General features: G+C 32.6%; 11 protein-coding genes and 1 long non-coding RNA gene across 22 annotated transcripts in view; 5 read left to right on the top strand and 7 right to left on the bottom strand.

The window, feature by feature from the left end:
* The window catches only part of LOC102609441 (probable inactive shikimate kinase like 1, chloroplastic), a 2,342-nt gene extending 510 nt beyond the window's left edge, over window positions 1-1,832 (top strand). The window contains exons 2-10 of one of the 3 annotated variants that reach the window (XM_025094556.2): window positions 27-73; window positions 206-260; window positions 362-434; window positions 532-619; window positions 790-872; window positions 988-1,078; window positions 1,264-1,330; window positions 1,414-1,478; window positions 1,575-1,832. In XM_025094556.2, the coding sequence (XP_024950324.1) occupies window positions 27-73; window positions 206-260; window positions 362-434; window positions 532-619; window positions 790-872; window positions 988-1,078; window positions 1,264-1,330; window positions 1,414-1,478; window positions 1,575-1,643 (638 nt within the window). In that variant the 3' untranslated portion in view covers window positions 1,644-1,832. Of the gene's footprint in view, window positions 1-26; window positions 74-205; window positions 261-361; window positions 435-531; window positions 620-789; window positions 873-987; window positions 1,079-1,251; window positions 1,331-1,413; window positions 1,479-1,574 lie in introns of all 3 variants that reach the window. The other 2 variants (XM_006468783.4, XM_006468782.4) reach the window with 2 other exon arrangements.
* A 3,125-nt stretch (window positions 1,833-4,957) lies between these two features.
* Window positions 4,958-11,175, top strand: LOC102610344 (uncharacterized). Of its 2 annotated transcripts, none has more exons than XM_006468785.4 (6): window positions 4,958-5,239; window positions 5,832-7,576; window positions 7,680-7,928; window positions 8,843-8,923; window positions 9,556-10,203; window positions 10,890-11,175. In XM_006468785.4, exons 2-6 carry the CDS (start codon window positions 6,287-6,289, stop codon window positions 10,923-10,925), a joined length of 2,304 nt encoding a protein of 767 aa, XP_006468848.1. In that variant the 5' UTR covers window positions 4,958-5,239; window positions 5,832-6,286; the 3' UTR covers window positions 10,926-11,175. The 2 variants fall into 2 exon arrangements, with proteins under 2 accessions (XP_006468848.1, XP_006468847.1); XM_006468784.4 differs by lacking the exon at window positions 10,890-11,175 and adding an exon at window positions 10,627-10,863 and having other exon boundaries at window positions 4,961-5,239.
* Window positions 11,176-12,112: 937 nt separating this feature from the next.
* Window positions 12,113-15,218, bottom strand: LOC102608087 (coumarin 8-geranyltransferase 1b, chloroplastic-like). Its single transcript, XM_052434887.1, has 11 exons — window positions 14,883-15,218; window positions 14,485-14,568; window positions 14,318-14,392; window positions 14,052-14,135; window positions 13,782-13,871; window positions 13,418-13,539; window positions 13,224-13,350; window positions 13,060-13,131; window positions 12,869-12,964; window positions 12,515-12,619; window positions 12,113-12,391 (listed from the first exon to the last, which is right to left on the bottom strand). The coding sequence occupies exons 1-11, from the start codon at window positions 15,216-15,218 to the stop codon at window positions 12,347-12,349; spliced, it is 1,236 nt and encodes a 411-aa protein (XP_052290847.1). The 3' UTR covers window positions 12,113-12,346.
* Window positions 15,219-26,742: 11,524 nt separating this feature from the next.
* On the bottom strand, window positions 26,743-28,389 carry LOC127900276 (uncharacterized). Its single transcript, XM_052434886.1, has 3 exons — window positions 27,960-28,389; window positions 27,612-27,878; window positions 26,743-27,539 (listed from the first exon to the last, which is right to left on the bottom strand). Exons 1-3 carry the CDS (start codon window positions 28,387-28,389, stop codon window positions 26,743-26,745), a joined length of 1,494 nt encoding a protein of 497 aa, XP_052290846.1.
* Window positions 28,390-29,324: 935 nt separating this feature from the next.
* LOC102608680 (uncharacterized) lies at window positions 29,325-32,499 on the top strand. The gene is made up of 5 exons (XM_052434884.1): window positions 29,325-29,372; window positions 29,575-29,710; window positions 30,180-30,454; window positions 30,724-31,618; window positions 31,964-32,499. Exons 1-5 carry the CDS (start codon window positions 29,325-29,327, stop codon window positions 32,497-32,499), a joined length of 1,890 nt encoding a protein of 629 aa, XP_052290844.1.
* A 25,431-nt stretch (window positions 32,500-57,930) lies between these two features.
* Window positions 57,931-58,749, top strand: LOC127900228 (uncharacterized). Its single transcript, XR_008052235.1, has 2 exons — window positions 57,931-58,377; window positions 58,464-58,749. It is a non-coding gene; the product is annotated as an uncharacterized LOC127900228 (long non-coding RNA).
* Window positions 58,750-59,964: 1,215 nt separating this feature from the next.
* LOC112497119 (coumarin 8-geranyltransferase 1b, chloroplastic-like) lies at window positions 59,965-81,150 on the bottom strand. Its single transcript, XM_052434883.1, has 12 exons — window positions 81,088-81,150; window positions 80,570-80,709; window positions 62,531-62,729; window positions 62,134-62,217; window positions 61,967-62,041; window positions 61,701-61,784; window positions 61,461-61,519; window positions 60,873-60,999; window positions 60,709-60,780; window positions 60,518-60,613; window positions 60,149-60,253; window positions 59,965-60,025 (listed from the first exon to the last, which is right to left on the bottom strand). The coding sequence occupies exons 1-12, from the start codon at window positions 81,148-81,150 to the stop codon at window positions 59,981-59,983; spliced, it is 1,149 nt and encodes a 382-aa protein (XP_052290843.1). The 3' UTR covers window positions 59,965-59,980.
* Window positions 81,151-90,470: 9,320 nt separating this feature from the next.
* LOC107175620 (uncharacterized) lies at window positions 90,471-91,013 on the bottom strand. Its single transcript, XM_015527222.1, has one exon. It carries the CDS (start codon window positions 91,011-91,013, stop codon window positions 90,471-90,473), a length of 543 nt encoding a protein of 180 aa, XP_015382708.1.
* A 4,816-nt stretch (window positions 91,014-95,829) lies between these two features.
* Window positions 95,830-114,527, bottom strand: LOC102608968 (coumarin 8-geranyltransferase 1b, chloroplastic-like). Of its 5 annotated transcripts, none has more exons than XM_052435275.1 (12): window positions 114,333-114,527; window positions 112,001-112,275; window positions 111,278-111,361; window positions 111,119-111,193; window positions 110,367-110,450; window positions 110,138-110,227; window positions 108,659-108,760; window positions 96,894-96,989; window positions 96,730-96,801; window positions 96,516-96,614; window positions 96,141-96,245; window positions 95,830-96,046 (listed from the first exon to the last, which is right to left on the bottom strand). In XM_052435275.1, exons 1-12 carry the CDS (start codon window positions 114,397-114,399, stop codon window positions 96,002-96,004), a joined length of 1,194 nt encoding a protein of 397 aa, XP_052291235.1. In that variant the 5' UTR covers window positions 114,400-114,527; the 3' UTR covers window positions 95,830-96,001. The 5 variants fall into 5 exon arrangements, with proteins under 5 accessions (XP_052291235.1, XP_052291234.1, XP_052291233.1 ...); XM_052435274.1 differs by lacking the exons at window positions 96,730-96,801; window positions 96,894-96,989 and adding exons at window positions 108,224-108,295; window positions 108,388-108,483 and having other exon boundaries at window positions 95,836-96,046; XM_052435273.1 differs by lacking the exon at window positions 96,894-96,989 and adding an exon at window positions 108,388-108,483 and having other exon boundaries at window positions 95,836-96,046.
* A 3,012-nt stretch (window positions 114,528-117,539) lies between these two features.
* LOC102609254 (zinc finger protein KNUCKLES) lies at window positions 117,540-118,172 on the top strand. The gene has a single exon (XM_006469044.3). It carries the CDS (start codon window positions 117,540-117,542, stop codon window positions 118,170-118,172), a length of 633 nt encoding a protein of 210 aa, XP_006469107.3.
* A 5,191-nt stretch (window positions 118,173-123,363) lies between these two features.
* Window positions 123,364-129,074, bottom strand: LOC102612827 (phytyl ester synthase 2, chloroplastic-like). Its single transcript, XM_006468793.4, has 14 exons — window positions 128,516-129,074; window positions 128,010-128,061; window positions 127,821-127,876; window positions 127,546-127,704; window positions 127,215-127,319; window positions 126,884-126,969; window positions 126,524-126,645; window positions 126,125-126,233; window positions 125,627-125,757; window positions 125,061-125,427; window positions 124,354-124,467; window positions 124,100-124,185; window positions 123,878-123,987; window positions 123,364-123,753 (listed from the first exon to the last, which is right to left on the bottom strand). Exons 1-14 carry the CDS (start codon window positions 128,937-128,939, stop codon window positions 123,563-123,565), a joined length of 2,112 nt encoding a protein of 703 aa, XP_006468856.1. The 5' UTR covers window positions 128,940-129,074; the 3' UTR covers window positions 123,364-123,562.
* Window positions 129,075-129,471: 397 nt separating this feature from the next.
* On the bottom strand, window positions 129,472-134,748 carry LOC102612318 (phytyl ester synthase 2, chloroplastic-like). 4 transcript variants are annotated; one of them, XM_025095620.2, is made up of 14 exons: window positions 134,203-134,748; window positions 133,878-133,929; window positions 133,686-133,741; window positions 133,414-133,578; window positions 133,202-133,309; window positions 132,409-132,515; window positions 132,056-132,177; window positions 131,735-131,843; window positions 131,460-131,590; window positions 130,961-131,330; window positions 130,610-130,723; window positions 130,289-130,374; window positions 130,050-130,159; window positions 129,472-129,895 (listed from the first exon to the last, which is right to left on the bottom strand). In XM_025095620.2, the coding sequence occupies exons 1-14, from the start codon at window positions 134,618-134,620 to the stop codon at window positions 129,705-129,707; spliced, it is 2,139 nt and encodes a 712-aa protein (XP_024951388.1). In that variant the 5' UTR covers window positions 134,621-134,748; the 3' UTR covers window positions 129,472-129,704. The 4 variants fall into 4 exon arrangements, with proteins under 4 accessions (XP_024951388.1, XP_006468855.1, XP_052290130.1 ...); XM_006468792.4 differs by having other exon boundaries at window positions 133,414-133,572; XM_052434170.1 differs by lacking the exon at window positions 133,878-133,929 and having other exon boundaries at window positions 133,686-133,709.
* Between the last annotated feature and the right edge of the window lie 9,431 nt (window positions 134,749-144,179).

Raw genomic sequence — 144,179 nt, 5'->3', positions numbered from 1 at the left:
TTTCTTTTTAACTTTTTTCTTGTAAGATACTGTGACAAAGGTTGCAGCAGAGGATCCATCTTTCGCGGTAAAGGTGAGATGCCAACGTTTGATTTTCTATAACAAACTGACAGTGTGAGAGAGGCTCAACTTTCTTTTATTTTATTTTTATTTTTTCTTATTGGGGGTTTGAATTATTTATTTTAACTGCTCAGTTTTGATTCAGAAGAAAGCAGCTGATATATCAACCGAATTGAAAGGAACTTCCGTATTTCTTGTGGGTAAGCAATTGTTTGTGCTAGGCATTGCACTTGGCGCTCAAACCTCATGTTGATCTTGATGTTTATACTTATACCATTGCTGTGGTTGATTTGATGAATAGGGATGAACAATGCAATAAAAACCCACTTGGGGAATTTTCTTGCAGATGCATTACGATATTATTACTTTGACAGGTATCTATGAGTTTTAATCCTAATGTGTTGAGAATATTTCATAGCCATGTGAATTATGATAGCTTAACTTGACCATTTTTGTACATTCTGTATTTAGTGATAGTTTGGTATTTGAAGCCGCTGGCGGTGAATCTGCTGCTAAAGCTTTCAGGGAGAGTGATGAGAAGGGCTATCAGCAGGCTGAGGTGATTGTTTTAGACTTGCTTGGTATTGCTGTGCTGCTTTTTGCGTGCAAGCTCGGTTATTTGTAGGTTGAGATTGGTAGAGTAGTTGAATGTGAAACCTTTACTTTTCAACTTTGATTAGTAATTTAGACAATAAGGTGGCTTATATTTTTGGTGATCTGTTGCTGCAGACTGAAGTATTGAAGCAGTTATCATCCATGGGTCGACTAGTAGTTTGTGCGGGAAATGGTGCAGTTCAGAGTTCAGCTAATCTGTATGAGATTTCAGTAATTGCCGAATTAGCTGCCAGAAATTTCCTTTGCTTATATCAACTATTACAAACAAGGTGTATGCACTATTTTATCTGACTTGCTTTTAAACATAAACAGGGCACTTTTAAGACATGGAATATCATTATGGATCGACGTTCCTCCAGGCATGGTAGCAAGAATGGACCACAGCGGATTTCCTGAATCAGAGGTATCAAAGTGTTGATCTTACATGAAGGTCTCATTTTTCCCCAAAACCTGTAATTCTTTACTATTTGTCTTTCACTTAAAACACTTGCCAAGGTCTTCGAAACATTTCTCTTGATTTTAGGCATGTTGAGCCTTGCAGTTATTGAGTGCTATTTCTAACCTTACTGCAATCAGGTGTTGCCTCAGCTATTTGCTTTATATAAAGAAATGAGAGATGGATATGCCACAGCTGATGCAACCGTTTCTCTCCAAAGTATATCTTCGTAAAATTTTCTTCTTTATTAGGTAACAAAATTTATTATCTTATTGGTAATGGCAGCTTCTTCTTCTTAACAGAGGTAGCTAGTCAATTGGGTTATGATGACTTGGATGCTGTAACCACAGAAGACATGACTTTGGAGGTGAAATGGCTTTACAATGCAAGCATTCCTGACCCAACGTCTAGATTATTGGGTTACTAACATAAGATTATTCCATTCTTTTGCTAATACTTTTAGGTTCTAAAGGAGATAGAGAAACTTACAAGAAAAAAGAAGATGATGGAAGAAGCAGCCAGACCTTTTTAGCTTACAAGTATGCTTTGATCCCTTGTAACAACCTCATTACATAAAGAAAAATTTTGTGCAAATCCCATATTCGTGAGCCTTGTGCCTGTCATGGGTTTAGATATCATTATGATTGATATGTACAAAAGCTAACCCTCTACCCATCTCCACTTGTTGAAAATGAAAAATTCTGGCATAGCTTTTGTTTCACTTGGAATTGGGCTTGCTAAATAATCATTTTAACACATTTTTTTATCAGTGTAAACCTTGATCTCTACTGCATTAAGCAATAGGCATCTTAAATATAAGATGGCGATGGGGATGGTTCCGTTCGAGATAAGCCAATTCCGATCCAATTGGCACATTTTAGTGTAGCGAATCCTGTCTCGAATTCAGACCGACAAAATACCGATCCCAATCCTTGTCCAGATTTTATTTATTTATTTATTGATGTCATTTGTTTAATTTAATTATAATTGAAAAAAGAAAAAAGAAATGAGCCGTGAACTGAATATGCAAAGAGGAATCAAATGAATCCTGTTGACTGAAGAAAAATGCATCAAATAGTGTCCCGAATGATTGCTGGTGAACTTGAAGACTCTGGCGGTGGTCTCACTGGTCTGAATTCCAAGCCTGCCTCTTTTGTACTTGTGGGCGTTCATGGTCATAGATGCTTTATTAAATTTAAATTAATTAGAATTGTAAACACATGGACAGGATTCTACGATCTCTATATGACCCACGTGGGACTTTAATATTTCACAAATCATTTAGGAAATTTGTAAAAGAAAAATGTATACGGCAACTTGATGAGAGATTGTATTTGCATGATTAAGAAGTCTATAATTTTTAACAAAGCGAGGCCAATTAATCTATTACAGATCATTGTGATGTGAAGACAATTTTGCTTCCACGGTAATACGCTTGTCTCCAGAATTCTCTTATCCCTTTCTCTGGAACCGCACACGGCGAGTTTGCATGTGCCTGGATTTGCTTGCTTACTTTACTTGCCTGTTCCGGTCATGTGACCTCCCTACCTATCACGTGTCTTATCTTATCTACTTGTAATTATTTTTTTTTTTTGAGTAATTACTTGTAATTAATATAAAATTGAAGATCAACGAAATTTGCCCTCAAATTTAGCCAGTATTTGTATGCTTGCAGTAACTAACTTTAACTGCTTCTAGAGGAGTTATCACAAACATGGCATGTGGTATTGAATTAGGTGTGCATTGGAAGTGGTGGAGTTGAAATTTTACAAGCACTGTTGTAACAACAAGATCGGCTCTTTATTTAATTTATTCATTTTAAAATTTTATGAAAGTTGTAATTGAACGTGAGGAGAAGAAAGTACCAACCTGTAAATGTAACGCGTAATCGATTGGTGAACACAGGAAGTGGATAATGAGTCCCCATTGACCATGATGTCTCTGCAGGCGCCCTATCTGCCGTGCTTTGGCCTCGTATCCTGGACATCCAATGACGCGCATTATCTTGTTGACACGTCTCCTGATGAGTCGCTCCGTCCTTGCCACTTGTTGCCTTCTAGAACTACTGCTCTCGTACGGCGTGATTGTGACTTTTACCGAAAGCATTTCCGTTGCTTAATAATACATTGAACGGTACCGACAAGTTGTCAAATAAAAACTTTATATTTACATTTTTTACATTCGTTTGAAATTTACTACAAATTAATAGTATTTAATAAGATGACAAACCCTTTTAAAAAAAAACAAATATGATGACAAACCGAAAGCAATCACATTATGTTTGATTTGGTTTGGTTTGGTTTGTTGGATGGGTCAAAACGTTTTATTAGACGCCCTTCAATTGTGTTTTCGGGCACGGTTTGTTTGCTGGGTATTTTGGTCATGAATCATTGTAGGTTTGTGTTTATTGACTATTGAGTAACTTAAATTGCTAAAAGGTATTTAATTTCACATAGTATTATTACCCAATAAATTAGAAAACCTAAATCGAATCTCGGTTTTATTTATTGTCATATGGTAATTGGAACCAAATTTCTATTGAATAACATAAAAATTATTATGATTTCTTTAAGAAAATTGTTTATGAAGGGTTAGTAACATATCGATTCTTGATTTTTTTCAAGTAAGGACATAATCTGTCTATTTGTGTCAAATAAGTCATTTTAACAAATTATTTCAAAAATTTTTATTACAATATTATAGAATTTTCCAAAAAAAATCATAAAAATACTTATATAGGATCGGTTTACCTTCTCAACTTGTTTAAGTGGTAGGATCTGCCATTAATATTCTATCAAATAATAGATTTGTGGATTCCAAAATAAGACTTATTATTTTTTTAATATTAGGTTTGGGAGATCGTAGGGTGGAATATATTTGTTATCTTATAATAAGATCTATTACTCTACTAAATGGTAAAGTATTAGTGGTCGGTACCACCACAGCAGACTAAGGTCCTGTTTAGAATTGAAGTGTTATACCTTTTAAGCTACAGTTGCAATAGAGAAAAAACTGCAACTGTAAAACAAAAGTTAATAGTATATAGTTATACAATTTTTAAATCAAAAATTTAAAAAAATTATTAAATATATAATAGATTTTTCATCATATAAGTCTAAAATCGCATCAACATAACGTCCAAAGAATGATAATTAATGTCTACCAAATACTTCAACACTGTAGTTTTTAAACTATAACTATTCAATCTTAATTTCAACCGACTATTAAGTGGTAGGACAATCCTAATAAAACTTTTCTTTTTGGTGAGTCACGTAAGTTACATGAAAGAAATAACTTAAAAGCTAGGGACATATTTAATGTATATGCAAAACTATGTACTTGTTATAAATTGTACAAAAATGTAGGGGAATTTGATGTTAGTATCCATTATCTACTTATACCAAAATGCATAATATTTGTTTAAGTTCTTAATTTCTTACAATACTTTCTATATTTGTGTTCTTTTTAAAGCACCTCAATGCAAGAATGGTAATCAAACTCCATAGTCCATTCTATTCGGATTCAGACCCCTTGCATCCTGAAAAATTTTGCCAGTTGTGTAGCTTGTATTAATATAAACACTCATTATATATTAATGCCACCCGGAAAGAAAAGTATGAAATGATTATATCCATGAAAAGAATTTTGATAATCTTGTCATGACATTTGCGACATGAAAAATCCTACTTATGTAATTTACTTACTTTTTTCCTAACAAAAAAGAAAATAATTTACTGTTAAATAAGCAACAATCATGGATTTTACCAGAAACTTAATTTAGTATCTAATGTCTCACCCAAAAAAAAAAAGTTACAACATGCAAATAAAGAAAGTAATGCAGTAGTAACCAAATATTAGGTATAAAAAAGAGCATAGCATTACAGGCCTAACAAAACCTGCACACCTTCACCCACCTCTTCCTCTTTACCATTATCATCCCATTTTTATTTTTTTTTTCCTCTATTGAAAATTCCGAAAAATAATTTATTTTCTGCTTATTTAGAGAGATTTTGATTTTTGTGTGATCTGGGGAATTTTGAATTTCCATGGGTAGATCATTAGAATGACTTATCTACTACTACCACGACCACCATCACTTGATTATTGCATCCCAGCAAGCTTTCATTTGTGAGTGTTTTCTTTTCTTTTCCTTTTTTTTGAATTTTCCAATCAAAACTGTATTCTTTTTAATAATTTGTTTAGTTTATGCTTTGTGTTAAAAGCAGAAGAAAGAACGAAATAAAAAATTTAAAACCATATGCTGTTTGCTTGTATGAGATGATCATTAAAAAGTTGTGCTGTATGTGTGATGTACAAGCGAACACTTCCTCATGTTCTCCGTCTTCTTTATAATTGGTGCGCTGATGATCTTTTAAATGTATCTGTTAAAAAAATCCTGGGTTTTCTTTGATTTATTTATTTTTTTAAAAAAATTATGGGTTATATATTTTTTTGAGATAATCTGCTTTAATATATGTAAGTTGAATGATAGATTTTGAGCGGTTCCCTTAGTTTCCATCGCTAGTTGATTTTTTCTTTTTTAATTTTTTATCTTATATAGTAACTGGCTGCTTTTCATAGTAATTGTATTGATTAATGTTGTTTAATATTCTTTAAATCAGTTTTATAAATGTGTTAAATTTTTAGTGCAATCAATTTCCTGAATTGTACAACTAATTATGTGCTATTGTTTTCCTTCATTTCTTTTTTTTAAAATCAGGTGCATGCTTTGATACTGTGGGCAACAATGAATTCTATGAATCTCATTGCTTGCTGGTATGGAGGTCAAAAGATTTGTGCCACTCGTCATCCCTGGATGGTTAATAGGAGATTGGGTTTAAGCATACAATCTTGTGAAGAAGTTGTATTTGAAATGTGGATGCCTTTTGTGGATACATAGTACTGGGTTTGATTGTTAAGTAGGGTCTCACATTTCACAGAATTGCTTATATTAACAATTGTTCTAGCATTTACAGGACAGGTTGGATTTTTCATTTCTTTACTAGTGCTGTTAAGATTGGGAAGCTCATGGTAGATGTGTTCTTTAGGCCGGAAAAATAGATAGACAGGAGAAGATAAGCTGAAAATATTAAGTTAGATGAAAGTAGAAAATTAAAATATACATCAAAGAAGGGGAAAAAAAAGAGAAGGTAAATAACTTAAAAGAGTTTAGGGATGGGTTTGCCGCAAGTTTCCTCTGGCAATAGTGCTGAGGAAGTTGCAGCAACATCATCGGCCTCATTTTTGCAAAGCCCCCAACGACTTTCTGGTGTGAGCACCTGTGATTTGGATGGAATGCATGGAGGAAGTGTGAGCCAAACAGCTGTAGAAACGCAATGCTCTCCTATTGGAGAATTCCAGAGGAAAGCCTCTCTGGAAAGTTCCAAGTTTTCTGATGGATCATTTAAATCTGGAGGGTCAAATGATGCTACTTCCAGTGTACATGGTTTTAAGATTACATCTGCGGATAAAGTTGGTCTGTTTATTCCTAAAAGTGGATGGAATACTCCAAATCCTGTTTCTAGGATAGTTGGTTTTGAATCTCGTGGAACAAGTTCTCTAAGTAAGGAACTTCAGGGTGTTTCTGCTGATGATGCTCATTCATCTTCTGTTGATGGTGTCGCAGTTAATGGAACTGAGGGCGGTGGGTCATTGGTCAGAAAGCGGTTGTTATCACCTCTAAAGACTATGCTTTTTCCAGACCAGTTTAATGGTGATCCTCTGGACATTGGCTTCAGTAATTCTCAAATGAATCTCCCTGTCAGGATTAATAGTTCTAGTGTCTCAACGTCACAAGATTATAAGAAAGTAAATGTTGGAAGCAAAATCCAATTCACAACATTATCCTGGTCCGAATCCAGTTGTTTCGAACAGAAGATTGTCCCATATGATAACAGTAGAACTTCATCCATTATTTTGACCGATGGCCCTTTGCTGGAAAACAATGACACAGGCGAGCACAATAATTTTTTGTTTATGCCTGGACTTGATCAGTTCAATGAATCAAGTAAGGTAATATCACGTTGTGGACTGACACCCATATCTCCTCAAAAGGCTATCTTACCTTGTCTTTCCTTGTCACCTCTTGGTCCAAAATTTTCTGAGAGAATAGAAACTGTGCCAGGATGCAGGAAGGTTAAGAGAGAGATAGGAGATCATTGTTCCACCTTAAAGAATTTGGAAGAATCTATCAATGATTCTGACTCTGGCATTATCTTTTCAACTGAAGAAGCGGAGTTTATGGTTGGAAGAAGATCATTTGAAGATGTTCACAAAGAGTTTCGTCCATCTTCTCTAGAAAGCACAGCTGGCTTAAGTTGGCGTTTGCATCAAGAATCACCACCCACATCCCAATGCTTTAGGTTTGTAAGAAGTTTAAGTGGACTTTCGGTTAGAAGGTCCTTGGTTGGTTCATTTGAGGAGTCCCTATTGTCTGGACGCTTGATTTCTGGAAAGTCCAGTCAGGTTAGTACTTTTGTTTTGTTATAGGACATGAGAGAGTTGGTAATTATTCTTCACTAATATCTGCTGCAATTCTACTGCTTGCTTTTGGCATCTATGTGTGCAGAGAATTGATGGTTTCCTTGCTGTACTTAGCATTACTGGGGGGAACTTCTCACCACAATCACAGAAGCTGCCATTTTCTGTTACTAGTGTGGATGGGGATTGCTATTTACTCTATTATGCATCCATAGATCTTGCAAGAAATTCATCAAACAAGTGCAGAGCCCAAAAATTGCAAAGAGGTCTTGGGAATGATGATTCACAAACTGTTAAAAGCTGCTTCCGTATTCCTATGAAAGGACGAATACAACTGGTATGCAAATCTCTTTACCAAGTAATTTCTGGTTCTTAGTGCCTAAGACAAAATGTGTAGAGTGTAATTTACTTACAAAACTGGATAGTGTTTCTTTTATTTCCAATATCAAATAAGATAGATTCCATTAGCGGCAATTATAATCTCTAGCTTATAGATTTTGCTTAATTTATACCATTTAGGCTTCGGAATGATAATGATCGTTGTTTGTTGGTTGTTCACATCCACTATATGGGACCTTGATGAGCCCAAGTTCAAGTTGACAAGATTTTCCCTGCATTAAAATAATTTGCTTTGGGAGTTCTGGTTATGTTATTTGTCCATATGTTTTTTTTATATTGATTGTGTGGACTGATTTAGGGTGTGTTTGGGATTGAGGTTAGGCAGCTGTAGCTTAAAAGTTATAGCACTAAAGTGTTTGGTAAGCACTAAAGTGTTTGGTAAACACTAGCTGCTGTAGCTTGGAAGCTATGTTGATATAATTTTTCACTTGTTTGATGAAAAATCTATTATATCTTTAATAATTTTGTTAAAATTACTATTTAAATTTTATATTTACGGCATATTATTAACTTTTGTTTTATAGTTACAGTTTTTTTTCCACAGCATCCCAAACAGGACCTTAATTTATATATCAAACTAGCATACCGTGTATGTACCTGAGAAGGATCTCTAGTTGTTGCTATGTTATATCATCTACTGAGAAGTCATTCATATGGGAACAATTCTAATCCTATAGTTTTCTCTCATACATTCATGCTTGGAAAGTAACATGCCTGATCTCTTGGAAGGGATTTCTATTTATAGATGTTGGTTTTAAGGTTTCTGGAATCTACATGCTTATAGGTATTTAATAGTTTCTTTTAAAGAATATAACATATTTATTTACTTTTAAAATGATTTGCTTTGTGTAGGTTCTCAGCAACCCAGAAAAAACACCTGTTCACACATACCTGTGCAACTACGATTTGAGTGACATGCCAGCTGGTACTAAAGTAAGATTCAATAGAACCTGCTTTTTGTCTTCATTAAATTATAGTTTGGTCTCTGATTGAACAAGTGCTCTGGCTCTATTGAAAAGGAAATTTTCCTTTTAGCAAACTGTTGATGTGAAATAAGCAATTAGTAGAGGGCACTAACCTTGTCTTAGATTGCAATGTCGATGACACTTCTTCTGCTTCTGGATGTCATTTGAAAGTTGATGAATTAAATTGTTTATCATAGTTGAATTGGAATATTACATAAAGTTGATTTCTCCTGGAAGCAAACACTTTTTTAATGTCAGAGGTTTGGTCATTTCAGGAAGCTTAAATTTATTGAATTTGTTCCTATTATGTCTGTTGTGATAGTATTCATTTTGATTGTGAACATTCAAGAATGTTATCATGGTAATCACTCAGAAAATAGTCACATCTTAAAGCATATCTCCCTCACTGATTTTTGTTTTTGTTTCATGCTTATTATTTCTTTTTTGGTGCTACAATTTCTCTCTTTAGTGTCTTTTCATTGTATGCAAGTTATATATGTTCATGTCGTGTGGACAGTGGACTTTTAATCTCATTGTATCTAATTGTATGTGCGGTTTTCTTTCTTTCGTTTTTTTTCACTGCCGTTCAAATCAAATTAGACATTCTTGCGACAGAAGGTTACTCTAGCCTCTTCTGGCCTGACATCTACAGAGTTGAAACAAGGACAGATAAGTTTGGGAACTAAAGTCAGAGAAAAGGTAACTGCAGTCCAACAGCAAAGCCACCCTGTTAAGTTTAGCAGATTCTTAAATTCAGATGGAGTTGACATGGCGCATGCTAGGCATTCTATTGACCAGAATACTGAAGTTAAAGAAATTGAATGTTCTGATCTAGTGGATTCAGTAGATAGAAGGAAGTCATCCACTCAATCCCAGGATGTGGCAAGTATTCGTTCCTGTATGCTTGAGAATGGGTACAATAATGGTGATTGGCTGTGGCCAAAGACTGATCATAAGGATACCAACTGCATGGATACATGTCATGAAACTTGCAAGAGGCTAGCTAATAGTTGTTCTAAAGTTAACGAGAATAATTCTGGAGCTGGTGCTCTGCGTTATGCTCTTCATCTTCGGTTTTTATGCCCCTCTCCCAAGAAAAAGTCGCATTTGGTTCAGAGATGTAAATCTGATCCTTTCTCTGTGCCACAAAATGCAAGTCTAGACAAGGAAGGTGAGCGAAGGTTCTATCTATACAATGACTTGAGGGTTGTGTTTCCTCAACGCCATTCAGATGCTGATGAGGGCACGGTATGTGATCTTGATTTCATCTGTTTTTTGGCTCTAGTATGCACTCTTCTTAAGTTCTCTTGTGTTCATTTTGCACATTTGTATGGTGTTTAAGCTGATGGGTTGTTTGGTCATATGAATTCTTAGATAGAGTATCCTTAATTTTGTCTCTGGATTCTGATAGAAAATGAGAGTACTGAAGTAATTATTTGTTGGCTGAATGATCTGGTAATGCCTCGTATTTGCACTCCTTAACCCTCAAGAAAAAATTTTCTTTATAGATTCTAGATTTCTAGTGAGCCTTACCCAGTTGATGCTGCCTGCATATGCATAAGTTGATCAGTCTTTATAAGACTCTTTATCATGATAATGTAGACCAAAGAATTTTTTTATTTGGTGTCCTAGTACTTTAGGGCTAATAGAGGTTTTCTCGTCTGATGGCAGTTGAATGTAGAATACCATTTCCCAGAAGATCCAAGATACTTCGACATTGGCAACTGAAATGCCTAGATTTACTTTCGCCAAATTATCGTTTTCTTGTATTGATTCTGTACATAAGAAACACTACATGCTGTTTTTCCAGCCATCTCATTTCGTAATGGCGCTAACCCCGATCAACCTGTACAGATTTCTATTTTCTAATAATTTGATGGGTTAATATATACATTTCACTTTGGTCTAGTAATGTTCATTTCTTTGATCTCCAGAAAGCGTCATCATTGACACCTGCATTTGCTTGTTGACTGCTATCACGTAGGCTTAAACCATTCCTGCTGCCGGTTAGTTAAATTCGACACGTAACAGAACACTGAATGCGAAAGCTGATGTAGTCCGATTCTGTTTGATAGGCTGGCTTATGGTATTAAAAAATAAGCAAGGGAATTTCTTGTGTGAACAGTGAACGTTTCATTTTCTACTTTTTGTGATTCAGTTTCATCTACTACGCAAAATTACCATAAGAAATAAAATGAAATCCTAGCTAGTCTCTGATGAGCCTTCGATGTTCGATCCAGTACATTAGTGCTCGGAATAAATTCCTAAAGAAAAAGTAAGTGGAAAATTAAAATGGATTTCAGACAGTATCTTGGAATTGGGGTGCTATAACCAAGAATGTGGAGAAGATTTGATGCTTTTGCAGCGCTATTAAACATTCCAGATGTTTCATCCAAAAAAATTATTTCAAATAATGTGATATTTATTAATTGGTTAATGTGGTATTTATTAATTGGTTAACTATTTCAAATAATGTGGTATTTATTAATTGGTTAATGTGGTATTTAGTAATTAATTGGTAAGATGATGTAATTAATTTATTTAAATTTTATAAAAAAATTATCAATTATTTAATGAATAACACATAAATTGAGATAAATTTGAGATTAAAAAAATGGGATGTTTATTATTACTCTTTGAAGATAGTGCTACTCATCTTAAATTTTTTGTCTTAAAAAACTATTTTAAATAATGTGACATTAATTGATTAGTGAGTGGCAGTAGTTGATTTCTTTTAGACTCTGTAAGTATTGTTTTTGAAATCATCCATTACATCCGTGATGTAATATTAATATTTTTTACTCTTTAGAACTCTAATATTTTTAATCGCCTATTATATATTCCTAATCTAATATTAATGTTCAAAATTTACTGCCGAAGGACGTGTGACATTTTTAACATACAGAAAACTTTCTATCTTTTGACAAACACACCATATTATAGACCGTCAATAAAATTTATAATAATAAAGAAAAAGCTCAAAAACACTAACAGTGAACTCGTCATCCCCACGTATGTAATAATAAGTGCAGTTGCAAGGGCTATGGCTTGTTTCCAAAGGATGAAAAGTAGAAACCAGACATCGACGTCAAAAAGAGTGAACTGCAAAAATCTCGTTGATACAAGGGTTTAAACTTTTAGCCATCAGAAAATAAAGAAAAAGCTACCAGTTGTACTCGAGTGCATGAACTTTCACAAGTACGTAAATTTTGCCATATATAAATGACATTAATCTTGTCTATGGTAGTAGATCTCTGGAACATTGGTGCATGAATATATAGATTTTTAAGTCTTATCTAACAACTTATTGACATCAATCGTAACAACCTTATTATCGTTTTAACACAACAACACAACACAATAGTTGCTGTAAGCTGGCAACAAAGTTATCTCATAGTCGTACGCATGGAAGGAGGATGTGTTCAGCAAAGAGTAACTGCAAATGCGTGCAAAAACACATAACTATATAAGTCAGTCTACAATTAAATAAAATTCTAAAACTTTCTTGGATTTGAATGAAAATAATATTGAAATTACACATCAAAGTAGAACCACCTACCTTCCAAATGAACCTGTAAAAAGAAAGTATTGCTGCTTGACTGGAGACATCAACATTTCGAGCTCGTTGCAACAAAAGAAATGCAAGTGTGCTGTGGCCAATAATCTGCGAGAAAAAAACAATTTAATTCTTAATTAGTAAGTAATTGTGATCACATACATAAAAGGCTAAATTTCTTATGAAATAATACAATGCATAGTTGTGGGCTTTGTTAAAGTCTGAAAAAACTATTAAGCCATATGATTTAGTAGTGTAATGGCATTATTAGACCATATAATCTAATAGTTTTCTCAAATTTTAATAAAATCTAGAATTCCGTAACAAAACCACCCCCCCCCCCCCCCCCATTCTTACAGTGATAAGCTTGCTTTCCAGGAAGGGTGACGAAGCTCCTGCTATTACAAGAGCTCCGTAGACAACTAATAACATATAAACACCTAGCCAAAGTACCTGTTAAGAAGAATAACAGTTAGAAAGGAAAATCTAGGACAAAAATTGAAGTTAAAAATGATGGTTATAGAATTTATTCGAATTAATTTACACACTTTCTCTTTTCCTAGAGCGATACTGAGCGTTTGAATGCCATGTTCTTTATCACCATCCACATCAGGCATATCCTATTTAAAGTCCAAAGAAAATACATTAGTATCCATCCATAATCCATTATATATATGCTCTGCTCATTTTTAAGGTTTCTCAGTTTATTTACCTTAAGAAGTACAAGCAAAACGCAAAACCAGCACTTGACAGCCACTACAAACATCAATGTTCTTGAAAACTCTATAGGTCTTCCAAGCACGTACTTCTGTATGCATGCAGGGTATATTTCAAACCCACTTCAGTGGAAAATACAAAAGAAAATAAAAAGTTAATTAAATGAGTGACCAAATGATGACACGGAGCTAGGCACAATTTGTACGTGCCTGGATGTGCATGAAGTAACCAAGAGGCATTGCAAGTCCCCTCTCAAGCACCCCATACATTGTTGCTAGAAATGGATTTCTCTTCCATCTAAGAAAGGGAAGCTACAAGATTGATAAATAACCAATTAGATCATGAATATATTGTGATCAAATGACCAATGTTGTGAATTAATTAAGTTTAACATATTGATTACTTTAAAAAAAAAAAAAGAACATGTGAGTTGAAAACTTAAACTTGAAACTTATTCCAACATAAAATAATTTTGAAAAACTTGTGCAACGTACAAATTAAAATTTTAAAGTTGATAAAAATAGTAGTGAATCTCACTCAGGGCCACACTTACATCGACAGAATACGCACTTGAAAGTACAAACCACATAATGATGGTAGAAATAAGGGGTGGAGATCGAAGCATAATTCCTATAGCCAGACTCTGAAAATTGAAATCAATGAATTAAAAATTACATAAATTTAGATGGAATATAGCTTCACTTACTAAATATAAATTCGATAGTAGCGACATTAGAGAGTTATTTTTCCTAATAATTAACAAATTAATCAATACTAAAAATTAAAAGAAATTCTTAAGCAGCAGTTGTTAGCATTTGCTTACCATCAATAAACATGTGCAAGTAATTGTGATTCCAGCTCCAATGGACAAATCACCGGAAGCAAGGGGGAGATCAGGCTTGTTAATCTTTATTAACAATGAATTAAACAATGTTAAACTAATTTACCAGAAAAATTAAGTAAGCAATATAACTAAGAATGAAATTATATTAATGAAATTATTACCTAATTTAGTAATGCACAGATTGTATATATTTATGATTGGAACTAATTATTCATAAAATTAGTTGTCTCTGATGAAATTTATACCTTGTCTATTTCAACATCATACAACTGGTTTACTCCCACCTCATAAATGTTCACCAGTAATCCGGGCACTATGGCCTGAAATATAATGAAGAATTATTTAAATAATTACCAAACAGTACATTACAAGCAATTTTTATTATTACATCATTAATTAATTTATAATTTACCTTCAATAATCCAATAAAAAATGTCGGAGTCAAATCAGCAAACTGTTGCGGTGCAAGAAGAGATACCGAGGTCATATCAATCGTCTGCATAAAACATAATCAATAAAAAACATAAAAATCATATTTACGTTAACTATAAATAGAAATTTATTTCATTTTATATATGTGTGCATGTGTATTCTTTCTTCAGTGTGAATATTAATGTATTTAAAATAAAAATTCATTATATACATCATATGATGTATTAATGTTTTTATTATTTTTTGTTTCATTGACTAATTTATCATATGGTGTGTACAATGAATTCATATATAAAAAAAAATAGATATCGACACCTGAGAATATTTATATACCTGTTTTTTAATTATATATAAATTAATTAACAAGTAGCAACTCACAACGCCAAGAAGAAAGAAGGGACGAGTGAATTGAAAAATTGCGTTGATATTCTTGAGGAAAGCATCGCGAAAGCCGATGGAATTATTATTATCTTCGTCGAATCTTGATGCAGCTTCATCTTGTAACGTGACGGGAGCACGGTGCCTGTTGAATGGTTTACACTGTTTGTCGTTTGTAATACCCTCGCCGTTTCTATTCCTGCAATTGCTCAAGTGAAATAATGAACTTCGGCATCTGATGGAGTACTTCGTGCTCTCGCTACCTCTGTTCACAGCGCCCTCATGTATCCGTGTTATTGGCGTTACATGCTTTTTCACGCAACCTAAAATGACCATAAGAGTATATACATATAAAATTTATCAGATAAAAAATATATATAAAACATGTAGTCTTGCAACGATGGTTCTCGAACTTTAATCAAGTAAGAAATCCCTTAAAATATAAGAAAAACACACGTTGTATTGTACTACATAATAAAATATATTGTATTGAAGGATATGTTTTTCATTTTTTTTAGTTTATCCCTTACTTAATAATTTAAATAAATCCCTTATTAGATAATGATAATATATATATATATATATATACACACACACACTTACAGATTAAAATTAAAGAGATTGTTAGTTTCCCTCTAGTGAAATCAATATATATTACTTTCTTCCTTATTGTTCTAATAATACCCAATAACCCCTTCTGTCACAAAAAATTTAAAGGAATTTGCTTGATGTTTGATCTTCGGCTATAAAATATAAATTTATTATAAGAAAAAATGTTTAAAAGCAACAAAAAGTAAAAAACAAAATGTTATCATTCATTTTTTATTTACACCAAAACCCATGTTTCTTCCTTTTAGAATTTTTTTTAATTTTCAATTTATATGATTTATTTAATTGATAATAAACATAATAAAAATGTATTTTAAAAACAAGGTTAATGCTAGAAAATTATGGTGTCGGGGCTTATTGGGTATTAAGAAAATAATAAGGGAGTAAATGATGTATATTGATTACATTAGGGAGAAAATTAACAATCTCTCTTGATATTAATAGCTCAAGATTTATGCCAAAGTTCTTCACTTAAATAAAACTTAATATATAAAACATATTAATGATTTATAATAAAAGCAATTGTACAAATTGAGTTGATAGCTTACGTGGCATGAGTTCAAAATTATTAAATTTTATTATTTATCATCCAAATGATGAAATTTTATTGATGACACATCAATTGGGATACAAACTAAGTATCCCAACAAAATAAGTATAACACTGAGCTAGAGATATTTAGTTTCTTAAAATAGAAAAAATGTACAACTAATTGTGGTAGTATTATTATTTATGTGATAAAGTAATTAATTATAAGTTTACAATATATAAAAACTTACAATACTCATATTTATCCTCAAGAATTTTTCAGAATGGCAACAAAATCAACTTTAAAATTATATGGGGTTATCATTAATTAAAAGAATAATAATTGAGTGTGTCAATATTTACTATTACTTCTATCACTGTTTTGAAAGTTTAGGGCTCCATTGGATATAAATTTTCAAATAAACCTTATTTGAATAGAGTTTTTATTAGTAAAGTTTTTACATGTTGAGTTTTTACTAAAACAATTTAGTTATTTGATTGTCGATGAAAGTTTTTATTAAAAATTATAAAATTATTTTAATAAATGAGTTTTTTAAAGTTATGTTATGAAAAAAAAAAAGAGCATAGTTTAGGATAGTGTAGATATTTTAAAATTTAAAAAAAATTAACCTTTACTTTAAAAAATTCAAAAATTAGAGCATTTGCTAGTAGAGGCGAAGAGACACCGGCTATAAATACCATTTTTCATAAACTTATTAGAAGGAAGATTCGTGGGGAAACGAGAGACATACCAGAGAGTTGTAAAGGATGATACTTAGCAGAGAAGCATAAACATGAATGCAGCATAATCATTATTTTTTTCTCTCTCTCTAATTGATCTGCAAGTGAGTGGTTGGTTGGCTATTTGTCTTGGTGCTAAATTTATAAACGAACTTGAAGACTTGGCAAACTCTATTTGATATAGGGAGCTGCTACCTTATGTTTAACGTAAGGTAGGCAAACCCTTTAATATATACTTGACTTTTGAAAACTATTCAATCGCTTTCTTGTTTTAATATAATTTTTCCAGCGGATTGTCGTCACTTGTCTCAACCATTCTGTTTCACTATTTCCTTGCGCGGTCACTGCTCTTTGTGTAATGGCACCACATTTAGTAGATTTTTTTTTTTTACGTTACAATTGTATCCTTAAATTTGATGATTGAATAATTATTCGGAAAAAAAGCCATTCTCATCCTTAAAGTTTCATGCAATAACTCATTTTATCTCTTCTTTTTAAACAATAGCCTAAAACATCATTCCCGTTAACTCATTGTTAGTAAATGTCATTTGTTAATAATTCGTTGAGGGCAAAAAAAGATTTTTTATTAAAGAAAAAATAAAAAAAAGTTGACATATAACTGAAACTAATTTTTATCTAATCCCGCTAAACAAGAAATACAATTTCAAGTAATTGTTTTGCACTTCTCTCTATTTTGGCGACATGAAAGCCCTATAAACCCTATATCTAAGTACAACAAATAATTATAATTTTCATGTTTATATAAGTATACTCTCTAATTGCATTGTGAGCCGATTTGGGGAGACAATGGTAAGGACTATGAGAGATAATAATGGTCAAGGAAAAGTGGTGGTAAAGTTTAAAATAAAAATTGATTGAAGATTAATAAGACGTTCAGCACATGCAAGTAAATAAAAGTTGGCTGTATTTTTTAGTTTTTCTTCCAATGATTTAAATATATTGTGTTAATTATAATTTGTTGCTTAAGATGATTATTCCAATGGCAGACCTACACGTGGGCTAGACCTAGCTGTAGCCCGGTCTAGTCCAAAAAAAATCAGTTATACCCCTTCCTTTTTTATCAATTTAGTAAAATAATAGAATTTTTATTTTATTTTCATATATGTCCCTAATTCAGTTACCCTTATGTTTCCATCAATTTAGTATAAAAATAGAGTTTTTATTTTACATTCAAATATGTCCCTAATTCAATTACCCTTATGTTTTCATCAATTTTATATAACAATAGAGTTTTTATTTTATTTACAAATATGTCCCTAATTCCATTATATTATTTTCAATTGAAATTAGTGACTTATTTTATAAAATGATTAAATTGTATATTTTATTGATTAGATTGAAAACACTAGGGAGCTAAAATTTTATTACTGCTTTAATTTTTTTAAATTCTAATTAAAAAATATGTCAATGTAATATAACATCGTCACTAGTATTAAAAGTACTGACAGAAACAAGATATAGTAACAATTATCAATATTTTCATAAACTTTTAATGTCAATTTTCAAATTTTATTTGTTAGTTATATTAACTAAGAGGACGATTTAGAAAGTAAAATTTGAGTATTTTAAAGAGCTTTTGATAGAAAAATCATCAACATCTAGTTCTTTAAAGAGAGCCAAAGCGCCTGATAAAAAAGAAATTACACCCAAATACCTTTTTACTGAATTGAGTTTAGTTCATTATTGAAACTTTTGACTAATAATACTTTTACAATTTGAAAGGATGAATAAATTTTAATTGTTTAATTTATTAAGTCTCGTAATTTAATACTTCACTTCAAATATAAAAGTTTTACTTGCAATTTTTAATTGAGTGTAATTACAAGTATTGATAATTACATGTATTGATCTAGTTTAATTTGAAATTCTTAATTGATTTTTTAATCCTTATATAATTACATGTTATTATAGGTTGCAATGTCAGATTCTATAATTGAAAAATAGTGTTTCACATTTGAGTTGTCTTTTATTTTCTACTTTTTTTTATAATTATTTTTATTTATAGCACATATTTAGAGAGATAAAGTTTTTGGTATTCCTCCTTATTTAATGTACATCTTTCTCCTTATAAATTTTCATATTCACTTCAAAATATAAATTTTAATGTTTTGTAGTGTGATTTAATTGTGTAAAAAATTTATTTTAACATAGTTTATATCACTTTAATAAAAAAATCATATTTTGCCCTCAATGAATTACTAATTAACAACATTAAACTGATGGTGAGTTGGCATAAGGATGTTTTGAGCTATTATTTAAAAAGTATGGATGAAATAAGCTATTATATGAAATCCTAAGGATGAAAAGAGTTTTTTTCCCTAACTATTCATAAGCTAGATAAAGTTATCCGATTCTTGATACATAAAATATCATTATCTTTTAATATAAAATATTATAAATTTCCAAAAAAAAAAGATTAATCTTTTTACAAAATTATAAAAAAATTGTGGGAAATTACTATAATGTTTAAAATACTATCCTTTATTCTACATTATTTAAAAAGATTTATTCTACATCATTTAAAAAGAAATTCTGTTATATAAGATTATTATTATTATGAACAATAAGATAATAATAATTTTATTTTAAAAATATTTTGTACTTACAGTTTGATAGATAAATAATCAAAATCAGAAGAGGCTTTTTTATTCATATTCTAAATAGATAAGTATTAATAGAATAAAAATAGAATACTGCATATGTTAACAACATAGAGGTATATTTGGCGTTAAATAGGATTTATTTATCAAATAATAGAAATCAAGATTTTAATGGGTTGTATTTACAAATGGGTATATCATTATTTGCTTGTGAAGAAATAAGTAGATGGCATTTTCATTAATTTCATGGGCAATTTACGATTAGCTCCCTATTGTTTAGTTAGAAAAATAAATAATTATAAATTTATTAAACTAATCATTTAAACCCCCCCTTTTTTAGTAATTGTCCAAACCTGAAATGAACGAAAGAATATAAACTTATCGAAAAATTAAATATGAATAATTTCGGCATTAAAATTATGTAATGGCAAGAAATAGAATTATGTCGTATATAAATATGCAGATATAGTGAAGTTTTTCCTATTGGCTTTATAACAAAAATTGTGACTCCCTCACATTTCGACTAGAAACTATTGTTATAGGAGCATATTAAATGGCTCGTGTTTGCACCACTCACTGTTGGACAGATAAACACTGATGATTTGCAAGTAGGGCCACAAACAAAGAAATGAATTTGGTAGCCGACTCAATATAATTATGCATAAAGGGCGTAGTGAGAATGTACAGTGAGCTCTTTGGAATTGTGAAGTGGCTCGGTGAAATTTCACCAGTATATATGATCTCAATAGAGAAAATTAAACTTGATATTTCCACTGAAAAAAAAAAAAAATATTTGCTTTCAGACTTAAGTACCGTTTGTATTTCTATCTGATATCTAATTAAGTCTTAATTGGTTGAAGCCTTTTTCTTTTTTAATATCATATTATATGTGGCATCTTGTTTTCTTCTTAAAAAAAAAATTAAACTTAGTTATTTGATATTTATGTCTTTAAGGTCAAAATGAATGAAGGGATGATGTTTTTATATTTGAGGACATAAACATATTTAATAGAGACATTTTTGAGATATAGTATTTATTTTTATTCAAATAAAAAAATTAACTTTTTCAATTCAAATATAAATGCTTGAAAATTATAAATAAGTTAAAAAGTAAACGAATAAATTTAAAAAAAATTAAAATTAATAAAACTTCAAAATTTGATCGTTTAACAAATAAGGCCTGTAGAGAGAAATTTGTTGGGTTAATAAAATTAGGAATTTAGGATAGTGTAGAATGTGGCCATACGTTTAGTCCAATCGAGCTTGAGTGATGTAGTTTGAAATAATTGGGAGATTATTTGTAGTGATGAATTCACTCTTGGAGTCTGAAAGATCAGTCGGTAGTGACAGATTAATTCACTACCCAAAATCATGGCATGATTTCGGAATTACAATAATATTATGTAAGAACTGTTATATAAATGACTCTTTCTCACTGCAATTTTTTTTTTAAAGAATCAACAATTCAACCTAATATGTAAGAAAATTTGCATATATAATATTTATCATAGGGATTCGTGGGGATAATATGGCTATTTATTTTATTGAACAAATAATACTCTAATAAAGAACAAAATATAGATGACAATCAAAAATAAAATAATTAGTTCAACCACTTCTTATTTTGTCTTCAATTTTTTTTTCATTTTTTTTAAGAAATCTCGGTGGAGGAGGAAACTTTGTTTAAATAAAAAAGAACGAAACTTGTGTGCTTCCAGTATTGCACTGACAAAACTTCAGTCAACATACAACGACGTTTTTATTTAAGTGAAAGCGAAGATTAATGATATTTATTCATTTGTTTAATAATTATGTCTTTTACGAACAATTAATATAAGTCAATTTGCCGTCCAAAGTCCAATTTATTTATATTTTTAAAATACCCTCGTCCTTATCTTTAGGAAATAAAATTAAGTGCACGAAACAGAAATGATTGATTAATGTATCAGTAGTTTATGAAAAATTGCTATTTTATTGTTAACTAGTGTTATTTACTCGTAGTTTATTTTGACATCGACAAGGTTGGGCTCTAGTCAAGCCTATGAAAAGAAAGAGACAAACAGTAATTCCAGTATTGATCCTCCCGCAAATTCAATATGTCAACCCACAAAATATATTATGTTGTCATTTTCGCCAATAATTGTTAATATTTTAACATTTCAGTCTAAATTATTATATATAGACTTTGACTTCCAAAAAGCTACCTCTATAATCTCCTAAAAATTTCCAATTCTAGCTCCAAAATTTACCGCTATTATTTTGTGTTCGGTTGGAACTTGGTGAATGGTGATAGATGAGGGGGGAGGAAAGGATTTTGATTCTCTGTCCCCTTGCATTGTTCAGCTGGCAATAGAATGGTGGAATTCAATTTCAATTGAGATTTGAATTTTATCAAATTTAGGAATATGGATCCTTCACCAAAGAATTAAAGAGGTCAAATTCTATTAATTAGTTTATTTTAATTGAATAACTGTTATTTATGACTTGTTTTGTCAAATAATATTATTGATATTTTTTATGTTAATAATTTTAAAAATAAAAAATTAGAAATATGAGAGGGTGCCAACATAAATTGAATAAATAATAACAGTTATTGAAATTTTATTTTGTGTTAAACAGTGATTTATTTAAAAACAAAACAAAATAAATTTATTTAGTTAAATCTTGAAAAGTTTAAAATTAAACATTAAAAGCATCGAAAACAAAAATATTTAATTTCTTTTCTCTCTTGGAATTTTTTTTAAAAAATCAGACAACATAAATTGAATTCTCCTGTCATTTTCTCTTCTTTCTTCTCTTTTCTTCCCATATTTTCTCCACTCATTTTTGTGAACTGAATACCACCTTAACTTCCGTTTGTTTGATTCTTACCATATTTATATTTTGTGTGTGCATGTGTATTCTCTCTTTTCATACAATTGACGAAGAGATACATATCGTAATAATTCAACAAAGAATTTATAACCGACGAGTAATTTCTAAACAGTAACAAGCATTCTATTGCTGACAAGGTATTCCAAATTTGTCTCAAATTGTATATCTTTTTGTAATGCTCCATCTTTAATTGACATTTACATGTTTGTGCCAATCAATCCATTTGGAAGCTAGAGTGGCTATTTGTGTATGTACTTGTCCCGAGACGAAAGGATGACTGAAACTGATTTCTTATTACCTTCATTTATTAATGTATCAATCAAAATCACTCAGTCAATTTCGTTTAGATAGTTAGCGTATCATTTTGCGTCATAATTTTTTGGTTCAATCAATACTTACCTATAGTCGCCCAAGTATAATGCCCGTGTCCCTTTTCTAATTAATTTGTTTACTGTTTCGATACGAAACATTATATATATATATATGGCTAACTTTTGGGGAAATTTACAGTAATAACCAAAAAAGTTTTGTTTTTTTTCATTTTAACCCCCCACAAATATTTCTATCAACATTAGCCATTAAACAACCTTTGAGACAAAAATACCCCTCCCTCATCTCTCCCCCAACACTCCCTTTCACTCATCTCTCCCAAACCGATCCAACTCCCATCATCGGCGGCGACATCAACCCTCGTCGACGGCGGCTCCATCTCTCACCGGCATCCGATCTACGATCTACGATCTACAACCTTCAACAAAACCTAGGTTAGTCATTTTTCTAATTTTCATTAATTTAAAATGAGATTTTAGAATAATAATAGTTATAGCTTGAGAATAATAGTGGTGGTGATGATGTTTGTGGTGGTTGGTGGTGTTTGGGAGTATTGTTTTCGATTTTGGAGTGATTGTGCTTAATTTTGGGGGTGGGGAGAGAGAGGGGCAGGGCAGGGCGCGCGCGCGCGCCCATCGTTGGGCAGCAGCGTGCGGCCATGCGCGGCCCATTGGTGCGAGAGGCTTGCTGTAGCACCAATGTTTTGGTGCGACAGGCCCTGTCGCAACATTTTTTTGGAGCAACAGGCCCTGTCGCAATATTTTTTTGGAGCAACAGGCTTGCCTGTCGCACCAAAAATTAGTATTTTTTTTTTACGAGTCAATTTTTTTTTCCGTAAATGTAATGTAATAATTTTATAAATATTACAGATACATGGCAAAATCAGAATCACCGGATATCGAAGTAGGCAAGATGTATTTTCGTTATGCCGATCACTTTCCTGGTCGAATTTCGAGCATGTGTATGTTATCTTCGGTCGTAAAAGCCATCGAGGAAAAATTAACGAAGCAGTAGTTATTCATGTTCAAAAAGGATATATTTGGGCATTTCTTGGAGTGTCGAAGTTTTCCATTTAGTGGGGTGATTTTGCACAATCTTTTACTGCGGCAAGTGGCCCATGAAGAAGATAGTCGTGAAGATCAGTTATGGTTTCAAATTGGTAAGCATTTGATTCGCTTGTCAATTGTCGAATGGTGCTTGGTTACTGGATTTTCATTTGGTGTTGATACCAATCAAAAAAATGATGAAATGGAGCAGAGGCTACAGAATACGTATTTTGGTGGTGTGCATCGTAAGATTAATGTGAAGCAATTTGATGCAGTATTTAAGGAGTTGAAATTCGAGGAAATGGACGATATGGACGCATTAAAGATTGCGCTGTTTTATTTTGCGGACAGAGTACTAAATGCAAGAAAAAATCATTGTCAAGTCAATTTCGATTGGCTTGACCAAGTTGATGATATACAGTACTTCCGAAAGCGTCCATAGGGTCTATTGTCGTGGGAAATGATTTACGAGAGTCTTGACAATGCACTGTTCGAGAAAGACAAGAAATTTAAAAAGACTCGGTTGAAAAATCCAGATCATAATATTGAAAAATACAATCTTTACGGCTTTACGTCTGGGGTTCAGGTGCATTTTTTTTCCTGCGATATTAATAAGTTTTATAGTATTAAATATTTGATAGTTGTTTTATTTGATTTTTCACTTTTGTTGTTGTAGGGCTTGGATTTACGAAGCAATCGGAGGGTTGTCATCAACATGGGTCGTCAAAACGAAGAATAAGATTCCCCGCATTCTGCAATGGAAGCCCATGGCGTCTTCGAGAATCAACTTTGCGGAGGTTTATTCGTTCTTCAACGACAAATCTCGTCTTGTAAGTAATATGTATTACTTATTTTTTTTAACTTTACTAAATTTAAGTTATGTATACTTACTCAATTGAATTTATGGCAGGGGGACGTTTTACAAACTCTTGAGCCAAATTCAAAGGAGAGTAGCAGAAAATATTGGCTCTCTGTGAAGGATTACGTGCCAAGCATTCCAGACTGGGTTCATAAGGTTGGTATACTCTAAGTACTAAAAATTTTTTAATCGAAATATTTGACTTTTCATTTACTAATTTTAAATGATACTTTATACAGCACCAATCCTCAATCAACGCGATGTCGTCGGTTACAAGGCAATCAGACGAGCATGACGATCATGACGACATACCAAACCCAATACCAGAGCAGCGTCATGACACTTCTGAGGATGAGGTGGCTGTTGATGACCACCAGCATCAAACAGAAAACTCTGATGACGCACGGGATTCTGAGGTTATAAATAATATACGATATTTTTCCTTTATAAATTATTAATTTTTTATTATTATTCTAAAGTTTTATTTTTTTCTTTTGTAATAGTCGAGGACAAAGCAGTTTAATGATTACATACAACGACGGCTGGATAAGATTGATCGTAACGTGTATGAAATAAAGTCAGAATTAAAAGATTTTAAAGAAACCATTGTTCGCTTCATCGAAACATTTTCTAAACGTCCAAATAAGGATTCTCCCCCTGCACGCTCGTATGCAGTGAGCAAATTTAAATTTAATAATTATGTTCGTTTAACTTTTAATTTAATAGTTGTTTAATATGTTCTTCTTGGCGAATGGACAGGCCCTGGATGACTATGGAGTGTATACTGACGTGGGCAATGAAAATTTGTCTACGCCCACGTCATTGTATAGTTTCTACGGGGATGTTAGTGGGGAGAGCGTGTAGGTGTTCACTGAGGTGCCTCCGAGCGTTAGTAAGTTCGGCCGCGCGTACATACCGTCGTATGTTTATAACAGTCCTTACATGATTCCTCCGGTCAGGCGAGGACAGCACGTCCGGCCTTTACCTCGACCCCAAATCATGGAGCATGCGATTGACATGAGTACGAGTGTGGATGTAAATCCACTTAGAGGATTAGAGGACTCTAGTCTATTTGCTGAGTTTGATCGATGGTTCACTGGTGATAGCAGAGTCCGCCGGAGAGTCCAGCACCCGCGGTCATTCTTTGAAATAATTTTGGGTACAGCTTCGATGGGATGGCTAGGCGATGAGGTATTTTTATTTTCGAAGTTATGTATACTGTTGTGGCTTTGTTTCACCAAAATTTTTCTTTTTAATCGTTATATTTCTGTTTCTCAACAGCATATTCACGAGTATCTCCGCTTGATTAACGAGAAACAACTGCAGTATCCAAATGCCTTACTCCAACGTGTCACACATACTGACACATTTTTTTGGGTAACGTGCCGACAAAACTTATAAATACTATTTAATTTTTTTAATTATTGCCTTTAAGTTTTGTTAATTTATGCATTTCTTGGTTATCTATGTACTAGGTGTTCTTGAATCAGTTATGGAACAACGGGGATTGTGCGGTCGATTCATTAGTATTCGACAACCGCGTGAATAGTTATCTTTGTGGGCGACAGCACACAATGTCCAAATCAATGATGGATGTCGATATGGTATGTATTTTATTGCATTTTATATACAAGTTGTCGATTTTTCTTAGTTGTTTTTCAATTTCATATATAACGAACATGTTTTTGAATTTTTATATACAGTTACTCATCCCTGTTAACTTGGACGGCGAGCATTGGGTACTGGCACGAGTAGACTTTCGGAAAAACAAAGTCTGGATTTATGACTCATTACTCACATGCCGCGACGACAAAAGATACAGGTTGAAATTCAAGCCACTTGAAGTTATCTTCCCTCGATGGTTGGAATATGTTGGGTTCTACAACATCTGACCTGAGTTGCGGAGTGCCGACCCCTAAAAAGTTATCGCAGTTAGGAGCACGCCACAACAGGAGCCCGGAACTGGTGATTGCTGTGTTTTTGTATTGATGGTTACGATGTATTTAATGTTCGGGCTTGGATTGGAGTTTAACGTTAGTCATGTCGAGTACTTTAGAAAGAAGATTGCGGTTGACATATTTAATGACGATATTGTATTGTAAACAGTTGTAGTAATTTGAATTTTTAAACTTGAATTTTTTTTTAATTTGCGCACTTAAGTTTATATAATTTTAATGCTCACATTTTAATATTTTAAAATAAAAGAAAGTTTTATGACATATAAGTGTACAATACACAAAACACAATAACAACTAACTTCGAGTCGACGTAATGAGATTCTTACATCGCTTACGATTATGGCACAGTTCATGACACTGCCCGCATCTTACAGTCCGCCTGTTAACGTCCTCGCCAGCCGAGGGTATTCTGAGCTCTTTACGACGGCCAGGTGGTGGTGCCTCAACTAGTGGGTATACTTGCATCTCCTGAATTTCATCTAGAATTTCCCAATCAACCACATCACCAACTGGCTCTACTGGTTGTGCATACGCCATCACCAACGATTCTGTAGTGTAAAAGTCCGAGCATAGGTTAATAAAATCCACCCGGTGTGTTAGACACGCCGCAATTGCATGAGCACATACAAGATGATCAAGCTGAAACACTCTGCATGTGCAAGTTCTCTGTTGCAAGTCAACCAAACCTTCCTTAAGCCCACCGCCTATCACTTGAAATCGATGCAGAGACACCGGCTGAACTATCATTCTTTCAGCTATAGTTCTCCTCTCGGTAACTATTTCATCCGCCCATGTTGTTAGCCGAGTAGTCATTGATTCAGCCACAATTTTTCTATCATAGAACCATTGCTGCATTGTTTTCCTAAAGTGATCAACAAGATGAGTAACAGGAAATTTTTGAGGTTCCCGCATGAAAGAATTAACACTCTCCGCGATGTTGGTGGTAAATATGCTGTACCTCCTACCTTCAAACTGAGACCTTGCCCAATTGCACGTACCGACATTATTTTCTAGGTAATCAGCCGCACCCGAGTGGATCATCCACAACCCTTCAAGTTGTCTCTTAAATTCCTCGTGGCCATATGCTTTTGCTGCATTAATAAAGGCAGGCTCAAATTGATCCTAAAGAGCTTTGGACATTCTAAATTGAGACTTAATGTTACCTTTGACGTGGTAAAAACAAACGCCATCAGTTGCATTGTGAAATACTTTAAGAACGGCTCTCCTTATGGCAGTGCATCGATCAGAGATAATTACCAACTCAGGTCTATCGCCAATCACTCCGTGTAACTTCATCATAAACCATTCCAAAGCATCATTGTTTTCTGAATCCATGATCCCAATGGCTAACGGATAAAATTGATTGTTACCATCAAGACATGTTGCCACGAACATGCTTCCACGATATAGTCCCTTCAGATGAGTACCATCTACAGCAATGACATGCCGAATGTACTGCATAAAACCCTTGATGGAAGATCCGAGTGCTACAAAATAGTACTAGAAATTACCATCTCCATCCTGCTCGAGGTGAGTGACTGTACCCTCATTAGCTGTAGTTAGTACGTGAGAGTATTTAGGGAGCAAGTTATATGACTCTGCAGGGTTGCCTCGAACTATTTCAAGACCAACTTCTCTCGCCCGATATGTCTGCTGGTATGTTAACTGAACACCGTATTCCTGTTGCATATCTGCTCTTATGTGATTCGGAGTATAAATCATCTTCTCTTGAATATATTTTTCTGCGATAATATGACCGACAACCTGGCTCCTTAATTGATGACGTCCATCAACCAATACCTCATTATGACAAGTGTGTACATTGTCAATTCTCTTCACCACCCAAGGAACTTCTCTCGCCCGATATGCCTGTTGGTATGTTAACTGAACACCGTATTCCTGTTGCATATCTGCTTTTATGTGATTCGGAGTATAAATCATCTTCTCTTGAATATATTTTTCTGTGATAATATGACCGACAACCTGGCTCCTTAATTGATGACGTCCATCAACCAATACCTCATTATGACAAGTGTGTACATTGTCAATTCTCTTCACCACCCAAGGAACATTTTGCTCGTTCGAACATCTAGTTGCTCGAATACGCCATTTACATCATTCTGAACAACAGTGAGCCTTGAAACGTGTCGTAGTAGACCGTGCAATATTGAAATCAAACTTATCTCTAAAGGCAACCTTGCGTAATTGTAATATAAACTCATTCTTCTCAGCAAATAGCTTACCCACACTGATATCATATGAATCACAACTGCTAACAAAGCTTGGAGTAACCATGTTCGAAGGCAAAGTTGGAGCAAGACTTGTAAGGGGGTCAATTCGCCTTCTCGATCGCACCATAGAAGGACTGGGTCTATTGCCTCTGTTATTCACAAGAGTATTGTCTTCACACTCATCGTTATGCTGAAACGACGAAACATTCGAAGGACTGGCTCCTCCATCATCACCATCATTATTGAAATGAGTGCCCCTCGTATTATTAGAAGCTTTTGCACAAACATTATCCCCCTCTGTCTCATGATGAAAATCATCATTGTCCCGAAAATCATTGTTGTGATACGGAGAATACCATTGCTCCAACATCCTCTAACGTAACGCCGTTATCATCAATGTTGTCATAATTGTCGTGGATTGGAGAGTAATATTGCTGCAGCGATATTATCCTTGGCAACACCTCTTCATCATTATCGGGGCCAGACATATTTGCTCTAAATGAAGTTTCTGTATCGACATGTGGCTCAATACCTTCGCTCGGAACTCGAGGTGACGTGGTCACGAATATAGGAATGCATCCAAAATTGGCTACGTCGGATGCCATATGCAACACAACCCTCACCATTTCATCATCAAATATATCCATGGACAGAGGCGAAGCTCAGGGAAGGCTAACCCGGGCTGCAGCCCGGGTAAGCTTTTTGAAAAAAAAAATTTATAATTTATAAATTTATTTTTATTAATATTTATAAAAAAAAAACAAACCTAATAATTATAGGAATCCTTATTTTCCTCAAATCACAATTCATAAAACTCACTAGTATCTAACCAAATACAAATTTGAAATTCACCAAAATTCAATTGCTCAAGTCTCTTACTGCTGCTGAATACCAGTCTCCTGCGCTCGAATTGACGCTCGGCCACTGCCTCATGAGTGACATCGAGCCACTGTCGCAAGACTCACACCTGCAGGCTGAATCTCTCACCGCCGAGCCAACGCCAAATGCCCAGTCTCTTGATGCGGCCACTGGTACAAAGCACTTTGTCTTTTAAACTTTAGTTTACATAATAGAATATGATTTTATGATAATGATGGTTGGCACACAAAGTGGAATTGTGGAAGAGAAGTTGTCGATTTTGTGAACTGAGAACTGTGACTCATCTTTCTAAAATTATAAAATAATAGAATATGACAAATAATGATGATAGCATATAAAGTGGAACTTGTAAAAGGTGATGATTCATCTTCTTGGGATTATAAAATAATGATGGCATGAAAGAATGAGTGATCAAAATAGTAAAATAATTAATTTGAATGCTGACTTTTTTTAATTAGCTTTTAACTTACGTTTTGGTCAATTTTTTATAAAATAAATACTAAAATTTTAATGATTTTATTACAGATTCAATGATAAATAAACCAAGAAAAACTCTACTTTCTTTTTTTAAGAGAGTAAGTGAAAATCAATCATCCACTAAGTCTTTATCTCCATGTCAAGTTAATGCTCAAGATTCCAGTGAGCAACATGCTTCTAAGTTTCAAAGGGTTGAAGTTGAAGAAACTAGAAATACTTATCTGGAGCGTGATCCTGGATTACGTCATCAAATAGGGACATATTCAGTAAATCAACGTGATGATATTCGAAGGGAGTACATCAAAATGGGACCTTATCAACCTAAACTACGAGACTATCCACTAACTAATGATGGCATGCAAGAACGTAGGTTTCAGTATCACTGGTTTAAAAAATTTCCATGGCTTGAGTACTCTGAGGTAAAAGATAGTGCATTTTGTTTTCCATGCTTTCTTTTTTATGAAATTCCATCAAATAACCCAAAATTTGTTATCGAAGGGTTTTCTAGTTGGAAGAGAGTCAACAATGGAAAAAATGTCCTTTTTTACAGCATTAAAGGGGTCCATCTTCTCATCATAATAAGAATATGCAGAGTTGGGGTTGTTTGAGGAATCTAATTCAACACATTGATAGATTAATTAATGCCCAAACTTCACAATAACTTTTGGAGAATAGGTTACGATTGAAGACTTCAAAGCAAGCATGTGCTTTTAGAGGTCATGATGAATCAGTTAATTCAAGAAATCGGGGAAATTTCATAGAGTTGATAAAGCATTCAGCGGAGTGTAGTAAAGAAATTGCTCAAGTTGTCTTGGAAAATGCTCCATCATATGCTAAGTATACATCGTCTGACATTCAAAAAGAGCTTTTAAATATTCTTGCAAACAAAGTGCGAAACAAGATACGCAGGGAACTTGGAGATGGTAAGTTTTGTATTTTAGTAGACGAAGCACTTGATGAATCTGATAAAGAGCAAATGGCTATTATTTTAAGGTATGTTGATTGTGATGGGTATATTCGAGAACGTTTTTTTGAAGTTGTCAATGTCATGGAAACTATAGCAGTAACATTGAAAAAAGAAATATGTAATGTTCTTGCACGATATGATCTTTTAGTTGAAAATATCCGAGGGCAAGGGTATGATGGTGCTAGTAACATGCGAGGTGCATGGAATGGATTGCAAGCATTATTTTTGAAAGATTGCCCATATGCATATTATATACACTGTTTTGCACATCAACTACAACTTGCTTTAGTTGCAGCATCTAATGATGTGCCAGATGTATGGCTTTTCTTTTCAGCATTGGGTTCAATTGTAAATGTTCTGACTTCATCTGCTAAACGGCTTTCTGAGTTAAAATCTGTTTGGGAAGCAGAAATAATAGATTTGATAGCTTCAGGAGAAGTTCAAACTGGTACAGGGGCCAATCAAATTCATACTTTGCAACGGCCTGGAGCTACTCGATGGAGCTCTCATTTCCGTTCTGTCAGTAGGTTGCTTGATTTGTTTAGTGTTGTTCGTAAAGTTTTTGGGAAGTTGGTAGAGTGTGGGCGTAACAATAACATACGTGGAGAGGCTAAAGGTGCGTGTGAATCAATGATATCTTTTAAATTTGTGTTCATTTTGCATTTATTAAATAAAGTTTTGGGGATGAGTGATTTACTTTGTCAAGCATTACAAGTTAAATCTCAAGATATTCTAAATGCTGTGCACTTAGTCTCAACTACGAAAAAACTTCTTCAAAGGATGCGAGACAATGGTTGGGAAACTTTTATTTAGAATGTAGTTCTATTTTGTGAAAAGAATGAGATAGATATGCCTGATATGAAAGCTCGCCATATGAAAGGGAGAGGACGTTCTTGTCAGCAGAATGATTATATTACAGTTGAGCATTATTATCATTATGATATATTTAATACTGTGATAGATTTTCAATTGATGGAGTTGAATAATAGATTCACTGAACAGACTTTGGAACTCCTCACTCTTAGTTCAGCTTTAAATCCTATTGATGCATTTAAATCATTTAAAATTGAAGATATTTGCAGCCTTGCTGAAAGATTTTATCCTGAAGATTTCACTAAGATTGAGTTACAGGCTTTGAGAAGACAATTAGAGTGCTTTGAGATAGATATACACTCTCTTCAAGAGTTTCAGAATATTACTTCCCTTTCTGAATTGTGTCGAAGATTGGTTGAGACTAGAAAGTCACAGATTTATTTCTTGTTGGATAGATTAATTCGTTTAGTGTTAACCCTTCCTGTTTCAACAGCAACAACAGAGAGAGCATTTTCTGCCATGAAACTGATTAAGACAACACATCGAAACAAGATGGAGAATGAGTTTCTTTCAGATTGTATGGTTATTTACATTGAAAGAGAAATTGAAGACAATATTGACTCAGATGCGATAGCAGATGAATTTTCTTTTTTGAAGAACCGCAGGACACAGCTTCGTCAATAGTGTTTTTCTTATTTACATTGTATTTTTATAGTTTTATGGTTACATTTTTACTTATGTAGTGTGCTTAATTTCATTTATATAAAACAAATTTTTTGAGAAGTAAATTTCATTTTTTTGTTTAAATCTAGCCCACCCAAACAAATGATGCTAGCTTCGCCACTGTCCATGGGCAGTGCACATATACGATATAATGTGTTACTAGACCTCAAAGTTGTCTTCATTGTAATACTATATTCATTAGGGTTTATTTGTAACACCTCGTATACTCTTGCCAATAACTGATCAAACAGATAATTTTTCCCAACCAAAAAAGCTCGATTTTTACCATTCATATACTCCATACGGCCATCCTCTAATGTCTCCCACCAACCATCGTAACACAATTCAAGTACAACTGAATCCATTAAGCCTGAAATTATTAAAAAAAAATTAATTGGATCCGGATCAAATTAATACAATTTTAATGAATCTCCAAGGCTTGGTGCGACAGGGTGCCTGTCGCCCGAAGAGTTGGTGCGACAGGCACCCTGTCGCCAGATTCACCCACGACTCAGTTCAGTAAGTTCAGAAAATAACTCATACCACTAAGTGATGCCGATTAGTGTTGGATTCAGATAGATTATGATTGGATTTCACCTTTACTGTTGTCTTTTGCCGTCGATGTTGGTTGATGATTAAGCTGTGTTTGGTTTGACGATATGGGAGAAAGATTGTTGCTTTTGGTCTGTAAAGAAGGGTAATTTGGGGAGAAAGGCTTGTGTTTGGCTAATGTTGAAAGAAAAAAATTGAGAGGGTTAGTTGTGAAAATAACCAAATATTTATAACTATTTTCGTAAATTTTCCTAACTTTTGAAGACCAATCCCTTCAAGACAAAATTATATAAATTTCTCTCTCTTTCTCTCGCCCCCCCCCCCCCCCACCTTTTTCTTTTTTCCCTCTTTTGTCAAAACAGTCGGACAAAGCTGTAGGATACTCAATTATAATCGGGTCCCTCAATAATTTACTCAACCGCGAGCATAATACAAAAGCAAAATTAGTAAAGTTGAAAGGGCTATATCACAAAATAATAAATATATGTATCAGGCTAAACAATAAAATATAGGGCCATGATTGTATGATTATTTTTAGAATTGTAAAATATCAACATAAAAAGTATCGTGTTTATTATTTTATTAATGACGGTGCTAACAAATAGTTAAAAATACAGGAGAATGAAAGATTTTGTAAGGATATAGTAACAAAGGATAGATATCAACAGTTACAGACACAGGAATTTAATCTAAAGGAAGCATAATACAAATTCAATTACAAATTTTTTGAAGACGACGACAAAAGCAAAGAATAACTGTGGCATGTCAGTAGCAGTGACGTCGAAGTCTATTAGGGATTAGGGTGTAGGCCGGTTTTGCGTGGAAACTCAGTAAGTTTTTTCATCCTAATCAAACTATAATTATAGAGGAAATCTTCCTTCTTAGTGAGAAAAGGTTGCGATTAGGAAATGGGAGACATCAAATCTATATGAATACAAATAATGACAAACATAGAGGAATTAGAGATAAGAACGATTCATTTAAATAATATAAATGAAAATTTATTGATTATATGATGAAAATTATTAAAACAATAAGAATATTTTTTAAAAATATTATGCATTTAAGACCTAATGATATATAAAATTAAGGCTTAATAGACCCACCAGTCCAATAAATCATGAATATTAGGCTAAATTTTAAAAAAATCCAAAAGAATTCAACGTGGTTTAAATATGTCATACAACTTTTTAAAAAAATTGAAAACTTAGAGCCCGTTTGAGATTTTTTTTGGGAGATTTAAAAGTAATTTTGAAAATCTAAAGTTAATTTTGGTGTTTGGTAAAAAAAATCAAAATCATTTTTGTCAAAATCAACTCTCTTGCAACTGATTTTGAAAAGAAGAAAATGAGTAACTTTTAAATTCTGATTTTGATAATCAATTTTATACTTTAATAAAATTTCATAAGTATTCTTAAAATTATTACCTAAACTCAAAATTATCCTTATTTAAATTAGAAAAGACATCAATATTTCAATAATTTTTATTAGGGAAAAGGACATTCAACCCCCCAACGTTTAGGAAAATGGACAAAAAAACCCTGAACGTTTTAAAAAGGACTTATAACCCCCTTTCCGTTAACAAACACCGTTTGTTTTAACAGTAAATTTATTTTTAATTTTTAATTAACATTATACCCTTATAATAAAAAAATTAATATATTAATTTGAGATATATCATAATTAATAATTTTTTAAAAGCTTAAAATTGAGATACAATTATTTTTTTCCCAAAATTATTTACTATAAATTATACCTTTCTAACAATAATAATATGGTTTTGATTCCTCAAAGAAAAAAGGTTTAACCAAATTTTGTTTTATTAGTAATAATCACATATGAAAGGTTTGATCATTAGAAAGGTATACTTTATAGCAAATAATTTGGACAAAAATGTAATTGTATCTCAATTTTTAGTTTTAAAAAATATTAATTGTGACATGTCTCAAATCAATATATTAATTTATATTTATTATAAGGGTATAATAGTAATTAAAAATAAAAAATAAATTTAATGTTAAAACAAACAGTGTTTATTAACGGAAAGGGGGTTATAAGTCCTTTTTGAAACGTTGAGGGGTTTTTTGTCCCTTTTCCTAAACGTTGGGGGGTTGAATGTCCTTTTCCCTTTTTATTATAATTCATTCATTCTTTTATTTTCTCTATTTCTTCTTTATATTTTACATTACATCAAAAGATCTCTACGGCAATATGATATAAATTTTATTTTTAGTTAAAGTTATTATAATACACAATTAAAAATATTTTATGTACATGTTTTATATATGGAAGTAAATTTTATTCTACATTATGTATATTTTATTAGTTATTCGTTTTCTCACAGCAGTTTAACAGTAAATTTTACCAAACACCAATAATTACTTTCAAAACTCATAGTACTTTTTAAAACAAGATTTACCAAACACTTAGTTGATTATCTTTATAACTGATTATTTCTATAGCAAAGTTAACAACAATTATTTTAAAAAATACAACATTCCCAAACTGACCCTTAGAAGAGTTACAAATTAAATTAGTTTAGTCTTAAGATAATATGAAAGCAGTCTTTCGGGGGCCTTCATTGAGTTCGCCCTATGAATATCAATATTTCTTCTAATCATTTTATAATTTACAATTATTATACAAATCAAACCAAAATAACCCTAAAATCTATGTGATCCCTAATTTTTTTTTTCAGCTTGAGGCGTCAAAATTGTTCCCCTCTCTATTGTTGTAACAAGAAGTGACTGCGGGTTACAAACGAATCCAAAGAGAATGTGAAGTTATTGTAGCAAAATTGAAATGCAAATATCAAAATTAACTTAGCACTAGTTTATTTATTGTTATTATTATTTTGGAAAGAGTAATGCTGGAGATATATGTACAAACTCTCTTTGGAACAGTTAATATATCATTCAACAAATTGGTTAGACACCTACATGAAAATGTCAAAGTTATTACAGCGAATGAAAATATACCAAGTGGAACCCATGTAATGGTGGTAGAAGTAGCAAATCATTATTTGAATGATATCAATTTGTACACAATAATTTTTACATAAAATTTATATTCCCATTACTTTCACTGAGACAATAAAACTTAGAATGCATAAACAATACAAAGTCATGACTTCGCTGATAAGTAACTTGGGGGATTTTCTTGTGCCAATTAGATGTGAAGGTACCACGTTAAAAGATACAGTATGGATGTACTTACCACAGTTAGTACTACAATTAGTACACACTATCATTATAGGACAAAAAACTTCATTATAAGACAAGAAAATTTACTATAAGATGGATTTTTTTTGTCTTTTATAGATTTTCTAATAATTGGTATTTATTTTATATCTAAATTGAAATTTTTTTTTCTATTTAATTGGTAGCTAGTTCAATGTAATTAATAATAGTAATTTATTACTCCTAAGAGTTTAATCGATTGGTTTTTAACCAGTTTTAATTGGCTCGTCAGTACTACAAATATACTTTTTAAGCTACTTTACTTTTTAAGATGAAAAAAGAAAAAAAATAGTAATTTATTATTGTTTAATTTCCTACTTCTTTAGTTGTTATCCTTCCCTATGTAAACAATCATAATCCCACCAATAGTTTAATAATAGAGATTTATTTTTTGGAGAAATTTTATAATACATCTAATGTATTACTATTATATTCCCACCAATAGAATAACACTAGAGATTTCCTCCTTTGTAAAAATTCTATAATACTTTTGATGTAACATTTATAAAAATTTTATAATGCATTTGATGTAACGTTAGTTTTTATACTAAATTTTCTCCCTTATTTAGAGCTATTCTTAGTGATAAGTATTGCTTAAAAAAATAATATTTTTTGACGGAACTTGAAGGCTCTGTTATCATATCTCAATTATCAAGATTACATATCTTTCATAACATAAAAAAAAAAAAAAATTGCATGTGGAGCTTTGAGATTTGGGTGAATAAAGGACAAGTGGCTTACTAAAACAATTTGGCTAATAGCCTCAAATATGCTTGAACTTGCTAGCCCCGTCAACACTCCAATAAAGTTATGGCATGCATATGTTGACAGTTTGAGGAAAGACAAAGATATTTTTGTTATTTTATTATTTGAAATAGAGAATCCAAACATTGGTTACGTCACGATCAAAGCAGTTGATTCAAAGGGTTGATTTTTAAATCCTCTTCATCAGCCTCTAGTAGTCTAGTGGCTGTAGGATATCTACTTTTGGCCCCAGTTTCACACAGTTTGAGAGAAAAACTAATAAGCCGAAAATGATTAATCCATTATTTATTAACAAGAAGTCAAAAAATGTAGACGAATACCACACCAACCGCGACTTGCTTGCAAGTAAGTTTCTGTACCTGTCTGTGCCGTGCAGGTCGGAATCATATAGCTAGCTATTAAGCTATATATGTGTTCAAAATTAATCTTTTTTTAACTCCACGCATATCTTATCCTACTCAACAGTATTAATTAATTATTTGTCTGGTTAGCTACGTGGTGGTCCTAACTAGGGACGGACTAACTCAATCCAACCTAGGGATTCGATCCAATTCAATTTAATTTAATTTATTTTTTTGAGTGAATTATAATAGATTAATTGAGTTAAATTTTTTAAACTCAATTAATAATTAAATTAGATTGGGCTCGATGAATTCATCGTAATTAACTCTTTTTATAAAATTCTAAACCCTAAACAGTTAACCTAATTTTTAATTTTTTTTAGTTTTTTAATAGAAAAAATTCATTCTCGTATGTATTGCTCTACACTCTAATTTTAAAATTAAAATCACTCTCTCATTTCGGTAATCTTATTATCTTCTAAGTTTAATTTTAAAATTAAGTTGGTTTTAATTTTTCCTTTTTTTTTTAAATACTGAACAATACATAATTATATATCACATTTATTTTGTAATTGGACATGATGCTAGCTAATTATGTAGAAGGTCTTAATTTAGAATTCAAAAAAGAGATGTGGGAAGTCGAAAATAAAGTTTAGAAGTTCATTGTTGAAATTTTCTTAATTTTAAGATGATTTTGTAGCTTTTTTTAGTCAAACACTAGACAGTGAATGAAATTTTCATATTATAATAAATTTATATCTCATTTTAATAAGTTTCATTTTAAATTTTCATATATTTTTTCTTTTTTAATTTTTAATTTTGATTTAGCCTTCAACTCAATCAATCCAATGCAACTCAATTTAACCAAATGATTTAAGGGTTGGATTAAGTTATGTTAAAATATTTATTTTATTGGATTAAGTTTATCTTATCTCAACCAATTCAATAATGGGTTGGATTAAATTTTTACGAACCCTATTCAACCCATCCCATAACCCCCCAATCTCAACCAAGTGCTCATCGTTCAAGTTTGCATGCAGCTGTGAGTTTTCCTGGTGATGGGAGCTAGGCGTCACTTTGACTAACGGATCAAATTAAGTCATAAAAGAGTAGAATTGTAAATAAAAATATGTAATCTTTAATCAAAACATCGATTCTATTATTCTAACTTCTTAGTTTGTATTAGTTAGATGTATAATAGGGGCTTTTCTGAGTTACATATTTTTTTATAACTTATAATTAAATTTTTCGGTGCAAAAATAAGTAATAAAATAATGTATGGTCAGCCAGGAGATAAATTTTAGCTATTGTAAGTTACACTAAATGTAACTTGGAGAGCCCCAATAGTATATAATGATAAGCACAAGCTGTTGTGTACGTATTTTATTTTGACATCGTTAATCTTATTCTTAATTAAATCATCTATTAGTCTTGCGTGCATGCTCATCTTCATGCGATGTTGAGGACAGTTGATTTTCCACCAATATTTGAATATCTGGCATTTCATCAAACACCTAATTGGTCAATTTATCAAACATATTACGGCATCCGTGCGTTAAGGACTCCACGCAATTTGATTGAATATTGCTCTTTAAAGTCTTTCCGCAAAATTAATTTCCTATCATACGACATAAAAAGCGCCATCTATTTCATGTCCAAACATGCTTTAAGGGAATTCTTAAATTCAATTTCCTTTTATAGAATATATCCATCTTAATTATCAAACGTTTGTTTGTTCATGTAAAATCATTGCAATCGTCCTTTTCACCCGCAAACTCTCACCACGCAAATTTAAAAGAATATTCATTTTGTCTAATTATATATAATGATATATATAATCATTCTAAAATGCGAGTATTCTTATTTTTTAAAGGGAAATTATCACTTCACTACCTTTTTTTTGCCTTATGTTCATTTAACCATCAAAAAATTCTAATATGTTCTCAGCACCACTTTTTTTTTTTTAAATTTGTATCAACTAACTACTTTTTAACTAACACCGTTAAATAGTTTAAATAAAATGATAATTTTACCCCTAAATAAATTAAAAGACCATTTTATTTTACAAAAATTTTGAAAAATAAGAAAATTATAATTATAAAAATACCCCTAAGTTTAATAAAAAATAAATCCCAAAATTAGAATTTTTATTTTTAATCAAAATCTAAATAAAAATTATAATTATAAAAATAATTACAAAATTTTGGGATTTAATAAAAATCCCCTAAATTATTAAAATTTTGGGATTTATTTTTTAATAAATAAATTCAGTTATTTTAATAAAATTTTGCAAAATTATAATTTTTAATAAATAAATTCAGTCATTTTTATTAAAATTTTGCAACATTATAATTTTTTAATAAAAATAATTATTAAAATTTTACAAAATCTAAATTAAATAAAAATCAGTGGAGCACATTTGTTTGAGATTTATTTTTTTATTAAATTTAGGGGTATTTTTATAATTATAATTTTTTATTTTTCAAAGTTTTTGTAAAATAAAATGGTCTTTTAATTTATTTAGGGGTAAAATTATCATTTCATTTAAATTATTTAACGGTATTAGTTAAAAAGTGGTTAGTTGATACAAATTAAAAAAAAAAAAAGAGTTGTGCAGAGAACATGTTAGAATTTTTTGGTGGTTGGATGAACATAAGGAAAAAAAGAGGTGGTGCAGTGATAATTTCCCTTTTTTAAATACGGATATGTGTCAAGCCATGCAGTTTAATAGTGTTATTTTTTAATGCACTATAAAGCCGTGTGGTTTAATAGTATCAAAATCTGAATCTATTAAATTCTATGTTTTAAAAACGTATTCACATGGAAAAAAAAATGAGGGCGCCTGCACTAGAAAGCTATCCTTAATAACGAATTACTTCAATGATATTTTAGGAACAAAAATATTTCTTAAATTTTGAATGTTCAAAATAATTATTTAAATGCAAATGGTCTCACTTATATTCAAAAACTTTTTTCTTTCTAAAACAAAAATATGTTAGGGAGAGAATGAAAATAATCATATCAATTAGATAGTTTACTTAAGAAGTTTAAGAAAATAAGTGAAAGAGAGAGAGAGAGCAGGATAGAGTAATTATAACTAATAATTACTAATGAAGATGATATTTTCCCCCTGCTGTCATTTTTGTGGCCCATGTCTTTTTTTTTAATGAAAATAATTATTCATTAAGGTTTTAGTTATAATTATGTAAGATAACAATCTCCTTAAGGTTTTAATCAGACAAACGATTATCACAAGATAACAAAGCCATGAGTTCAGCACGAGCTTCTTCATACCAAAGACAACAGTTTGGCTTCAACAATGCCAATTTAGACAACTTGTGAGCCACTGAGTTACAAGCTTTAGGTACATACTTAAACACTAAATTAGCAACATCCTTAGCCAGGTCATGAAACTTGTCAACTAACCATCCTATCTCACTTCTACTTGCAAACTTGCTAGTAATCAGCCTAATCACATTTTTTAAATCCAATTCAATAATCAAAGGATAAAACCCCATTAATTTGGCCATCTTTAAACTTTATAAATAGCGAGTGCTTCAACATCATTTAGAAAATGATATCTCCAACTTGCTGCAGCCATGAATCCACCTTGGGAGTTCCATATAATTGCTTCTAAACCAAGCAATCCTCCATCATAATTTACAGCCACACCTATATTCATTTTATTCCAATAAACATCAGGGAGAGACCAATATTAAATGGAAGAGTCTCCTCTCAAGACCAACTTATTTGGGGAATGCTTTTAGAGAGATCTATAAGAATGCAACAGATCCACTGCTCTGTTATAGGTTAGTAGCGGACAACAATTCCCTTTTCTAAATATCCAATTATTCCTTAACTCCAAATACTCTAGGTTGTCACCATAAACAAGCCAAAATCATTTATATTACCCTTTTCCATTAGAGTCCAGGCCGGCTCCTTGAAGCTTAAGTGAGGAATTTCCCATAAAGCACCAAAAGAGCAGAACTTCACCAGAGCATGCATAGTAGTATCATAATCAAGTTTACCTCTAGGGCACCAAGAGTCAGTTAAGATTTTTCTCTTATAGAGATTTCCGTTAATTGGCAACAATATTGTGCGCGGAATACGGAATCAAGCGCACCAAATTATTATAGAAAAATAAAGGACACAAGAATTACGTGGTTCGGTAATTAAATCTACATCCACGGAGGCAATAAAGAATAATTGTTTATTTAACAATTAATAGAGTACAATATTTGAGTAACGAATCTCACTTCCCAGAAACTCAAATATACCCAGTACTCTCACACTCTGCAGGAAAGATAAATTCCCCAGACACACTTCTCTCACTTCTCTCAAAAGCTTAGAAACTTATAAGCTTAACAATTTTGGGATGATTATAGAATGAAGAAATGATTTCAATTTATAGGCTTCAAGCATGCACTATTCCACCTAATCCTTTTGCAATTTGTCAATCTCCATCTCTGACAATTTGACAAATTTTGCTAACTTTTCCATTTTTCTTCATTTGGTGCAGGATTGTCAAATGCCAAATACAGCTTGCAATTTGGTGCCGAGTTTGAAAAATAAAAGCAATGCATGTGGCTCACTTTTCTTTTCCAACCAAACTCTTTTGACTTTTCAACAATTCTCCACATCGGCGAAGATTTGTCTAAATCTGAGCCGACTACCAACCAATCATCATCCCCAAAGTGGTTGTATCTCTGTGACTGCCTACGTACCCAAAATTTGGGATCAAGCCAACTGTAGTTCAAAATTCCCGAAGGACATATCTTAACACAATCGAAGGATTTGAATTAGTTTCAAGCAATGTTGAAACTTAACTCCAGAAACTACCTTCGTCAACATATCTGATGGATTATCTTTGGTATCAATATTTCTCAACAACACAACACCGCTCTCGATAATCTCTCTCACATAATGATATTTCACATCTATGTGTTTCGTCCGAGCATGATATGTTTGATTCTTCGCAAGGAATATCGCACTTTGATTATCACAGAATACCGTAATGTTCTCCTGGATTACTCCCAAATCACCTAACAAGCCTTTCAACCAGATAGCTTCTTTTACAGCTTCAGTTGTTGCCATATACTTTGCTTCCGTAGTGGACAAAGCAATTGTTGATTGTAGAATTGACCTCCAGCTAACCGGACCTCCACCCAATGTGAATACGTAGCCCGTTGTTGATCTTCACTTGTCAAGGTCTCCAGCGAAATCAGAATCACAATACCCAACACATTGTTGACCACAATCATTCTTGAACAATAACCCAACATCCATTGTCCCATACAAATATCGGAGAATCCACTTTACCGTAAGCCATTGATTTTTACTTGGATTGTGCATGTATCTACTAACCATGCTCACTGCTTGAGATATATCGGGCCTTGTGCATACCATAACATACATAAGACTACCCACAGCACTAGCATATGGAACACGAGCCATGTAATCGTGCTCCTCTTGAGATCTAGGACATGAAAAAGAGCTTAATTTGAAATGAGGAGCTAGAGGTGTACATACCGGTTTAGTTTTGTCATCCATGCCGAATCTTTCTAGTACTTTCTTCAAATAAGACTCTTGAGTCAACCATACGCTCCCATTCTTCTTGTCTCTACGAATCTCTATCCCAAGTATTCTTTGTGCATCACCCAAGTCTTTCATCTCAAACTCAGAAGCCAGTTGCTTCTTTAATCTTTCGATCTCATCTCTATTCTTCGAAGCTATAAGCATATCGTCGACATAGAGTAACAAATAGATGAAAGCGCCATCTAGTAGTCTTTTAAAGTAAACACAATGATCGTGTTCACTTCTGGTGAATTTCTGCCCTTGTATAAATTGATCAAATCTTTTGTACCACTGCCTTAGCGATTGCTTCAGTCCGTACAAAGATTTAATCAACCAACACACGTGATTCTCCTTTCCAGCAACTCTGAAACCACAAGGCTGAATCATATAGATTTCCTCCTCAAAATCTCCATGTAAGAACGTCATCTTAACATCCAACTGAGCCAACTCTAACTCATATTCTGCAACTAAGGCAAGTAGGATACGAATGGAAGTATGTTTTACAACTGGAGGGAAAACTTCATTGTAGTCAATACCTTCCTTTTGAGTAAAACCTTTTGCCATGAGCCTTGCCTAGTATCGAGGAGTTGTTTGATTTGGAGATCCTTGCTTTTTGGTGTAGACCCATTTATTGCCAATAGCCATTTTCCCCTTTAGTAACTTTACAAGTTTCCAAGTCTGGTTTTGATGGAGAGATTTCATCTCTTCCTCCATGGCTGACTTCCACTGATCACTTTCATTGCTGCGTAATGCTTCACCGAAAGTGTTGGGGATGTCATCATCAATAACTGGAAGTGCATAGGCTACCACCATATCTTTAGTAAGCCATCCGGGTTTCTTTATCTCTCTTCTTGGCCTCCTTGTTGCTATAAAATCATCATTATCTTCATCATCAATTGTTTCTTCATTTTGTGGGACATCAGAAAAAACAACCTCTTCTTCAACTCTAGGTGTCACCTCCATAGTTGAACTCTTTTTGGATGTAGAACTAACTGGTACATATGGAGTTGCATTAAACTCCACCCACTGTAATACCTCTTTGGTCTTGTTCTCCACCTGCTGAGAACTTGAAGCTTTCATCATTGAAACTTCATCAAATGTGACATCTCTGCTACACACAAACTTTTTATCTTCGAGATCTCAAAGCTTGAAGCCTTTTACTCCACCTTTGAATCCCACAAAGATAGATTTTCTAGCACGATGATCCAGTTTACCATCTTTGACATGATAATAAGCTGAACACCCGAATACACGAAGGGAATCATAGTCTTGTGCATACTTTCCAGACCACATTTCCATAGGAGTTTTACCTTCAATTGCAACAGAAGGTAACCGGTTTACCAAGTGACTTGCGTAGCTCACAGCTTCAGCCCAAAACTTTTTTATCTAAACCAGCATTAGATAACATACACCGTACCTTCTCCAGTAAAGTAAGATTCATACGCTCAGCCATACCGTTCTGTTGCGGAGTATGTCTCACCGTGAAATGTCTTTTAATACCCTCGTTCTGGCATACTTGCAAGAATGGATCAGAAGTATATTCACCCTCATTATCATATCGTAATACTTTGATCTTTCTACCAATTTAAGTCTCTGTTAATTTCTTCCATTTCACGAAAATCTCTAGAACCTCATCCTTTGCTCGCATGGTGTACACCCACACACGTCTAGAGAAATCATCAACAAATGTAACAAAATAATGGCTTCCACCAATTGATGCAGTCTTGGTTAGTCCCCATACATCACTATGAACATATTCAAGGATCTCACGAGTATCGTGATTAGCTGTACCAAACTTGACCCTTGTTTTCTTGCCTACTACACAATGCTCACAGAAATTTAATTTACAGGTTTTGGTACCTTTTAAGAGTCCATGCCTCATCAGAGTTTGCAAAGACTTCTCTGCAGCATGTCCCAGTCGTACATGCCATAGCTTGGTGGTGTCACTGTGCGCCTCAACAACATTTGCTTCATCAGTTGTACCTCCCTTCAAATAGTACAGATTGTGACGCCGAACCCCTTGCAGAATCACCATAGCCCCATGTGTAAACTTCATTATACCATCTTCAATGGTAACCTTGTAGTCTTTAGCTTCCAAAGCACCCACATAAATTAGATTTTTCTTTAAAGCTGGAAAAAATCTAACCTCTTTGAGTTCTCTGACCATTCCGTCAAACATTTTGAGCCGAATTGTTCCTATCCCCATTGTGCGACAAGGTTGATCATTCCCCATCACAACTACACCGAATTTCAGATTACGAAAATTCGTAAACCATTCCTTAATAGGACACAAATGATAGGTTGCTCCAGTATCAAGTATCCACTCGCTCGAACTAGCCATGTATGCTGCATGAGTAATACTTAGTGAATAATCAGAGCCCTCATCTTTTTGTGCCATGTTTGCTGCTGCTGGTTTCTTCCCATCTCTCTTTTAAGCCTTTGGACAATCTTTCCTCCAATGGCCCTTTTCATGACAAAAGGCACACTCATCTCGAGCTATATTTCTACTTCTCGATTTGGATCGAGAATTCTTTCCACCACGTTTCTTTTGTTTCTCCATCACCCAATCTCTGCTCACCAAAGCTTCAGACGATGCTCGTTCAGAATTTTTATCATTATTCCGAATCTCTAAGCTAGTCAATGCTGTGCAAACATCTTTAAAGACAATAACACTCTTCCCATATATCAAAGTAGTCATAAAATGGCTATATTCCTCTGGTAGTGAGTGTAACAGAATCATAGCCTTGACTTTATCCTTAATATTTTCATCAAGATTCTTCAAATCAGCAAGTAGGTTTTCAAATCTTGAAACATGATCGTGCATTGACACCCCAGGCTTCATTCGAAAACCATATATTTGGTACTGTTCACGTATACGGTTTTGTTCACATATACAGTACTGTTCACGTATACGGTACTATTCACGTGAAACGGTGGAAGCGATCCAAGAAGTTTACGGTGCAAAACAGGGAATAATGGTGTGAGTAAAGCAACTGTGTGGTTTTGTACATGTCTAGGGAAGTTCTGTCACAAAGGCGATAAGAGCTTAAGGAGTCTGGGTTTTAAGTTGGACTATTGTGACCCCTCCAATCTTTCCTGAGAACTTTCCTGGTGTGCATTCTCACATATACTCACAACTATTCAAGGTGGTACACTAACTTGTGTGCGGTATTTATCAACAAAATGGCAGCAAAGTATGAAATTGAGAAGTTTAACAGAAATAATTTTTCGTTGTGGAAAATGAAGATGAAAGCTATATTGAGGAAAAATAATTGCTTGGCAGCAATTGGAGAAAGGCCCATGGAGATAACTGATGACAAGTGGAACGAGATAGATGGTAACACCATTTCTTATCTACACTTAGCACTTGCAGATGGAGTATTATCCAGTGTGGCAGAGAAAAATATAGCGAAGGAAACATGGGATACTCTCACAAAATTGTACGAGGCCAAGTCACTACACAACAAAATCTTCTTGAAGAGAAAACTTTATACTCTTCAAATGGTAGAATCTACAATGGTGACCGACCACATCAACACCTTAAAGACTCTATTTTCACAACTCACAACGTTGGGTCATAATATAGAGGAGAATGAACGTGCAAAGCTTCTACTTCAAAGTCTACCAGATTCGTATGATCAACTCATCATCAACCTGACGAACAATAATCCAGTAGAGAGTCTAGTTTTCGACGATGTTACAGCCTCCGTATTAAATGAGGAGAGCAGGCGGAAAATAAGGAAAACAAACAAGCAAGTTCGCAGCAAGCGGAGGCGCTATCGGTGACGAGAGGGAGATCAGCAGAACGTGGCTCCAGTGGAAGTCAAAATCATGGTAGATCAAAATCCAAAAGTAAGAAGAATGTTAAATGCTACAACTGTGGCAAGAAAGGGCACGTAAAAAAGGAGTGTTGGAGTAACCAGAAGAGAAAAGAGTGTAAAGAACCTGAGTCATCAAATGCTCAGGGTTGTATAGCAAGTACCTCGGATGATGGTAAAATACTCTACAGCGAGGCAAGAACTATTTCAGAAGGCAGAAAATGATTGTCTGATGTTTGGCTTATAGACTCAGAAGCTACCTGGCACATGACCTCTCGGAGAAAGTGGTTCCACACATATGAACCTATCTCAGGAGGATCTGTATATATGGGAGATGATCATGCCTTGGAGATCGCTAGTATTGGTACTATCAAAATAAAAATGTTTGATGGTACAATTCGCACAATTGGGGAGGTACGACATGTCAACGGCCTAAAGAAAAATTTATTGTCTTTGGGACAAATAGACAATCATGGGTGCAAAACTCATGTAGAGAATGAAATTATGAAGATCGTTAAAGGAGCGTTTGTATTGATGAAGGCAGAAAAGATCGGTGCTAATTTATTCATGCTTAAAGGAGAAACACTATAGGAGGCTAATGTGTGTGTCGCGTCAAATGGAGAAGTATCAACGATGATGTGGCATTTCAAACTTGGCCACATGTCAGAACATGGTTTGAAGATTCTCTCTGAGCGAAAATTACTTCCGGGGCTCAAATCGGTAAGTTTACCATTTTGCGAGCATTGTGTTACAAGTAAGCAGCATAGATTAAAATTCAGTAAATCTATTGCTAGAAGTAAATGCATTCTAGACTTGATTCATTCTGATATTTGGGAATCATCGGATATATCCATGGGAGGTGCAAAGTACATGGTGACTTTCATTGATGATTATTCCAGAAGATGTTGGTGCATCCAATTAAGAAAAAGTCAGATGTATTTCCTGTGTTTAAGAATACAAAGCGCGGGTAGAAATTGAATTTGGTAAAAAGATCAAGTGCTTGAAAACGGATAATAGTGGAGAGTATATAGACTGTGAGTTTCTTACTTTCTGTAAGCAAGAAGGTATTCAGAGGCAGTTCACATTGGCATATACTCCTCAACAAAATGGAGTGGCAGAGCGGATGAACAGAACTCTTACAGAAAGAATAAGAGCTATGTTGAAGACTGCTAGTCTACCCAATTCATTCTGGGCAGAAGCAGCTAAAACTACCTGTTATATAGTAAATCGGTCGCCATCTACAACTATTGGGTTGAAGACAGCGATAGAGATGTAGACTAGAAAGCCAGCTGATTATTCATACCTACATGCATTTGGATGTCCTGTGTACGTGATGTACAATGCCCAAGAAAGAACAAAGCTGGATCCAAAATCTAGAAGATGTATCTTCTTGGGGTATGCTGATGGAGTAAAGGGGTATCATCTGTGGGACCCCACTGCCTATAAGATCGTCATCAGCAGAGATGTTATCTTTGTAAAAGATCAACTGCAAATGAAAATTGGAGATGATGACACTGTAAAAGAAAAGTCAGAGACTGTGCTGGTATATGTCGAAAATAATCTAGAATATTCAGATTCTTCTGAAGCAACACTAGAGCACGAGGAATAAGAACCAGTCGAGTCTGAGGCTCCAGAAGTTCGTCGGTCAACTCGTGAGAGATGACTGCCGGCGTGGCACTCGAAGTATGTCACAGAGATCAACGTTGCATACTGTCTTCTAACAGATGATGGAGAGCCTTCAACTTTCCATGAAGCTTTAAACAGCTCAGATGTTGCTTTGTGGATGACAGCAATGTAGGAAAAAATTGAAGCTCTACACAAGAACAAGACATGGGAACTTGTACCACTACCATACAGAAGAAAAGCCATTGGAAACAAATGGGTCTACAAGATCAAACGTGATGGCAATGACCAAGTAGAGCAGTATCATGCGAGATTGGTGGTGAAAGGATATGCTAAAAAAGAAGGTATTGACTTCAACGAGATATTTTTGCCGATGGTTCGACTCACAACAGTCAGAATAGTCTTGGCAATGTGTGCCACATTTGACCTACATCTTGAGCAGTTAGATGTGAAAACTATAATTCTTTATGGAGAACTTGAAGAAGAAATATATATGCTCCAACCAGAAGGTTTTGCAGAAATAGGAAAAGAGAATTTGGTTTACAGGCTGAATAAATCTCTATACGGTCTCAAACAGGCCCCGAGGTGTTGGTATAAGAGATTTGATTCCTTCATTATGAGTCTTGGATACAACAGACTCAGTTCAGACCATTGTTCATATTACAAGAGGTTTGAAGATAATGATTTCATCATTTTGCTGTTGTATGTGGATGACATGTTGGTAGCAGGTCCCAACAAAGATCGAGCCCAAGAATTGAAGGCACAGTTGGCTAGGGAGTTTGAAATAAAGGACTTGGGACTGGCAAATAAGATTCTAGGGATGCAAATTCACCGAGACAGAAATAACAGGAAGATTTGGCTTTTGCAGAAGAACTACTTGAAGAAAATTTTGCGACGCTTCAACATGCAAGATTGTAAGTGAATTTCTACCCCAGTTATTGTTAATTTCAAATTATCCTCAAGTATATGTCCTAGCAATGAAGCGGAGAGGAGGGAGATGTCTCGAGTACCGTATGCATCAGCAGTGGGAAGTTTGATGTTTGCTATGATATGTACTAGACCAGACATTGCACAACTAGTGGGAGCAATCAGTCGATACATGGCGAATCCTGGTGGAGAGCATTGGATAAATGTGAAGAGGATTTTAGAATACATCAAAAGAACCTCAGATGTTGCATTATGTTATGGAGGATCAGAGTTTACTGTCAGGGGCTATGTGAATTCAGATTTTGCAGAAGACCTTGATAAAAGGAAATCCACTACTGGTTATGTGTTTGCACTTGCAGGAGCAGTTGTAAGCTGGGTTTCGAAACTGTAGACCGTTGTGGCTTTATCTACAACAGAAGCAGAGTACATGGCAGCTACACAAGCTTGCAAGGAAGCTATTTGGATACAAAGGTTATTAGAGGAGCTCAGGCATAAACAAGAGAAAATTTATGTGTTTTGTGACAGTCAGAGTGCTTTGCACATTGCAAGAAATCCAGCCTTTCATTCCAGGACAAAGCACATAGGAGTTCAGTATCACTTTGTTCGAGAAGTAGTGGAAGACGGAAATGTGGATTTACAGAAAATCCACATTTCCGTCTTCCACTACTTCTCGAACAAATTTACAGAAAATCCATACGAAGGAGAACCTAGCAGATGTTTTGACCAAGCTGATAAATACTGATAAGTTTATCTGGAGTAGATCCTCTTGTGGCCTAGCAGAAACGTAGGCAACATGATTATGGCGAAGCAGAAATGATGGTGTGGAGATTGATTGATTTTCAATTTAATCTCCAAGTGAGAGAATGTCAAAATTGGCTGCATCTAGAAGCTTTGAATAAACAAGATTGGTGGCACAGGGCTTTGAAGATTGAAAAGGCCGAAATGCTTGAAGAGGAAAATGGAAAAAGAAATGTTTGAAGAAGAAAATGAGGAACATGGGTTTGAAAAGGAGGAACAAGGTTTTGACTTTCTTGGCCATCATTTTGCTATAAATAGAAGTGCAAATGAAGAGCTTATACATTCCATTCAGAGAGCAATTTAGCAGTTGAGAGAGAATTTAGAGAGCTTGAATTTATAAGCTCTTGTTATAGTGATTTAGAGAGTTTAGGTGTATTGGGGTTTTGGGAAGTGAGCTAAAATACTACAATACTTGTAACTCCTTTTCGCTAGTAAAATATTTCCTTCTGTCTTCGCCCGTGGATGTAGGCTAAAAGTCGAACCACGTAATTTCTGGTGTCCTCTATTGTGCTCGTTCTTTATTTTTCTTCCAATTTTATTTTAGCTGCTTGTCTGCTCCACCCACCAATTTCCTAACAGTAGTATCAGAGCTATTGGTTGTATTTTTGGAGTCGGGAACTGTTCACATATACGGCACTGTACATGTATACGACACTATTTATTACATGAAGGCGATTTTCAAGACTTTTCACCAGGTACTTCTTCTCCAATGTACGCCACAAAGTCACCGCACACTCCTCATCTTTCACCAAGTATTTCACCTCCTTGGTCAAACAAGATCTGATATGACCACAAACTTTTTCATTCATACGATCCTAAATTTCTTCATCATACAAGTGTCTTTTATTTTTCAGAACAACATCGAGATCGATTTGAATAAAGGCATCCATAACTTCGCGCTTCCACATGCCGAAGTTGATTTTCCCATCAAACTTTTCAACATCGATCTTCTGGCCTCCTATAATAGGTGCTGAATAGTGATTTGACAAATCTCGCCTCCCACCTGAAGTGTCTCCTGAAATAGTCTCGGTAGATCTCTCCCCAATTCTGAAAGTTTCACCTTCTACCATTTTTTCAACGAACTATTTCCACTTGAAAAACAGTCTCTATGATGTTAATTTTGTGTGAATAAATGCATTAGGAAAGTTCCCAAGAAACTGGACGAGAACTCGGTCCCAATTAAAAACCAGAATCCTTAGACTCTTATCGCCTTTGTTGACAGAACTTTCCTAGACATGCAAAAATACACACTACTTACAATAGACTGTCTCCCAAGTACAAATGGCCGTCTCCACTGTATTCGTGAACAGTACAGTATGTGAACAGTATCATATACGGGAATAGTACTGTATACGTGAACAGTACCGTATCCCCCCAAGTACGAACCTTCGGCTCTGATACCACTTGTTGTGCTCGGAATGCGGAATCAAGCGCACCAAATAATTATAGAAAAATAAAGGACACAAGAATTACGTGGTTTGGTAATTAAATCTACATTCACGGAGGCAAGAAAGAATAATTGTTTATTTAACAATTAATAGAGTACAATATTTGAGTAACGAATCTCACTTCCCAGAAACCTAAATATACCCAGTACTCTCACACTCTGCAGGAAAGATAAATTCCCCAGACACACTTCTCTCACTTCTCTCAAAAGTTTAGAAACTTATAAGCTTAACAATTTTGGGATGATTATAGAATGAAGAAATGGCTTCAATTTATAGGCTTCAAGCATGCACTATTCCACCTAATCCATCTGCAATTTGTCAATATCCATCTCTGTCAATTTGACAAATTTTGCTAACTTTTCCATTTTTCTTCATTTGGTGCAGGATTGTCAAATGCCAAATACAGCTTGCAATTTGGTGCCGACTTTGAAAAATAAAAGCAATGTATGTGGCTCACTTTTCTTTTCCAACCAAACTCTTTTGACTTTTCAACAAACAAGTTGTTGATGGCCCTCTAAAAAATATTTTAATTTTGTTTGGTACGCAGTAAAACTATAAGAACTTAAATCCACATTGAGCACCATTAGAACAAGAAGGACTCTCAGGAAGTTTTATCATTAAAGATACTTGATAACCACTCTTCACTGAATAAATTCCTCTTTTATCATCATGCCAGACTAATTTGTCTTGTCTCGAAGCATGAGGAAGAGGAATTTCTAGAATTAACTTGACATCAACTAAGAGAAACTTTTTTCAGATTAGTTGTTCGTTCCAACAGCCCCTTCTATCAATAAGTTTAGCAACCATATTGTAATCAAGCAAAACCTTTGGTGATATTAGCTTGAATATATGAGGCTTGGCATCCATCTATCTGAGTAGACAACGATTGATTTACCATCACCTACTCTCAATCTAGACAATTCTCTATACCTTCTTTCCTCAAAGTAAACTTCTCCATACATACGAAGGGTTCAATCGCAACTTACTTCTCATGAACTCCCCTTTCGGTAAATATCTATTAATTATTCTGGGCAATGAAGCAACCTCCGACATTGCTTTCCACGAAGTGCTTGATTAAAAGCTCCGAGATCATGAAAGCTTAGACCCACCATCTTCTTTCGGCACACACATCTTTTTCCAATCCATCCAGTGAATACTCCTTGCCGTCACATTGGATCCCCACTAAAATTTTGCAATGATTTTTTAAATATTGTCATAAAGGATTAAATGAAGCTAAAAAAGACTCATGGCATATGTTAGAATCGCCTAGGCAACAACTTTAATCAAAACCTTTTTATCGTCACTAGAAAACAACATTGATTTCCAGCGATTAACCTTGTTGCAAAACTTTTCCTTCAGCTCACTGAAATTTTGATATTTAGATCTGCCAAGCATTGAAGGCAAACTGAAATATTTCTCATGATGAGATACAACCTCCAGCTGGAAGGCCGCCTTTAATTTTGCAAAAACATCAGCCTGTACATTTGGACTGAGAAGTATTGAAGATTTTCTTTTAATTAAACACCTGGCCAGAAGCGAGAACTTCTCAAATATTCTCTTAAGGTGTCGGCACTCATCCACTGAGGCTTTCTAAAAAACGAGGCCGTTATCTACAAACAAAAGTAAAAAATGGAAGGACAATGTCGCCCAAAATCAACACCATGAATTACGTTCGCACTAATAATATTTTGTAATAAACATGAAAAAGCTTTGGCACATAAAATAAATAGAGAGTGGGCAGCCCTGTCTTAATCCTCTTTTAGGAATTATATTATCTGATGGAACTCCATTAACGAACACGGAGAAGGAAGAAGCTATAATACAACGCAAAATAAAATCAAATTTTAGCATCACCTTACCTAGAAAATCCCATTCCAGGCGATCATAAAGCTTATTAATATCTAACTTCAGAGCCATCATACCATTTTTCTCCTTTTTCTTAATCTAATTTTATATAAACCTTCATAACTACAATTATATTGTCTATAATAGGTCTACCTGATGCAAAAACGCTTTGATTTCCAGCTTTATCTTTTTAACCACTGTTTTTGTAATAATTTTATAGATAATATTACAGAGACCAATAGGCCTGCATTCGGATACCCTTTTTTGGCTTTTTAATTTTAAGGAACAGAGTAATTTAAGTTTTATTCAAATAAGAGATGTCTCCCCATCATTCACAATATGAAAACAAACATTTGTTACTAATTCGCCGATAATATGCCAATATTTTTGAAAAAAATCCAGCATTTAGTCCATCAGGCCCAAGAGCTTTGTAGGGATGCATCTGAAAAAGGGTTAGACGAATTTCCTCCTCCATAAAGGCTTTGTCTATCATTTGATTCATATCCTCTGTTACTTTAGGCTCCAAATCAATAATAACATCATCAATTGAATCATGAGAAGGATTTGAGGAGGTAAATATATTAGTAAAGTAGTTGCACACCTCTGCTGTAATTTTTACAAGCCCTTCTCTCCATCTGTTGTTTGAATCCAGCAGCCCATCAATCCTATTCCTCTTCGTCTAACTGAAGCCCTGTTACGACAGTTTCCTTTTAAGATTGATTTGCCTTGATTCTAGCTAGCTGTTTCCTTATTTAGTTGTTTTCTTTATTAGCTTATTTTCTTGTTTTCTCTGTATAAGAAGAACTCGATTGGGGGGTTAATTTTTTTTATTAGAAAAAAAAACTTAATAAAACTTCAAGAGTTTTTTTTTTTTTTTTGCTCTACCTCTTTGATCATAAGATTTGGTATCAGAGCTCGATTTTGGCACCAATTTGGCTGATGGAATGAGAGCACAAGAGCAAAAGCGTGTGGATGAGTCTTTGAAGCAGTTGCAGGAGACCTCAGAAAAACACGGCCTTCTTTTATCGGATTTATCTAAGATGATGGCTGCTATAAGCCTGAAATTTGATCAATCCACAACAACAAAGACATGGGATTCCAACAACGGGGGAAAGTACTTCAACCAATAGGGGTTCGAATAACAATCATACTGGTAAGAATTCCGTTCAAACTTGATTTTCCAAATTGAATTTTCCCAAATTCGAGGGTGAAAATCCTAGTGGGTGGATTTACAAGTGTGATAGTTTTTTTAACATCAATGGAATTGTTGAAGAAGAGAAAGTAGAGATGGCATCGATCAATTTAGAGGGACATGCCCTCGAATAGTTTTAGGGGTATGAAGCTGGCCATGCAATTTTATCAACTGGGAGAGTTTTTCTACAGAATGCGTTGCTCGTTTTGGTCCTAGTGCTTATGATAGTCCAGTTGGGCAATTAACCAAGCTGAAGCAAACTAATGTAGTAAAAGCCTATCAAGAACAATTTGGGCATTGATGGCTAGAACAAAGGGGCTGCCAGAGGATTTCTTTGTTCAATGTTTCATTAGTGGCTTGAAGGATGCCATTAAGAACCAAGTCACCATGTTTCAACCGAACACTCTGACCCAAGCCATTGATTTAGCCTTGCTACAAGAACGAGCTATGGAAGCAATTCTTAAGGAGGCCAAAGGGGTTAACAAAGGTGGGGTGAGTACAATGAATTCTTTTGTGCCAAAAAAGTCAGACAGTAGCCGATTACCACCTGTGAAACGGATTTCTGCAGTAGAGATGCAAGAGAGGAGAGAAAAAAAAGCTTTGTTATTATTGTGATGAGAAGTATAAGCCTAGTCATGTTTGCAAACGGAAACATATTTATCTATTACAAGGCGAAGATAGCAAGGGTGAAGAGCCAAATGAAGTTGACAAAGTGGAAGGAAAAGAAGAATCTCAAGTTTCCCTTCTTGCCGTATGTGGGTCTAACACTCACCAAACTATAAGAATTTGCGGCAGCAAAAAGAAAGCTATCACCATACTCAATGATTTTGGAAGTACTCACAACTTGCTTGACCCTACGGTTGCAAAAAGAACAGGCTGTGAACTTCAACGTGTTAGTCCAATGACTGTATTAGTGGCAGATGGAACCAAAATAATTAGTGATGCTATTTGCCGGCAATTGAAGTTGAATATTCAAGGAGAGGAATTCCGAGCTGATTTTGAAATGCTAGTTATGCAACCGAAGAGGGGGTTGAATTGGGTTCTTAAAACATAAGCTAAACAAATCGAACAACAATTTAATCTAATGCTTTAATGAAATAAAAAACAATAAATTTAACAATGCTAAAATAAAAAACAATAAATTTAACAATACTAAAAAATAAAAGAGTAAGGGAAGAGAGAGTAAACACAAAGAGTTTTATGTGGTTCGGCAATCCCTACTTACATCCACGCCTCCAAGCAAACCAAGCGTGAGGATTTCACTATCCAAGCCTCCCAAGGCTTCAAATGTTTACAATTGACTTCCAAGGTATCAATGAACCTTTACAACAAGAGATTATCCCCCAATCTTTTAACCCAAGTGTTTATATCTTTAATAATTTTGTTAAAATTACTATTTAAATTTTATATTTACGACATATTATTAACTTTTGTTTTATAGTTACAGTTTTTTTTCCACAGCATCCCAAACAGGACCTTAATTTATATATCAAACTAGCATACCGTGTATGTACCTGAGAAGGATCTCTCGTTGTTGCTATGTTATATCATCTACTGAGAAGTCATTCATATGGGAACAATTCTAATCCTATAGTTTTCTCTCATACATTCATGCTTGGAAAGTAACATGCCTGATCCCTTGGAAGGGATTTCTATTTATAGATGTTGGTTTTAAGGTTTCTGGAATCTACATGCTTATAGGTATTTAATAGTTTCTTTTAAAGAATATAACATATTTATTTACTTTTAAAATGATTTGATTTGTGTAGGTTCTCAGCAACCCAGAAAAAACACCTGTTCACACATACCTGTGCAACTACGATTTGAGTGACATGCCAGCTGGTACTAGAGTAAGATTCAATAGAACCTGCTTTTTGTCTTCATTAAATTATAGTTTGGTCTCTGATTGAACAAGTGCTCTGGCTCTATTGAAAAGGAAAATTTTCTTTTACCAAACTGTTGATGTGAAATAAGCAATTAGTAGAGGGCACTAACCTTGTCTTAGATTGCAATGTCGATGACACTTCTTCTGCTTCTGGATGTCATTCGAAAGTTGATGAATTAAATTGTTTATCATAGTTGAATTGGAATATTACATAAAGTTGATTTCTCCTGGAAGCAAACACTTTTTTAATGTCAGAGGTTTGGTCATTTCAGGAAGCTTAAATTTATTGAATTTGTTCCTATTATGTCTGTTGTGATAGTATTCATTTTGATTGTGAACATTCAAGAATGTTATCATTGTAATCACTCAGAAAATAGTCACATCTTAAAGCATATCTCCCTCACTGATTTTTGTTTTTGTTTCATGCTTATTATTTCTTTTTTGGTGCTACTATTTCTCTCTTTAGTGTCTTTTCATTGTATGCAAGTTATATGTGTTCATATCGTGTGGACAGTGGACTTTTAATCTCATTGTATCTAATTGTATGTGCGTTTTTCTTTCTTTCGTTTTTTTTTCGCTGCCGTTCAAATCAAATTAGACATTCTTGCGACAGAAGGTTACTCTAGCCTCTTCTGGCCCGACATCTACAGAGTTGAAACAAGGACAGATAAGTTTGGGAACTAAAGTCAGAGAAAAGGTAACTGCAGTCCAACAGCAAAGCCACCCTGTTAAGTTTAGCAGATTCTTAAATTCAGATGGAGTTGACATGGCGCATGCTAGGCATTCTATTGACCAGAATACTGAAGTTAAAGAAATTGAATGTTCTGATCTAGTGGATTCAGTAGATAGAAGGAAGTCATCCACTCAATCCTAGGATGTGGCAAGTATTCGTTCCTGTATGCTTGAGAATGGGTACAATAATGGTGATTGGCTGTGGCCAAAGACTGATCGTAAGGATACCAACTGCATGGATACATGTCATGAAACTTGCAAGAGGCTAGCTAAGAGTTGTTCTAAAGTTAACGAGAATAATTCTGGAGCTGGTGCTCTGCGTTAAGCTCTTCATCTTCGTTTTTTATGCCCCTCTCCCAAGAAAAAGTCGCATTTGGTTCAGAGATGTAAATCTGATCCTTTCTCTGTGCCACAAAATGCAAGTCTAGACAAGGAAGGTGAGCGAAGGTTCTATCTATACAATGACTTGAGGTTGTGTTTCCTCAACGCCATTCAGATGCTGATGAGGGCACGGTATGTGATCTTGATTTCATCTGTTTTTTGGCTCTAGTATGCACTCTTCTTAAGTTCTCTTATGTCGATTTTGCACATTTGTATGGTGTTTAAGCTGATGGGTTGTTTGGTCATATGAAATCTTAGATAGAGTACTCTGGATTCTGATAGAAAATGAGAATACCGAAGTAATTATTTGTTGGCTGAATGATCTGGTAATGCCTCGTATTTGCACTCCTTAACCCTCAAGAAAAAATATTCTTTATAGATTCTAGATTTCTAGTGAGCCTTACCCAGTTGATGCTGCCTGCATATGCATAAGTTGATCAGTCTTTATAAGACTCTTTATCATGATAATGTAGACCAAAGAATTTTTTTATTTGGTGTCCTAGTACTTTAGGGCTAATAGAGGTTTTCTCGTCTGATGGCAGTTGAATGTAGAATACCATTTCCCAGAAGATCCAAGATACTTCGACATTGGCAACTGAAATGCCTAGATTTACTTTCGCCAAATTATCGTTTTCTTGTATTGATTCTGTACATAAGAAACACTACATGCTGTTTTTCCAGCCATCTCATTTCGTAATGGCGCTAACCCCGATCAACCTGTACAGATTTCTATTTTCTAATCATTTGATGGGTTAATATATACATTTCACTTTGGTCTAGTAATGTTCATTTCTTTGATCTCCAGAAAGCGTCATCATTGACACCTGCATTTGCTTGTTGACTGCTATCACGTAGGCTTAAACCATTCCTGCTGCCGGTTAGTTAAATTCGACACGTAACAGAACACTGAATGCGAAAGCTGATGTAGTCCGATTCTGTTTGATAGGCTGGCTTATGGTATTAAAAAATAAGCAAGGGAATTTCTTGTGTGAACAGTGAACGTTTCATTTTCTACTTTTTGTGATTCAGTTTCATCTACTACGCAAAATTACCATAAGAAATAAAATGAAATCCTAGCTAGTCTCTGATGAGCCTTCGATGTTCGATCCAGTACATTAGTGCTCAGAATAAATTCCTAAAGAAAAAGTAAGTGGAAAATTAAAATGGATTTCAGACAGTATCTTGGAATTGGGGTGCTATAACCAAGAACGTGGAGAAGATTTGATGCTTTTGCAGCGCTATTAAACATTCCAGATGTTTCATCCAAAAAAACTATTTCAAATAATGTGATATTTATTAATTGGTTAATGTGGTATTTATTAATTGGTTAACTATTTCAAATAATGTGGTATTTATTAATTGGTTAATGTGGTATTTAGTAATTGGTTAACTATTTCAAATAATGTGGTATTTATTAATTGATTAATGTGGTATTTAGTAATTGATTGGTAAGATGATGTAATTAATTTATTTAAATTTTATAAAAACAATTATCAATCATTTAATGAATAACACATAAATTGAGATAAATTTGAGATTAAAAAAATGGGATTTTTATCATTTCTCTTTGAAGATAGTGCTACTCATCTTAAATTTTTTGTCTTAAAAAATTATTCTAAACAATGTGACATTAATTGATTAGTGAGTGCCAGTAGTTGATTTTTTTTAGACTCTGTTAGTATTTTTTTTGAAATGATTCATTACATCCGTGATGTAATATTAATATTTTTTACTATTTAGAACTCTAATATTTTTAATCGCCTATTATATATCCCTAATCTAATATTAATGTTCAAAATTTACTGCCGAAGGACGTGTGACATTTTTAACATACAGAAAACTTTCTATCTTTTGACAAACACACCATATTATAGACCGTCAATAAAATTTATAAGAATAAAGAAAAGGCTCAAAAACACTAACAGTGAACTCGTCATCCCCACGTATGTAATAATAAGTGCAGTTGCAAGGGCTATGGCTTGTTTCCAAAGGATGAAAAGTAGAAACCAGACATCGACGTCAAAAAGAGTGAACTGCAAAAATCTCGTTGATACAAGGATTTAAACTTTTAGCCATCAGAAAATAAAGAAAAAGCTACCAGTTGTACTCGAGTGCATGAACTTTCACAAGTACGTAAATTTTGCCATATATAAATGACATTAATCTTGTCTATGGTAGTAGATCTCTGGAACATTGGTGCATGAATATATAGATTTTTAAGTCTTATCTAACAACTTATTGACATCAATCGCAACAACCTTATTATCGTTTTAACACAACAACACAACACAATAGTTGCTGTAAGCTGGCAACAAAGTTATCTCATAGTCGTACGCATGGAAGGAGGATGTGTTCAGCAAAGAGTAACTGCAAATGCGTGCAAAAACATATAACTATATAAGTCAGTCTACAATTAAATAAAATTCTAAAACTTTCTTGGATTTGAATGAAAATAATATTGAAATTACACATCAAAGTAGAACCACCTACCTTCCAAATGAACCTGTAAAAAGAAAGTATTGCTGCTTGACTGGAGACATCAACATTTCGAGCTCGTTGCAACAAAAGAAATGCAAGTGTGCTGTGGCCAATAATCTGCGAGAAAAAAACAATTTAATTCTTAATTAGTAAGTAATTGTGATCACATACATACATAAAAGGCTAAATTTCTTATGAAATAATACAATGCATAGTTGTGGGCTTTGTTAAAGTCTGAAAAAACTATTAAGTCATATGATTTAGTAGTGTAATGGCATTATACTATTAGACCATATAATTTAATAGTTTTCTCAAATTTTAATAAAATCTAGAATTCCGTAACAAATCAACACCCCCCCCCCCCCCCCCCCACATTCTTACAGTGATAAGCTTGCTTTCCAGGAAGGGTGACGAAGCTCCTGCTATTACAAGAGCTCCGTAGACAACTAATAACATATAAACACCTAGCCAAAGTACCTGTTAAGAAGAATAACAGTTAGAAAGGAAAATCTAGGACAAAAATTGAAGTTAAAAATGATGGTTATAGAATTTATTCGAATTAATTTACACACTTTCTCTTTTCCTAGAGCGATACTGAGCGTTTGAATGCCATGTTCTTTATCACCATCCACATCAGGCATATCCTATTTAAAGTCCAAAGAAAATACATTAGTATCCATCCATAATCCATTATATATATGCTCTGCTCATTTTTAAGGTTTCTCAGTTTATTTACCTTAAGAAGTACAAGCAAAACGCAAAACCAGCACTTGACAGCCACTACAAACATCAATGTTCTTGAAAACTCTATAGGTCTTCCAAGCACGTACTTCTGTATGCATGCAGGGTATATTTCAAACCCACTTCAGTGGAAAATACAAAAGAAAATAAAAAGTTAATTAATGAGTGACCAAATGATGACACGGAGCTAGGCACAATTTGTACGTGCCTGGATGTGCATGAAGTAACCAAGAGGCATTGCAAGTCCCCTCTCAAGCACCCCATACATTGTTGCTAGAAATGGATTTCTCTTCCATCTAAGAAAGGGAAGCTACAAGATTGATAAATAACCAATTAGATCATGAATATATTGTGATCAAATGACCAATGTTGTGAATTAATTAAGTTTAACATATTGATTACTTTAAAAAAAAAAAAAGAACATGTGAGTTGAAAACTTAAACTTGAAACTTATTCCAACATAAAATAATTTTGAAAAACTTGTGCAACGTACAAATTAAAATTTTAAAGTTGATAAAAATAGTAGTGAATCTCACTCAGGGCCACACTTACATCGACGGAATACGCACTTGAAAGTACAAACCACATAATGATGGTAGAAATAAGGGGTGGAGATTGAAGCATAATTCCTATAGCCAGACTCTGAAAATTGAAATCAATGAATTAAAAATTACATAAATTTAGATGGAATATAGCTTCACTTACTAAATGTAAATTCGATAGTAGCGAGATTAGAGAGTTATTTTTCCTAATAATTAACAAATTAATCAATACTAAAAATTAAACAGAAATTCTTAAGCAGTAGTTGTTAGCATTTGCTTACCATCAATAAACATGTGCAAGTAATTGTGATTCCAGCTCCAATGGACAAATCACCGGAAGCAAGGGGGAGATCAGGCTTGTTAATCTTTATTAACAATGAATTAAACAATGTTAAACTAATTTACCAGAAAAATTAAGTAAGCAATATAACTAAGAATGAAATTATATTAATGAAATTATTACCTAATTTAGTAATGCACAGATTGTATATATTTATGATTGGAACTAATTATTCATAAAATTAGTTGTCTCTGATGAAATTTATACCTTGTCTATTTCAACATCATACAACTGGTTTACTCCCACCTCATAAATGTTCACCAGTAATCCGGGCACTATGGCCTGAAATATAATGAAGAATTATTTAAATAATTACTAAACAGTACATTACAAGCAATTTTTATTATTATATCATTAATTAATTTATAATTTACCTTCAATAATCCAATAAAAAATGTCGGAGTCAAATCGGCAAACTGTTGCGGTGCAAGAAGAGATACCGAGGTCATATCAATCGTCTGCATAAAACATAATCGATAAAAAACATAAAAATCATATTACGTTAACTGTAAATAGAAATTTATTTCATTTTATATATGTGTGTGTATTATTTCTTCAGTGTGAATATTTATATATTTAAAATATAAATTCATTATATACATCATATGATGTATTAATGTTTTTATTATTTTTTGTTTCATTGACTAATTTATCATATGGTGTGTACAATGAATTCATATATATAAAAAAAAAAAAAGATATTGGCACCTGAGAATATTTATATACCTGTTTTTTAATTATATATAAATTAATTAACAATTAGCAACTCACAGTGCCAAGAAGAAAGAAGGGACGAGTGAATTGAAAAATTGCGTTGATATTCTTGAGGAAAGCATCGCGAAAGCTGATGGAATTATTATTATCTTCGTCGAATCTTGATGCAGCTTCATCTTGTAACGTGACGGGAGCACGGTGCCTGTTGAATGGTTTACACTGTTTGTCGCTTGTAATACCCTCGCCGTTTCTATTCCTGCAATTGGTCAAGTGAAATAATGAACTTCGGCATCTGATGGAGTACTTCGTGCTTTCGCTACCTCTGTTCACAGCGCCCTCATGTATCCGTGTTATTGGCGATACATGCTTTTTCACGCAACCTAAAATGACCATAAGAATACATATAAAGTTTAGGAAAATGCTTGGTGTAGAGAAGGACAATAGAAAGACGAGAGAAATAATGAAGAAAGGGGTAGAGAGAGAGAGAGAGCAAAATTCTCTCGTCTTTCTCTCATACTTATCTCTCTCTAGCAATACTCCAAAATTTATCAGATAAAAAATATATATATATAACATGTAGTCTTGCAACTTTAATAAAGTAAGAAATCCCTTGAAATATAGGAAAAACACACACTGTATTATACTACATAATAAAATATATTATACTGAAGGATGTGTTTTTTTTTTTTTAGTTTATCCCTTATTTAATAATTTAAATAAATCCCTTATTAGATAATGATAATATATATATATATATATATATATATATATATATATATATATACACTTACAGATCAAAATTAAAGAGATTGCTAGTTTCCCTCTGGTGAAATCAATATATATTACTTTCTTCCTTATTGTTTTAATAATACCCAATAACCCCTTCTGGCACAAAAAAATTTAAAGGAATTTGCTTGATGTTTGATCTTCGGCTATAAAATATAAATTTATAAGAAAAAAATGTTTAAAAGCAACAAAAAGTATAAAAAAAAAAATGTTATCATTCATTTTTTATTTACACAAAACCCATGTTTCTTCCTTTTAAAATTTAATTTTTTTATTTTCAATTTATATGATTTATTTAATTGATAATAAATATAAAAAATGCATTTTAAAAACAAGGTTAATGCTAGAAAATTATGGTGTTGGGGCTTATTGGGTATTAATTATGAAAATAATAAGGGAGTAAATGATGTATATTGATTTCATTAGGGAGAAAATTAACAATCTCTCTTGATATTAATAGCTCAAGGTTTATGCCAAAATTCTTCACTTAAATAAAACTTAATATATAAAACATATTAATGATTTATATTGAAAGCAATTGTACAAATTGAGTTGATAGCTTACATGGCATGAGCTCAAAATTATTAAATTTTATTATTTATCATCCAAATGATGAAATTTTATTGATGACACATTAATTGGGATACAAACTAAGTATCCCAACAAAATAAGTATAACATTACTGACCTAGAGATATTTAGTTTCTTAAAATAGAAAATATGTACAACTATTTGTGCTAGTATTATTATTTATGTGATAAAGTAATTAATTATAAGTTTACAATATATAAAAACTTACAATACTCATATTTATCCTCAAGAATTTTTCAGAATGGCAACAAAATCAACTTTAAAATTATATGGGGTTATCATTAATTAAAAGAATAATAATTGAGTGTGTTAATATTTACTATTACTTCTATCACTGTTTTGAAAGTTTAGGGCTCCGTTTGATATAAATTTTTAAATAAACCTTATTTGAATAGAGTTTTTATTAGTAAAGCTTTTACATGTAGAGTTTTTACTAAAAAAATTTTAGTTGTTTGATTGTCAATGAAAGTTTTTATTAAAAATTATAAAATTACTTTAATAGATAAATTTTTTAAAGTTATGTTATGAAAAAAATAAAATAAGATTGTCAAATAAGTTAAGGATAGTTTAGATATTTTAACATTTAAAAAAAACGTTCAACCTCCACTTTAAAAAACTCAAAAATTAGAGCATTTATTAGTAGAGGTGAAGAGACACCGACTATAAATACCATTTTTCATAAACTTATTAGAAGGAAGATTCGTGGGGAAACGAGAGACATACCAGACAGTTGTAAAGGATGATACTTAGGAGAGAAGCATAAACATGAATGCAGCATAATCATAATTTTTTTTTCTCTCTCTAATTGATCTGCAAAAGTGAGTGGTTGGTTGGCTATTTGGCTTGGTGCTAAATTTATAAACGAACTTAAAGACTTGGCAAACTCTACTTGATATATACTTGACTTTTGAAAACTATTCAGTCGCTTTCTTGTTTTATTATAATTTTTTCAGCGGATTGTCGTCACTTGTCTCAGCCATTCTGTTTCACTATTTCCTTGCATGGTCGCTGCTCTTTGTGTAATGGCACCACATTTAGTTGATTTTTTTTGAAGTTACAATTTTATCCTTAAATTTGATGATTGAATAATTATTGAGAAAAAAAGTCCTTCTCATCCTTAGGGTTTCATGCAATAGCTCATTTCTTCCATTCTTTTTAAACAATGGCCTAAAACATCATTCTCGTTAACTCATCGTTAGTAAATGTCGTTTGTTAATAATTCGTTGAGGGCAAAAAAAGATTTTCTATTAAAGAGAAATTAAAATAAAAAATAAAAACGGTTGACATATAACCGAAACTAATTTTTATCTAATCCCGCTAAACAAGAAATACTATTTCAAGCAATTGTTTTACACTTCTCTCTATTTTGGCAACATGAAAACCCTTTAAACCCTATATCTAAGTACAACAAATAATTATAATTTTCATATTCATACAAGTATACTCTCTAATTGCATTGTGAGCTGACTTGGGGAGACAATGGTAAGGATTACGAGAGATAATAATGGTCAAGGAAAAGTGGTGGTAAAGTTTAAAATAAAAATTAATTGAAGATTAAGAAGATGTTCAGCACATGCAAGCAAATAAAAGTTGGCTGTATTTTTGATTTTTTTTCCAATGATTTAAATATATTGTGTTAATTACAGTTTGTTGCTTAAGATGATTATTCCAATGGCAAACCTACACGTTGGCTAGACCGAGCTGTAGCCCAGTCTAGTCTAGAAAAATCAGTTATACCCCTTACTTTTTTTTATCAATTTAGTAAAAATAATAGAATTTTTATTTTATTTTCATATATGTCCCTAATTCAGCTACCCTTATGTTTCCATCAATTTAGTATAAAAGTAGAGTTTTTATTTTATATTCAAATATGTCCCTAACTCAATTACCCTTATGTTTTCATCAATTTTATATAACAATAGAGTTTTTATTTTATTTACAAATATGACCCTAATTCCATTATATTATTTTCAATTGAATTATATATTTTATTGAATAGATTGAAAACACTAGAGAGCTAAAATTTTATTACTGCTTTAATTTCTTTTTAAATTCTAGTTAAAAAATATGTCAATGTAATATAACATCGTCACTAGTATTGAAATTGAATAGAAACATCATATAGTAACAACTATCAATATTTTCATAAACTTTTAATGTCAATTTTTAAATTTTATTTATTAGTTATATTAACTAATAGGACGATTTAGAAAGTAAATTTGAGTATTTTAAAGAGCTTTTGATAGAAGAATTATCAACATCTAGTTCTTTACAGAGAGCTAGAGCGCCTAACAAAAAAAAAAAAAAACAATTACACCCAAATACTTTTTTGCTTAATTGAGTTTAGTTTATTATTGAAACTTTTGACTAATAATACTTTTACAATTTGAAAGGGTGAATAAATTTTAATTGTTTAATTTATTAAGTCTCGTAATTTAATACTTCACTTCAAATATAAAAGTTTTACTTGCAATTTTTAATTGGTTGTAATTACATGTATTGATCTATTTTAATTTGAAATTCTTATTGATTTTTTAATCCTTATATAATTAGATGTTATTATAGGTTGCAACGTCAGATTCTATAATTGAAAAATAGTGTTTCACATTTGAGTTGTCTTTTGTTTTCTACTCTTTTTTATAATTATTTTATTTATAGCACTTATTTAGAGAGATAAAGTTTTTGGTATTCCTCCTTATTTAATGTACATCTTTCTACTTATAAATTTTCATATTCGCTTCAAAATATAAATTTTAATGTTTTGTAGTGTTATTTAATTGTGTAAAAAATTTATTTTAACATAGTTTGTATCACTTTAATAAAAAAATCATATTTTGCCCTCAATGAATTATTAGTTAACAACATTAAACTAACGGTGAGTTGGAGTAAGGATGTTTTGAGCTATTATTTAAAAAGTATGGATGAAATATGCTATTAATGAAATCCTAAGGATGAAAAGAGTTTTTTCCCTAACTATTCTTAAGCTAGATAAAGTTATCTAATTCTTGATACATAAAATATCATAATCTTTTAATATAAAATATTATAAATTTCCAAAAAAAAATAGATTAATCTTTTTACAAAATTATAAAAAAAATTGTGGGAAATTACTATAATGTTTAAAATACTATCCTTTATTCTACATTATTTAAAAAGATTTATTCTACATTATTTAAAAAGAAATTCTGTTATATAAGATTATTATTATTATGAACAATAAGATAATAATAGTTTTATTTTTAAAATATTTTGTACTTACAGTTTGAAAGATAAATAATCAAAATCAGAAGAGGCTTTTTTATTCATATTCTAAATAGATAAGTATTAATAGAATAAAAATAGAATACTGCATATGTTAACAACATAGAGGTATATTTGGCGTTAAATAGGATTTATTTATCAAATAATAGAAATCAAGATTTTAGTGGGTTGTATTTACAGATGGGTATATCATTATTTGCTTGTGAAGAAATAAGTAGATGACATTTTCATTTCATGGGCAATTTACGATTAGCTCCCTATTGTTTAGTTAGAAAAACAAATAATTATAAATTTATTAAACTAATCATTTAAACCCCCTTTTTTAGTAATTGTCCAAACCTGAAATGACCGAAAGAATATAAACTTATCGAAAATTTAAATTTGAATAATTTCGGCATTAAAATTATCTAATGGCAAGAAATAGAATTATGTCATATATAAATATGCAGATATAGTGAAGTTTTTCCTATTGGCTTTATAACAAAAATTGTGAATCCCTCACATTTCGACTAGAAACTGTTGTTATAGGAGCATATTAAATGGCTCATGTGTGTGTACCACTCACTGTTGGACAGATAAACACTGATAATTTGCAAGTAGGGCCACCAACAAAGAAATGAATTTGGTAGCCGACTCAATATAATTATGCATAAAGGGCTTAGTGAAAATGTACAGCGAGCTCTTTGGAATTGTGAAGTGGCTTGGTGAAATTTCACCAGTATATATGATCTCAATAGAGAAAATTAAACTTGATATTTCCACTGAAAAAACAAAACAAATATTGGCTTTCACACTTAAGTACCGTTTGTATTTCTATCTGATATCTAATTAAGTCTTAATTGGTTGAAGTCTTTTCTTTTTAATATCATATTATATGTGGCATCTTGTTTTCTTCTTAAAAAAAAAAATTAAACTTAGTTATTTGATATTTATTTCTTTAAGATCAAAATGAATGAAGGGATTATGTTTATATTTGAGGACATAAACATATTTAATAGAGACATTTTTTAGATATAGTATTTATTTTCCATTCAAATAAAAATAACAAAAGTTCACTTTTTCAATTCAAATATCAATGTCTAAAAATTATAAATAAGTTAAAAAGTAAACAAATAAATTTAAAAAAATTAAAATTAATAAAACTTCAAACTTTGATCGTTTAACAAACAAGGCCTTTAGAGAGAAATTTGTTGGGTTAATAAAATTAGGAATTTAGGATAGTGTAGAATGTGGCCATACGTTTAGTCCAATCGAGCTTGAGTGATGTAGCTTGAAATAATTGGGAGATTATTTTGTGGTGATGAATTCACTCTTGGAGTCTGAAAGATCAGTCGGTGGTGACAGATTAATTCACTCCCCAAAATCATGGCATGATTTCCGAATTACAATAATATTATATGAGAACTGTTATATATATGACTTTTTCTCACTGCAAATTTTTTTTAAAGAATCAACAATTCAACCTAATATGTAAGAAAATTTGCATATATAATATTTATCATAGGGATTCGTGGGGATAATATGGCTATTTATTTTATTGAACAAATAACACTCTAATAAAGAACAAAATATAGATGACAATCAAGAATAAAATAATTAGTTCAACCACTTCTTATTTTGTCTTCAATTTGTTTTTTTCATTTTTTTTAAGAAATCTCGGTGGAGGGAGGAAACTTTGTTTAAATGAAATAGAATGGCCACTTCGGCCTTGGTCGAAGTGGTGGGCTGCTGCCCTCACAAGGTTCAAGCCCCCACAAAGCTAAAACATTTATAATTTCTTCTTTCTTACGAAATGCAAGTAAAGTAGGGGCATCCCTCGTTTGTAAGGGCAATTTATCTGAGCATGTATTTCATAAAATTTAATGTAATCATATATATAAGTCCCAGTTAGGTATATCTGATTTTAAATATCAGTGTACTATTGTGATAACAGTTGTAAATATTTGTAAATATCTGTGCAATACAGTAATCTGGTGTGTAACCAGTATATATATAAAAAAAAAAAAAACTTGTGAGCTTCCAGTATTGCACTGACAAAACTTCAGTCAACATACAATGACGTTTTTATTTAAGTGAAAGCGAACATTAATGATATTTATTCAGTTGTGTAATAATTATGTCTTTTACGAACAATTAATATAAGTCAATTTGTCGTCCAATGTCCAATATATATATATATATATATATATATATATATATATAAAGTTGGGACTTGAGAAGATGATGTGGCATCACCATTTCTCATCTTTTTATATTCTCTATTATATAATAAATAGAGAAATTTTCTTTTAGATGTGGCTTTTCATCTTCTCATAATTAATTTGATTGTTATTACACAATAACAATTATGTAAAGATTTTAATGAGGCACATTCTTTGTAATTAATATCCAAGGGGGAGTGTTATGAATTTATTAAAATAAATGTAGATATTCATAATATATATCTCTTAGTTTCCTCACTATCTCCCATTAGCAACCTTTAGCTTCCTTATAACTCCCACTATCTCACAAGTAATTATGATCCATAATTTTTCATTAATTTCATGAAGTGATTATGCAACTATAAAAGAAGAGCTCATCTTTTTGTTTTGTACACACATAATTGGAATGAATAAAATCACTCTATAATATATTCTCTCATTTTATTCTTTATCTTGCGTTGCTTCTTTATTTGTATTACTGACTAATAATTTTTTTTTGTTTTTTATAAGGCTGCCTCATCTTAAAAAAAAAATCAATTCATATTTTTTATCAGTTTCATCAAGTGTAAAGTAAGAAAAAAAGATAATACTAAATTTTTTTTTCAAAGCCGCGTGAAGCGCGGTTTTATTTTCTAATTTATTTATATTTTAAAATACCGTCGTCCTTATCTTTAGGAAATAAAATTAAGTGCACGAAACAGAAATGATTGATTAATGTATCAATAGTTTATGAAAAATCGCTATTTTATTGTTAACTAGTGTTATTTACTCGTAGTTTATTTTGACATCGACACGGTTGGGCTCTAGTCAAGCCTATGAAAAGAAAGAGACAAACAGTAATTCCAGTATTGATCTCTCGCAAATTCAAAATGTCAACCCACAAAATATATTATATTGTCATTTTCGCCAATAATTGTTAATATTTTGACATTTCAGTCTAAATTATTATATATAGGCTTTGACTTCCAAAAAGCTACCTCTATAATCTCCTAAAAATTTCCAATTCTAGCTCCAAAATTTACCGCTATTATTTTGTGTTCGGTTGGAACTTGGTGAATGGTGATAGATGAGGGGAGAGGAAAGGATTTGGTTTCTCTGTCCCCTTCCATTGTTCAGCTGGCAATAGAATGGTGGAATTCAATTTCAATTGAGATTTAAATTTCATCAAATTTAGGAATATGGATCCTTCACCAAAGAGTTAAGAGGTCAAATTCTATTAATTAGTTTATTTTAATTAAATAACTGTTATTTATAACTTGTTTTGTCAAATAATATTATTGATATTTTTTATGTTAATAATTTTAAAAATAAAAAATTAGAAATATGAGAGGGTGCCAACATAAATTGATTAAATAATAACAGTTATTGATATTTTATTTTGTGTTAAACAGTGATTTATTTAAAAACAAAACAAAACAAATTTATTTAGTTAAATCTTGAAAAGTTTAAAATTAGACATTAAAAGCCTCGAAAACAAAAATATTTAAATTCTTTTCTCTCTTGGAATTTTAAAAAAAAATCAGACAACATAAATTGAATTCTCCTGACATTTTCTCTTCTTTCTTCTCTTTTCTTCCCATATTTTCTCCACTCATTTCTGCGAACTGAATACCACCTTAACTTCCGTTTGTTTGATTCGTACCATATTTATATTTTGTATGTGCGTGTGTATTCTCTCTTTTCATACAATTGACGAAGAGATACATATCGTAATAATTCAACAAAGAATTTATAACCGACGAGTAATTTCTAAGCAGTAACCAGCATTCTATTGCTGACAAGGTATTCCAAATTTGTCTCAAATTGTATATCTTTTTGTAATGTTCCATCTTTAATTGACATTTACATGTTTGTGCCAATCAATTCATTGGAAGCTAGAGTGGCTATTTGTGTATGTACTTGTCCCGAGACGAAAGGATGACTGAAACTGATTTCTTATTACCTTCATTTATTAATGTATCAATCAAAATCACTCAGTCAATTTCGTTTAGATAGTTAGCGTATCATTTTGCGTCATAATTTTTTGGTTCAATCAATACTTACCTATAGTCGCCCAAGTATAATACTCGTGTCCCTTTTCTAATTAATTTGTTTAATGTTTCGATACGAAACATTATATATATATATATAGCTAACTTTTGAAGACCAATCCCTTTAAGACAAAATTATATAAATTTCTCTCTCTCCCCCCCCCCCCCCCCCCCTTTTTCTTTTTTCCTCTTTTGTCAAAAGAGTCGGACAAAGCTGTAGGATATACTCAATCATAATCGGGTCCCTCAATAATTTACTCAACCGCGAGCATAATACAAAAGCAAAATTAGTAAAGTTGAAAGGGCTATATCACAAAATAATAAAGGAAAATTATCATTTGTATACCCTTAGTTTACTCTATTATTAAAAATATTACAATATTTTGAGGGTGTATCAATCGTCCACCTTAAGTTGACAAAATATATGAACTGACCACCAAACCGTTAGTTGCCGTTTAAGTATGATGATGTCATAAGGGTAATTTGGTCTTTTCATATGATACAAGTGATAATTTAAGGGTATACAAGTAATAAAAAGAGAATTTAAGGGTATACAAGTGATAATTTTTAAGGGTAAAATCGTCAATGCACTGTAATTCCGTTAACTTTCAAACGATAATTAACAGTTTGATGATTAGCTGATACATTTTGTCAACTAAGGGTGGATGATTGATACACCCTCAAAGTATTGTAGTATTTTTTATAACAGAGCAAATATAGAGTATACGAATGATAATTTTTTAATAATAAATATATGTATCAGGCTAAACAATAAAATATAGGGCTATTATTGTATGATTATTTTTAGAATTGTAAAATATCAACATAAAAATTATTGTTGTTTATTATTTTATTAGTGACGGTGCTAACAAATAGTTAAAAATACAGGAAAATGAAAGATTTTGTAAGGATATAGTAACAAAGGATAGATATCAACAGTTACAGACACAGGAATTTAATCTAAAGGAAGCATAGTACAAATTCAATTACAAATTTTTTGAAGACGACGACAAAAGCAAAGAATAACTGTGGCATGTCAGTAGCAGCGACGTCGAAGTCTATTAGGGATTAGGGTCTAGGCTGGTTTTGCGTGGAAACTCGGTAAGTTTTTTCATCCTAATCAAAATATAATTATAGAGGAAATCTTCCTTCTTAGTGCTAAAAGGTAGCGATTAGGAATGGGAGACATTAAATCTATATGAATACAAATAATGACAAACATAGAGGAATTAGAGATAAGAACGATTCATTTAAATAATATAAATGAAAATTTATTGATTATATGATGAAAATTATTAAAATAATAAGAATATTTTTTAAAAATATTATGCATTTAAGACCTAATGATATATAAAATTAAGGCTTAATAGACCCACCAGTCCAATAAATCATGAATATTAGGCTAAATTTTAAAAAAATCCAAAAGAATTCAACGTGGTTTAAATATGTCATACAACTTTTTAAAAAAATTGAAAACTTAGAGCCCGTTTGAGATTGTTTTTGGGAGATTTAAAAATGATTTTGAAAGTCTAAAGTTAATTTTGGTGTTTGGTAAAAAAAATCAAAATCATTTTTGTCAAAATCAACTCTCTTGCAACTGATTTTGAAAAGAAGGAAATGAGTAACTTTTAAATTCTGATTTTGATAATCAATTTTATACTTTAATAAAATTTCATAAATATTCTTAAAATTATTACCTAAACTCAAAATTATCCTTATTTAAATTGGAAACGACATCAATATTTCAATAATTTTTATTATAATTCATTCATTCTTTTGTTTTCTCTATTTCTTCTTTATATTTTACATTACATCAAAAGATCTCTACAGCAATATGATATAAATTTTATTTTTAGTTAAAGTTATTATAATACACAATTAAAAATATTTTATGTACATGTTTTTATATATGTAAGTAAATTTTATCCTACATTATGTACATTTTATTAGTTATTCGTTTTCTCACAGCAGTTTAACAGTAAATTTTACCAAACACCAATAATTACTTTCAAAACTCATAGTACTTTTTAAAATAAGATTTACCAAACACTTAGTTGATTCTCTTTATAACTAATTATTTCTATAGCACAGTTAACAACAATTATTTTAAAAAATACAGCATTCCCAAACTGACCCTTAGAAGAGTTACAAATTAAAATTAGTTTAGTCTTAAGATAATATCAAAGCAGTCTTTCGGGGGCCTTCATTGAGTTCGCCCTATGAATATCAATATTTCTTCTAATCATTTATAATTTACAATTATTATACAAAACAAACCAAAATAACCCTAAAATCTATGTGATCCCTATTTTTTTTTTTCAGCTTGAGGTGTCAAAATTGTTCCCCTCTCTATTGTTGTAACAAGAAGTGACTGCGGGTTACAAACGAATCCAAAGAGAATGTGAAGTTATTGTAGCAAAATTGAAATGCAAATATCAAAATTAACTTAGCACTAGTTTATTTATTGTTATTATTATTTTGGTAAGAGCAATGCTGGAGATATATGTACAAACTCTCTTTGGAACAGTTAATATATCATTCAACAAACTGGTTAGACACCTAAATGAAAATGTCAAAGTTATTACAGCGAATGAAAATATACCAAGTGGAACCCATGTAATGGTGGTAAAAGTACAAAATCATTATTTGAATGATATCAATTTGTACACAATAATTTTTACATAGAATTTATATTCCCATTACTGTCACTGAGACAATAAAACTTATAATGCATAAACAATACAAAGTCATGACTTCGCTGATAAGTAACTTGGGGGATTTTCTTGTGCCAATTAGATGTGAAGGTACCACGTTAAAAGATACAGTATTGATGTACTTACCACAGTTAGTACTACAATTAGTACACACTATCATTATAGGACAAAAAACTTCATTATAAGACAAGAAAAGTTATTATAAGATGGATTTTTTTTTTTACTTTTATAGATTTTCTAATAATTGGTATTTATTTTATATCTAAATTGAAAAATGTTTTTCTATTTAATTGGTAGCTTAGTTATAGTTCAATGTAATTAACAATAGTAATTTATTACCCCTAAGAGCTTAATCGATTGGTTTTTAACCAGTTTTAATTGGCCCGTCAGTATTAAAAATATACTTTTTAAGTTACTTTACTTTTTAAGATGAAAAAAGAAAAAAATGGTAATTTATTATTGTTTAATTTCCTACTTCTTTAGTTGTTATCCTTCCCTATGTAAACTATCATAATCCCACCGATAGTGTAATAGTAGAGGTTTATTTTTTGGAGAAATTTTATAATACTTATGATGTCTTACTACTATAATCCCACCAATAGAATAACACTAGAGATTTCCTATTTTGTAAAAATTCTATAATACTTTAGATGTAACATTTATAAAAATTTTATAATATATTTGATGTAACGTTAGTTTTTATGCTAAATTTTCTCCCTTATTTAGAGCTATTCTTAGTGATAAGTGTTGCTTAAAAAAATAATATTTTTTGACGGAACTTGAAGGCTCTGTTAACCGTTATCATATCTCAATTATCAAGATTACATATTTTTCATAACATAAAAAAAAAAAAAAATTGCATGTGGAGCTTTGAGATTTGGGTGAATAAAGGACAAGTGGCTTACTAAAACAATTTGGCCAATAGCCTCAAATATGCTTGAGCTTGCTAGCCCCGTCAACACTCCAATAAATTTATGGCATGCACATGTTGACAGTTTGAGGAAAGACAAAGATATTTTTGTTATTTTATTATTTGAAATAGAGAATCCAAACATTGGTTACATCACGATTAAAGCAGTTGATTCAAAGAGTTGATTTTTAAATCATCTTCATCAGCCTCTAGTAGTCTAGTGGCGGTAGGATATTTACTTTTGGCCCCAGTTTCACACAGTTTGAGAGAAAAATTAATAAGCCGAAAATGATTAATCCATTATTTATTAACAAGAAGTCAGAAAAATGTAGACGAATACCATACCAACCGCGACTTGCTTGCAAGTAAGTTTCTGTACCTGAACCACTTGGGCTTAGCCCAAGTGGCTAGAGCCCCTCCCTCACAAATGTGAGGGAAGGGGTTCGAGCCTCCGCAGTCGCATTGTAGGGGTTTAATTTAAATATTCTTTCTTGGAGCCCTTGAGCTCGAGTGAAGACAGTCTTTCTCCCAGGATGGGAGTTTGACATCCCTCGAATATTTGAGAGGGTTAAAAATCTGAGCGGTGTCATATCAGCATTCATATCAATAGGGCTCAGTATAAATATATGATTGTACATATCAATTATACTCTCATGTAATATGAGTTGTAATTTGAACTGTAATTTGAGCAATAGTCTCATGTAATAAAAAAAAAAAAAGTTTCTGTACCTGTGCCGTGCAGGTCAGAATCATATAGCTAGCTATTAAGCTATATATATGTTCAAAATTAATCTTTTTTTAACTCCATGCATATCTTATCTTATCTAACAGTATTAATTAATTATTTGTCTGGTTAGCCACGTGGTGGTCCTAACTAGAGAGGGACTAACCCAATCCAACCTAAGGACTCGATCCAATTCAATTTAATCTAATTTATTTTTATGAGTGGATTATAATAGGTTAATTGAGTTAAATTTTTTAAACTCAATTAATAATTAAGTTGGATTGGGCTCGATGAATTCATCGTAATTAACTCTTTTTATAAAATTCTAAACCCTAAATAGCTAACCTAATTTTTAATTTTTTTTAGTTTTTAATAGAAAAAATTCATTCTCGTATGTATTGCTCTACACTCTAATTTTAGAACTAAAATCACTCTCTCATTTAGGTAATCTTATTATCTTCTAAGTTTAATTTTAAAATTAAGTTGGTTTTAATTTTTCTTTTTTTTAAATACTGAACAATACATAATTATATATCACATTTATTTTGTAATTGGACATGATGCTAGCTAATTATGTAGAAGGTCTTAATTTAGAATTCAAAAAAGAGATGTGGGAAGTCGAAAATAAAGTTTAGAAGCTCATTGTTGAAATTTTCTTAATTTTAAGATGATTTTGTAGCTTTTTTTAGTCAAACACTAGATAGTGAATGAAATTTTCATATTATAATAAATTTATATCTCATTTTAATAATTTTCATATATTTTACTTTTTTAATTTTTAATTTTGATTTAGCCTTCAACTCAATCAATCCAATACAACTCAATTTAACCAGATGATTTAAGGGTTGAATTAAGTTATGTTAAAATATTTATTTTATTGGATTAGGTTTATCTTATCTCAACCAATTAAATAATGGGTTGAGTTGAATTTTTACGAACCCTATTCAACCCATCCCATATCCCCCAAATCTCAACCAAGTGCTCCTCGTTCAAGTTTGCGTGCAGCTGTGTGAGTTTTCCTGGTGATGGGAGCTAGGCCTCACTTTGACTAACAGATCAAATTAAGTGATAAAAGAGTAGAATTGTAAATAAAAATATGTAATCTTTAATCAAAACATCGATTCTATTATTTTAACTTCTTAGTTTGTATTAGTTACATGTATAATAGGGGCTTTTCTGAGTTACATATTTTTTTTATAACTTATAATTAAAATTTTCGGTGCAAAAATAAGTAATAAAATAATGTCTGGCCAGCCAGTAGATAAATTTTAGCTATTGTAAGTTACACTAAATGTAACTTGGAGAGCGCCAATAGTATATAATGATAAGCACAAGCTGTTGCGTACGTATTTTATTTTGACATCGTTAATCTTATTCTTAATTAAATCATCTATTAGTCTTGCGTGCATGCTCATCTTCATGCGATGTTGAGGACAGTTGATTTTCCACCAATATTTGAATATCTGGCATTTCATCAAACACCTAATTGGTCAATTTATCAAACATATTACGGCATCCATCCCTTAAAGACTCCACGCAATTTGATTGAATATTGCTTTTTAAAGTCTTTCCGCAAAATTAATTTCCTATCATACGACATAAAAAGCGCCATCTATTTCATGTCCAAACATGGTTTAAGGGAATTCTTAAATTCAATTTCCTTTAATAGAATATATCCATCTTAATTATCAAACGTTTGTTTGTTCATGTAAAATCATTGCAATCGTCCTTTTCACCCGCAAACTCTCGCCACGCAAATTTAAAAGAATATTCATTTTGTCTAATTATATATAATGATATATATAATCATTCTCAAATGCGAGCAGTCTTATGTTTTAAAGGAAAATTATCACTGCATCACCTCTTTTTTGCCTTATATTCATCCAACCACCAAAAAATTCTAATATGTTCTCAGCACCACATTTTTATTTTTTAAATTTGTATCAACTAACCACTTTTTAACTAACACCGTTAAATAATTTAAATGAAATGACAAATTTAACCCTAAATAAATTAAAAGGCCATTTTATTTTATAAAAACTTTGAAAAATAAGAAAATTATAATTATAAAAATACCCCTAATTTTAATAAAAAATAAATCCCAAAATTAGAATTTTTATTTTTAATAATAATCTAAATAAAAATTATAATTATAAAAATAATTACAAAATTTTGGGATTTAATAAAAATCCCCTAAATTATTAAAATTTTGGGATTTATTTTTTAATAAATAAATTCAGTTATTTTAATAAAATTTTAAAAATTATAATTTTTAATAAATAAATTCAGTCATTTTTATTAAAAATTTGCAAAATTATAATTTTTTAATAAAAATAATTATTAAAATTTTAAAAATCTAAATGAAATAAAAATCAGTTGAGCACCTTTGTTTGAGATTTATTTATTTTATTAAATTTATGAGTATTTTTATAATTATAATTTTCTTATTTTTCAAAGTTTTTGTAAAATAAAATGGTCTTTTAATTTATTTAGGGGTAAAATTATCATTTCATTTAAATTATTTAACGGTGTTAGTTAAAAAGTGGTTAGTTGATACAAATTTAAAAAAAAAAATGTGGTGCAGAGAACATGTTAGAATGTTTTTGGTGGTTGGATGAACATAAGGAAAAAAAGAGGTGGTGTAGTGATAATTTCCCTTTTTTAAATGAGGATCTGTGTCAAGCCATGCAGTTTAATAGTGTTATTTTTTAATGCACTATAAAGCTGTGTGGTTTAATAGTATCAAAATCTGAATCTATTAAATCCTATGTTTTAAAAACGTATTCACATGGAAAAAAAAAAATGAGGGCGCCTGCACTGGAAAGCTATCCTTGATAATGAATTACTTTAATGATATTTTAGGAACAAAAATATTTCTTAAATTTTGAATGTTCAAAATAATTATTTAAATGCAAATGGTCTCACTTATATTCAAAAACTTTTTTTCTTAAACAAAAATATGTTAGGGAGAGAATGAAAATAATCATATCAATTAGATAGTTTACTTACTTAAGAAGTTTAAGAAAATAAGTGAAAGAGAGAGAGAGAGAGCGAGATAGAGTAATTATAACTAATAATTACTAATGAAGATGATATTTTCCCCCTGCTGTCATTTTTGTGGCCCATGTCTTTTTTTTTTAATGAAAATAATTATTCATTAAGGTTTTAGTTATAATTATGTAAGATAACAATCTTTTTAAGGCTTTAATCAGACAAACAATTATTACAAGATAACAAAGCCATGAGTTTAGCACGAGCTTCTTTCAACCAAAGACAACAGTTTGGCTTTAACAATGCCAATTTAGACAACTTGTGAGCCACTGAATTACATGCTTTAGGTAAACACTAAATTAGCAACATCCTTAGCCTGGTCTTGAAACTCATCAACTAACCATCCTATCTCACTTCTGCTTGCAAACTTGCTAGTAATCAGCCTAATCACATTTTTTTAATCCAATTCAATAATCAAAGGATAAAACCCCATTAATTTGGCCATCTTTAAACTTTATAAATAGCGAGTGCTTCAACATCATTTAGAAAATGATATCTCCAACTTGCTGCAGCCATGATTCCTCCTTGGGAGTTCCATATAATTGCTTCTAAACCAAGCAATCCTCCATCATAATTTATTCATTTTATTCCAATAAACATCAGGGAGAGACCAATATTAAATGGAAGAGTCTGCTCTCAAGACCAACTTATTTGGGGAATGCTTGTAGAGAGATCTATAAGAATGCAACAGATCCACTGCTTTGTTATAGGTTAGTAGCGGACAACAATTCCCTTTTCTAAATATCCAATTATTCCTCAACTCCAAATACTCTAGGTTGTCACCATAAACAAGCCAAAATCATTTATATTACCCTTTTCCATTAGAGTCCAGGCTGGCTCCTTGAAGCTTAAGTGAGTAATTTCCCATAAAGCACCAAAAGAGGAGAACTTCACCAAAGCATGCATAGTAGTATCATAACCAAGTTTACCTCTAGGGCACCAAGAGTCAGTTAAGATTTTTCTCTTATAGAGATTTCCGTTAATTGGCAACAAGTTGTTGATGGCCCGCTAAAAAATATTTTAATTTTGTTTGGTACGCAGTAAAACTATAAGAACTTAAATCCACCTTGAGCACCATTAGAACAAGAAAGATTCTCAGGAAGTTTCATCATTAAAGATACTTGATAACCACTCTTCACTGAATAAATTCCTCTTTTATCATCATGCCAGACTAATTTGTCTTGTCTCGAAGCATGAGGAAGAGGAATTTCTAGAATTAACTTGACATCAACTAAGAGAAACTTTTGTCAGATTAGTTGTTCATTCCAACAGCCCCTTCTATCAATAAGTTCAGCAACCATATTGTAATCAAGCAAACCCTTTGGTGATATTAGCTTGAATATATGAGGCTTGGCAGCCATCTATCTGAGTAGACAATGATTGATTTACCATCACCTACTCTCAATCTAGACAATTCTCTATACCTTTTTTCCTGAAAGTAAACTCCTCCATACATACGAAGGGTTCAATCGCAACTTACTTTTCATGAACTCCCCTTTCGGTAAATATTTATTAATTATTCTGGGCAATGAAGCAACCTCCGACATTGCTTTCCACGAAGTGCTTGATTAAAAGCTCCGAGATCATGAAAGCTTAGACCCACCATCTTCTTTCGGCACACACATCTTTTTCCAATCCATCCAGTGAATACTCCTTGCCGTTGCATTGGATCCCCACTAAAATTTTGCAATGATTTTTTAAATATTGTCATAAAGGATTAAATGAAGCTCAAAAAGACTTATGGCATAGGTTAGAATCGCTTAGGCAACAACTTTAATCAAAACCTTTTTATCGTCACTAGAAAACAACATTGATTTCCAGCGATTAACCTTGTACAAAACGTTTCCTTCAACTCACTGAAATTTTGATATTTAGATCTGCCAAGCATTGAAGGCAAACTGAAATATTTCTCAAGATGAGGTACGACCTCCAGCTGGAAGGCCTCCTTCAATTTTGCAAAGACATCAGCCTGTACATTTAGACTAAGAAGTATTGAAGATTTTCTTTAAATTAAACACCTAACCAGAAGCGAGAACTTCTCAAATATTCTCTTAAGGTGTCGGCACTCATCCACTGAGGCTTTCTAAAAAACGAGTCTGTTATCTGCAAACAAAAGTCAGAAATGGAAGGACCATGTCGCCCAAAATCAACACCATGAATTACGTTCGCACTAATAGTATTTTGTAATAAACATAAAAAACCTTTGGCACATAAAATAAATAGAGAGTGGGCAGCCCTATCTTAATCCTCTTTTAGGGATTATATTGCCTAATGGAACTCCATTAATTAACACGGAGAAGGAAGAAGCTATAATACAATGCAAAATAAAATCAAATTTTAGCATCACCTTTGCTAGAAAATCCCATTCCAGGCGATCATCAAGCTTATTAATATCTAACTTCAGAGCCATCATACCATTTTTCTCCTTTTTCTTAATCTAATTTTATGTAAACCTTCATAACCACAATTATATTGTCTATAATAGGTCTACCTGATGCAAAAGCGCTTTGATTTCCAGCTTTATCTTTTTAACCACTGTTTTTATAATAATTTTATAGATAATATTACAGAGACTAATAGGCCTGCATTCAGATACCCTTTTTTGACTTTTTAATTTTAAGGAACAGAGCAATTTAAGTTTTATTCACATAAGAGATGTCTCCCCATCATTCACAATATGAAAACAAACATTTGTTACTAATTCACCGATAATATGCCAATATTTTTGAAAACAATCCAGCATTTAGTCCATCAGGTCCAAGAGCTTTGTAGGGATGCATCTGAAAAAGGGCTAGACGAATTTCCTCCTCCATAAAGGCTTTGTCTATCATTTGATTCATATCCTCTGTTACTTTAGGCTCCAAATCAATAATAACATCATCAATCGAATCATGAGAAGGATTTGAGGAGGTAAATATATTAGTAAAGTAGTTACACACCTCTGCTGTAATTTTTACAAGCCCTTCTCTCCATCTATTGTTTGAATCCAATAGCCCATCAATCCTATTTCTCTTCGTCTAACTGAAGCCTTGTTACGACAGTTTTCCTTTAAGATTGATTTGCCTTGATTCTAGCTAGCTGTTTCCTTATTTAGTTGTTTCGTTTATTAACTTATTTTCTTGTTTTCTCTGTATAAGAAGAACTCGATTGGGGGGTTAATTTTTTTTATCAGAAAAAAAAAAACTTAATAAAACTTCAAGAGTTTTTTTTTGTTTTTGCTCTACCTCTTGGATCATAAGATTTGGTATCCGAGCTCGATTTTGGCACCAATATGGCTGACGGAACGAGAGCACAAGAGCAAAAGCGTGTGGATGAGTCTCTGAAGCAGTTGCAAGAGACCTCAGAAAAACACGGCCTTCTTTTATCGGATTTGTCTAAGATGATGGCTGCTATAAGCCTGAAACTTGATCAATCCACAACAACAAAGACAAGGGATTCCAATAACGGGGGAAAGTACTTCAACCAATAGGGGTTCGAATAATAATCGTACTAGTAAGAATTCCGTTCAAACTTGATTTTCCAAATTGAATTTTCCCAAATTCGAGGGTGAAAATCCTAGTGGGTGGATTTACAAGTGTGACCGTTTTTTCAACATCAATGGAATTGTTGAAAAAGAGAAAGTAGAGATGGCGTTGATCCATTTAGAGGGACATGCCCTTGAATAGTTTCAGGGGTATGAAGCTGGCCATGCAATTTTATCAACTGGGAGGGTTTTTCTACAGATTTCGTTGCTCATTTTGGTCCTAGTGCTTATGATAGTCCAGTTGGGCAATTAACGAAGCTAAAGTAAACTAATGTAGTAAAAGCCTATCAAGAACAATTTGAGGCATTGATGGCTAGAACAAAGGGGCTGCCTGAGGATTTCTTTGTTCAATGTTTCATTAGTGGCTTGAAGGATGCCATTAAGAACCAAGTCACCATGTTTCAACCGAACACTCTGACCCAAGCCATTGATTTAGCCTTGCTACAAGAAGGAGCTATGGAAGCAATTCTTAAGGAGGCCAAAGGGGTTAACAAAGGTGGGGTGAGTACAATGATTTCTTTTGTGCCAAAAAAGTCAAACAATAGCCGATTACCACCTGTGAAACAGATTTCTACAGTAGAGATGCAAGAGAGGAGAGAAAAAAAGCTTTGTTATTATTGTGATGAGAAGTATAAGCCTGGTCATGTTTGCAAACATAAACATATTTATCTATTACAAGGCGAAGATAGCAAGGGTGAAGAGCCAAATGAAGTTGATAAAGTGGAAGAAAAAAAAGAATCTCAAGCTTCCCTTCTTGCCATATGTGGGTCTAACACTCACCAAACTATAAAAATTTACAGCATAAAAAAGAAAGCTATCACCATACTCATTGATTTTGGAAGTACTCACAACTTCCTTGACCCTACGGTTGCAAAAAGAACAGGTTGTGAACTTCAACGTGTTAGTCCAATGACTGTATTAGTGGCAGATGGAACAAAAATAATTAGTGATGCTATTTGCCGACAATTGAAGTTGAATATTCAAGGAGAGGAATTCCGAGCTGATTTTGAAATGCTAGTTATGCAACCCAAGAGGGGGTGAATTGAGTTTTTAAAACATAAGCTAAACAAATCGCACAACAATTTAATCTAATGCTTTAATGAAATAAAAAAAAACAATAAATTTAACAATACTCTAATAAAAAATAATAAATTTAACAATACTAAAAAATAAAAGAGTAAGGGAAGAGAGAGCAAACACAAAGAGTTTTACGTGGTTCGGCAATCCACACCTACATCCACGCCTCCAAGCAAACCAAGCGTGAAGATTTCACTATCCAAGCCTCCCAAGGCTTCAAATGTTTACAATTGACTTCCAATGTATCAATGGACCTTTACAATAAGAGATTATCCCCTAATCTCTTAACTCAAGTGTTTCTCACAATCAAACTCTCATAAATTTAATAAAGAAATGAATATTACAACAAACAACTCTCTTTTAGAGTGAATATACAAATAATAGCTCAATAAAGATTTAATCTATGATAATTTACAATTTAGAAACTCAAAATATGTTATATGATCTTGTTTATGGTTGCAAAAGTCTTAAAATTGAAGTTGGAGTTGAGTTTTTATAACTAAAGCTAAAAAACTAGCCGTTATAGGCAAATTCTAGCAAGCAAGCGGCTAGCCACTTAATTTAGCCAGCTCCCCATTTCAGAACAGTAAAGTTACCGTTAAATTTGAATTTTGTTACAGTAACATTGTTCATGGAATTATAATTTTGCCCAAAACTTTTTGTAATTATAATATGGCCCAAAATGTCATAGAACTTTGCAAACATGTCCAATTTTAAAATTTCTAAACAATACTTGTCATTTCCAAAACTTTTTAAAATTTTGATATGACCCAAAACATTATAATAATTTTCAAAGAAGTCCTTTTCAAACTTTAACAAAATATTTATAAATTTTAAAGTTCTCAAAACATTTTCAATTTAGTCTAAAATTTGAAAATATGAAATTTTCCTTAGGTGGCTATCCGCTAGCCCTCAGGCTGTTAGCTGCTAACTCTCTGTCTATTTTTAATATTTACACTTTAGCCCTAAACTTGTAGAAATTATAGTACGACCTAAAAGGTTTTAAATGTTTACAAATAAGTCTCACTCCAGAATTCAAAACAATACTTATCAAAATCAAAGATCGTAAAACCTTTTCATTTTAGTCCACATCTTGAAAAATAATTAATTGCTTAAAATTCTTTTCTTGTAGTTGTTAAATCTTTGGTTTATGAAAAATGATGATTTATTAAACAAAATCTTGAATTTCTCAAATACTAAATCATTCATATATTAAATCATATCGGCTTTACAAGAATTGTCGCAATAATGAGTCCGTTGAGCTCTAAACTTTATTTTTGATTGTGCTGTTGTCTGTTGAGTGTCTTGAACTTGATTTCACATGATTCACTTCATCATAAATATTATCCTTCAAGAACCCGTGAAATGTGAAATACAATATTTTTCAAATTACTTAAAACATATGTTTGTTATCATCAAAATTACATTATGTATAGCCCTTTAGGCTAATAGATTTAAGGCTCTTACCATTGGGAGGATGTGATATGGTTCTTGGAATACAGTGGCTTGTTGAATTGGGACTTGGATTATGGGACCTCAAGGAGTTGATAATGGAATTTTCTGTTGGCGATCGAAATTTTGTACTAAAAAGTGATACACCAGGCCCTACTAAAATAGTTTCACCAAAACACATCCAGAGGGAACTTCAACATTTGTCTCAAGCATCAACAACTCACATTTTTTCTATCCAAGTAGAGGATGAGGAAGCAGAAAAAGTAAATAGAGAATCACAGGATCTGGAGCAAGTGTTGCATCATTATAGGAAGGTTTTTGATGAGCCGAAGAGGTTACCTCCTCAAAGGGAACATGACCATAAAATCCCCCTTGAACATGGATTTACACCACCCAATATACATCCATATAGGTATCCTTACGTGCAGAAAAGTGAGATTGAAAAACTAGTATAGGAGATGCTCGAAAATGGCACAATTCAGCACAGTGTGAGTCATTTCTCTTCACTTGTATTGTTGGTCAAGAGGAAAGACGGAACATAGAGAATGTGCATTGACTATAGGGCCCTCAACTTAATCACCATAAAAGATAAATTTCCTATTCCTGTCATTGATGAGTTGTTGGATGAATTATATGGAGCTACATATTTTTCTAAGCTTGATCTCTGGTCCGGCTACCATCAAATCAGAGTGCATTCTTTTAATATTCATAAGACTGCTTTTAGGACCCATGAGGGGCACTATGAATTTGTAGTCATGCCTTTTGGGCTAACTAATACTCCATCTACTTTTCAAAGCTTGATGAATGAGATTTTTAAATCCTTTCTGAGGAAATTTTTCTTAGTATTTTTTTATGATATCTTAATTTACAGTAGTGATTGGAAGGAACATTTGGAGCACTTGGAATTGGTGTTTAGTTTATTGACTCAGAACCAATTATTTGTTAAAAAAATCAAAATGTGTTTTTGGTAAAAAGAAGGTTAAGTATTTGGGGCTTGTAATTTCAAAGGAAGGAGCTGCCACTGATCTTGCAAAAATTCAAAACATGTTGCAATGGCCTAAACCTAATTCCCTCAAGTCTTTAAGGGGTTTTTTGGGGCTCACAAGTTACTACTGGCAGTTCATTAAAGATTATGGAAACGTTAGTCAACCACTCACTATCTTGTTGAAGAAAGATAATTTTCAGTGGACTCAAGCCGCAGAAGACGCCTTTGACCAGCTCAAATGCATCATGTGTGCGGCACCAGTATTGGCAGTGTTAGACTTCCAGAAAGATTTTGTGATTGAGTGCGATGTGTTCGGAAATGGGATAGAAGCAGTATTGCTACAAGAAGGTAGACCCATAGTTTACTTTAGCACCGAAGAATTTGATTCTTTCGGCATACGAAAAAGAGATGTCGGATGCTGTCATGACAGTACAAAAATGAAGGCCATATGTGGTAGGGAAGCGCTTTAAGATAATCACTAATCATCTTAGCTTAAATTTCTTTTTAAATCAACGTGTTTCAACTCCGATGCACATAAATGGCTCACTAAATTAGTTCGTTATGACTATGAGATCGTCTGTCATAGTGGCAAAGAGAATACAGCTGCAGATGCCTTATCAAGGGTGTATGAAGAAGGGGAAGGCCTTGTCATTTCCAATAGCAAATCAGTTGGGTGTGCTACAAGATGAATGGAAGAAATATGAGAATATACAAAAACTCATCCATGAGATTCAACTAGATCATAATTTACACTCTAAATTTACTTGGATAGATAATCAACTGAGGTACAAAGGAAGGTTGTGGCTAGGAGATCAATCTGAAATAAAGAAGACGATATTGCAATAAGCTCATGGTGGAGTAGAGGGTGGACATTCAAGGGTAAAGAAAACATTAGAAAGCATCAGACATTTGCCAGATAAATATGGCTGAAACGATAGCTTCTTTAGGACTTTTACAGCCGTTGTCAATACCAGAATTGATTTGGTCTGACATTTCCATGGATTTTATAGAAGGCCTTCCAAAATCTCAATGCAAGGAGGTTATCATGATAGTGGTTAATAGTTGAGCAAATATGCTCACTTCTTGGCATTAGCACACCCTTACATAACAAAAGATGTAGCTCAAGTGTTCTTAAATAACATTTATAAGCTTCATGGCCTACCAAAGACCATAATAAGCGATCGAGATTGAATCTTCATGAGTCAATTCTGGAAACATCTTTTCACTCTACAACGAACTCAATTACTTATGAGCACATCTTATCATCTATAGATAGATAGTTAGACCGAAATAATTAATAAGTGTTTGGAGCAATACTTGAGGTGCATGACTAGAGACAAGCCAAATGAGTGGAGTAAATGGTTGTCGTTTGTTGAGTGGTGGTACAATGCGTCATTTCATTTCTCTTCTAAGATGACCTCATTTGAGGTTTTCTATGGCAGGGAGCCTCCTACTTATACTACTTACATTCCTAGCGAGACTTTCGTAGCATCTGTGGACGAAGCTTTAAGAGACAGAGACTCAATGATTCACTTTCTCAAGGAGAACTTGCATCCAACTTAAAGCAAAATGAAAAAAATGGCAGATAAGCATTGGACAAAGAGGAAATTTGAGGTAAATGATTGGGTTTATCTTCGGCTGCTACCTTTCAAACAAGCTTCTCTAACTCTTCAAACAGATATGAAGTTGGTTTCTAGGTTTTATGGACCTTACAAGGTGCTTCAAAAGATTGGGCATATGGCGTACAAGCTAGAATTTCCTTCACATTCTAAAATCCTTTTAGTTTTTCGTGTTTCTTGCTTGAAGAAAAAATTGGGAGCTGCTAATGTTCAGTAGACAGAACTACCTACAATCCAAGAAAATGGGAGGATGCAATTGGAGTCGCTAGCATTGTTGGAGAGATGTACGGTTAAGAGAAACAATAAGCCTGTAGTTCAATTGTTGATTCATTAGAGTAATTCTTTTCCTAAGGATGCTACATGGGAAGATGCTTACATTATTCAACATAAATTTCCAGAATTTAAGCCTTGAGGACAAGGCTTCCTAAACAGAGGGGGAAATGTTACGACATTTTCCCTTTAAGATTGATTTGCCTTGATTATAACTAGTTGTTTCATTATTTAGTTATTTCCTTTATTATCTTATTATCTTGTTTTCTCTGTATAAGAAGAACTCAATTAGGGGGTTAATTTTTTTTATTAAAAAAATTAATAAAACTTCAAGAGTTTTTTTTTTTTTTTTTGCTCTACCTCTTTGATCATAAGAAGCCATTGCATGAAAACATCTCGTATTACGATCCCCTTCCTTAACCCAGACAGCCCTTGATGGCTACCTCCCCACCTAACCTTTTTATCCTGCAAAATATTATTAATTTTTGTCTCTACTTTCCGAGTATTTATTAAATTGTATTAATTCTACAATGCCACCAACATCCTGTTTTTCTTACTAAAGTTTTCCTTGCTTTAAGCATTCAACACTTCCTTCAAATTTTCCACTTTATATAGAAATATAGAAATAGGATTGTTGCCATTCAAAGCACTAGCATCATGCCATGAAATCTCAATCAATCTTTCACAATCATCATATGAGGACCAATAATCCTCAAAATTAAATCTATGGCCCCACATATTCTTACTGTCTCTAATGTTCTTCTTCTTTTTGTAAAATTCAATCCAGATTGGCAAATGATCAGAGCCCCTAGCTGCCATATGAGCAACCAAGATATTGGAAAATATGTTTCGCCACTGCTCAGAACATAAAAATCTGTGTAGCCTCTCTTTAACCAGACTTTCCTTAAACCTTCGATTTGTGCAAGTAAAAGGCACACCCCTGTAGCCCAAATCACAAAGACCACATTCCTTGACTGTGTTCTTAAACTCTAAAATTGCACTTAAATTCTGTGCGCTACCCCTTTCTTTCTCTTGCAGTCTCTTACAGACTGAGAATCTCATTAAAGTCACCCTCATATAACCATGGTAGATGACTAAGTTAAGATAATCTTTTCCATAAATTCCAAGAGTGCATTTTTTTAACGCTATCAAGGTGACCATAAAACCATGTGAAAAGCCAAGGCTCCCCATCTTCCATCATTACTTCACAATCCATGTGGTGGATACTGTAAGAGGTAATAAAAAGATCAACATCATGCATTCACGTTAAGAGAAGTCCACCACTTAAACCATTTTGATCCACTACAAAACAATTGTCAAAACCCAGCTTTCTTTTAACACTTTACGGTTGGATAGTCAACATCTTTGTTTCACATAGAAATATAATACACGGTTTGACCTGTTGGAGAACAAATTTAAGATTTCTGAACGTTCAGTTTGGTTGTTCCCAAGTCCCAAATGTTCCAACAAATGAGATTCATGGTTGTCGATAGGCTGGAACTGAACCTCCACCGATTTATGAACGTCATAAAAGTCGTCCTGATCCACAGCTCCATTAAAAATTTATTACTGAACAAAGACATCTCTAGTAAAACCTAAACATTCAATAGAAATCGTTTTAAAAATTGAGATTTCCCAAATCTCTCTGCTTCTTTGAGGACGGTGGGTCAACCTCCATCGTGTCTGTATCCCTCTTAGCACAATTATGAGTTGGCCTTGTTCCTTGTGACTTGCTTTGTGAGCCATTTGCAGGGCTTACCATTTTTCATAGGCTTAATTAGATGTCTTGAGCTTATGATGGGGTTTTTGTACTTCATATCTCCATATTCTCATTATCATCATGAATTAAGCTTTTCTCATAAGTTATGGTATAGTCCATAGCCTAAATAAGAAGCCCAATACTACCAGTCACACTTTTATTCTCAACTCTTAAATTTGCTTCCCGAGAATTATCTTTCTCGGAAATTGCTTCATCACTGAATTTGTTAAAGGAAAATGATGTTTGCCCTGGGTCAAACCCTGAAACGGCAGCATAGGTCGTCGTTTCGGCTCTTTTTTTTTTATTCATTTTGAAACGACACCGTTTCTGCTTTTATTTTTTTTCTTTGCTCTGATTTCTTCTTTCTCTTCGTTCAACCCAACTGCAGACCCTTTGCTTCTTTCTCTTCGTTCTCTTAATGACACTGTTTCTGCTTTTATTTTTTTTTTCTTTGTTCTAATTTGCTGTGAACAAAGTCGTTTTGGTTAGGTTACATCAGCTTCTTCTTCCTTTTCGTTTAACCCAGCTGTAGAACCCTTGATTCTTCTTTTTCGTTCTCTGAACCAGCTGCAGACCCCTTAATCACGCAAAAGAAAAAGCTTGAACGGGGACGAGTTTTCAACATTGTCCCTGGAAGATTGATTTTCAGCATTGTCCTTGACAAATTGATTGTTGAATAACTTGTTCCTCACAGGTATTTGGCAATCTTCCGGGGTTGTTCTGTGGAAAGGGCAATTGGGTTCTGTGGAAGCTTTCGATTGATGAAGGAAATGACTTTTGCTTTGCCATTTACTCTAAGCCCTAAATGATGTCGTTTCATAGCGAATAAAAAAAAAAGATGAAACAATGTCGTTTGATGTGATTTTGGGGTTTGACCCGGGCAAACATCAGCGATGTTTATTAAATGCTTCACTTTTTTTTTTTAGAATAAAGCTTAGCTTTCATTAAATCAACTTTGAAAAAAGGTACAAAAGATGTGTAGGACATTCGTTGAACTACATTATTGGTTCTACACTTTATAAAGCTACTTTGGCAATCAAATGGGTCATGCTATTATGAAGCCGAGAAGTATGTTGTAATGTGGGGTTGTGTAGTTCTTTAGCTTTTCCTGAATGTCCAAAATGGTCCAACAAATCTCTTTATTACTACTTTTTCTTCCTAAGGCTAGATCCACAGCTTCTTGACAATGACATTCAATTATCAAAGGCACACAATTGGCTGCTTTTGCAGTTTTTATTCCCAGCTTAATTGCTTTTGTTTCTGCAGCAGTTACATCTCCAAAGTATCTGACTTGCTTCTGAGCTGCTGCTATAAAGTTTCCTTCTGAGTTTCTGATTACTACTCCTAAGCCTGGCACTTGCTCTTCTAACTTTGTTGCTGCATCCACATTAACCTTGAACCACCCCATTGGAGGAGGTTTCCAGCTCTGGTTTTCTCTGCAATTCTGCCTTGTAGAGGAGGGTAGTGATGGGGATTTAATTTTCCTATATGATTCCACTATTACTTCTGCTTTGGCTAGTGATACTTGAGAGTCTTCATTATTTCCCTCAAAGACAAAAAGATTCCTTGAGTGCCAAGTAGCCCACATAAAGCTGTGAAGAGCTCAATTTCTGCTTTGTTTTACTTCTCTGCTACAGTTTAAAACACACTCAACAAATCTTTGTTAACAAAAGTTTGGGTATCTTCTGCAAATGCTGTGATCCTCCAAGTTTTTTTAGATGCTTTACAATTTAAGAGGGCATGAGAAACATTTTCACCTTGTTTGCCACACCTTTGACACCACGGTTGTTGCACAATTTTCCTTTTCCACAAGTTTTCTGCTGTTGGAAGTAGATTTTGTGCTGCCCTCCACATGAATATTTTAACTTTCTCCGGTAAATCCAATTTCTAGATTCCATGCCACTCAGATGAACTTGTTTTTTATGAGCCTGGACAATCAGGGAATTTTAGTCTCAGAGCAACTTGGTAGTCACTCTTTACTAAGTAGTTTCCATGTTTTTCATAAGCCCATATAGATTGGTATGGTCTTGGAGTTCTTGGCAACATCATCTTCAAGTTGCAGTCTACATCCTCAGGCATGTAGTGTTGTTTGATTAGTGCTTCATTCCAATTGTGCTCTGCATTAATTAAAAGGAAAATTATAGCCTCTAGTGGCAGGGTTGGAGCTGACACTATTTTGAAAGTTGAAGGTTTAGGAATCCAATTACAATTATAAATCTTGACTTGCTCTCTACTCCCTATTCTACATCTTAGACCCTGATACAACATCTGTCTACCCCAAAGAATACTCCTCCAAATAAAAGATGGTCTATGCCCTAATTTTGCATTTAAAAAATATGTCTTCTTAAAGTACCGAGCCTTTAAGACTTTTGCCATCAGGGAGTCTGGAAATTGGATCAACCTTCATCCTTGCTTGGTTATTAAAGCTTGATTAAAGCTTGATAAATCTCTAAACCCCATGCCCCATTTTTCTTTTGGAAGTACTCATTTTTCCCACCTGGCCCAATGTATGCTTCTATGATCTTCCTTTGAGTTCCACCAGAATCGAGTTATTGCTCTTTGCATATCTGCACATAAACTCAATGGAATTCTGAAAACACTCATGGCATAAGCAGGGATTGCTTGGATGATTACTTTGATTAAAACTTTTTCCCCTCCACTGGAGAAAAGCTTGCTTTCCCAATTTGATATCTTACTAAGAATTCTGAGTTTTATATCATTGAAAAAACTCACTTTCTTTCTTCCCACCATTGATGGCAACCCCAAATATTTCTCATGCCTAGACACAATACTGAGTTGGAATATGTTTTTTATATCCTCAATTTACCCTGTTTGAGTGTTTCCACTAAAGAACATTGAGGATTTTTCATAATTAAAAATTTGGCCCGAGGCAGCTCAAATTTGTAAAAAACAAGCTTCAGATTTCTGCATTCTTCAGTTGTGGCCCTTGTAAAGATATAACTGTCATCTGCGAAGAGCAAGTGAGTGATTGCCAAGTTGTTGTCGAATTTCAATCCTTGGATCAACTTCTAAGTTTCTGCTTGTTATAGTAAGTTTGAAAAGCTTTTTGCACAAAGAATAAAAAGATATGGGGATAAGGGGCAGCCCTGCCTCAATCCTTTGTGAATGAATCGTTCATTTTTCTACTCCATTTATCAATATTGAGAGTGATGCAGTTGTAATACATCTCATAGTTAATTCAATCCATTTAGGTGAAAATCCTAACCTCTTCAGAGTAAATTCTAAGAAACACTATTTAATTCTATCATATGCCTTACTTATGTTCTTCCTCTTTCTCGACGAAGCTTTAGCATGGAAAAACTTTGTATTTTTATCTCCTTTTCGTAGCCAATATATTCTTGATCTCTGCTTCCAGTAGATTTCTTCATCCAGCAGAAAAACATCAATATTCTTTTCTAAGCTTTTGATTCTTTCCCCGTCTTCATAGTGTTGGTTCGGTTGCTTTGCCCATTTCAGCTCATTAATCATCTTTTGTAACTTCTTACTTTTGTCCCCTAACTCTTCTTTGTTCCACCACTGTAGTTGAGTCGTTGTTGCCTTTGTTGCTATTTTAAAGCTTTCAACTGCATCTTCATTGTACTATCTTCTTTGCTCTACCCACTCTTGTTCCACAATCTCTCTGCATTTATCATAGAAGCTCCAAAAATCCTCATAATGTACTTGAGGAAAAATTCTTCCATTATATCTCAGGCCCCTTGCTTTTTCCATCACTTCCATCAAAATGGGGTTGTGGTCCAATGTCTATGTCTCTAATGTTTCAACTATCGATTCTAAGAACATGTTTCTCCATTCTTGATTACACAAAAAACGGTATAATCTCTCATCAATTAAATGTGGCATGTATCTTTTATTTGACCACGTTAAAGGACGCCCTTTACAACTTAAATCCACCAGGCTACAATTTCTAATAGTGTCCCTGAACATCTGCATCATGCTAACTTCTCTATTGTTCCCTCTTATTTTTTCATGAGGCCACAATATTTCATTGAAATCTCTTAAGCACAGTTAAGGCAAAGAGGATAGATTGGCTAACCTTTTTAAGAGTGTCCATGTGTGGTGCTTTTGGCACATATCTAGGTGTCCATGGATCCCTGTACATCTCCAATAACTTCTATTTTCATAACAAACTATTGCATCAATATTGTGCTTGCTACATGACTTGACCTCCACAATTAATTCTGACTTCCACATAATTGCTATACATCCTTTTTTCCCTGTTTTACTAACTTCGAAACAATTTTCAAAATTGAGCTTCTGACACTTCTCTTGCATTTGCCTAGATGTTAGCTTGGTTTCACAAAAGAAAACTAGCTTAGGCTTATGCATGTGGGGCATTCCTTGAGCTTCTTGGAACGTTGGCCGCTTCCCAGTCCCCGAACGTTCCAGCTGATTACATTCATGGCTATCGGCTAGGCTGGTGTCCAGCTGACAGCCGATATTAACTTAACTTTCTCCACCATAAGCTCCCCTGTTTCTTCCTCTTGGCTCTCTACTTCCATGTTCAACTTTTGTTTTGCTCCTAGTGAAACGTAGGCAAAGTTCTCCCTTAGGCTATCAATCTTCATTCTTTTTGCTTCTGGGCTAGCCAATCTTTTTTCATCCAATTCACTTGCTAGTCTTTTGGCTATAATGGGCCTATTTTGTGTTTCAGCCTTCTTGCCCCCACTTTTTCTTCATTTATTGCTAGCTTACAATGCTTCTTTACCTAAAGTTACCATATTGTCTCCTTAGCTACCAACATTGGATAAAGAGCAATGATCTAGAACATTCCCATACCCTATTTCATCTTCTACCTATACAAACGGTTGAGGTTGAAATCTCTTTGCTCTGTCTTTATGATTTTAGCTAGAAACTCTGACTACCTTTTCATCAACTGACTTCGTTTGATGCCCAATCTCCACTCGATTTGAAGCTTTCAACAAATCTAAATCTACATGGACTTTTTAAGTTGTTAGATTCTTTATCTTCCAAACATTCACAATGAACATGTCCTATTTTACCACAATTATAACGAAAATCGGGAAGCCTTTCATACCTCAAAAGTAAAATAATGACCTCATTTTCCGCATTCGGTGATTGGAGTTTTACACACTTTCTTAATGGCTTAGTAACATTAATAATTACTTTCAATTGAAGAAAATGCCATGTATATCCACCATATGGCCTCACCTGCACCTTTTCGATCTCCCCAGTTTGTTTTTCTAGGAACAAAGCTATCCCCTTGTTCATACATAAAATTAAGACATTATGAATTTGTATACAGAAGGACGCATGAGTAAAATCTAGTTTTGCAAGATCTCCAACCCCTTTCGGCACTGTTAGTACAATAATAGCATTCTTAAAACTCCAAGGACACCTTTAAATACACTTTTCTTATCTCCATCAGAGTTGAACTTGAACAAGAATAAGTTGTCACCTATACATTTAATCATAACACTCTTTACCGTTTTCCACACATTAAGTATCACAGCCCTAACACAGCCCCTTGCGTTAACCTTCTTATTCGTTAAAATTTTACCCACCAGACAGTTCCGCATTTGCCTTTTCCCCAGCACCACAATTGATTTGTCAATCTTCTAAGATTGACAGTGGCTTCACAACCTTGCTATTTCCTCTGTATCCATAATCAACCAAGCAGAGGTATACAACCCCAACGACTACATAACAAATGGAAAAAGAAGAAACAACCAATAGTGCTACTGACAGTCAAGTACTGAAGCAGTTCTCTAGTACCATTTTCCAGAGAGCATTTGATGATATTCTTCATTGGCATCTTAGTTCTAATCAAAGTTGGCCCACAGCTTGCTAAAAAAAAAATGGGTGTCCATAAAAATTACAACAGGAAGTTGCCATTTCTGTGGCCATAGTATGCCCTTTTTGTGCTCATTAATTTTTTTTTTAAATAGGTTACAATTCTAATTGTATATTTACAATCAAAATTCAATAATTAGAGAAGTCTGCTACCATCTTTCAGTAAAAACTGAGACTCAAACTTGCGCATTCAAATTTAAATCCCACTTGTGTGCTCATTATTAATTATATAGCATTGAGCAATCATCGCTAAATGTCAATAACATTAGCTACTTCTAATGCTCATCTATTTTAGCAATAATATTTAATTAAGATTTAACTTCTCATGTATTTCTATTTATTAACCACCAATCAATCAAGTGAATTTAACCCAGAATAAATTAACGATCATGAGAGAGTCCTAATCCTAAAAATGATGTAAAAATTAGTGTAATTTTATCCTTCCCTTAAATGTTTTTGCATTATTGCTGAATTTCCCTTGGAAGGATTTTTACCATTTTGGTTTTGGATTGTAATTAATAATTTAAAACATAGAACTAACAAGGGCCTGAAGGAAACGAACATGATTTTAACAAATAAATGACAATCTATCTATGTCAAAACGGAAGAGCTTTGAACTTTCAGTCAAGATATTATTGACATCAGTCACAAACAACCTTATTATCTTTTAAATATAACACAATTGACAGCACAACAACTACAGTAGCAAGCAACAAAGTAACAGAAAGTTGGGCCATTGATATCTCATAATCGTACAAATGGAATAATGAGGTATTCAACAAGGTGTAACTGCAAATGCAAAAACATAAAGTCAGTCTATAACTTAATAAAACTTGCTTGGAGTTGACTAAATATTTTCATATCAAAACGTGGAATCACTTACCTTCCAAATGAACATGTAAAAAGAAAGTGTTGACACTTTACTAGAGAGATCAACAGTTCGAGCCTGATGCCACAGAAGGGTAGCTAGCATGCTGTGGCTAATTATCTGCAAGAGAGGGAAAAAAAATGTTAATATGTGATTGTAATCACATTCGGGCATAAATATACTTCTAAAATACATTAAAGGCAATATTGTTAATCTATACATGTATGACATGTGTGATTGAATTTAATATAACCACCATCACATGCATGGTGGTTTTTAAAAAATTGATACACACATATTAAAATATCATTTCTTATTGTACGACTGATATAATAACTCTGATAAATTTTTAAATTTCTCATATACAAGAACATAAATACAATATCTTACCGTGACAAGTTTGCTCAGCAGGTAAGGTGAAGAAGTTAATCCGACTATAACAGCGGCTCCATAAGCAATGAACAGCACATAAACACAAAGCCAAAGTACCTTTTAAAATGAATAACAATAAATTGATTTGTAAGAAATTAAGGAAAATCTGAAACATCTAAAGTAAAAAACTAAATGATGGGCGTAAAATTAAATTTGTACTTTAATTACTCACACTTTCTTTCCCTAAAATGACACTAAGCGTTCGAATGCCAAATTCTCTATCCCCATCCTCATCAGGTATATCCTATTAAATATCCGAAGCAAGTAAATTAGTAACTATTAATTCGCTCTATATATGCTTTGTTGACATTTTAATTTTTCACGTTTCGTAATTACCTTGAGAACTGAAATCACAAAGCAGAAACAACACGTAATAGCGACTGCAAACATCAATGTTCTCGTAATTGCTATTGGTCTTCCAAGTACGTATTTCTGTACAAATATTATTAGATCATAGAATATATCAAACCACTTCAACAGAAAAATACAAAAGGAAATAAGAATTTTAAAATAGGTGACCAAATTATGACATAAAGGATTAAATTCTAGGTCATCAAAAAATTTCCTCGACAAATGACAAGATGAAGAATAATCTGTATCTATGTACCTGAATGTGTATGAAGTAAGCAAATTGGAGTAGAAGTCCCCTCTCTAGCACAGTGTACAGTGTAGTTAGAAATGAACTTCTCTGCCACCTAAGAAAGGGAAGCTACAGGATCGAGAATAGGCAATTACCAATGAGATGAATTTTGACCAAATAAATAATTTTGTGATATAAGTTCAACTTGAAAATAAGAGCAATCATATTTCCATGGGAAAATGAGGATTACCCCCTTATTGCTAAAAGAAACCAAGTGAAATCTCCCTCATGTTTCAAAGTAAGTTCAAACATCCTACAGTCATAACGGTGTTATCTTTATATATCATTTTACTATTCTATCTCTAGTCTTGATCTTAAGTATAAAATTTAAATATTTTGAGAATATAAATGAAGTGAAATGACTTATATACCCTTAATGATTAAATTAATTTAATAATGAATTGTAAATTATGAAGAAAAATTAGCTGGCAAAAATCTTTTTCTGATCCAAAATTTTAAAGTATAGGAAAGTCCAAAAAAAAATTTTAAAATTGTGGGGTTTAAGATGCTTAAAAGTTAAAGTGCATAAATCACATGGTTTATGCGTTTTCATAGACTTTCCTGCATTTTAAAATCTCAGACCAGAGAACTACTATATATAAATTCTGGTACAAATTTAGGGTTTCATAATAGTGTAAAAGCCTTTCACATCATTATAAATCATTTCACAACATCATAAAAGCCTATGTATTTATTTATGTATGTATGTAAGTGCACATATTTATATTATGGTATTTGTGTTTAGAGAAGAAACTTTATTATGTAGGATAGAGCTTAATTTGTTGGATTTTATGCAAAAGGTAAAAAAAAATATGAATGCATATACCCACAAAGGTATATTTTTGGATTATTCATCTTTTTGTAATATTCAAACATATATATTGCACTTCCGCTCCAATGGTCACATATGGCCAATGTTATTGTAATTCAAATGGATAATTTATACAACTAATATGGGTATTTATGATTTTTTTTCCTAATTGTAATTTTTCTCCATAATTTACAATTCATTATTAAATCAATTTGATCATTAAGGGTATATAAGTCATACTTATTTATATTCTCAAAATATTTAAATTTTGTGATTAACATCAAATATTAAGAGTGAAATAGTAAAATGACATAAAATTAACACCATTATCACGACAGGATTTGGACTTATTTTAAAACATGAGGAAGGTTTTTCTTAGTTTCTCTAAACATCATGAGTCCTAATTCTCATTCTCTCGTATTTACTGTACATAGAATAGTGCAAAATATCGTTACGATTTTTTTTAGAAGCTTTTTTAGGATTGATGTTTGTATCATACTGTGCACATTTTGTACGCTTTCCTATGAAAATATCATTTTGTGAAAAATAGCACAAGTTGAAACATTAAAACTAACAAAATATTTTTTAAATGTGGCAATGAATTTCATGCGGAGACGGCACTTACATCCACAGAATAAGCACTTGCAAGGAGAAACCATATGATGAGGGCCAAAAGAAACGGTGGAGATCGAAGCATAATTCCTATGGCCAGACTCTGAAAATTGAGACCAATGAATTATAAATAACAAAACTTTAGATGTCAATAAATACAAATTTGTGAGAGCCATTTTTCCTATATATTAATGAACATAAATTAAACACAAATTTGAAAGGGGTTGTTAGCATTTGCTTACCATCAATAAGGATGAGGAAGCAATTGCTATTCCAGTTCGCATGGACAGGTCACCAGAAGTAAGGGGGAGATTAGGCTTGTTGACCTTTGAAATATGATAAACCCATTCATTAATTAGCAAAAGAACTATGAACAACGAAATAATTAAGCATAATTACATGTGCTGTGGAATCAACAAAATTACTTTGTGACTGCCATTATGTGTATACAATCTGATTTGATAATTATTCCATCACATATAATGTTTCGGGACTGGCCTAATATTTTAGGTGGTATAAATGAATAAAATTATGACAATTGTTTTGTCGTTTAGTAAATTTTAAGAATTTTTTAATCAAAAAAATAAAAATGTTAAAGAGGAAAATTCATAAATTAACTAAAAGACAAAAAAAATTTGTCACAGCTTTATTCATTTATCTTTTTTCGCCCGTCATGTATACAAGCCCATATATCACCCCTTTTTCTACTCAATGGGGGGAAAGTGCTTTTGGTGCTTTTTCGTCCATCACAGAGTCCACATTTCGGCTACTAAAAAAATTGTCTTTGATATCACTTATTGGGACACTAGGCTACGGATGTCTAGGTGTCTAATCTAAAGATAAATATTTTAATTAAGTGGAGTGACTCATCTTATATTTAAGTCCTTGTATCACTGATTCTCCAACCAGTGTGAGACAATCAAACCACTCAACATATAACAACAAAATTAACTATTTTTTTTAGCATAAAAAGTAACTGTCGCCTCTATTGAAATACCTTGTCTATTGCAACATCATACAATTGGTTTATAGCAACCTCATAAACGGTCATCAGCAATCCGGGCACCATGGCCTGAAATACATATAAAGAAGAATTAATGTCAATCAAATAAATAACACTACGAGCAGTTGTTTTTGTCTGTCACTTAAAAGTTTACCTTCAAAATTCCGATGAAATATGTGGGAGTCAAATCATCAAGATTTTGTAGGGGAAGAAGAGAAACCGATGTTATAGCAATTACCTAATAAGCATAAATGAAAAAACAAAGCCATATTAATGTCATTACATACTTTTCCATATATATATAAACTAAATTTAACAGCATGTCCACATTAAGAAAAAAATGAGGACACTCACACTTGAGAATAATTAATACGCTGTTGCCAGCTAGTTATTCTAAAGTATGGGTACCAATACTTTTAAAATATAAATTTAAAATTTTACAACATTGTAAAGAGTTTTTACAATGTTGTAGTTTGCGGAAAAATTAATTATAATATTATAAAATATTGAATCCGTGCTTTGAAAAATGCAGTCAGTTGCACTCAAGAAACTTTGATGATTTGGTCCAAGATAATGGACTTTGTTAAAACACAAGAAAGATATTAAAGCATATAGTTTAATAGTTTTTTCGAAGTTTAATAAAGCATAGGATTATATATATAGAGAGAGAGAGAGAGAGAGACCAGGGATAAGGTAAATGATAATAATGTATATATAGAAGTTATCTACTCTAGGAGTTTAACAAAATATAGTATCATGAACTAGATCAATACTATGTATATGTATGTGGATTAGACTATTAAGTAATTAACATGGAAGTCACAGTGCCCATAAGTGCGAATGGAAGAATAAAACGGTAGAGTGCATCTAAATTCTTGAAGAAAACTTCCTGAGAGGTCGTACTTTGATTAGCATCCTCGGATTTTGATGCATAACAAACTTGTAAGGTGACCGGACGGTTGAACAGTAATTTACAGCTTTTATTTCTTGTATCCTCACTCTTTCTAATTTTACTGGTTAAATAAAATGGACTTTGGGACCATTGCTTCGTATAACTGTATGCAAATGTGAAGTTTTTTCTATTTGCCATTTCCACAGTTGATTCTGATAAACTCTCCCTCTCCTTCCCGCTACAAGCTATCATTCTCGTAACATAAACATTCGAGTAAATGACCTTTGCAAAAATAAGAACTTGGTTTATAGGAAACCGTAATGTAATGATGTTAGAGATCTTAACATTTTGATTATAAGTTATATAGCAAATCATGTAATACTCGTTTATCAAATAGTATAGTAATAATTTTATTAATTATAAAATTCATCGTTCATTAAATGAGGGAACAAATGAAGGTGAAATATAAATTAGTACCCTAAAATTGGAATCCTATAATTATTGCATAATGTTAGAACCGGTGCCTTCAGAGCGCCATCCTGCCCCGCCTTTAGCATCCAAGCCCAGTTATAGTAGCAAACATATGACTTCAGGAAAATTCAGATGCGTTTTACAAAACTAAAAAACTGGTCCATTAAAAAAAGCAAAAGATTGCAATGCCAACGAAACCGCGTCATCCGTTAAAAAATTCAATAAATTAATGTGATGTATACATTTACATGTTAGCAAGCATATCAAAACAATACAAGGACAGTTTTATCATTTACTGGTGCGGTGCCCCATTCCACCAGCAATTGAGGTCAAACAATTTTAGTTAGCCATAAATAGTAATCCGAAAGGTTTAAATTCAAAGTTTTAGTTAGCCTAGAGATGGGACCCAGTTGAAATAAAAAGTATAAATTGGATAAGTTAAAATTAGATTATTTGAATATAAATTATATAATTTATTCAATATTGATGCAGCTAGATCCACCTTTTTTTTGTCTTATTATAAAGTCATTTTCAAAAAAATAGTGGAAAATTATTTGGGGTAGTTTGTATTCTTTATTTTTCATTTTCCAAAACATAAAATAGTAAAACGGATTTGGTTGTAGTGATTATTTGCATTTTCAATTGCAAAATAAGTTGAACTTGCTTTCCAAATATTATAAAGGAATTGAAAACGGTAATTTTACATTTCCATATATCTTATCTAAGTTGGATCGATCCCACAAAAAAAATGAAATAAAATAATTCACTTATATTTATAAAATCAATAAAAGAATATATTTATAATTAGTCAAAATATATATGGTCTGACACAAAGAAAAATAATAAACACTCTACTATGCATGAATAAATTCTATGATAGTTACTTTTTTAGCTTCTATTAATATAACAATATTACTTTCAAACAAAACTTTTTAAAATTTGATTAATATAACAATATTATTTTTAGAAAATTATCAAACACATTTATATATTTTCTTTTCCACATTTTAATTTTAAGACAACTAACCAAAAGCATTTTTAAGTTCAATAAAAATCAATCATTCTTCCTTTAGAAAAAAAAATTCAAAAACAATATTTAAAAAACAATACCAAATGCGCCCAAAACTTTTTAGATTTAAGCAACATATATATTTTTTAAAATTATGTTTTATAAAGCATGCAAACAAACGCGCTATCAACTATTTTTTGTTTTTGAAATTGAAAACAAAAAGGCAAAGAATGAAAAAGGTTAGCAAACGCACTAATCTTCAAGTCGACTCTCATGTATCCAGATTAACAGCAGCATGTTATAGATGACAATATATGATATGTTATCTATTTATATGCCCAATTATACGTTTCCAAAGACTCTTAACAGCGGTTGCCAAAAATCAAAATAAAGTATAAATTTATTTATCAAGACTCTACCGGGGAATGAAAAATAAAATAGCAGTATTACTGCCAAATAAATGTCTAATTAAACTGCAGTAGAATCAAAAGACTGTTACACGATAAATGAATTAAAAAAAATAAAATAAAATTTAAGGAAAAAAATTTTAATAGTAATTTTATTATTCTTGAATACAATAAAGTAGTTTTACATATGTTTATAATATGCATGTGTTCGGTAAAATGATCAGAAATTTAGAACGAATTAGACTTACCAGACCGTTGCAAATTAGGATGATACTTTGGAGAGAAGCCTGAATGTAAATGCATGAGACGACTCATGGTTTGCTTTCTGATCTCTCCACACTCTAATGAACTCAAAGGAGAAGCTCTGTAAAGAAGATGGAACAGAGAAGGTTGATCAGGCATATTTCAGAAGCTTAATTGGTTGCTTGATGTATCTCACAGCAACTCGACCTGACATTTTGAATGCTGTAAGCATTTTGTCTCGGTTTATGCACTGTGCTAGCGAATGGCATCTCAAAGCTGCAAAGAGGGTGCTTAGATATGTAAAAGGCACGTGTAATTTTGGCATTAAATTTACAAGGAGCAAAGAGTTCAAATTGTTTGGTTACTCATATAGCGATTAGGGAGGTTCCATTGATGATATGAAAAGCACTTCGGGCTACTATTTCACACTCTGTTCTGGTGTTTTCTCATGGAGCTAAAAAAAACAAGAAATTGTAGCTCAATCCACTGCTGAAGCAGAGTTTGTTGCTGCAACAGCTGCTGTCAATCAAGCTTTGTGGCTGAGGAAGATTTTAATTGATCTTAACTTGGAACAGGAGGAAAGTACAGAGATTCTAGTTGGCAACCAAGCTGCTATTGCAATATCTCAAAATCCTGTGTTTCACGGGAAAACTAAGCACTTTAATATTAAATTATTCTTCTTAAGAGAAGTGCAGAAAAATAGAGTTGTTAGTCTTGTCTACTGCAAAACCGAAGATCAGGTTGCAGATGTTTTCACCAAGCCACTGCCGGTTAGCAAGTTTGAGTTTTTCATAACAAAACTTGGTGTTTGCAGCTCTTGAAGCAAGGAGGAGTGTTAAAAGATGTGTTTAGGACTGTTGATGTGGAGTCATAGAAGTTGCTTCTGTTGAATGTTTCAAACTTTTCCTATTTTTTTGGTGTTGATTATTTATTTATTTTGTTGATTCTTGCTGTGATCGTGGCACAATCTTTGGACCATGATTCTAGTGGGTTGTTATTTGGCTTTGCTGTGTTATTTAAGCTTTAAAGTGTAATGTTTTCAGTTAATGAATTGAGTGAAGTTCTCTTGACAATTCACGTGGCTCTCATTTCCATCTGTAAACTTTGTTTCCTTTTCTTATTCAAGTAACAACAGTATCCAGCAGCCCATCAATTCTATTTCTCTTCGTCTAACTGAAGCCCTTGCATGAAAACATCTGGTATTACGATCCCCTTCTTTAACCCAGACAGCCCTTGATGGCTGCCTCCACCTATCCTCTTCCTCCTGCAAAATATTATTAATTTTTGTTTCTACTTTCTTAATAGCCTCACTGTCTATTAAATTCAATGGAGCATTTATTAAATTTGTGTATTAATTCTGCAATGCCACCAACATCCTGCTCTTCTTACCAAATTTTTCCCTGCTCCAAGCATTCAACGCTTCCTTCAAATTTTCCACTTTATATAGGAACATAGAAATAGGATTGTTGCCATTCAAAGCTCTAGCATCATGCCATGAAATCTCAATCAGTCTTTTGCAATCATCATACGAGGACCAATAATCCTCAAAATAAAATCTACTGCCCCGCCTATTCTTACTGTCTCTAATGATCTTCCTCTGTTTGTAAAATTCAAATATTCAATCCAGATTTGCAGATAATCAGAGCCCCTAGCTGCCATATGAGCAACCAAAATATTGGAAAATATGTTTCGCCACTGCTCAGAACACAAAACTCTATCTAGCCTCCCTTTAACCAGACCTTTCTTAAACCTTCGATTTGTGCAAGTAAAAGGCACACCCCTGTGGCCCAAATCACAAAGACCACATTCCATGACTGTCTTTAAACTCTAAAAATTGCACTTAAATTCTAGGCGCTACCCCCTTCTTTCTCTTGCAGTCTCTTGCAGACTGAGAATCTCATTAAAGTCACCCTCATATAACCATGGTAGATGACTAAGTTAAGAAAATCTTTTCCATAAATTCCAAGAGTGCGCTTTTTGAGCGTTGTCAGGGTGACCATAAAACCACGTGAAACGCCAAGGCTCACCATCTTCCCATCATTACTTCACAATCTATGTGGTGGATACTGTGAGAAATAATAAAAAGATCAACATCATCCATGCACGTTAAGGGAAGTCCACCACTTCAACCATTTTGATCCACTGCAAAACAATTATCAAAACCCGGCTTTCTTTTAACACTTTGCATTTGGATAGTCAACATCTTTGTTTCACATAGAAATATAAGACACGGTCTGACCTGTTGGAGAGCAAATTTAAGATTTCCGAACTTTCAGTTCAGTTGTTCCCCAAGTCCCGAATGTTCCAACAAATGAGATTCATGGTTGTCGGCAGGCTGAAACTCAACCTCCACCGATATATGAACATCATACAAGTCCTCTGATTCACAGCTCCGTTAAAAATTTATTACTGGACAGAGATATCTCTAGTCAGACCTGGACATTCAGTAGAAATCGTTTTTAAAAGTTGAGCTTTCCCAAATCTCTCCACTTCTTTGAGGACGGTGGGTCAACCTCCATCACACCTCTATCGCTCTTAGCACAATCATGAGTTGGCCTTGTTCCCTGTGACTTGCTTTGTGAGCCATTTGCAGGGCTTACCATTTTTCACAGGCTTGATTGGATGTCTTGAGCTTATGATGGGCTTTTTGTACTTCATTCCTCCAGATTCCCATTATCATCATGAATTAAGCTTTTCTCATAAGTTATGGTATAGGCCATAGCCTAAATAGGAAGCCCAATACTACCACTCACACTCTTATTCTCAACTCTCAAATTTACTTCCCGAGAATTATCTTTGTCGGGAATTGCTTCATCACCGAATTTATTAAATGCTTCACTTGCAATGCTTCTTTACCTACAGTCACCATATTGTCTCCTTAGCTACCAACACTGGATAAAGAGCCATGATCTGGAACATTCCCATACCCTGTTTCATCTTCTCCCTATACAAACGGTTGAGGTTGAAATCTCTCTGCCATGTCTTTATGATTTTAGCCAGAAACTCTGACTACCTTTTCATCAACTGACTTCGCTTGATGCCCAATCTCCACTCGATTTGAAGCTTTCAACAAATCTAAATCTACATCGACTTTTTAAGCTGTTAGATTCTTTATCTTCCAAACATTCACGATAAAAATGTCCTATTTTACCACAATTATAACAAAAATCGGGAAGCCTTTCATACCTCAAAAGTAAAATAATGACCTCATTTTCCTCATTCGGTGATTGGAGTTTTACACACTTCCTTAATGGCTTAGTAACATCAATAATTTCCCTCAATTGAAGAAAACGCCCGGTATTGCCACCATATGACCTCACCTGCACCTTTTCGATCTCCCTAATTTGTTTTTCTAGGAACAAAGCTATCTCCTTGTTCAATACATAAAATTGGGACATTATGAATTTGTATACAGAAGGACGCATGAGTAAGATCTAGTTTTGGAAGATCTCTAACCCCTTTAGGCTCTGTTAGTACAATAATAGCATTCTTAAAACTCCAAGGACCACCTGCAAATACCCTTTTCTTATCTCCATCAGAGTTGAACTTGAACAAGAATAAGTTGTCACCTATACATTTAATCATAACACTCTTCACCGTTTTCCACACATTAAGTATCACAAGCCCTTTGTGTTAACCTTCTTATTTGTTAAAATTTTACCTACCAGACAGTTACGCATTTGCCTTTTCCCCAGCATCACAATTGATTTGTCAAGTGAAACCACTTCTCCATCATCTTCTAAGATTGACAGTGGCTATTTCCTCTGTATCCATAATCAACCAAGCAGAGGAATACAACCCCAACGACTATATAACAAATGGAAAAAGAAGAAACAGCCAATAGTGCTATTGAAAATCAAGCACTGAAACAGTTCTCTAGTACCATTTTGTAGAGAGCATTTGATGATATTCTTCATTGGCATCTTAGTTCTAATCAAAGTTGGCCCACGGCTTGCTATAAAAAAAATGGTTGTCCATAAAAATTACAACAGGAAATTGCCATTTCGGTGGCCATAGTATGCCCTTTTTGTGCTCATTAATTTTTTTTTAAATATGTTCCAATTCTCTTTATATATTTACAATCAAAAGTCAATAATCAGAGAAGTCTGCTACTATCTTTCAGTAAAAACTTCGACTCAAACTCGTGCATTCAAATTTAAATCCCACTTGTGTGCTCATTATTAACTATATAGCATTGAGCAATCATCGCTAAATGTCAATAACATTAGCTACTTCTAATGCTAGCCATTTATTACCTATAAATTGAAGGGCGAATAAAACATGATCCTCTCTTAATTCGAGTTCTTCGAGTAATAAATAAATTGAAGGGTGAATAAAATATGAGATTAGTATCCTCTCTGAATTCGAGTTCTTCGAGTTTTTAAAATATTGTGCTCATGTATTTTAGCAATAATATATAATTAAGATTTAACTTCTCATATATTTCTATTTATTAACCAACAATCGTGAATTTAGTCCAAAATAAATTAAAGATCATGAGAGAGTCCTAGTCCTAAAAATGATGTAAAAATTAGTATAATTTTATCCTTCCCTTAAATGTTTTCGTATTATTGCTGAATTTCCCTTGGAAGGATTTTTGCCATTTTGGTTTTGGATTGTAATTAATCATTTAGAACATAGAACAAACAAGGGCCTGAAGGAAACGAACATGATTTTACCAAATAAATGACAATCTATCAATGTCAAAACGGAAGAGCTTTGAACTTTCAGTCAAGATATTATTGACATCAGTCACAAACAACCTTATTATCTTTTAAATATAGCACAATTGACAGCACAACAACTACAGTAGCAAGCAACGAAGTAACAGAAAGTTGGGCCATTGATATCTCATAATCGTACAAACGGAATAATGAGGTATTCAACATAGTGTAACTGCAAATGCAAAAACATAAAGTCAGTCTACAACTTAATAAAACTTGCTTGGAGTTGACAAAATATTTTCACATCAAAACGTGGAATCACTTACCTTCCAAATGAACATGTAAAAAGAAAGTGTTGACGCTTTACTAGAGAGATCAACACTTCGAGCCTGATGCCACAGAAGAGTAGCTAGCATGCTGTGGCTAATTATCTACGGGAGAGGGAAAAAAATGTTAATATGTGATTGTAATCACATTCGGGCACAAATAAACTTCTAAATTACATTAAAGGCAATACATTTAGTCAATGCATGTATAACATGTATAATTGAATTTAATATAATCACCACATACATTGTGGTTTTTAAAAAGTTAATACACACGTATTAGAATATCATTTCTTATTGTATGACTGACATAATAACTCTGATAAATTTTTAAATTTCTCATATACAAGAACATAACTAATACAATATCTTACTGTGACAAGTTTGCTCAGCAGGTAAGGTGAAGAAGTTAATCCGACTATAACAGCGGCTCCATAAGCAATGAACAGCACATAAACACAAAGCCAAAGTACCTTTTAAAATGAATAACAATACATTGATTTGTAAGAAATTAAAGAAAATCTGAAACATCTAAAGTAAAAAATTAAATGATGGGCGTAAAATTAAATTTGTACTTTAATTACTCACACTTTCTTTCCCTAAAATGACACTAAGCGTTCGAATGCCAAATTCTCTATCCCCATCCTCATCAGGTATATCCTATTAAATATCCGAAGCAAGTAAATTAGTAACTATTAATTCGCTATATAAATGCTTTGTTGACATTTTATTTTTTCACGTTTCTTAATTACCTTGAGAACTGAAATCACAAAGCAGAAACAACACTTAATAGCGACTGCAAACATCAATGTTCTCGTAATTGCTATTGGTCTTCCAAGTACGTATTTCTGCACAAATATTATTAGATCATAGAATATATCAAACCGCTTCAACAGAAAAATACAAAAGAAAATAAGAATTTTAAAATAGGTGGCCAAATTATGACTTAAAGGATTAAATTCTAGATCATCAAAAATTTTCCTCGACAAATGACAAGATGAAGAATAATCTGCATCTATGTACCTGAATGTGTATGAAGTAAGCAAATTGGAGTAGAAGTCCCCTCTCTAGCACGATGTACAATGTAGTTAGAAATGAACTTCTCTTCCACCTAAGAAAGGGAAGCTACAGGATCAAGAATAGCCAATTATCAATGAGATGAATTTTGACCAAATAAACAATTTTGTGATATAAGTTCAACTTGAAAATAAGAGCAATCATATTTCCATGGGAAAATGAGGATTTGCCCCTTATTGCTAAAAGAAATCAAGTGAAATCTCCCTCATGTTTCAAAGTAAGTTCAAACATTCTACAATTATAATGGTGTTATCTTTATTTATCATTTTACTATTCTACCCCTAATCTTGATGTTAAGCATAAAATTTAAATATTTTGAGAATATAAATGAAGTGAAATGACTTATATACCCTTAATGATTAAATTAATTTAAGAATGAATTGTAAATTATTAAGAAAAATTAGTTGACATAATACACACACACACACATATACATAAAATGCTTTTTTAGTCTAAAAGTTTAAAGTGTATGAAAATCCGGAAAAAGCTTTAAAATTGTGGAGTTTAAGATACTTAAAAGTTAAAGCAAATAAATCATATGGTTTATGCGTTTCCTAGACTTTCCTATATTTTAAAGTCCCGGACTAGAAAATTACTATATATAAATCCTAGTACAAATTTAGGGTTTCATAATAGTGTAAAAGTCTTTCACATCATTATAAATTATTTCACAACATCATAAAAGCCTATGTATGTATGCATGTATGTATGTAAGTGCACATATTTATATTATGGTATTTGTGTTTAGAGGAGAAACTTTATTATGTAGGACAGAGCTTAATTTGTTGGATTTTATGCAAAAGGTTAAAAAAAAATGAATGCATATACCCACCAAGGTATATTTTTGGATTACTCATCTTTTTGTAATATTCAAACATATATATTGCACTTCCGCTCCAATGGTCACATATGGCCAATGTTATTGTAATTCAAATGGATAATTTATACAACTAATATGGGTAGTTATGATTTTTTTTTATAATTGTAATTTTTCTCCATAATTTACGATTCATTATTAAATTAATTTGATCATTAAGGATATATAAGTCATACTTGATTTATATTCTCAAAATATTTAAATTTTATGACTAACATCAAATATGCGGAGTAAAACAATAAAATGATAAATAAAGTTAACACCGTTATCACGGTAGGGTTTAAGATTTCACTTAGTTTCTCTAAACATCATGTGTACTAATTCTCGTTCTCTCGTATTTACTGTACATAGAATAGTGCAAAATATCGTTACGATTTTTTTTTAAAAAAAAAGCTTTTTTAGGAATGATCTTTGCATCATACTGTGCACATTTTGTACGCTTTCCTATGAAAACATAATTTTGTGAAAAATAACAAGAATTGAAACATTAAAACTAATAAAATATTTTTAAAATGTGGCAATGAATTTCACGCGGAGACGGCACTTACATCCACAGAATAAGCACTTCCAAGGAGAAACCATATGATAAGGGCCAAAAGAAACGGTGGAGATCGAAGCATAATTCCCATGGCCAGACTCTGAAAATTGAGACCAATGAATTATAAATAACAAAACTTTAGATGTCAATAAATACAAATTTGTGAGAGCCATTTTTCCTATATATTAATGAACATAAATTAAACACAAATTTGAAAGGGGTTGTTAGCATTTGCTTACCATCAATAAGGATGAGGAAGCAATTGCTATTCCAGTTCGCATGGACAGGTCACCAGAAGTAAGGGGGAGATTAGGCTTGTTGACCTTTGAAATATGATAAACCCATTCATTAATTAGCAAAAGAACTATAAACAACGTAGTAATTAAGCACAATTATATGGCTGTGGACTCAACAAATTTTACTTTGTGACTGCCATTATGTGTATACAATCTGATTTGATAATTATTCCATCGCATAGAATGTTTCGGGGCTGGCCTAGTATTTTAGGTGGTAAATGAATAAAATTATGACAATTGTTTTGTCGTTTAGTGACTTTTGAGAATTTTTTTATCAAAAAATAAAAATGTTAAAGAGAAAAATTCATAAATAAACTAAAAGACAAAAAACATTGTCACAGCTTTATTCATTTATCCTTTTTCGCCCGTCATGTATACAAGCCCATATATCACCCCTTTTTCTACTCAATAGGGGGGAAGTGCTTTTGGTGCTTTTTCGTCCATCACAGAGTCCACATTTCGGCTACTAAAAAATTTGTCTTTGATATCACTTATTGGGACACTAGGCTACGGATGTCTAGGTGTCTAATTCTAAAGATAAATATTTTAATTAAGTGGAGTGACTCATCCTATATTTAAGTCCTTGTATTACTGATTCTCCAATCAGTGTGAGACAATCAAACCACTCAACATATAACAACAAAATTAACTATTTTTTTTAGCATAAAAAGTAACTGTCGCCTCTATTGAAATACCTTGTCTATTTTAACATCATACAACTGGTTTATAGCAACCTCAAAAACGGTCATCAGCAATCCGGGCACCATGGCCTGAAATACATATAAAGAAGAATTAATGTCAATCAAATAAATAACATTACGAGCAGTTGTTTTTGTCTGTCACTTAAAGTTTACCTTAAAAAATCCCATGAAATATGTGGGAGTCAAATCATCAAGATCTTGTAGGGGAAGAAGAGAAACCGATGTTATAGCAATTACCTAATAAGTATAAATGAAGAAACAAAGCCATATTAATGTCATTACATACATTTCCATATATATATATATATATATATATATATATATATATAAACTAAATTTAACAGCATGTTCACATTAAAAAAAAAATTAGGGCACCCACACTTAAGAATAATTAATACGCGGTTGCCAGCTAATTATTCTCAAATATGGATACCAATACTTTTAAAATATAAAATTAAAATTTTACAACATTATAAAGAGTTTTTACAATGTTGTAGTTTGTGGACAAATCAATTATAATATTGTAAAATACTAATCCGTGCTTTGAAAAATGCAGTCACTTGCACTCAAGAAGCTTTAATTGATGATTTGGTCCAAGATAATGGACTTTGTTAAAACACAAGAAAGATATTAAAACATATAGTTTAATAGTTTTTCCGAACTTTAATAAAGTATAAATTATATATATATATATATAGAGAGAGAGAGAGAGAGAGAGGGAGAGAGAGAGAGAGACCAGGGATAAGGTAAAAGATAATAATGTATATATAGAAGTTATCTATTCTAGGATTTTAACAAAATCTAGTATCATGAACTAGATCAATACTATTTATATGTGTGTGGATTAGACTATTAAGTAATTAACAAGGAACTCACAGTGCCCATAAGTGCGTAGGGACGAATAAAACGGTGGAGTGCATCTAAATTCTTGAAGAAAACTTCCTGAGAGGTCGTCCTTTGATTAGCATCCTCGGATTTTGATGCATAACAAACTTGTAAGGTGACCGGACGGTTGAACATTAATTTACAGCTTTTATTGCTTGTATCTTCACTCTTTATAATTTTACTGGTTAAACAAAATGGACTTTGGGAGCATTTCACAGATTTTCTCCTGCCTTCAACTGGTGGCGATTCAAGCGTTTTATTGCAACCTGAAATGACCGAAATATATAACTTTATCAGATAAAATACAGTAAATAAAATTATTGCTTCGTATAACCGTACGCAAATGTGAAGTTTCTTCTATTTGCCATTTTCACAGTTGATTCTGACCAACTCTCCCTCTCATTCCCACTACAAACTATCATTCTGGTAACATAAACATTCGAGTAAATGACCATTGCAAAAACAAGAACTCGGTTTGTAGGAGACCGTAATGTAATGATGTTAGAGATATTAACATTTTGATTATAAGTTACATAGCAAATAATGTAATACTCGTTTATCAAATAGTATAGTAATAATTTTATTAATTATAAAATTCATCGTTCATTAAATGATGTAACAAATAAAGGTGAAATATAAATTAGTACACTAAATTTGGAATCCTATAATTATTGCATAATGTTAGAAGCGGTGCCTAGAGAGCGTCAGCCTGCCCCACCTTTAGCATCCAAGCCCAGTTATAGTAGCAAACATACGACTATAGGAAAATTCAGATGCGTTTCACAAAACTGAAAAAGTGGTCCATTATTGTAATGATAGTAGTGCCCAATAAGATAATATTCAAAAAAGCGAAAAAAAATAGTAATGCCAACGAAACCGCGTCATCCGTTAAAAAATTCAATAAATTAATGTGATGTATACATTTACATGTTAGCAAGCATATCAAAACAATACAAGGATAATTTTATCATTTACTGGTGCCGTGCCCGATTCGACCAGCAATTGAGGTCAAACAATTTTAGTTAGCCATAAATAGTAATCCGAAAGGTTTTAATTCAAAGTTTTATTTAGCCTAGAGATGGGACCCAGTTGAAATAAAAAGTATAAATTGGATAAGTTAAAATTAGATTATTTGAATATAAATTATATAATGTATTCAATATTGATGCAGCTAGATCCACCTTTTTTTTTGTCTTATTATAAAGTCATTTTCAAAAAAATAGTGGGGGTAGTTTGTATTCTTTATTTTTCACTTTCCAAAAAATAAAATAGTAAAACGGATTTGGTTGTAGTGATTATTTGCATTTTCAATTGCAAAACAAGTTGAACTTGCTTTCCAAAAATTATAAAGGAGTTGAAAAGATAATTTTACATTTCCAATATATCTTATCAAAGTTGGATCGATCCCACAACAAAAAGAAAGAATAGAATTAATCATTTATATTTATAAAATCAAGAAAGAATATTTTTATAATTAGTAAAAAATATATGGTCTGACACAAATAAACATAATAAACACTCTAATATCATGCATAAATTCGTATGATAGTGACTTTTTTAATTTCTATTAATTTAACAATATTACTTTCAAACAAAACTTTTTTTTTAATTTTTATTAACATAACAATGATATTTTCAGACAAATTACCAAACACATTTATAAATTTTCTTTTCTACATTTTAATTTTAAGACAATTTACTAAAAGCGTTTTTAAGTTCAATAAAAATCAATCATTCTTCCCTTAGAAAAAAACAAATTCAAAAACAGTATTTAAAAAATAATACCAAATGCGCCCTAAACTTTTTAGATTAAAAAAATTATGTTTTATAAAGCATGCAAACCAACGCGCTATCAACTATTTTTTTGTTTTTGAAATTGAAAACGAAAAGGCAAAGAATGAAAAAGGTTAGCAAACGCACTAATCTTCAAGTCGACTCTTATTCATCCAGATTAACGGCAGCACCATATAGATGACAATATATGATATGTTATCTATTTATATGCCCAATTATACGTTTCCAAAGACTCTTAACAGCGGTTGCCAAAAAATCAAAATAAAGTAGAAATTTATTTCTCAAGACTCTACCAGGGAATAAAAAATTAAATAGCAGTATTACTGCCAAATAAATGACCAATTAAACTGCAGTTGAATCAAAAGACTGTTACACGATAAATAAAATAAAAAAATAAAAGAAAATTTGAGGAAAAAAAATTCTAATAGTAATTTTGTTATTCTTGAATACAATAAAGTAGTTTTACATATGTTTATAATATGCATGTGTTCGGTAAAATGATCAGAAATTTAGAACGAATTAGACTTACCAGACCGTTGCAAATTAGGATGATACTTTGGAGAGAAGCCTGAATGTAAATGCATGAGACGACTCATGGTTTGCTTTCTGATCTCTCCACACTCTGCTATCAGATTTGATAAAAATTTACATCAAATAGTCCACAAACTGATTACAGATCAAAAGCTGTCGTTTAGTTTAAATGTCTTATTAAGTGAAAGAGACGTTGAAGACTTTCGAATACTATGTTAATTATTAAAAAATAGTCAGTCATGCCAGCATTGTGTCATAAAGTAACAACTGGCTAATCATTAATTAAGAATATATATTAAAATATTGTCCATTCATAATCCCAAGCTTATTAAAAAAATTTCCTTGCATGACTCGATACGACGTCATCTTAGTTACAATTAATTATTTTTGCTAGGAGTAAAAAATCTCACATTAGGTGAGATTGAAATGTGGATATATATATATATAATCATTTTTTTTTAATACTGTTATACAGGACTGTAAGTATTACAATTAATATTTACAAACAGATTCTATAATTGGGACCTTCATCGTGGCATGTACTCCTCTGAAGCGCTGCCCAAATTCTTCAAACCCTCTCAAATATTCGAGGGCTGTCCACTCTACTCACATTTTGTGAGGAATAGACTGGCTCCACTCAATTATTTAATAATTGAGGAAAGATTGTAAATAAGTCCCATAAATACTTTCATGGAGGCTCGAATCCTTACACTCATTATTCTAAGTGCAAAGGCTCTTCCACTGGACCAAAGGCCCATTGGTATATATATAATCATTTTCAAATGTGGAATAATTAGAGCGAAATTCTTGATGCAATTAAGTTATATTGCACAGCTAGTAATTTTCTGAAAAAACTCAAATGACGTGCGCATCTCTTGAAAAGGTTTTGTAAGAAAGAAAAAAATAAGGGTTGTGACTATTCGGAGATTAATTTCAAACGAAAAGATTAGGTAGAGGATTTACCATGTCCATATACGTAGGAAGGAAACATGTAATGGTCCAGTCTTATATCTAGTGGCGTAGTTGTAAATGTGGTTGGTCCAAAAAAATAAGAGACTTCATAAGTCGAAGTTCATATCCAAGTGTGTCATTTAATTTTAGCACAAGTTAATTGTCACGTGATGGTGAGCTCATGATCAAGATCAAGATCAACTCCTTTTTATCTTTTCTGAAATGAAGTGATTATAAGGTAGATTAAACAGGATACTTTAGCTAATAAAGGAAACAGAAACTGAAGGCATCAAATCAAGTTAACAAGAGAGCAGCTGCTTGAATTGATGGATGATGCTTCAGTTTCACTATACCCGTAACCTAAAACAAACCCATTAGAGGAAACAACTACTACACTGAGCTACTATTGATCTATTGATGAATTGAGGTTTGGTTCGAGTCGCCCAGCTAATGACTCGAGACTTCGAATCAGATGTGATCAGATCATTCAGGAGGGTTCGGGTTCAGGGGTCTCATCTCTTTTGGCCCTGCATATTGCTTATTCCCTCTGTGCTAGCTTTTAGTAACTGAAATATATCGCTGATTGGCTGATTTAATTTGTACGTGTACCCGTTTTGCTCTTTTGGCAGTTCTGACTGACAGACAGACGTCTCTAGTGTACACCATTCCTGCTGAGCTGTTTCAGAATGAGAGAGAAAAAATTGGCTGACATTTCACAATTAACACACTCCACTTTCTGCACTACTCGATCGAGAAATAAAAGGAGGTACGTGTCACCACTTTATTTTATTTATTTTTTATTTTTACCAAATCCATATTATTATATACTATTATTTGGTTCATTCGTTTCCCATTCTGCCCTTTGCCCCATCTCTTTTACAATGTCGCAGCATTCTTTTTGGTATTATAGTTAGTTAGTTTATATGCCAATGCCTAGTCTAGTTGTTACCCGATGTTTAATTTATTATGGTGGAGATAGATACAGCTAGAGATGCTCAATGGATCGGGCCGGCAAGTAAGGCCCGTGCGTGTTTATGCCTGTGTTGTGTTGTGTCGAGATTAAATTTTTTTGTTTAGGCTCGGCCTGGCACACGTGCCGACACATGCCGTGCCATGGGCTGTACCTAAAAAAAAAAACTCACTAACCTTTTTTTTTTAATTTTTTAAGGGACTTACTAAATTATTGGTGTACTTTTTTCAAGTCTATATATTTTTCTTAGGTCTATACTTTTATTCAAATTTAATAGAATTAAAAAATCAAAACTCAAGTTTATATTCAATAATAATAAACTAATAATAGTAAGAAAATATAATATTAATTACTAAGTTTGACATCATAGTATTAGAATTTTTTTAATACTCAACAACAACAACAACAACAATAATAATAATAATATTTTCTTAAGGGTTAACTTAATTGTTAACTTAGAGTTTCATAGAGTCATAGATCATAATTCACAATAATATTAATGCATATTTATAAAATCATGATATTTATAATTTTATTCATTAAAATCATGATATCAATTATTTATTTAATAAATTATAAATACAAATTAATTATAGTATTTTTTTAAACTAATAATTAAATTAATTTAAAAAATTCAACTTCAAGTTATTTATAAATCATAAAATTTTAAGTTTACTTTAATTAAAAAAATATAATGTGCTTATTGTGGGCATTTTCAAAGTGCCGTGATCAGTCCATCTCTAATCGTATCATGTTTTTAAGGCTCTCGTGCCTAAAATTCTAAATCCGACCCGCACCCACATCGTGCTCCACCGTAACGTGTTGTGTTTGTTCTATTCCACGTGCCGTTTCGCCCATCGGCCATCTTTAGATACAGCACTCGGTTTGTGAAGGGGAAATTTTTTGAGTTTTTGCTAAGTTATTTAACTTGACGTAGAAGCATTAATTTCCTCTGTGCGTTAACTGCTAAATTAAAAACTCAAGGCCTGTCTAGCATCATATCAAGTGACTTGAGATGAGGTCACTGCCCTTTCTAATGCCTGGTGTCCCATAACGATAATGGCGTGTCAAAAGTGAATGGGCGTGGGGCAGTATAGTACCATACTAACCAAGAATAGGGGCATATGCGTCCAAAGAATGAGAACCAATCATATTGCTGGAAGCCATAACGGAAACAAAGATAAAAACAAAACAAGAAAAACCCCGTATAAACCTCGCGCACACACAGTCAGTACTGTATATTGATTCTCTTCAGTGAGTGTGCTTTTAATTGGTTTCATGAAAATGGCAGACCCTAACATGTACAACTTCCTCATGAGCCAGCAGCAGCCACCCAGCTGCTCGAACCCTAGGCCCACCAAACGCCAAGCTCAAGCTCAACAACACCCACACCCATCGCTGCCGCCACCGCCGGCGCCTGTGGCCACCAGCACCTCATCAACGGCGAGGCTGTTTAAGTGCCTTTACTGTCCCCGCAAGTTTTACTCTTCTCAAGCTTTGGGTGGCCACCAAAATGCCCACAAACGCGAGCGAGCTGCTGCCCGTAGAAACATCACCTTTCCTATCAACGTTGATCCTCCAAGTTGCTTTACTGCTGCTTCTCATCACGTTAATCCCACTCATCACTTCCCCTCTTTTGACCACCAGCACGGTTCCCCCTCCCCCTTTCTTGTCGATCATGCCCGGTTCGACCCGGTTCAGTACCCTTACCAGTACCAGTTTCATCAGTACGGCCAGTATAATCAGTACCACTCGTCAAGCTCAACAACCTCTGCTGTGGCTGCAGCTTCTCCTACTAACGGTCCTAATTATCATAGCTTTGCTGCTGGGCCTGTTACTCCCGACGCCTTCACCTTTACTCAGTCTGATGATGACTATGCTGAAAAAGTGAAAGTTGATCTCAATCTCCGTTTATAAACTAAATGCCTTTTTTTTTTTTTTCCTTTTTTCCTCTTTTTTTCCCCCTAATCTTCTATATTAATGCTTTTATTTAGTTTTTGGGTCATTTAAGTTAGGTTAAATGCTTTGCTTTTAATGGTTTTTGAGTTTCTTGAATTGAGATATTGTAAGTGGAAATGGAGATTAAAGCTGTCCTTTTTACAGTTACATACAGCACGGTGTACGGACGGTTCTATATATATATTATGCTAGTTTCTTCTTGGTTGAGACTGAAAAAGATTAATGGAGAAGTGGTACTTTTACATGGTAGCTTGCTTAATCAGATGCAATCAATGGGTTAGTTTATTTTAATGTGTTTTTTATGTTCTTTTTGGCTATATATTCATTCTTTATGATTTGTATAAGGTTTTTATATAACTTCATCGATCCTATCTTGCATGTGTTGATGCTGATGTTGTGATACATGTTTATCTTCTCTCTGTTTGTTATCCTTAGTATGCAATTAATCTCAGATTCTTTAGTCATGAATATATCCCTAAAACGATGAGATTTTTATTCATTTTGGACCATCTGATTCTTAGTTGTATGTGTATATCATGTGGCTTCAACGTCGTGTTGGAGAGACCAGAATCAAAAAAGGGAAGGACAGTTTAGGAAATGTCTAGTTAACATACTTGGTACAGAGCTAGCTATAGCTAGCGTTGCATTAGCTGTTGTAGGTTAGGCGCTTGCTTCAGATATGCTCTGATTTGTAGTCATGCATGTTATTGGCTGGTAGCTTTGTTTTTTTTTTTTTTTCCCGCTAGGGCACGAAATGGTAGCCATAAGATTAATCTGATCTCATGGCTGTACATGCACGATCATTCTTTCCGTTTTGCACTGGCTAGGTCTTCTGCGACATATATTTTGAACGGTCATGATCGGTTCTGATAAAGCTCGATCATCAGTTGATTGATTATAAGTTGTTGAGAGGATTCATTGGTAAAGAGAATATGTAATCGATTTCGTCAGACTAACTGGAACTGGGGAGTTGACACATGCCTGCTGACTTAATAAAGCTAATGGCCTGCTGACTTAATAAAGCTAATGGCCTGCTGACTTATATACATTAATATATGAAACGAGTAAGCATGTATGTTCCTTTAATTAATGAGATTGGAAAGCTCCAGTTATATTCAAAAAATTTAGTGCACGTGATTCTATATAGTATCTCAATTCTCATCATAATGAATCAATGTAACCATCAATGTAGTAGCTAAAGATGGCCAATGGACCGGACAGCACATGGCACGGTACGGGTATGAAATGGGTACGGCACGAGACGAGCACAACATGGTACGAGTTCGTTTTGGTGGGGCACGCGATATGGCATGGCATGTACATGAGTTGGGTTGGGTTTAAAATTTTAAACACGCAAATCTTAAGAGTATAACACTATTAGAGATTGGCTAAAGTACGATACGCGGACTTTAACATATTTTTAAATTAAATTAATGCTGCTCATTTAAACATCACCTTTCCTATCAACGTTGATCCTCCAGGCTGCTTTACAGCTGCTTCTCATCACGTTAATCCCACTCATCGCTTCTCCTGTTTTGACCACCAGCACGGTTCCCCCTCCCCCTTTCTTGTCGATCATGCCCGGTTCGACCCGGTTCAGTATCCTTACTAGTACCAGTTTCATCAGTACGGCCAGTATAATCAGTACCACTCGTCAAGTTCAACAACCTCTGCTGTGGCTGCAGCTTCTCCTACTAATGGTCCTAATTATCATAGCTTTGTTACTGGGCCTGTTACCCCCGACGCCTTCCCGTTTACTCAGTCTAATGATGACTATGCTGAAAAAGTGAAAGTTGATCTCAATTTCCGTTTATAAACTAAATGCCTTTTTTTTCTTTTTTTCTTTTTTCCTCTTTTTTTTTTTTTTTGCTAATCTTCTATATTAATGCTTTTATTTAGTTTTTGGGTCATTTAAATTAGGTTAAATGCTTTGCCTTTAATGGTTTTTGAATTTCTTGAATTGAGATATTCTAAGTGCAAATGCAGATTAAAGGTGTCCTTTTTATAGTTACATACAGTACGGTGTACGGACGGTTCTATATATACATATATTATGCTAGTTTCTTCTGTTTGAGACTGAAAAAAATTAATGGAGAAGTGGTACTTTTACACATGCCAGCTGACTTAATAAAGCTAATGGCCTGATAGGTTTTGTAGTAGTATTATTAGTTTAACGCTTATGGTGGCATTCGACTGTGATTTGGAATTTGTTTAAAGTTGGCAAAACTTATACACATTAATATTTGAAATGAGTAAGCACGTATGTTCCTTTAATTAATGAGATTGGAAAGCTCCAGCTATATCCAAAAAATTTAGTGCACGTGATTCTATATAGTATCTCAATTCTCATCATGAATCAATGCAACCATCAATGTAGTAGCTAGAGATGGCTAGTGGACCGGATAACACGTGGCACGGCATGGGCATGGTATGGCACGGGAGGACATGGCATGGGCACTACACGGTACGAGCACGTTTTGGTTGGACATACGGCACAACACGCATATGTACTAGGCCGGACTTAGAATTTTAGGCATGTGAGACTTAAAAGCATGCCACGATTAGAGATATGTTAAAACACAATATGGGAAAACGCCCGCAATAAGCACGTTTCACTTTTAATGAAAGTAAACAAAAAATTTTATGATTTTACAAATAAATTGAAATTGAATCTTTTAATATATTTTGTTAGTGCCAGTTTTCTAAATTCATTTAATTCTTAGTTAAAAAAATATTATAATGATTTCTATTTCTAATTTATTAAATAAATAATTAGTACCATGATTTTAATAAATAAAATTATAAATATCATGATTTATAAATATGTATTAATATTATTATGAACTATAATTTAAGAATCTATGTAAGTTCGAGTTAACAATTAAGTGAACCCTTAAAAAAATTTATTATTGTTGTTGTTAAGTATTAAAAAATAATTCTAATACCGTATGGTCAAACTTAATAATTAATATTATATTCTCCTACTATTATTAGTTTATTATTATTGAATATGGACTTGAGTTTTGAATTTTTTATTTTATCAAATTTGAATAAAAACACATGAACCCAAAAAAGTACATAAACTTGAAAAAATACCCCAACAACTTGGAATGCACACTAAAAAAAAAAACTTATTGGGCATTTTTTCTTAGGCACAGCATGGCACGGTCCACGGCACGACATGTTTGGGCACGACACTTGTGCCAAGCTAGGCCTAAGAAAAAAAAAAAAAAAAAAAATTAGGCAAGGCACGACACGATACACGTAGTGGGCACAACACGAGCACGAGCACGCATGAGCCTTCTTTGGATGGCCATCTCTAGTAGTAGCTAGCTAGAGAAATTATCCTTGTAAGTATTAGTCATTGTAATATAGCCATAATTGTTTTACTTTTTTATTTTATCCTATTAATGCATGTCATGAGTGCAATAATAAATGGAATTCTTAATATATCTATCTACAGCCTAAAGGATATTGGAACCTAAATTGAAAATTGAAAAACCTAAATTGAAAATTGAAATAAAAGTATCTCAATTCCTCATGATGAATCTATCTAAATGTTTGCAGGGCTGGCTCTAGATTACTTGGGGCTTTAGGTGAAATTTGTTTACAAGGGCTTTCAGTTTCAACACTTAAAGAAACATAAAATATCTTAAAATGCAATCAATTGTTTAACTATATCTTAAATACCAACAATCAACAAGATATTAACAAATTTTAAAAGGAAAAACAGTCAAGAAAGTTTTCTTTTTTACTTCTTTCGGATTATTATTTCAAGAAAATATTTTTTTTTACTTCAAAAGTGAGCTAATAAATGTAATAATTTTCTTTATAGAGAAAGGCGCAAGAAAATTTATAATGTTAAATAATTATTTTTTTAAACTCATAAAAAATTTAATGGTTTTTCTTGGAAAAACTAATAATGAATTAATGATTGGACAATATTATTAACTATAGTTCTTTAACAATAATGTTATCAAACATAGAATTTGTGTAAAAAAATCTTAATTATAGGATAATTATTAATTAAAAAGAGGCCTAAAAAAGAAACTTTCCTAATAAAACTTAAAATATCTATTAACTTTTAATTAGAAACTTTCCTAATGAATTAAACTATTTCCTAATGTTGACCATACCAAGGAAATTTGAAAAAGATTGTACTAACATATAGAGTCTAGACAACCACAATTGAACCATTTGGGCATATAGAATCTAGACAACCACAATTGGGCCATTCGGGCCCAAGGCAATAGTTTAATTCATTTATATTTAAAGCCGTCCCAGAATGTTTACTAAACAAAAAGTTTAGATTTTGTCCCAAAAAAAAAAAAAAAAAAAACCGGTGAAAGTCCGAAACTAAAGGGAAGCAAGAAACAGCACCAAAATTATACTACTCTAATAAATCTCATGAAATAGTATCGGCCTGATGAGTAACGGTTGCTACAATGAAAATAATCGGAATGTGATCTACTGTTTTGAAAAAAAAAAAACAACGAATCTAATATTACCCTAATCAAGCGTACAAAATTAAACTATAAAGCTTTTCTCATAAATGAGCTAACACTTCACATGTTATTTATATGCAGACATTGTGAAATTATGTCAGCAATAATATTATAGAACATTTACGATTACTAAAAATATAGTAGTCATTAGTTGGTGACACCTCATGTGAGTTATAAATAGTATATTTTAACCTTTGTAAGCATATCATAATTCTAATCTTTTTTTCTCATTTTAAGATATTTCGTAGTTACATGTTTTGAGTGAAAAATACATAGGTCCTGATTTTTTTTTTTAATGTTAACATTTAGATCGGTATTTTTTTTTCTTTTTTTAAATTATCAATTGCATCTATAAAACCCTTCATATTTCCTAACATACACATCACACATTAAAGTGACAACTCTCCATCATTAAAAAATTGGAACCTAGTAGTACAAATGAAAAACTTCAGAATATTTTTTGTTTAAAACCCCGGTAGTATAAGAGAGACCGGCAGCAATTCAAGCGAAAAGCCCATCACATCTGTAGCCCACCAGATAGGCCTGGTAAGGCAACTTGGAATTGCATTTTTCAATCATGTGGTGATTCATTGCATCACAATTTTACCAAGACTGAATCATGTTTTTCAGAAAGTAACATATGCAAATGTAAAACTATAAACAATTTTTCCACTTTGCTCTTAACTTCAATCCTTTTAAGTGAAAGTTTCAGACACTGAAGAAATGACAACATTGCATTTCAGATAAATGTAATACAATGATGCCATTCTTTTTCATCAAAGGGCATCGTCAGAACTTGTTAATGAATACAGATAGTAATCAACTTTTAAATTTGTAGAAAAATCAAAGCTCAAATGTTGGAACTTGAGCTCTGAAGCCATGAGTAGCCTGGTAAATGAGGCGAGGCAATATGTTCCTGTAAGGATCATTCTGTCTTTTCTCCTTCAAATAAGCAATGCAATTTTCTACCTCACCCTTTACTTGCAAATACAATTTCTGAGACTTCTTCCTGTCCCTTAATTCTTGCTTCCTCCCTTGATCACACAAATTAGTTAACAATTTTATCACAAGTAAAATATGCAATATGAATCAAACAGTATAAACGATGATAATTAATCCTTGGAGTTGTTAGTGATTAAGGCAGTTCAGTGATCTTACCTTTTGTTTCGATTGGTTTCCCAAAATAATAATAAAATCTCCCTGGAATTTTTGGGATTGGAAGCGGCAGGTGCACTGGTTGGTTTGCCACCTCACCTGTTATATCAGTCCTACAATTCTCAACAGGAAAAGATGTAATTAGAAAAAAATATGAATACTAGAATCAAGGTATACATAATTGTGGATAGATCAAATTTAGCATACGTTCATCAGAATATATACCTCAGCTTAACAACCCTTTTGTTCATTTCTTCTATTTGAGACTTTAAGAAAGGAATCTTCATTTGGTCATTGTAATCCAAAACTATCTGAAAAATTATGAAAATGCAATCAAATATTCTTTTATAAGGGGTCTGACGAGTGACGATTAAATAAAGCTTGGGAAAAAGCATCTCAAGCCTAACATATAAATGTATGTTCATCTACTGAAAAATGGTGAAGAGAGGAAAAGGAAGCATTCAAGTTTAATTAATTACTTGAGCGATATCGTCTTCTCCAACAGCACCAAACGGTATAATTTTAGCTCCAAATGTAGATGACATCCTGACAAATTCGGAACTTTCTGGCCAGAATAACTTGTATTCTTCTCCCTTAAAATATGAAAAGTTATTGCAAATCAGCTCTAATATTTCTGAAGTATTAGGACATCTATCATGTGTTGTCATGCAAAAATCAGATAAAAGCATATGCATTCAAGCTCTCTGTTAGCTAAGCTTCTACAAGGAGTAATTTATAAGTCGTACAACTAAGATAAAGTAGGGAACAAGCACATATGAAATTTGTCAGCACTGCAAGTAGTAGAATGAATTTCCTTCAGAAATCAGAATTAGATACCTAAAATGGATAAAGGTAGAGAACTTGTATTATTGGAGAAGAGAGTGTTGCAATTTAATAAATGGTTTACATTGATCTGTATGAAGATTCTCTCTATCCTGTTTTGCAAACAAAGTTTGATATCTGAATGTCATCATCTTTTTAGCATCAGAGTATTTTTTACTTCCATTGGCAAGTTGATAATATTAATTTTCGTGCAATTCAGTTGGCGAATATAATTTGGAGACAATGAACATTTTAGCCGATTTATCTGAATGGAATACTGGATAAAGTTTAATATATTTTTAGCCGATTTATCTGAATGGAATACTGAATAAAGTTTAATATATAACTGTCAAAAGGTACACACCTTCCGGTGTAAAGCTTCTCTCATTCCTCCTGGATGTAGCATGACATGAGACTTTGAAGACAGAAGTTTATACAAATTGACTGCTGAGGCAGGAACGCCGCCTATAATTCTAAGCGTGTCATTTCCTTCAAAGTCAGGCAATCCTCCATCTTTCGACTCAAAGAACATTGGATGTGCAACGCATCGAACAAGAACATTTCTCTGGATCATAAATTGCTGTACCATTGGAAATGCTTCAAGTCCTAATAAGTTGTGATATCCAACATACAACACCGGTCCCTCAGAAGGAATTCCAGAAAGATCAGCCACAATCTTCCCATCCTCTAAAGTTGATAGCATCACAGGGCTAGTAAGATCACTCCTCAATCTGGCAACAACATATTTGTGAATTTCCACAGATATACACCAAGTGGTACCCTCAAGAATCAGAGATTCATCAGATTGAGCACATCTACTCTGTATGTGCATTAGGCATACTCTCATCCCATAGAAATAAGTGTAGTCTTATGACTATCATATCTTCAATACATTTTAAAACTGTAAGTTTTCATGCTAAATTACTTTACCTGATTTCTTCACAAAATTTATTGAATTCAGTAGTAGTTAGGGGTATGAAATCTGAAACATAGTTGATACATTTTCCACGGCGATAGTAACCAGCACCCTTGATTATGGTTACTAAATCAACACCTTCTTCCTGCCGCACATGAGCAGAACTACATATGAAATCTAATATAATTTTAATCGAGAATATTGAGTCTGATAAATATTGCCAAGCACATTCTTAGAACTTAACAATAACAGTGGCATCAAACAAACAAATAAAAAATTTTGGTTTCATACCAGAATAGCACACATTTACATGCTATTTTCAGTTTTTTTGCTATTTCTTTTAAGTCCACCCCCGTTTCAAAGTCTTGTGATGCTGGATTCATTTCAAAGATGAGAAAAATTTTAGAAAATAAAGGTGATACTTAATTTTTCACCAACTTCTGAGACAAACACTTAGAAAACTTAACAGACAGTAATTGGAACAGAAGAAAGTGAGTGAGAGGTCTTCCTACCAACAATAAGAAATGACCATTGTCATCAAACCTACGGGTCTGACAATTGGGCAGTTCACGGCTAAGTCTTTGACCTTCCTCTTCACTTGGCATCATCTGATCCTTTCCACTGTAAAAATAAAGAGTGAATTCAACACATTATTCAGAAAATAATCATAAATAACCTTAAGCCAACAAAAAAGATTACTGTCTATGTAAGCCTCTGATTTGATCGGCGTCAACTCTTAGGCTTACATTTTGTTGGGATTTCTTGTTTGAGCTAATTAATTCTTAATCGACCAATATGCTAGTTGAGCAGGAATAGAATTCTATTATCAAAACTCAACATTACATATACCAAGTGATCCGTATTTCCTAATCATCATTGGACATAACTAAACTGCACTAAAGAGTTTGGACCTGTAAAGTATTAGCGTTTGAGCTTTTACTGAATGGAGACGGGCATTGGCATACGCAGAAGCTGACTTTAGTAGTTCAAGCTTCCAGAGGAGTGTTTCATTGGGCAAGATATCAGCAAGAACCTGTTAATGAATTAAATCACTAAATTATTTACAAAAATGATGGGGCAATCATTTCTGTAGAACTCTAAAACACTCTTCTCTCATAACAAATATACAATGTTCTGTCAAAATGACTAAAAATCATGATACTGTTAATTACAACATACTAAGAGAAAAATGTCTGCGAAAATCTTATATCTCCAGTGGTATAATGTTATCCATGGTTCAGTTATGCGCATGTTATAGAGTTGAACCTTACCGAAAGATAGGTTGATAGATCTTGAATTGTTGGTGGTACAGAGATTCCTTTGACCACATTATCTATTGCCATCTTCAAAGGATCACCTGGATGCATATAGTACAATTGTTTTCATCAAATGATAAAAATATTATTTTGAACAATCTAATTTGTGAAAGCAACAACTTCCTCAAGGATTCAACAAAACTAGTACTTAAACTCTTGGGTTATAAAGACTCCCATATAAAATCCAATTTATTCTATGTCCACTTAAATTATTTCTTACAGAAATATATAGCGAAGCCAGAATATGAAAATATGAAAATATGAGGAACAGAGAATAGCAAATTACCTGTCATTGAGCTCAATATATGACACAGGGTAAGAGTCATTTGGCCTGGGATGAACTCCAGTAAGGATATTGTGGATTGAAGCACCGACATGCTAAAAGAGGTAGCTACATAAAAAGATATATCAATGTTGAGTTACTTGAGTAAGGCTCAGTCTATCGAGATGTTGTATCTTTTAAGCTATATCTATTCAAATTATGGTGGGTGTTTGGTACCCAGTCAGGAAAGTACAAAGGGTTGTATTAATTAATATTCTGACATATTGATTATTCAATTCTCTATACATCAAATTATTTGTGCAAGTTAGCTGATGCGAAATTACTAAATTCTCGCCTGGGTTGGACAGAACTAGCACAAGATCAATGTGAGGATTACGTGCCGCAACAGCTAGAGCAAAGCAAGCTCCAAGAGATTCTCCAACAAGATATATGGGTTTGTTTGGTGAATGGTTATGCTCAGACCTTATAGTTCTTTCAATCAACTGCACTAGACCTGAAACAAGAAAACATTGATATATTTTAAGAAAAATAATGTCAGAGAAAATTTTCCTTTCTAATTAATTAAAGTCAAGAACAACAACAAAAATAATAAAAATGAAAGACAAAAACCTGCAAATGATGTCCGATCCTTAACTGGAATATGCAAGCTCCATACATCAAATATCCTACCTCAAATGGAAAAATCATTCCAGGGTCAATGAATGATAATGAAATAATGTGATTATCAGATCTTACACAATGTATCATAATTGAAAATATATTTTGCAGTGTTGCACTAAAATAAGGATAGATGCTGACTTTCCAAGTCTTTGATGCTGCCTTGTAAGTCCTACTCCAACACCGTCAATCCCTACAAAATTCATATCTCTTATTACGGACCCAAAAAAAAAAAGGGGGACCATACTACCAGAAGGATTTAAACAATTTCTAAATTTCTTAAATTTTCTTCAATATTTTTACATATATAATAACGTTGGTAATGAAACTAGTTTCTTTTTTTTGACTTTATTTTATAACTAATGTACTAGCTTTATGGTTCTTATCAATGAGCACACGATAAATACAATTGAGATACAAAATATGTACCGTGAATAAAATTACTGTTATTGCTTTTTCATAAGTTTTTAATTTCACAGCAGCTTTCCGTTTGCCCCAACCTCCAAACACGCGTGAGTCGTGACAATGTCTAAATGGCAGACTAAAAACCTGACACCTGTCCTCTTATTCTAGACAATTTTTGTACTTCATCAACTGTAGTAAAATCCAAAGAGCAGTAAAAATACAACAAACAATGACAGGCGTACCGGGTAGAAAGAGGAGGAGAGGAGCATCTGGAGAGTGGGACCCGCACTCTAACGGAGAGAACCACCGAGGCGGAGCTCCGTCTGCTTTGATCATGTCTTTCGCTTCATCGAAGTAATCTTTCAAACTCTTTCTGTTACCTTCACTCTCCTCAGACAAATACGTCGTCCCCGTCGACGTCGTTTTGCTTTTCACTGCCGTCGCAGTCGAGGAGGCGGCTGCTTCACTACTCTCCTTCTCCACAAAATTTCTCTTCGGCGTCGTTTTGCTTGTCACTGTCGTTGCTGTTGATGCCAGCTGCTCTGTGGACACCGCTAGTCGCTTTAAAATCGGATTCCGTCTTTGGTTCCAGAATAATGACGTCATTTCCGGATGAAGTGCCGTCGATATGTCGGTCGAGAAGATAGAGGCTCCGAGGGTCGTCATCGAGAACTTTTTCTCTCAACAATCGCGATCGCTAACTAACTATGGCTACGAAACAACAGGAAGTTAATATTGGGTAAGTGTGTAACTGTGCCTGTCGGACATAGTTTTAGCAAAATTACATGTTTAACCCTTTATGATGTGATGGAATTTGTTTTGTTGTTTTGTTATTTTGTTAAAAGACTATATTATATTTAACCTTGCTCATCTAAGTTATCAACTTTCTTTTATTTATTTACGAGTTAATTTCGATTACTGGAATAAAATGATAATCTTTAAAACATATTTAAATTATTACTAACTCCAACTAACTTTTTTTTTCAGAAAATAAAAAATTTCTCATCAATACAACCCTACTTTCCTTTAAAAAAAAAAATGAATATAAGTTAAATTTAATAATAAAATAAGAATTTTAAAAATTATTATCTCACCAGCAATAATTCCAAATTCAACACTATATTTATGAATCCAAACAATTAAGAAAATTTTATAAGTAATCTAATGAACAAAATGCCCTTAAACTAACTCATTAACGAGAAGGAATAGATAATAAATTTAACTAATATTTTTCGCAACAAAATTTTACATGTAATTTGTGCACAACATTTAATGTATATTATATTTTTAAAAAAAATTAATTACAAAGGGAACGCCTTCAAAGGTGTGGTCAAATGGCTTGGATTTTATTTTATTTTTTTAATTGGCCACTGGAATTCAACTTAAATAAAGATAAACAAAAGCTAAATGTAATTCTCTTTATGGTGTAAATCAAAGCTCAAATGTTGGAATTTGGGAGGTTAAGCCATGGGCAGCCTGGTGAATGAGCCTGGACAAAATATTCCTGTATGGATCACTCTCCCTTTTCTCTTTTAAATAAGCAACGCATTTCTCAACTTCTGACTTTACTTGTAAATACAATTCCTGAGCCTCCTTCTTGTCTCTTAATTCTTGCTTCCTCCCTTCATATCAAAACATAATTAACTTCTTTAGTTACTCAACTTGCATTAATAATCAACAACATGAACCATATATGAAGGAAAATAAAACCTTCTCCACTACAAAATAAGTAGAGATAAAACTCGTTAGACTGCAGGCTGTCCAAGGATCTTTTACCTTTTGTTTCAATTGGTTTTCCAAAATAATAATACAATCTGCCTGGAACTTTTGGTATATAAAATGGTACGTGCATTGCTTGGTTTGCCACCTCACCACCGGTATCAGTCCTACAGTTCACAGCAGGAAAAATTGAATCGGAAAAAAAGACACAAAAACAAAACTGAAGAATATTAATGAAGTCATGGGTATGAAGAAACGAATTAAGGAAACACTTTCTGAAAAAAATATATATATACCTCAGACTAACAACCTTTTCTGTCTGTTCTTCTATTCGAGACCTTAAGTAAGGGATCTTCATTTGGTCATTGTAATCCAAAACTATCTGAAAATTATGAAAATGCAATCAACTACTCACTGAAATCACACTTATGACAATTGACAAAACTACTGCTCTTAAATTTTGATAATGTTCTCATACACCGCAAAAGCTGAGGATGTAGGTATTAATCATTAGTGACAACAACTTCAAAAACATATTCATCAGATTTTCCTGATAAAATGTATGTGTATAATGGAGATTACTGAAGAGAAAAATGGAAGTATTCAAGCTTAATTACTTGAGCAAGATCGTCTTCTCCAACAACACCAAAAGGTACAATTTTGGCTCCGAATGCAGCTGCCACCCTGACAAACTCGGAACTTTCTGGCCAGAATAACTTATATTCTTCACCCTATAGATAAATGTACGAAGAATTATTGCAATGTATTCATGAACTATAAACGTATGTATCATGTATGGCCACTCAATTTATACCATAATACAAAAGTGGACACAAAGTATTTTATGTCACTTCAATCTTGCATGTAGTCATTTCAATTGGTGAAAAAATTTAAGACACAATGAACATTGAGATGAATTGTCTATTGGAAATGGTTAATGAAGTTTATCACTTTTTGAAAAGTCATACCTTACGATGAAAAGCTTCTCGTACTCCACCAGGGTAAAGCAGGACATGAGCCTTTGAAGACACAAGTTTATAGAAATTTATTGCAGAGACTGGAACAGAGCCCATAATTCTAAATGTATCATATGTTACTAAGTCAGGTAATCCTCCATCTTTTGCATTAAAGAACACCATTGGATGTGCAATGGCTCGAACAAGAATATTTCTCTCGATCACGAATGTCGGTACCATTGGAAGCGCTTCAAGTCCCAACAACATATGATTTCCAACTAACAAGACTGGTCCCTCAGATGGTATTCCAGAGAGACCCCTCACAATCTTCCCATCCGGTAAAGTTGATAGCATCACAGAGCTAGTAAGATCAACCATCCATCTGCCATCAACATTTTTGTGAATTTTCATATGACAAATATCTTTAAGTGGGAGGGTAATGCTTATATATCATCTATGCTGTATACAGAACACATTCTGCATCCGTAGGTTTCATGCTAAATTGTTTTACCTGTATTCTTCATATACTTTATTCACTTCGATAGTAGTTGGCGGTATGAAATCTGAAACATAGTCAACTATTCTTCCCCGGCGATAGTAACCAGCACCCTTGATTGTGGTTACCAAATCAACACCATCTTCCTGCCATGCACAGGCAAAACCGCTATGAAATCTACTGTTTGAAAAACAAGAAACAAGAATATACAAACTAAATGTTTCTGGCGCAGCAGCATTAGTTATGAGATTTTAGAAAATTAAAGTATCTGGTGAGGGTGACCATCCTACCAAAAACAGAAAATGACCTCCGCCACCAAACCTACGAGTCTGACAGTTGGGTAGAGCACGGCAAAGTCTGTCACCTTCCTCCTCACTTGGCAGTAACTGATCCCTTCCACTGCAAAGATAAAGATGGAACTCAGCACATAATTCTTACAGGAATCACAAACTTTAAGCCTAGCTACGTGCATGGGAAAATGTTGCTCATATATGGGTCATAACCCTCTGACTTGATTGTTGTCTCTCAGGCTTAGCACTCGAAAGAATTATATATCTACTTGGAAGAAATCTTCTGTTATCATTGCTGAAAATAACCAGACTGTCCCAAACCTGCAAAGTATCAGTGTTTGAGCTTTTACAGCATCAAGACGTGCATTGGCATATGCAGAAGCTGACTTAAGCAACTCTAGCTTCCAGAGGAGTGTTTCCTTGGGTAAGATATTGGCTAGAACCTGTCAGTGAAATCGTCCATTAACCGTTTGCAAAATTGACAGACAGGTGCAATTATCTTTATAAAACTCCAACACATGGCACTGTTAATTGCTGAATGTAATATTCCAATTAACATTGAGTGCTGCATGTATTATTCCATTAAGTGACGCTGATCGTCAACATATATTGACCAATAAATATCTCTGTTTTTTATGGTTCAGTTATGTCCATGTAACAGAGTTGAATCCTACGGGGAGGTAAGATGACATTGCAACAAAGTCCTGCGATCGCTCTTGAATTGTTGATTGAAGAAAGAGTCCTTTCACTATGCTATCTATTGCCATCTTCAAAGGATCACCTGAACATATACTGGAATCAATTGAGAAAAATACTGAGGGCACTCAATTTTATTATTGTTAATTATACCATGCCTCTAACGTTAGCCATAATTAAAATAGTTGAATGGGATAGAGAAAAAAGACTCAAATTTCAGTTTCCAGAAGCATTTTCAGTCAGGATAGACAGGAAGTAGTATTCCATTTTCAAGCCCTTCCTTGTAGAAGCAGAAAAGTAGCAAACAGAACTTTTGAAAGCACTCCCACAATTTTCTAGACAAGAAAGCTCTTAACTCTCCACATTGAACCCCATATCTCATTGCATTGATAAGGTAAAAGACTAAAAGCACCTAATCTCAACTACAGAAATCTACCAAAATCCCTTATTATTAATGGTTCTTGGATAGTATAAGGATAAATGAGGACCTGCTTCAGAAAGAAGTGATGAACAATCTAATTTATTGGCAGTTCCAACATGTAGAAGAATTTCAATCGCAGGCATCCTATTATGATGAATCCAATTTAAGTCTAAAATCCAATTTAGCCAGTGTTCTCCAATTCAATTGTCACATCTTAAAAATCAAAGTTCTGAATAGTTCAAGTGCATGACAATAGTAATCCCATTCGAGGCCTGAGTGGAAAGCAAAATATATTTCTAAAAAACAAACTTGCCAGGATATGATAAAATGAGGAACAAAAAGGAGCGGACCTGTCATTAAGCTCAACAAATAAGACAGGGTAAGAGTCATTTGGCCTGACATGAGCTCCGCCGGTATAGGCATTATGGTTTGCAACAATGACTTCCGAAAAGATGTAGCTGCAGAAAAGAAAAATTGATATCAAGAATCAGCCATGATAAATAAATAAATAATAAATTCCCCTACCTTAAATATAGCTTAAGAGAAAGTACTCAGTTCTCACCTGGGTTAGCCAGAATTAGCACAAGATCCATATCAGGATTACGGGCTGCAACAGCTAGTGCAAGGCATGCTCCTAAAGATTCTCCAACAAGATAGACAGGTCTATTTGATGAACGGCAATTCTCTGACCTTATAGTTCTTTCAATCAGCTTCAGTAGACCTGAAACTTGAAAATATTGTGAAATTCAGAGAAAAATTTAAAAGGGAAAATGTCCTTTACAAATTTACACAAATATGAGGGAATGAAAAATAAAAATAAAATTAAAAAAACACCTGTAAATGATGTCCGATCTGTAACTGGAATATGCAAGCACCATACATCAAATATCCTTCATCAAATGGAAAGCTCATCACTTTAAATGATCAATTAATAATGATATAAATTAAATCATCAGATGTTACTCAATTTATTATAATCGAAAATGTATTCTGCAAAATGCATTAAAAATCCTGCCAGACACTCACTCTCCAAGTCTTTGATGCTGCCTTATTAGTCCAAGACCAACACCATCAATCCCTTCAAAACCCATAACATGCATCAGTTACAAATTTTTTTTTTTATTTTCTTTATTTCATAATTTTGTTTGACAAAAATCACATGTATAAATCATTTTTGGAGAGAAACTAAATAATTAACCAATAATAAATAAATGAATAAATAAAGAATGAAAAATGAAAACACACATACTTATAAAATATTGTGCATTGACCATCGATACAAGTACTCGAAAAGTCTTAAGCAGCTTAGCTAATGAAGTAGTTAATTAACAAGAAAGACGAGAAACCGTACCAGGTAAAAAGAGGAGGAGAGGAGAACGAGAATTACGGTTGTGGGACCCACACTCTAAGGGGGAGAACCACCGAGGCGGTCCACCGTCCGATTTGATCATATCTTTTGCTTCATCAAAATAATCTTTCAACCACTTCCTGCTGTTACCTTCTTGTTCTTCAGACTCCGACGAATATTTTTCCAATTTAATTCTCTGTTTCGTGTCAGCTTCTAGTTCGCTACTATTCTTCTCCACAAAGCTCCTCATCGTCTTCGACGTCGTTTCGATTTTCCGTGTCGTTGCTGTTGCTGTGGGCACCGCCAGTCGCTTTGACATCGGATTTCGTTTTGCTTTCCCGGACGATGACGGCGTCATGTCCCACCGGAACGCCAGCGATGAATCGGCTGAGAATACACAAGCTCCAACGGCCGTCGTCATGGAGAACTAACTACAACTACTCTCTCTCTATTCGTTTTGCCCTGCGGCGCTCAGCGCTCTCGTGAAATTATTGTAGAGAACGTTTTAATTTACGGGAAATGAACGTCTACTTTATCAAATGGTCCCTAACACCATTAGATGCTTTTAGAAAGAGACATTAAAAGTTCTTTAAAGACACGCGAAGATATTTTTTTAATCATTATATTTTTTATCTCTATTATTTTAAAAATTAATTTTAAAATTTTTAATAAATAAAAATATTATTTAAATTGTGTAATTTATACAATAAACTAACACTATTAAAATATTTTAATATTTTAATAAATTTAAATATGTAAATTATTATATTTATTTTAATAATATATTTTTTATTTATTGTATAGATTTTAAATAAATATTTGTATTCATACATTTTACAATTAAAAAAATCTCAAATATAAATAATGTTAATATAATATTCAAAATAATTTAAAATTTAATACATTTATTTTAATATTATGATTCTATTTATCATAAAATTTACTTTAATCAAATAAAATATATCTAATAAATTGTAAAAAATTAAAATATTTGTAAATACTGAAATTATTTTAAAATGTGTATATTATTACATTTATTTTAATGTTATATTCTCATTTATTATAAAATATTAGAGTCAATTTTTTTGAGATAATAGAAATAAAGGATATTGTGGTTAAAATGAGGTCCTAATAACCTTTTTTAAAACTTGAGGATATTGGTGATCATTTTCCCAAACTTTAGAGGCGTAGATATCCTTTCTCTATTTATTTGTTAATTTATTACAATTGACATCAAATGATTGAGTTGTTTTTATTGATTTAAAAAAAAAAACCTTTGATTTTTTTGTGAAATAATATTTTATTACATATGGGAAAAATTTTGATGGGCTTTGTGGCATTGTGAGCACGTGGCACTCCTATCTAAAATATGAGTGGGAATATGGGCATCCCTCCGAATACATTTTAAAACTCTTTTTTTTTTAATTTATCTTATTTAAATAGTTAAAAATATTAAAAAAATTTATTACGTCAATTAATGGCTAAAATGCTCTCAATTGAAATTTATTGTGTAAATCTCATTCTTTAATTCTTTAATTTTTTTATTATTGTTAAACCCCATTTTATATTTTAAATATTTAGATCAGAAATTAATTTGCAGTTTGAGTAACTTAGAAATATTTAAAAAAGAAACAAAAATAGAGACTCAAAGTTGAAAATGTTAAGAAAAATAAAAAAATTAGAGACAGATTATAATCATGAGTTTAAAAATAATAAAACAAACATTGTTAACTTTTATAAAGTTTTTCTTTAAAACATGAGATGAGTAAAATTCTCATATAACTCCCTTTCTAAAAAAATCTCATATATAATTAAAGGTATTTTTGTTTTAAAAAATCTTTGCCTTAATGTTATAAATACCCCTTAATTCACCCATTCTTAATAACGCCCCATATTAAAAGTGTTTCTTTCTGATTTTCAAAGAAAAATCATTTTAAATCATGATCATTATTATGCATAACAATCAATCTAAAGGTCTTTTGATGAAGAAATGTTGAATAGAATAACTTTAGATTCTTTAACCATTCAATTTATTTTCTAAAACTAAAATAAAAAATTCATTTCTCTATGATAATTTGATATAGCGATATATATGCTAATAAACAATGGTTTGGAGAATTCATGCTCAATCAGCAGCCATTAAAAAAAAGAAATAACAAAGGTAAAACCTATATGCTACACGCGATTAATTGAATTTCGTTTCGAAGACATGGATTTACTTTTCATATATCCAACTATCGTTACTTGAATTAGTTTTCAATAATATAAGTTGAAAATAAAGTTGTCACTACATCTATTTACCATCCACATGCTGATTCCTAATATAAAGATTGATTATTCATACCATGTTGTGAAAATTTTAGATGATTATTTTATAGAAATATAAAAAGGGCAATTATTCACCGAATGTATTTTTTTAAAAAAAATACATATATTTTTTTAAAAAAATTTTCACCTGAAATTATATTTTCTTACGCGCATCCACTTTCATGTAGATGTTGTTATAACTTTATTGACATAATAAGAATTAAATTGTTATTTTACCTGAACATACAAAAACTACTCGTATATGCACTAGTAATAAAAAACATGGCTTTGGATTGGATTTGAATCCAATCCAAAAATCCGATCAAATTGCACAATTAAAAAAATTAAAATACAAATAATATTTACCCTTTCACCGTCCCTAAGCTCTCAACTCTCAAACATCTCTCAATTCTCCAGCAATTCTCAAGCAGCAGCCTCTTCTCTCTCCTAACTATCAAGCCGATCTGACTCATCATCGATGTTGATCAGCCAGCGTGCCAAGCCTTCAGGCTCCCCACTAGCCGCCACACTGCCAAGTCTCCATTGCACTAACAGCCATGCAATTGCTCGTTGCTCAGTGCTCGCCCCACTGCGCCACATAACTAGCATCATGTCACCATCGCCACCCATCAACGTTCTCCAACTAAGACAAGCCGGCTATCTTTCATGATTTTGTTTATGCCTCTTGATAGTTATAGTGGCTGTTGAGTTAGGGTTTGGGTTATTTTCCTCCAGTTAAGTTAAGGATTTTAAAATTGGCTATTAATTATTTGATATAATTACTTAAACAAATTCAGTTTATGTTGCTCTATTGTGGTTGGCTCAATGATGGGAGAACAAAATTTTCTATTAAAGATATGTGATGGTTGTTATTTTGTAGAATATTGATCCTGCTCTGTTGTTTTTCCTTTGATTATTTAAGTGTGGAGTTCAATTTTTTGCCCTGTACAATGATACAAGTTAAATTTCTTCACTGAAGCTAGAATAATTATAGTTAAATAAGGTTTTTGTTATTAAATTTTCGGCCCTGTACAATTATACAAGTTGAATTTCTTCCCTGGAGCTAGAATAATTATAGTTAAACTAGGAAATAGAACCGGGCTTCGCGCGACTTTAAAAATTAGGATTTAGTTTTATCTTTTTTTTTTATTTGGCACTTGATGAAACTGATAAAAAAATATGAATTGATTTTTTTTTAAAGATGACGCAACCTTATAAAACTAATGTTATTTGTGAAAGTTAATTATTTTTTTGTTAACTTTAAAAATATATATTAATGTGTATAGTTAAGTGTACACAACCTTTTCATCAATAAAAATTATGTTCACACTAATCAATTCTCCATTCTTCTTGGTATTAACAGACTCCTACATCCTACAAAACCTAACCCTTATCATCCAACTATCTTTATCATTGTTCAACTCATGAAGAAAAGAGTATTCTATAAAGCACACAATACTAAAAATTCAAATAAGTCAAAAAATAAAAAAACAAGAACATTTCTAAAGAGGATGCTAGTTAAATAATAAAAAAACCCAAACATATTAAATCTTAAATACTTAATGTTTATAGAGTTTAAAGAAGCCCAAAGACACTAAACAAAAGGTTGCATAATTAAATATGAGATTATGACATTAAAATTAGGCTCTAGTGGCATTGGTGAGGGAAGATGAAGGAATCAAGGAGCATTCCTTCCTATATTAATTAGTTGATGTATTTTAAACCACTAAAGTTTAGTTGTTGGCTTAATAAAATAAATGTATGTTTCAAAACTTATAATTAATTATTATTAATGGTTACATATTGTTGAATTTAAATAGAAAGAAGAAGAGACATATAATTTTTTGTAATCTAATAATTATTTTCTATTTATTTTCTATTTTTAATATTTTGTAATGTAATTATTTTTTAATCTCAACCAATATATTGGGTAATAGAGAATAAAAATATGAGAAATAATGATGCTACAAATCTTAAATACTTAATATTATAGAGTTTGAAGAAAGTCAAAAGGCACTAAACAAAAGGTTGCATAATTAAATATGAGATTATGGTATTAAAATTAGGTCCTAATAGTATTGTTGAGGGAAGATAAATGAACATTCCTTCCTATATTAATTAATTGATGTATTTAAGCCACTAAAATTTAATTGTTGGCATAAATGAATGTTTCAAAACTTATAATTAATTATTATTAATGGTTACATATTATTGAATTTAAATAGAAAGAGGAAGAGACATGTAATCTTTTGTAATCTAATAATTATTTTTTATTTTTAATATTTTATAATGTAATTATTTTTTTAATTTTAACTAATTTATTAGATAATAGAGAATACAAAAAGATGAGAAATAGTAATGCCACATCACCTCCTCTAGTCCTAACTTTATATATATATACTAGAAAATAGAATCGTGCTTCACGTGGCTTTGAAAAAAGAATTTAGTATTATCCTTTTTTCTTACTTTACACTTGATGAAACTGATAAAAAATATGAATTGATTTTTTTTTAAGATGAGGTAGCCTTATAAAAAATAAAAAAAGCTATTAGCCAACAATATAAATAAAGAAGTAACGCAAGATAAATAATAAAATGAGAGAATATATTATAGAGTGATTTTATTCATTCCAATTGTGTGTGTACAAAACAAAAAGATTAGCTCTTCTTTTATAGTTACATAATCACTCTATGAAATTAATGAAAAAATATGGATCATAATTTCTTGTGAGATAGTGGGAGTTATAGGGAAGCTAAATGTTGCTAATGGGAGATAGTAGGGAGACTAAGAGATATATGTTATGAACATCTACATTTATTTTAATAAATTCATAACACTCCCCATTGGATGTTCATTACAAAGAATATGCCTCATTAAAATCTTTACATAATTGTTATTGTGTAATAACAATCAAATTATGAAAAGATGAAAAGCCAAATCTAAAAGAAAATTTCTCTATTTATTAGATAATAGATAATATACAAAGATGAGAAATGGTGATGCAACATCACATCATCAAATCCCAACTTTATATATATACTAGAAAATAGAACCGCGCTTCACGCGGCTTTGAAAAAAGAATTTAGTATTATCATTTTTTTCTTACTTTACACTTGATAAAACTGATAGAAAATATGAATTGATTTTTTTTAAGATGAGCCAGCCTTATAAAAAAATAAAAAAGTTATTAGCCAGCAATACAAATAAAGAAGTAACGTAAGATAAAGAATAAAATGAGAGAATATATTATAGAGTGATTTTATTCATTCCAATTGTGTGTGTACAAAACAAAAAGATGAGCTCTCTTTTTATAGTTACATAATCACTCCATGAAATTAATGAAAAATTATGGATCATAATTCCTTGTGAGATAATGGGAGTTATAGGGAAGCTAAAGGTTGCTAATGGGAGATAGTGGGAAGACTAAGAGATATATGTTATGAACATCTACATTTATTTTAATAAATTCATAACACTCCCCCTTGGATGTTCATTACAAAGAATATGCCTCATTAAAATCTTTACATAATTGTTATTGTGTAATAACAATCAAATTAATTATGAGAAGATGAAAAGTCAAATCTAAAAGAAAATTTCTCTATTTATTAGATAATAGAGAATATACCAAAATGAGAAATGGTGATGCTACATCACCTCCTCAAGTCCCAGCTTTATATATATATATAGATATATAGATATAGATAGATATAGACAGATATATAGATAAGGTTTTTTTTATTAATTTTTTTTTTCCAAAATATAATGGATACTTTATGTTTGTATTTCAATCTCTTGAAGTTATAAAGGAGCCAAGTAAATTCTGGGGAACTAGAGACTAACTCCAGACATATGTATGATCGTAAGTTTGGCTGTAGAGTAGTCTAGTAGGAGCAAAGAGGAACTTGCCAAGCAGAGGTTTTAATTCCTTTGGGGAGAAGATTTGATAAAAATCAATCGAAGTTCCTAGCCTAGAATTCTTAGAGGAAGCAGGTTGCTTTGCTTCCTTTGTCGCTGGGGTGGATTTTGGTTTTGGTTGTTCATCAGTGTTCTTGGGGAGAAGTAGTTTCTTTATTGGAATGCAATGATCAATGGATATTAGTGTCGCATTTAAGTTACATATATTTATTTTATTTTATTTAAGTTACATATATTTTATTTATGAAAATAATTCAGTTTGTTTTGCTATCTTTCAATTTTTTTTTATTTAACTACGATAAAATAGTCATTTTATGTTTAGGGGTAAAATTGTTATCTTAGTAATATTCTGTTAATTTCTCTAACAGAGTTAAGATGGCACTGGATGACTGAAACACTTTGTAACTTTAGGTGCAATTAGCCAAAAATAATATTTGTGTATTTTTTTAAAAAGCCTGAAAAATTAGGCGGTCTTTGGATAATTACCTAATATGGAATGAATATATTAGAAAATGAGAAAGAAAACATGTCTATATAGGCATCACTAGGAATGGGATGGAGGGTATTTTTGAAAACTTGAATTATTTGTTTGTTTAATGTGATAATTTTAGAAAAAGGGTTTGATGAGGGATTTTTAGGGGTGCCAATAGTCCAACTCATAAATGACGATTGAAATGGTTCCAAATTGTCAAATATTTTCACTAGAATCATAAAATATCAAATGACTACAATAAGTATTATTCCCTATCATTTTACTATTATAATTCTGCAAAACATTTTATTTTCTTACTTTTTTGTTAGGATTGCTCGTTGACCAATTAGTTTACGAGTGAAATACTAATTTTACATTTGATGATAAAATACACAAATAGAGGTATTAAATAATAGACATTTAAATTATTGTGATGTCCTTAAATTGTTAAATAATAGTTAACCATGAATTTATGAATAACCTTGATTTTATTATAATTGTAAAAATAGTGAACCAATAAAAATACCACTTAATTTTTTTAAAAATAGTGAACCAATAAAAATACCACTTAATTTTTTTAAAAATAGTGAACCAATAAAAATACCATTTTAAAAAATTAAATATGGAACTATTGATTCTATAGATAAGCATATTAAAGAATAGAATGTGCTTTTTAATAAAAATATCCAGGGATATTTTTGTCAGTTTACTACTTTTATATTTATAATAAATTTAAGGTTATTCACAAATTCATAGTTAACTATTATTTAACAATTTAAAAGCATAACAATAAATTTATATCTATTATTTGTGTATTTTACTATACAGGATAAAATTGACACTTACTCTTAAAAGTCAAGACTCTCATTCAACTGGAAAATCAAAGATTTTATAACGACATAAGAATACCATTACAAGAGTTCGCTTTATTCGTAATATGAAGAGACATTCATTAAAATATTAGAGAAGCCTATTGAATTCTAGGATTTAAAGGATGAAGATGAATGACAAATAAAAATTCAATTGTTTCATTTAATTGTATAGTATTGTCTTTAATAATAAATTCATTAATAAACATAATGGCAACAATTACTTATATAAAAATATGGGTTTGTAGAGTATTTTAGGGTTCAAATAGCTTCACCCTTCTCTAGCATGTAGCAATTCATAGAATACCCTTTCCTTTGATCATTCCATTAATTCATCTTCCAAATGCAATTTCAAAACATATCTCCTAGACAACACTTGGACCTTCAAGGTTGCTTGAGTAATCTTGTGGCCAACTATTTTACTTCTAGTTAAATTTAAACGTAGATAAGGAGAGGCTAATAAAGATACAATAGAATTTGTAGGTGGTAAAATTTAGGTTATGCAATTAGAGTATGACACTTGTATAGCTGCCCCTATGATTGATACGCACTTATAAAAAATGAGAAGGAAAAATCAAAAGGGCAAAGGTAAAATAGGAAGATCTCAAGAAAAGAGTATGAGCCACCCTATCAACCTAAAAAGTACAAAGAATGTCTCCCAAAATACCTTAAGGTTGCCACATATGAAAGACCGCTATAACAACGAAAGGGCTTCTAACAAAATTATCACATATTAGTATGATATAGATGCTACAACAATCTCCCAAAGTATCTAACCAATAGTCACATGCACCAAGAGTAAAAAGGGGAGACAAATCCGTTGAAATTTAAGCCACAATAAAGGCATCAGCTACTCTGAAAGCTCAATTAGAGATTAATATATACTGTCATTAGGGATAGTATCTTAACTATTACATGTCCAACCTAAAGAGGCTAAAGCCTAAAGGACTAAAGTTGAATAGCCAAATTACCCGAGAACCTTGCTTGAAGAGGGGAATGGATTATTTTAGCCCACCACATGTCAAAAAAAGCAGCAAGATACTCTGAGTGATACTTCTTATATAATGTCAGATCAATCTCAAAAAAATAATTTTAACTTTTTCCCCACAACTCTCAATTGCTCAATGATTTTAGGGTTTCTCAATTTGACTGTGCAAGCACTTCAATACCAGTAGTTGTACCCTGTACTTCAAGTAAAGTATCTCATTAGTGGCTTTATGCCCACCTTCTTCATCTCCTCTAGATGGACTCCAACTTGTTTTAAGCTAAATGTCTCTCCAAGGAGACCTTGATGGACTTCTTTTTATCTTTCTCCAAGTCCTGACAAAGCTCCCTCACCTCTTATGAGTTTTTCCACCTTGGAACTAGTTGAATATTTTACTTTAGAATATCATCCGTCACTTGAGTATGGAGGATAGCGGCTTGTATTTAGTAGGAGGATTAAACCTGGGACAATCCTAGTGCCAAAAAAAAAAAACAAATCTCGAAGCTCCAGATATTGAAGACATTCTAAAGGGGATGGTCCTAACAGAGAACATCCGAATGAGAAGATCTCCGTACGTGCCATGATTCTACAAGCACAAGTTTAGTCTCCTTCACCTCATTCTTCATTAAAAAAAGACTAAGGGAATCTTCTTGGTGGTAAAATTTGGTTCATGCAATTAGAGCATGACTCATGTATGGTAGTCTCTATGACTAATATGGCCTTATAAAATGTGAGGAGAAAAACAAAATTCACAGGGCAAGGGTAAAATGGAAAGATCTAAAAAAGAAGAGCATAAGCTACTCTATTCATTGAGAAAGTGCAGAGAATCTCTCCCAAAATGTCTTAAGGTAGCCACATATTGATGGAGGACCACTGTCGAGAAAGGGCTTTACCAAAATTGTTACATGTTAGTATGATATGGTCCCATTGGGATCCTCCCAAAATATCTCACCAATGGTTAATTTTACAAAGAGTGAGATAAGTAACCAAGTTAGCTAAAATTTGAGCCACCAACAAAGGCGCCAACTACTCTAAAAGTCCAATTAACTTATTTAAAATAAGTTAATAAGAGATTAATACATGCTATCATTAGAGACAATCTTTTAGCTAACACATGTTCAGCACTAAGGAAGCTAAAGGCCTCAAATTGAATACCAAATTACCTAAGAGCCCTTACATGAAGAGGGGAAACAACTTATTACTGCTTGCCACGTGTTTAAAAGAAACCAAAACGCCCTTAAGAGTACTCCCTATAAAATGTCAGGTTAGTCTCAGAATAATAAATTCAACTTTTTCCCTATAACACTTAATTTTTCACTAATTTTTAGAAACCCATCATCATCTCCAACACTTACTTGACTTGACTATCAAAGTGCCATTGCAGCTGGCAACTGTCAATGTTGTCTCTAACATTTGTTTTCTCTTATTTTTA

This window comes from Citrus sinensis, chromosome 2 (assembly GCF_022201045.2).
Source record: "Citrus sinensis cultivar Valencia sweet orange chromosome 2, DVS_A1.0, whole genome shotgun sequence".
NCBI lineage: Eukaryota > Viridiplantae > Streptophyta > Magnoliopsida > Sapindales > Rutaceae > Citrus > Citrus sinensis.
Note: the sequence above shows the minus strand (reverse complement) of the source record. Positions and strands in the feature narration are given on the sequence as shown.

What these genes read in the sequence shown, in the direction of transcription:
- LOC102610344 (XM_006468784.4), top strand. Translation starts at nt 6,287, where the DNA reads ATGGGTTTGCCGCAAGTTTCCTCTGGCAATAGTGCTGAGGAAGTTGCA. An exon ending in TGAAAGGACGAATACAACTG is followed by an intron (nt 7,929 to 8,842) that starts GTATGCAAATCT and finishes TGCTTTGTGTAG; the next exon opens with GTTCTCAGCAACCCAGAAAA. An exon ending in CAGATGCTGATGAGGGCACG is followed by an intron (nt 10,204 to 10,626) that starts GTATGTGATCTT and finishes GTCTGATGGCAG; the next exon opens with TTGAATGTAGAATACCATTT.
- LOC102608087 (XM_052434887.1), bottom strand. Translation starts at nt 15,218, where the DNA reads ATGGTCATTTTAGGTTGCGTGAAAAAGCATGTAACGCCAATAACACGG. An exon ending in ATGATGTTGAAATAGACAAG is followed by an intron (nt 14,136 to 14,317) that starts GTATAAATTTCA and finishes TTGTTAATAAAG; the next exon opens with ATTAACAAGCCTGATCTCCC. An exon ending in TTTACAGGTTCATTTGGAAG is followed by an intron (nt 12,392 to 12,514) that starts GTAGGTGGTTCT and finishes ACGCATTTGCAG; the next exon opens with TTACTCTTTGCTGAACACAT.
- LOC127900276 (XM_052434886.1), bottom strand. Translation starts at nt 28,389, where the DNA reads ATGATTTATACTCCGAATCACATAAAAGCAGATATGCAACAGGAATAC. An exon ending in CCTCGAGCAGGATGGAGATG is followed by an intron (nt 27,879 to 27,959) that starts GTAATTTCTAGT and finishes TCATTGCTGTAG; the next exon opens with ATGGTACTCATCTGAAGGGA. An exon ending in TTGTTTTTACCACGTCAAAG is followed by an intron (nt 27,540 to 27,611) that starts GTAACATTAAGT and finishes TTATTAATGCAG; the next exon opens with CAAAAGCATATGGCCACGAG.
- LOC102608680 (XM_052434884.1), top strand. Translation starts at nt 29,325, where the DNA reads ATGGACAGAGGCGAAGCTCAGGGAAGGCTAACCCGGGCTGCAGCCCGG. An exon ending in CATGGCTTGAGTACTCTGAG is followed by an intron (nt 30,455 to 30,723) that starts GTAAAAGATAGT and finishes TTACGATTGAAG; the next exon opens with ACTTCAAAGCAAGCATGTGC. An exon ending in CATACGTGGAGAGGCTAAAG is followed by an intron (nt 31,619 to 31,963) that starts GTGCGTGTGAAT and finishes ATACTGTGATAG; the next exon opens with ATTTTCAATTGATGGAGTTG.
- LOC112497119 (XM_052434883.1), bottom strand. Translation starts at nt 81,150, where the DNA reads ATGGCTCTGAAGTTAGATATTAATAAGCTTGATGATCGCCTGGAATGG. An exon ending in AATGGGATTTTCTAGCAAAG is followed by an intron (nt 80,710 to 81,087) that starts GTGATGCTAAAA and finishes CTAAATGTACAG; the next exon opens with GCTGATGTCTTTGCAAAATT. An exon ending in CCTTCTTTCTTCTTGGCACT is followed by an intron (nt 62,218 to 62,530) that starts GTGAGTTGCTAA and finishes TGTTTTATGCAG; the next exon opens with ACGATTGATATGACCTCGGT.
- LOC107175620 (XM_015527222.1), bottom strand. Translation starts at nt 91,013, where the DNA reads ATGTGGGCTACTTGGCACTCAAGGAATCTTTTTGTCTTTGAGGGAAAT.
- LOC102608968 (XM_052435275.1), bottom strand. Translation starts at nt 114,399, where the DNA reads ATGAGTCGTCTCATGCATTTACATTCAGGCTTCTCTCCAAAGTATCAT. An exon ending in GAAGTGCTTATTCTGTGGAT is followed by an intron (nt 108,761 to 110,137) that starts GTAAGTGCCGTC and finishes TTGATCCTGTAG; the next exon opens with CTTCCCTTTCTTAGGTGGAA. An exon ending in TGCTGAGCAAACTTGTCACG is followed by an intron (nt 96,246 to 96,515) that starts GTAAGATATTGT and finishes CCTCTCTTGCAG; the next exon opens with ATAATTAGCCACAGCATGCT.
- LOC102609254 (XM_006469044.3), top strand. Translation starts at nt 117,540, where the DNA reads ATGGCAGACCCTAACATGTACAACTTCCTCATGAGCCAGCAGCAGCCA.
- LOC102612827 (XM_006468793.4), bottom strand. Translation starts at nt 128,939, where the DNA reads ATGACGACCCTCGGAGCCTCTATCTTCTCGACCGACATATCGACGGCA. An exon ending in CAGCATCAAAGACTTGGAAA is followed by an intron (nt 127,877 to 128,009) that starts GTCAGCATCTAT and finishes CATTTGAGGTAG; the next exon opens with GATATTTGATGTATGGAGCT. An exon ending in TATATTGAGCTCAATGACAG is followed by an intron (nt 126,970 to 127,214) that starts GTAATTTGCTAT and finishes ATATGCATCCAG; the next exon opens with GTGATCCTTTGAAGATGGCA.
- LOC102612318 (XM_025095620.2), bottom strand. Translation starts at nt 134,620, where the DNA reads ATGACGACGGCCGTTGGAGCTTGTGTATTCTCAGCCGATTCATCGCTG. An exon ending in GAGGTCATTTTCTGTTTTTG is followed by an intron (nt 131,591 to 131,734) that starts GTAGGATGGTCA and finishes TGTGCATGGCAG; the next exon opens with GAAGATGGTGTTGATTTGGT. An exon ending in GAAAAGGTTGTTAGTCTGAG is followed by an intron (nt 130,160 to 130,288) that starts GTATATATATAT and finishes TGTGAACTGTAG; the next exon opens with GACTGATACCGGTGGTGAGG.